Below are 133,460 nucleotides of genomic sequence, written 5' to 3'. Positions count from 1 at the left end.
AGGCAGTCCCGGTCGGGGTTGGCTTGACGTGCATTCCTCTTGGCACATTTCTCTCTTTCGCCCTCCAGTCATGCCTTTTCAAATCGTACAGCACTGCTGGACACAGCTGACCTCCAGCTAGAGCACTTCCCAATTCTCGGTGTCTATGCCAGAGTTTTTAAGGTTGGTGTTGAGCCCATCTTTAAATCTCTTTTCCTGTCCTCCAATATTCCATTTCCCATTCTTGAGTTTGGAGTAAAGTAACTGCTTTGGGTGATCGGGCATCTGGACAACGAGGCCAGTCCAGCGGTGTGGATGGCGGAAGACCATCGCTTCAATGCTGGTGGTCTTTGCTTCTTCCAACCCGCTGACATGTGTCTGCCTGTCTTCCCAAAAGATTTGCAGGATTTTCCGGAGGCAGCACAGATGGAATCGTTTCAGGAGTGCATATAGTGTCTATAGATAGTCCACGTTTCGCAGACATATAGCAGGGTTGGGAGGACAATAGCTTTAAAAAGAAGCACTTTGGTATCCCTACGGATGTCCCAGTCCTCAAACACTCTCTGTTCTGTCGCACGCTGGGCCTGTAACAGCTGTACTTTTCTATAGGACGTATACTTTAAGCCCAGCACGAAGCCAGGGGCGCCTCAAAGAGAGATTCTTAGGGATTTTTTTTGAAGTGATGGTCTTTAGAGTCTTTAATGATACAACAAAGTCTTTATTATGGAACAAACAACAAATCTTCAAAGGTTCAAACAACACTTCAAGACTTTAAGTCTAGTCCTCAATGGACTGGCACCTGACTTTAATTAACTAAACTTTCTCTGTAGGAAAACCCCCTTTTAACCTCTCCCAGGCTGCTTTCTATCTATGCCTCATCGGTGTGGGTCCTACTACCGATTCCAAATGCGTCTGGGTATCGAGTAGACCTACCAGCCGAGGCTTGAAGATATTTCAGCTGGAGTTCTGTGGATCTGTAATGCTGTCCTCCCTCCGAGAATTCTTTGAAACTTCAGGGCTGTTTTCCCTCTGTTGCTGTGAGGCTGAGAGGCTGTGAGCTCTCAGCCAGAGCTTCTGGGAACTTTCTCCTGGAATTTCTGTTTCTGTATCCCCGGGCGTTACTTTTCCCTGGATGCTCTTGAGAAAGGAAACTTTTCTACGGGAAGAGCTGGTCTACGTCCTATAGCTTAGCTACCTTGTGTGAAACTGGCCAAAAAATGGCTCCTTTCCCTCCCAGAGCCCAGAACAAGGGGCGGAACCAAAGCTTAATTATGATGGACAGGAGCCCTGCCCTATGATTGCAAACTTTAACAGAAAGAAAATAAGCTTGGAGCTCCTGGTACAGCCGTACCAGCGCACTCTCTGCTTAATTTGGAAAAATGCTGCACTCACAGAGCTCAGGCGATGTTGTATTTCAGTATCAATGTTGACATTTGTGGAGAGGTGGCTGCCAAGGGAGCGGAAATGGTCAACATTTTCTAATGTTACACCATTAAGCTGTATTTCTGGCAATGCAGATGGGTTGGTTGGTGACTGCTGGAAAAATCGCTAAATTATTGAAAACTGAATCAAGACTTATGGTCATCCCATTGAATGAATAGGTTTAATTAGACCAGTAGAATACAGGATTAAATATTTTCCAAGAGTGGTCCTATGCACACTACTTTTCCCTCTCTCAGACGGAGCTTCTGTCTCATTTGTGGCCGCACCTTTTGCAAGGCATTTGGATGAAAACTAAAGGTTGCGTTGGTTCTGACCTTTGGTTCCAACTTCAGTGTGATTTAACCTATATGGTAAAAACAGAAACTCTTAACTCAGATAAGAGAAGGTGATGAGATAACAGCTGATGTGATGAAGTCCAGAAGGAGATGAAGATGGAAGCCAACAACTACCACTGAGAAAACTAATTTTCCTAATATTTGTCGCTTCCTACCTTATTTGAGCACAAAACATCCTTCGCTGCTGCATATTTAAATGGGAAATAATTGTCTTTTCCATTGCAAACACCCTCTCTCAAAGCCTGAGAAATGACAATCCAATCTTTAAATATGTTTCACTTCCCCATCCTCTTGTTCCAATTGCCTTCTTAATTCCTGCGGTCAACTGAAAAGTGTGCCGACAAATTGAAACAGCTGGGTTTGTTCCCCCTTTTATTGCCCTTCCTTGTTAAAGAATGCCCAATTTATGGCCAGTCACTCCCTTTCTCAGGGTGGGATGGCCTTAGCTTGTGGAAACCATTATAGCATGCGCTCAGGGGTCTTGCAGACTCATAAATCCAGAAATCTGTGGGACAAGATCTTATACTGCACTCGCAAAGTTGCAAATCTATGCTCAATGCGATTTCAGAGCAATTGCACCGGACCACTTTTCTGCTGAATATACAGGGCAACAGATTGCATATGCACATATTAGAGTTGCTATATCTCTCTTTACTATAAACAGGCAGGAAAAGAGAGTGCAAATTCTCTATTCTTTGAATCTTTGCAGAAAATCACCATGATTATAGGAGCCCCCGGGGCGCAGTGGGTTAAACCCCTGTACTGGTAGGACTGAAGATGGACAGGTCGCAGGTTCGAACCCAGGGAGAGTATGGATGAGCTCCCTCTGTCAGCTCCAGCTCCTCATGCGGGGACATGAGAGAAGCCTCCCACAAGGATGGTAAAACACCAAAACATCCAGGTGTCCCCTGGGCAATGTCCTTGCAAATGGCCAATTCTCTCACACCAGAAGCGACTTGCAGTTTCTGATACAATTAAAAAAAACCATGCTTATGCATATATATATGAAATGCTTATATGGCACAGCTAGTTAGTGCATTAAATCACTACTGACCGAGAGATCATGAGTTTGAAGCCAGTCCAGGTCGGAGTAAGCTCCCGATCATTAATAATCTAGTTTGCTGTTGATCTATGCAGCCAGAAAGACAGTTGCATCTGTCAAGTAGGAAATTTAGGTACTGCTTTAACTAATTTAACCAATTTAAATTACTAATTTAACTAATTTACAACACCATAAAACCTTCCAGCAGCGTGCGTAAGAATAAGGAAGTACTCTACAAGGACTCGTTGCCCTCGTTGCTTCATAGAAAATCTGCTACAAAACAGGAGCTTTTTGATGAGTTCTAGGGCCAGAGAAGCAGATGACAAAAACAGAAGAATGGCCTGCCTCAGGGGAGCATGCTTGCTCCCTCGGTGTTTAATATTTACACAAATGACCACCCCCTGCCAAAAGAGTTTCATCTATGCAGATGATGGTGCCATCACCGACCAAGCAGGGAGCCTTGAAATTGTTGAACAGAAGTTCTCTGAAGCTTTGGGTGCTCTTATTTCCTATTACAGGGAAAACCAGATGATTCCTAATTCATCTAAAGCATAGATGTGAGCTTTTCAATTTAAGAACAGACAAGCATTTCAAGCTCTGAGGATTACCTGGGAAGGAATCCCACTGGAGCATTGCAGCACACCTAAATATCTGTGAGTTACCCTGGACTGTGCTCTGACTTATAAGAAGCACTGCTTGACTAACAACCAAAAAGTGGGCACTATAAATAATATCATACAAAAACTGACTGGCATAACCTGAGGATCACAACCAGACACAGTGAAGACATCTGCCCTTGAGCTGTGCTACTCTGCTGCTGAGTATGCATGTCCAGTGTGGAACACATCTCACCATGTTAAAACAGTGGATGTGGCTCTTAATGAGACATGCCACATTATCACAGGATGCCTATGCCCAACACCATTGGAGAAATTATATGTTTAGCCAGTATTGCACCACCTGACATCCACCGGGAAGTAGCAGCCAATAGTGAAAGGACCAAGGCAGTGACATCTCCAACCCATCCCCTGTTTGGATATCAGCCAGCACACCAATGCCTTAAATCAAGAAATAGCTTCTTCTACAAAGATGCTCACAGGAACACCTCAGCAAGCGAGAGTCCAAAAGTGGCAGGCTAAAACCTGGAAGGTCAATCCATAGTTGATGCCGAATGAGAGACTACCTCCTGGGCACACAGAAGACTGGATGACTTGTAAGGTGCTGAACAGACTGTGCTCTGGCACTACGAGGTGCAGAGTCAAACCTTAAGATGTGGGGCCACAAAGTGGAGTCCATGACATGCGAATGTGGAGAAGAGCAAACCACAAACCACCTATTACAATGCAACCTGAGCCTGCCACATGCACAGTGGAGGACCTTATTACAGTGACACCACAGGCACTCCAAGTGGCCAGCTACTGGTCAAAGGACATTTAGTATAATGACAAGTTTTTCACTTTGTGTTTTTAAATACATTACAATCGTACCTTCAATTCGCTTCTGACATAACAAATAAAGGAGGGCTTGGTTTGTATTTTCCTGCCCGACAGATGGGGCTGAATTTTATTTCATTGTTGGTCCAAGATTCATTGCACAAAACTTCAGACTTCTATTGTACAAAACCTAGAACTCCTGTTTATAAAACTACCCAGAAAAGGTTATGTCATTTTGTGGCTTTTGGGGGACGCGCTTGCTGGGCTTTGCACAGAAAAGTACTATGATTTCTTACAAACAAAACAAAACACCTGGCTACCTGAAAATAGTGTTGTTTATGAAAATAACCACAAATTGCATGCACAAACATGTTTCTGTGAAGAACAATTTCCTGAAATTGTTGTTGCTGTATGTCTCAAAGGTGGCTTCTTGTTCTCCGGATAGTTTTAGTCGCCCTCCTCTGGACACATTCCAGCTTGTCAACATCTCCCTTGAATTGTGGTACCCAGAATTGGACACAGTGTGATTCCAGGTGTGGTCTGACCAAGGCAGAATGCAAGGGTACTATGACTTCCCTGGATCTACGAGAGTTGGAACTTTAATAGTGGCAATTTATTTACATATAATGCAAAAGTGATACATGCCACCAAGTTTTACAGTCTTTCAATATAGTCGCCAGTATTGTGTACAACCAGTTTCCAATGATGTGGAAGTTGTAGGACACCTGTTGCAGCGCCTGTTCTGTTGATAGTTCAAATAGAGCAGTCTACTGCCGCAAGGATCTCTGGAACAGTTCTGAAGCTAATGCCATGAAGTGGTTCCTTCAGCTTAGGAATTAAGTCAAAGTCACAAGGGCTTAAGTTTGGGGAGAATGGAGGATGGTACAGCACTTCCCAGCCCCATCAATCGAGGAAATCAGTCACAGCTTGTATTGTCGAAGGCTTTCATGGCTGGAATCACTAGGTTCTTGTAGGTTTTTTCGGGCTATAGGGCCATGTTCTAGAATCATAGAATCATAGAATCATAGAATCAAAGAGTTGGAAGAGACCTCATGGGCCATCCAGTCCAACCCCCTGCCAAGAAGCAGGAATATTGCATTCAAATCACCCCTGACAGATGGCCATCCAGCCTCTGCTTAAAAGCTTCCAAAGAAGGAGCCTCCACCACACTCCGGGGCAGAGAGTTCCACTGCTGAACAGCTCTCACAGTCAGGAAGTTCTTCCTAATGTTCAGATGGTATCTCCTCTCTTGTAGTTTGAAGCCATTGTTCCGCGTCCTAGTCTCCAAGGAAGCAGAAAACAAGCTTGCTCCCTCCTCCCTGTGGCTTCCTCTCACATATTTATACATGGCTATCATATCTCCTCTCAGCCTTCTCTTCTTCAGGCTAAACATGCCCAGTTCCCTAAGCCGCTCCTCATAGGGCTTGTTCTCCAGACCCTTGATCATTTTAGTCGCCCTCCTCTGGACACATTCCAGCTTGTCAATATCTCTCTTGAATTGTGGTGCCCAGAACTGGACACAATATTCTAGATGTGGTCTAACCAAAGCAGAATAGAACATGGGGAGCATTACTTCCTTAGATCTAGACACTAGGCTCCTATTGATGCAGGCCAAAATCCCATTGGCTTTTTTTGCTGCCACATCACATTGTTGGCTCATGTTTAACTTGTTGTCCACGAGGACTCCAAGATCTTTTTCACACGTACTGCTCTCGAGCCAGGCCTTGTCCCCCATTCTGTATCTTTGCATTTCATTTTTTTTTTTTGCCAAAGTGGAGTATCTTGCATTTGTCACTGTTGAACTTCATTTTGTTAGTTTTGGCCCATCTCTCTAATCTGTCAAGATCATTTTGAATTCTGCTCCTGTCCTCTGGACTATTGGCTATCCCTCCCAATTTGGTGTCGTCTGCAAACTTGATGATCATGCCTTCTAGCCCTTCATCTAAGTCATTAATAAAGATGTTGAACAGGACCGGGCCCAGGACGGAACCCTGCGGCACTCCACTTGTCACTTCTAGAGGCATTTCTCCTGACGTTTCGCCTGCATCTATGGCAAGCATCCTCAGAGGTAGTGAGGTCTGTTGGAAATAGGAAAATGGGTTTATATAACTGTGGAATGACTGGGGTGGGGCAAAGAGCTCTCTGCTGAAGCTAGGTGTGAATGTTTCAGCTGACCACCTTCATTAGCATTTGAAGGCCTGGCTGAGCCTGGGAACACCTCTCAACAGAACATTTTCCCAGGCTCAGCCAGGCCTTCAAATGCTAATGAAGGTGGTCAGCTGAAACATTCACACCTAGCTTCAGCAGAGAGCTCTTTGCCCCACCCCAGCCATTCCACAGATATATAAACCCATTTTCCTATTTCCAACAGACCTCACTACCTCTGAGGATGCGTGCCCTAGATGCAGGCAAAACGTCAGGAGAAAATGCCTCTAGAACATGGCCATATAGCCCGAAAAAAACTACAACAACCCAACTTTGTGATGAACCATAATGACGCCATTTGTTCGATTGGCATTTCAGTTCTGGCTGGTACGATCTGGCCAAAGTCTCATCCAGCGTAATGATATGGCGTAAGGAAGCCTTTCCTTCGCACTCATAGCGCTCCAAGTGGGTACGAGCAGCATCGTATCATAGCCATTTCTGCATCTCCATCAAATGATGTGAAACCTATCGTGAAGCAATTTTTCTCATGCCCAGGCATTCCTTCAGAATGTGGAGCACAGTCATATGCTCAAATCCTGTGTTTCGGGCCAGCTCATGAATCATATGGCGTTGACCACTGTCTATTTGTATAGCAACGGTATTCACTTCCACTTCACTGACACTAGGACGACCTGGCTGATACATGTCTGCCACATTTTGCCATCCTTTGTTGAAGGCTTTTGCCACTGACCTCTGGCACATTCAATCCAAACTCCAACCATCACCCAAGTCAAAAAAGAAGCACCATTAAAGCCTTGGCAGACCGTGCAAAAAGAATCTGCGAAGCCCACCTCCTCCAAGATGAACTGAACCACCTCAACTGGGCTCTCCAGGCCAATGGAGACTCCACCTCAGACATCAGAAGGGCTGCAAGACCAAGAACAAGCCACGAGAATAAAGACGAAGATCCACCCAGAGGAAAAGTGTTCTTGCCATACATCAAGGGAACCACTGACCGCATAGGGAAACTGATGAGGAAACACAACATACAAACAATCTACAGACCCACCAAGAAAATCCAACAAATGCTACGTTCAGCAAAGGACAAGAGGGATCCTCTCACTTCTGCAGGAGTCTACCATGTACCATGCAGCTGTGGACAACTCTATATAGGGACCACCAAATGCAGCGCCCAGACACGCATCAAGGAACATGAAAGGCATTGCAGACTACTTCAGTTAGAGAAATCAGCCATAGCAGAGCACCTGATGAACCAGCCTGGACACAACATATTATTTGAGAACACAGAAATGCTGGACCACTCCAACAACCACCATGTCAGATGACACAGAGAAGCCACTGAAATACACAAACATGTGGACAATTTCAACAGAAAGGAGGAAACCATGAAAATGAACAAAATCTGGCTACCAGTATTTAAAAACTCTAAAATTAGAACAGCAAAACAGCAGAGAGGAAACAAGCAAGGGCATCTAATCACCTCTCAACAAAAGATTCATCCAGGCACTGCCAGGCCATAAAATGGTAATCAAGGTGATCAGTTGAAACATTCACACCTAGCTCCAGCAGACAAGAGTCCTTTGTCCCACCCTGATCATTACACATATGTTGTTGTTGTTGTTCATTCGTTCAATCGTCTCTGACTCTTGGTGACCTCATGGACCAGCCCACGCCAGAGCTCCCTGTTGGCCGTCACCACCCCCAGCTCCTTCAAGGTCAGTCCAGTCACTTCAAGGATGCCATCCATCCATCTTGCCCTTGGTCGGCCCCTCTTCCTTTTACCTTCCACTTTCCCCAGCATAATTGTCTTCTCTAGGCTTTGCTGTCTCCTCATGATGTGGCCAAAGTACTTCAACTTTGTCTCTAGTATCCTTCCCTCCACAGATATATAAACCCTTTTTCCTACTTCCAACAGACTTCACTACCTCTGAGGATGCTTGCCATAGATGCAGCCGAAACGTCAGGAGAAAATGCCTCTAGAACATGGCCATATAGCCCGAAAAAACCTACAACAACCCATTGTTGGCTCATGTTTAACTTGTCCATGAGGCCTCTTTTTAACATGTACAGTTGTTGATCCAGGCATCCCCCATTCTGTATCTTTGCATTTCATTTTGTTCTGCCTAAGACTGTGTTTTATGTGGGTCAGTGCATGGAATCTGTCAGGGCCTAGGACCCAGTGTGGCTCGCCGAGCATCTTCTTCCCTTTCCCTTTCAGGCCAGGGCTATGCCTTAGTGGGAGGAGGGAGCATCCAGGGCTGGCTGGCATGAATGAGACTGAAATTCTAGTGTGGAAAGCCTCAAAGTGGAATACTACTGCGGTCTCCAAGCAACGGCCTTGACGCAACCAAAGAAGAGGTCTCCTTGAATAAAAAAGCAATGCACAGTTGCACACCCATTTTCCAAAAGCCAGACAGACACAGACACAGACACTAACCTGGAGGTAGGGATGCAGCATCACTCAATTGCAGTTCTGCAAGGGGTCAAGTTGGAGAACCCAGGGAAGAATCGCATCCCCAGAATATGAATGCAGAAGCCTTTCCATCTAGGCAAAGCTTGGTAAGTTACCTTTATTTCTTCCCAACCTGTCCACACCCATCCAGGCGAGGATGCCATTCAGAGTTTTCCTAAGCAAGTTGCTAGTTATTTCGGTTCGAGTGTGTTCCTTCCTAGCCTGAGCTCATTCACTAAATAGAGACTTGTATGTATTTACACATCAGGTTGGAAACTAGCAATTTGGATGGAAATTGTAGCCTTCTGTTGCAGGCGAGGCTTTGAAACAAGTCTCATTTTCCTCATAGAATGCAAATACATTTGGGTTTGCGAACCTAGGGGTGTTTTTGGAAAGGTTGGACCAAATGTGCTTATTTATTGGCTATGTTTATTATCGTATTGTGAAGGGTTTTACGGCCAGAATCACTGGGTTGTTGTGAGTTTTCCGGGCTGTATGGTCATGTTCCAGAAGCATTCTCTCCTGACGTTTCGCCTGCATCTATGTTTATTATTGTTTGGACCAAATCTGCTACGATTCGCTCCTCAATGAACAGCACTCCTTGCGAAAACAGATACTAAGAGCAAATTGTAATGATTTCCAAAAGCCATCTTACAAGAGAACGTACCCAGATTTGGAAAAATGACCACCTCCCGGAAAATAATAAGAGCGAAGATGTGTGTTGTGGGTTGTTGTAGGTTTTTTGGACTATATGGCTATGTTCTTGAAGCATTTTCTCCTGACACTTCGCCTGCATCTATGGCAAGCATCTCAGAGGTTGTGCCATCTTACGAGAGAAGGTACCCAGATTTGGAAAAATGACCACCTCCCGGAAAATAATAAGAGCGAAGATGTGTGTTGTGGGTTGTTGTAGGTTTTTCGGGCTATATGGCTATGTTCTTGAAGCATTCTCTCCTGATACTTCGCCTGCATCTATGGCAAGCCTCCTCAGACATTGTGAGGACCTCACAACCTCTGAGGATGCTTGCCATAGATGCAGGTGAAACGTCAGGAGAGAATGCCTCTAGAACATGCCCATATAGCCCGAAAAACCTACTATGACCCAGTGACTCCAGCCATGAAAGCCTTCGACAATATATTGATGTGTGTTGTGTTTGAATAGCACAGATGAACCCAGAGAAGGCAGAAAGGAGGTAAAATGACTTGAAGGAGGTCAGCCAAATCAACATGTGATATCTGCCTTATTGAAAAAGGACAATAAGAAGCAAGATTTCAATGAGGGCAAGTGTAGGATATTCCAGATATGAGATCAAGGAGTGCCGTTTTGCAACATGAAACATCCCTGGATTTCTCTCTAAGAGCATTAAATAGATCAGTGGTTCTCAACCTTCCAAATGCCGTGACCCCTTAATACAGTTCCTCGTGTTGTGGTGACCCTCCAACCATAAAATTATTTTTGTTGCTACTTCATAACTCTAATTTTGCTACTGTTATGAATTGCAATGTCAATATCTGATATGCAGGATGTATTCTCATTCACTGGACCAAATTTGGCACAAATACCCAATACGCCCGAATTTAAATACAGGTGGAGTTGGGAGTGGGGTTGATTTTGTCATATGGGAGCTGTAGTTCCTGGGATTTGCAGTTTACCTACAATCAAAGAGCATTCTGAACTCCACCAATGATGGAACTGAACCGGACTTGGCACACAGAACTCCCATGGCCAACAGAAAATACTGGAATGGTGTAGTGGGCATTGACCTTGAGTTTTGGAGTTGTAGTTCACCTACATCCAGGGAGAACTGTGGACTCAAACAAAGATGGATCTGGACCAAGCTTGGCACAGATACTCAATATGCCCAAATGTGAACACTGGTGGAGTTTGGGCATCACAATTCAAGAGAGATATTGACAAGCTGGAATGTGTCCAGAGGAGGGCGACTAAAATGGTCGAGGGTCTGGAGAACAAGCCCTATGAGGAGCAGCTTAAGGAGCTGGGCATGTTTAGCCTGAAGAGGAGAAGGCTGAGAGGAGATATGATAGCCATGTATAAATATGTGAGAGGAAGCCACAGGTAGGAGGGAGCAGGCTTGTTTTCTGCTTCCTTGGAGACTAGGACGCAGAACAATGGCTTCAAACTACAAGAAAGGAGATTCCATCTGAACATTAGGAAGAACTTCCTGACTGTGAGAGCCGTTCAGCAGTGGAACTCTCTGCCTCGGAGTGTGGTGGAGGCTCCTTCTTTGGAAACTTTCAAACATAGGCTGGATGGCCTTCTGTCAGGGGTGATTTGAATGCAATATTCCTGCTTCTTGGCAGAATGGGGTTGGGTTGGATTGGATGGACCATGAGGTCTCTTCCAACTCTTTGATTCTATGATTCTATGATCTGGGAGTTGTAGTTGCTGGGATTTATAGTTCATCAATTAAAGAGCATTCTGACCCCACCAATGATAGAATTGGGCCAAACGTCCCACACAGGACTCCCATGACCAACAGAAAATACTGTGTTTTCTGATGGTATTTGGCAACCCCTCTGACACCCTTTTCACAACCATCCCCCCAGGTTGAGAAACACTGAAATAGATCAATCTCTCAAGTCTTCCTCTGTTGTGATAGGAATTTTAAAGAAAAAAATTCTATATATTTAAGGAATCACATATACATCCACATTGTTAGATTAGATCTCTCTTTCTTTCCTGCCTTTTCCTTTGAAAGCTTATTGGAAAACACTACATTTCCACTATCTTTCCAGTTCACTTTGTTTAAACGTAAGGCTTCTCTTCTCCTCACAACTCTCCTTTTGATTTTCAATATACTTTAAAAAAATGAATGAAACCATAGTCCAGGATTCCTATGCTTTGTAAAGAGGTTTGGAGGAACCCATTTAAAGGAGAACAATCCAAATCTTTCCCTCTAAATGGCCATCTTAATGGTTGCTTCCAAAGATGGGCACCAAAGGAGGTAAATCGAAGGACAAGCTTTCTGGGGCTGTCCTATATATTTTTTTCAAGGAGGTTTAAACTGCTGAGCTGCTGAATTTGCTGGTCAAAAGGTTGGCTGTTCGAATCCGGGGAGCAGGGTGAGCTCCTGCTGTTAGCCCCAGCTTCTGCCAACCTAGCAGTTCGAAAACGTGCAAATGTGAGTAGACCAAAAGTACTGCTTCGGCAGGCAGGTAATGGCACTCTATGCAGTCATGCTGACCAAATGACCTTGGAGGTGTCTACGGACAAAGCTGGCTCTTTGGCTTAGAAATAGAGATGAGCACCAACCCCCAGAGTTGGACACGACTGGACTTAATGTCAAGGGAAAACCTTTACCTTTGGTAGGAAGGTAATGGCACTCTATGCAGTCATGCTGATCACATGACCTTGGAGGTGTCTACGGTCAAAGCTGGCTCTTTGGCTTAGAAATAGAGATGAGCACCAACCCCCAGAGTTGGACATGACTGGACTTAATGTCAGGGGAAAACCTTTACCTTTAGGACTCAAATGAAATCACTTGATGTATCTGAAGATGCATTGGGATCAGCTTCCAAAAATCCGGATCTACCCATTTCCTTGAAGGAAAAGTTAGAGGCTCTTAGAAAATGTGTTTTAAATGGATACTTCCCAAGTTATTATCCCAGTGTGACTGGTTAAGGGTAGGAAAACCAAGAAGGTAAAAAGGTCCTTAAAACGTTTAGTGCAATGGCTTCAAACTACAAGAAAGGAGATTCCATCTGAACATGAGGAAGAACTTCCTGACTGTGAGAGCCGTTCAGCAGTGGAACTCTCTGCCCCTGAGTGTGGTGGAGGCTCCTTCTTTGGAAGCTTTTAAACAGAGGCTGGATGGCCATCTGTCAGGAGTGATTTGAATGCAGTATTCCTGCTTCTTGGCAGGGGGTTGGACTGGATGGCCCATGAGGTCTCTTCCAACTTGATTTTGTCATTTGGGAATTGTAGTTGCTGGGATTTATAGTTCACCTACAATCAAAGAGCATTCTGAACTATGATTCTATGATCTACATTTGTAGAAATAATCCAGTCTGATACCACTTTGACTTCAATGGTTCAATGCTATGATATTCTGGGAGTTGGAGTTTTGAGATCTTTACCCTTCTTTGCCAAAGGGTGCTGGTGCCTCACCAAACAACAAATCCCAAGGTTCTATAGCAATAGTTTTCAACCTTCCTAATACTTCCGTTGCTACTTCACAACTGTAATTTTGCTCCTGTTATGAATTGTCATGTAAATATCTGATGTGCAGGATGGATTTTCATTCACTGGACCAAGTTTGGCACCAGTACCTGATATGCCCAAGTTCAATGCTCACCAAACCCTTCCAGTATTTTCTGTTGGTCATGGGAGTTCTGTGTGCCAAGTTTGGTTCAATTCCATCATTGATGGAGTTCAGAATGCTCTTTGATTGTAGGTGAACTATAAATCCCAGCAACTACAACTCCCAAATGACAAAATCAATCCCCCCCAACCCCACCAGTATTTATTTATTTACTAACTATATTTCTATCCTGCCTTTCTCTATCCCAATGGGGACTCAAGGCTCAAGTCCCCGAAAGGGATTCAAATCAATCCCCCACCCACCCCAGCAGTATTCCAATGTGGGTGTATTGGGTGTTTGTGCCAAATTTGGTCCAGTGAATGAAAATACATCCCACATATCAGATATTTACATTACAATTCATAACAATAGGCAAAATTGCCATTATGAAGTACCAACGAAAATAATGTTATGGTTGGGGGTCACCACAATATGAGGAACTATATTAGGGGCTTGCGGCATTAGGAAGGTTGAGAACCACTGGATTAGAAAGTAATGGTAATTGTATTGAGATCCTACTTGACTTTCCTGAAACTTCAAACCTAAAGGCATTTGTTTACCTTTGAAACAGGTGTTATAAGATTGTTATTACTTCTAAGGTGTTGGTAGCTGACATGCAGATATGTTCATTTTTGCATTGTTATTGCTTGTATGGTATTGGTATTTTATTTATCGTGTCATCAGCAACCATACCATTGTGTTACATTTCTAACAGAACAAAACAAACAAACAGATAAAAAACCCATAAATGTTGCAAACTTGGTAGTTGATTAAATTAAAAGTATCTGGCCACTTGGAGTACCTCTGGTGTTGCCGCAAGAAGGTCCTCCATGGTGCATGTGGCAGGGCTCAGGTTGCATTGCAGCAGGTGGTCAGTGGTTTGCTCTTCTCCACATTCGCATGCCGTGGATTCCACTTTGTGGCCCCATTTCTGAAGGTTGGCTCTGCATCTTGTGGTGCCAGAGCGCAGTCTGTTCAGCGCCTTCCAAGTCGCCCAGTCCTCTGTGTGCCCAGGAAGAAGTCTCTCATCTGGTATCACCCACGGATTGAGGTTCTGGGTTTGAGCCTGCCACTTTTGGACTCTCGCTTGCTGGGGTGTTCCAGTGAGTGTATCTGTAGATCTAAGAAAACTATTTCTTGATTTAAGTCATTGAGGTGCTGGCTGATACCCAAACAAGGGATGAGCTGGAGATGTCTCTGCCTTGGTCCTTTCACTATTAGCTGCTACTTCCTGGCGGATGTCAGGTGGTGCAATACCGGCTAAGCAATGTAATTTCTCCAGTGTTGTAGGGCGCAGACACCCCATGATAATGCAGCATGTCTCATTAAGAGCCACATCCACTGTTTTAGTGTGGTGATACATGTTCCACACTGGGCATGCGTACTCAGCAGCAGAGTAGCACAGCGCAAGGGCAGATGTCTTCACTGTATCTGGTTGTGATCCCCAGGTTGTGCCAGTCAGCTTTCGTATGATATTGTTTCTAGCACCCACTTTTTGCTTGATGTTCAGGCAGTGCTTCTTGTAGGTCAGAGCACGGTCCAGAGTGACTCCCAGGTATTTAGGTGCGCTGCAATGCTCCAGTGGGATTCCTTCCCAGGTAATCCTCAGAGCTCGGGATGCTTGTCTGTTCTTAAGGTGAAAGGCACGTGTCTGTGTTTTAGATGGATTAGGGATCAGCTGGTTTTCCTGTAATAGGCAGTAAGAGCACCTAGAGCTTCGGAGAGCTTCTGTTCAACCATCTCAAACCTCCCTGCTTGGTTACTGACATGCAATGGTATTCTGGATCAGATAGCTTTTGTAATGTCAAAGGCTTCCATGGCTGGAATCATGGGATTGTTGTAGGTTTTTTGGGCTATATGGCCATGTTCTAGAAGCATTCTCCCCTGACGTCTTGCCTGCATCTATGGCAGGCATCCTCAGGGGTTGTTACCTCACAACCTCTGAGGATGCCTTCCACAGATGCAGGCGAAAGGTCAGGAGAGAACGCTTTTAGAACATGGCCATATAGCACGAAAAACCTACAGCAACCCACAGATAGCTTTTGTTAGCAAAGCTGATGTGTAATCGTGATTAATATTTTCATGCACTCATCCCTGATACATAACAGTTTTTGGATTTGGCAGCTTATGCGACTCAGCCCCTGCCAAAGCCCAAACAACCCCGAGATGCCAGCAAATTGGAACAGATGGAAACAGAGTCATCTAGTGAATGTGAAGCTTCACATCCAAAATGTCATAGTTTAAATATTGCATTTAGAATTAGAACAGTTGAACTGGAAGTCCCGGTACAATCAATTTAAAAAAATCATTTCAGCTGTGCTATAAATACATCTTAATTTCTTCTTTGGTAAGTTTTAGGGAAGCAAAACATTTTTGGCTTGACCCGACTGCCTTGAGATGTGCCTAACCCCACGTCAGTATCATTTCCTCTGTGGGAAACTCGGCTGTTTACAATTTCTTGATCTTGTTCCAAAAACTCTTATCTTCCCCCCACTGTTCGCAGAATACTTCCTCAAAAAATCTTATTTTCTGAAGCTTTTGAATTAGCCTTTGAATCTTTGTTCTGCATTCAAACCAAACCTGGTCACCTAGGAGGGGCTGATTGGTGCCGTGAATCCACTCTAGGTTTTAGTCCAAAGTTTGGAAGAGCCATATTCTGGATATTTTCAGCTTCTTAGATACTTCATGCAAAGTTTGGACTTAAATCCAGTGTGGATCGACCAGCCCTGTGAGTATGGAGCCATGAGATGCCACAGATCAGACTAATGTGTACAATCGGCAAGGTAGACAAACCAAGCCAAATCAGTCCATCCAAAAGCACAAGAATTAGTATCATGCCATCTTTCAACTAATCCTGCTTCTTGGTAGAATGGGGTTGAACTGGATGGCCCATGAGGTCTCTTCCAACTCTATGATTCTATGATTCTATAATATTCCCCACCTCTAAAAAAAAGGGGGCTGCATTACCACCTACTTTGGGATGCTGGGATGCAATTTAGAAGTAAGAGGTTCATCCAACGATCACACCAAGATTTGGGGAGGAATTGGGGTACTTCATAAGCTGGTGTGGGACATGGCTGTCCTTTCCTCACACCCGGGTCAAGCCTGTAACTAAATTGAATGTTGTTGTCCTTAACTGATGTCAAATAAACTACACTTGGAAAACAAGCATCCTTGGGCTATGAGGGATCACCTAAGTAAGTAAAGTAAGTAAACAGATGGCCATCTAGCCTCTGTTTATAATCCCCCAGAAAAGGGGCATCTACAAACCTCCCAGGAAGCATATTCAATTGCCAAACAGCTCTTACCATCCTGAAGTTTTTCCTAATGTTTAGGTGGAATCTCTTTTCCTGTCGTTTGAATACATTGCTCCATTGTGTTCTAGTCTCCAGAGCAGCAGAAAACAAGCTTTCCCCCTTCTCCTCAATGGGACATCCTTTCAAATATTTAAACATATCATATCCCTTCTCAGCTTTCTTTTCTCAAAGCTCTGATTATTTGAGTCTCTTTTCTTTGGACGCATTCCAGCTTGTCAATATCTTTCTTGAATTGCGGTGCCCAGAATTGGACACAATCTTATTTCATATGGGACCTGACCAAAACGGAATACATGGGACTATGACTTCCCTTGATGTGGACACTATGCTCCTATTGATCCTTTTGCTCCTATTGATGCATCCCATTGTTGACTTGTGTTCATCTTGTGGTCTACAAAGACCCCTAGATCACTTTCACATGTGCTGTTCTCAATCCTGGTGTAATCCATCCTATATCCCTGCATTTCATTTTTCCCCCCACCAAAGTGTAATACCATTCATTTCTCCCTGTGGAAATTCATTCTGTTAGTTTTGCCCCAACTCCCTAACTTGGGGGCTGTACTTACTTCTGAGGATGTACTACTGTACTACTTCTGAGGATGCTTGCCATAGATGCAGGCGAAACGTCTGGAGAGAATGCCTCTAGAACATGGCCATATAGCCCGAAATAACCTACAACAACCCACTTACTTACTTAGGTGATCCCTTGTAGTCCGTGTAGGATTATCATCCAAGATCGGTGTATTCTTGACCTGCATGTTCTCCCACAGTGAGGGCATTGGTTTCCAGGTGGAAGGCGGTCCCAGTCAGGGTTGGCTTGATGCGCCTTCCTCTTGGCACGTTTCTCTCTTTCACCCTCTATTCATGCCTCTTCAAATTCTACAGCACTTCTGGTCACAGCTGACCTCCAGCTAGAGCACTCAAGGGCCAGGGCTTCCCAGTCCTCAGTGTCTATGCCAGAGTTTTTAAGGTTGGCTTTGAACCCATCTTTAAATCTCTTTTCCTGCCCACCAACATTTCGTTTTCTGTTCTTGAGTTCAGAGTAGAGCAACTGCTTTGGGAGACAGTGGTCTGGCATCCAGACAATGTGGCCGGTCAAGCGGAGTCGATGGTGGAGGACCATCACTTCAATGCTTGGAGGTCTTTGCTTTTTCCAGCATGCTGACATTTGTCCACTTGTCTTCCCAAGAGATTTGCAGGAATTTTCGGAGGCAGTGCTGATGGAATCGTTCTAGGAGTTGCATGTGATGTCTGCAGATAGTCCATGTCTCACAGGCATATAGCAGGATTGGGAGGACAATAGCTTTATAAACAAGCACCTTGGTATCCCTACGGATGTCCCGGTCCTCAAACACTCTCTGCTTCATTCGGAAAAATGCTGCACTCGCAGAGCTCAGGCGGTGTTGTATTTCAGTGTCAATGTTGACTTTTGTGGAGAGGTGGCTGCCAAGGGAGTGGAAATGGTCAACATTTTCTAATGTTACACCATTAAGCTGTATTTCTGGCATTGGAAAGGGATTGGAGGCTGTAACATTTGGAAGCTATAGCTCAACACCTTTAATAACCCTTTGAGGCCCCGTCTACATTGCCATATAATCTCACAACCTCTGAGGCTGCCTGCCATAGATGCAGGCGAAACATCAGGAGAGAATGATTCTGGAAAAGGGCCATTCATCCAGGAAAACACACAACAACTCAGTGATTCTGGCCATGAAAGCCTTCAACAATGCAATATATGCACTCCCTGGGCATTTTCTAGGTTCTGCAATGTGACTGACTTCATAGGCTGACTCCTGATATCATTAGTAGCTTCTTAATCATTCACTTCTCACAGCATGTAGTTGCATACCGACCTTCAACATTTTGCATATTTACTCAAGTCTTATTTTTTCACTTGGGGGTATTTATTCATGAGATGGCAGTGGAGGGAATAGGCTGCCCATGCGTCATCTTTTTGCATGTTATGAAAATTAATTCTTGCAAAAAGACACATATTTTTCCCCCCTCATCTGTTTGCTTTTCCAAGCAAAGGGTCATGGAAGGAAAAGCCATGCTGGGAAAGGGATGGGTTGGAGAGAAGAGAGGCCATTTGTGCATCCTTAGCTAAAGAAGAAGAGGTGCTTGGAGGCCATCGCTCCTTTCCCCTGGAATTGCCATGGCAACAATGATAAACCCAAATTTGCCAGGACAACATGCAGAAGCCTGATGCAAAGGCCAGTGCCTCCCGGCTGCAGTATTTTCGTCCTCAGATCTGCGGTCAGCCTTGGTTGAGACGCCCACCACTAATTCCTCCTTGGGAATAAATAGAAAGGAAAAACAAATATCCTCCATAGAACAAAATGAGCAAGAAGGAGCCCCATATTTTAACAATTTCATATTTAATTCTATTTAAATATGTATATATTGCTGATTTTTTAAATTGCATGGTTTTATATATTGTGACCACTTTGGATCTTGATTGAGACAGGGAAGCAGGGGATAGTAGTAGTAGTAGTAGTAGTAGTAAAAGAGGAGTCACGGTGGTGCAGTGGGTTGAACACTTGTTCCGGATTCAGCGGTTCGAATTCAAGGAGTGGGCTGAGCTCCCACCCATCAGCTCCAGCTTCCCACGTGGGGACATGAGAGAAGTCCCCACAGGATGGTAACACATCTGGGCATCCCCGGGCAACGTCTCTGCAGACAGCCAATTCTCTCATGCCAGAAGTGACTTGCATTTTTTGAAATATTCTCTCTTAAGTCTTCAATCGCAATTCTGTGGTCCACTTCTGCCAGATATTGTCTATAGAATCACTGAGTTGGAAGCAACCTTGTGGGCCATCAAATCCAACCCCTTTTGGCCAAGAAGCAGGAAAATCACATTCAAAGCACCTCCGACAGACGGCCATCCAGCCGCTGTTTCAAAACCTCCAAAGAAGGAGCCTCAATCGCACTCCAAGGCAGAGAGTTCCACTACTGAACAGCTCTCACAGTCAGGAAGTTCTTCCTCATGTTCAGGTGGAATCTCCTTTCCTGTAGTTTGAAGCCATTGTTCCACATCCAAGCCTTCAGGGCAGCAGAAAACAAGCCTGCTCCCTCCTCCCTAAGACTTCCCCTCACATATTTATACATGCCCCCATCATGTCTCCTCTCAGTCTTTTCTTCTGCAGGCTAAACATGCCCAGCTCTTTAAGCCACTCCTCATAGGGCTTGTTCTCCAGACCTTTGATCATTTTAGTCTCCCTTCTCTGGACACATTCCAGCTTGTCAAAATCACCCTTAAATTGTGGTGCCCACAGGTAGATGTGCAAGATTACACAGGGTGCATCTACACTGTAGAATTAATGCAGTTTGGCATCACTTTAACTGCCATGGGTCATACTAGGAAATTATAGAATTTCTAATTTGGTGAGATACCAATATCCTTTAGCAAAGGAGGCTAAAGACCTTGTCTAACTCCTGTGATTCTGCAGCACTCAACCACAGCAGTTAAAATGATGTCAAACCTTACTTAACTCTACAGTGTAAATGCATTCCTAGTGATTCTAAAGTTGACCACTGAGTTAACTTCCAATGTATCCCCTGTTTACCTTCCAGCAACTGGTCTCAAAACAAGACACGCTAAATACAAGATATGTAGTTGAGGAAAAATATATGTCCTATTGCAAATCACTAGAGGGAGCAGCTCTTGCAAAAATATGACAAATGTGTCAATTGTCCAGGAGTTGGCAACTTTTATAGATTTGTGAATTACACATATCCATAGAATCATAGAATCAAAGAGTTGGAAGACACCTCATGGGCCATCCAGTCCAACCCTCTGCCAAGAAGCAGGAATATTGCATTCAAATCACCCCTGACAGATGGCCATCCAGTCTCTGTTTGAAAGCTTCCAAAGATGGAGCCTCCACCACACTCCGGGGCAGAGAGTTCCACTGCTGAACGGCTCTCACAGTCAGGAAGTTCTTCCTCATGTTCAGATGGAATCTCCTCTCTTGTAGTTTGAAGCCATTGCTCCTTATCCTAATTTCCATGGAAGCAGTAAACAAGCTTGCTCCCTCCTCCCTGTGGTTTCCTCTCACATATGTATACATGGCTATCATGTCTCCTCTCAGCCTTCTCTTCTTCAGGCTAAACATGCCCAGCTCCATCTTTCCAAATACCTGGGGCTTGTAGTTTGGTGAAGCACCAGCACTCTTTGGAAGAAAAGTCCGAAAACCTTATGAAAACTATAACTCCCAGGATTCCATTGCATTAAGCTCTTGTCAGTGAAAGTGCTGCCAAACTCCATTAATTCAACAGAGTGAATCCTATAGTGAAACTCCCCTTATATGATCTATGGATATTTGCAAAATCTTAGGGCACTCTGTGGGACTCAGTCCACCGTGGACTAATTTGACCTTCAGTTACGCCTTGATTATTGCAAAAAGGAATGAATTGTTATTTGAACCAAATGACTTCAAAGCTTGGAGCCTTCCAGTTATCTCAGGGCAGCAAGCCATTTCTCTCCCTTGAGCAGATAGGAGATCATTTTACTCCGAAGAGCCAGAAGGAATGCAAAGGTCATTTTCGACATATTGCTTTTGGATAGTTATTGAGCCCTGCCTGAAAAGGTGAATTCCTTGGTGGTGGGAGAGATAATTATTTTTAATTACATTATTAAATAAGACTGTATCATTTATGTCAGCTCCTCTCATTCTCCTGGGAGTCACTCTGGACCGTGCTACAAGAAGCACTGCCTGAACATCAAGCAAAAAGTGGGTGCTAGAAACAATATCATACGAAAGCTGACTGGCACAACCTGGGGATCACAACCAGATACAGTGAAGACATCTGCCCTTGCACTGTGCTACTCTGCTGCTGAGTACGCATGCCCAGTGTGGAACGCATCTCACCACACTAAAACAGTGGATGTGGCTCTGAATGAGACATGCCCCATTATCACGGGGTGTCTGCGCCCTACACCACTGGAGAAATTATACTGCTTAGTCGGTATTGCACCACCTGACATTCGCCGGGAAGTAGCAGCCAATAGTGAAAGGACCAAGGCATAGACATCTCCAGCTCATCCCCTGTTTGGGTATCAGCCAGCACATCAACGACTTAAATCTAGAAATAGTTTTCTAAGATCTACAGAGACACTCGCTGGAACACCTCAGCAAGCGAGAGTCCAAAAGTGGCAGGCTCAAACCCAGCAAATGATACCAAATGAGAGACTCCCCCCTGGGCACACAGAAGACTGGGCGACTTGGAAGGCACTGAACAGACTGCGCTCTGGCACCACGAGATGCAGAGCCAATCTTCAGAAATGGGGCTACAAAGTGGAATCCTCGACATGCGAGTGTGGAGAATCATAGAATCATAGAATCAAAGAGTTGGAAGAGACCTCATGGGCCATCCAGTCCAACCCCCTGCCAAGAAGCAGGAATATTGCATTCAAATCACCCCTGACAGATGGCCATCCAGCCTCTGTTTAAAAGCTTCCAAAAAAGGAGCCTCCACCACACTCCGGGGCAGAGAGTTCCACTGCTGAACGGCTCTCACAGTCAGGAAGTTCTTCCTCATGTTCAGATGGAATCTCCTCTCTTGTAGTTTGAAGCCATTGTTCCATTGCGTCCTAGTCTCCAGGGAAGCAGAAAACAAGCTTGCTCCCTCCTCCCTGTGACTTCCTCTCACATATTTATACATGGCTATCATATCTCCTCTCAGCCTTCTCTTCTTCAGGCTAAATATGCCCAGCTCCTTAAGCCGCTCCTCATAGGGCTTGTTCTCCAGACCTTTTATCATTTGAGTCACTCTCCTCTGGACACATTCCAGCTTGTCAATATCTCTCTTGAATTGTGGTGCCCAGAATTGGACACAATATTCCAGATGTGGTCTAACCAAAACGGAATAGAGCAGTGGTTCTCAACCTGGGGTCCCCAGATGTTTTTGGCCTACAACTCCCAGAAATCCCAGCCAGTTTACCAGCTGTTAGGATTTCTGGGAGTTGTAGGCCAAAAACACCTGGGGACCCCAGGTTGAGAACCACTGGAATAGAGCATGGGTAGCAAACCACTGACCACCTGCTGCAATACAACCTGAGCCCTGCTACATGCACCATGGAGGACCTTCTTGCAGCAACACCGGAAGCACTCCAAGTGGCCAGATAGTGGTCAAAGGACATTTAACCAACTACCAAACTCACAAGTTTTGGATTTGTCTGTTTGTTAGCTTTGTTCTGTTAGAAATGTAATATAATGGACTGGTTGCTCTGACACGACAAATAAATAAATTCTCCAGCCAAAGAACATCTCCAGATTTGCCAACTTGGTGTAAAGCGACTTCTTACAACAAGTTCCATTATGTACTTGTTATCTAGATTTCAGATCAACCCCACCTTGAAAATGTCCCCAATATTAGTATTATTATTTTAAAATCAAATGTTTCCTGGTTACAGCAGCTTAGAGCTTTTGTTTTTCTGATTCCCCTAACAATATGATGCTGCTAACTCTGCAACCTAAGCTCCTTGAAGCTGCAAAGGAATGCTAATTGCTTAAATATATACTCAAATGCCACTCTGCCATAAAGGTAAACACGGTCGAGAGACACTTTCCAAAATACTTTATTGAAGAATGTGCTTGATGTGCTGAGTGGCTTTCCACTATTCAGGTAAAAGCATTGTTTTTCTAAGAAGGTAGGGTTTAATACGTGTAGTCAGCCCTCCACATTTGCTAAGGTTAGGAACACAGGACCCTCCGCAAAAGTGGAAAACGTGCTAATTTTTAAAAAGTCTAGCATAGCAATACTCTAGGAATCTCTCGCTCCTCCAGCATGACCCTATGGTCAACTTCAGCCAGAAGTTAACCATAGAATTGTCCTTTCACACTATACAAATATAGTGCATTTAGCAAAAGTGTTCAAAATAAATAATAATAAATTAATTTAAAATAATAAATTAATATACATAAATGTAAGAAACAGTTTCCATCACACCTTCAAGTACCCGCCTTTCCCCGCGTTCAAGTGAACTGGGAGGTCTGGAATTAATAGCTATCCAGCTACAAAAATGCTTGTTCCTAGACATTTGAAAAGCAGAGTCCGATGGGCGACCCCCAGAAGTAGTCATAGAATCATAGAATCAAAGAGTTGGAAGAGACCTCATGGGCCATCCTCCAGTCCAACCCCCTGCCAAGAAGCAGGAATATTGCATTCAAATCACCCCTGACAGATGGCCATCCAGCCTCTGTTTAAAAGCTTCCAAAGAAGGAGCCTCCACCACACTCCGGGGCAGAGAGTTCCACTGCTGAACGGCTCTCACAGTCATAGAATCATAGAATCATAGAATCTAAGAGTTGGAAGAGACCTCATGGGCCATCTAGCCCAACCCCCTGCCAAGAAGCAGGAATATTGCATTCAAATCACCATCCAGCCTCTGTTTAAAAGCCTCCAAAGAAGGAGCCTCCACCACACTCCAGGGCAGAGAGTTCCACTGCTGAACGGCTCTCACAGTCAGGAAGTTCTTCCTCATGTTCAGATGGAATCTCCTCTCTTGTAGTTTGAAGCCATTGTTCCGCGTCCTAGTCTCCAAGGAAGCAGAAAACAAGCTTGCTCCCTCCTCCCTGTGGCTTCCTCTCACATATTTATACATGGCTATCATATCTCCTCTCAGCCTTCTCTTCTTCAGGCTAAACATGCCCAGCTCCTTAAGCTGCTCCTCATAGGGTTTGTTCTCCAGACCCTTGATCATTTTAGTCGCCCTCCTCTGGACACATTCCAGCTTGTCAATATCTCTCTTGAATTGTGGTGCCCAGAATTGGACACAATATTCCAGGTGTGGTCTAACCAAAGTAGAATAGAGGGGTAGCATTACTTCCTTAGATCTAGACACTATGCTCCTATTGATGCAGGCCAAAATCCCATTGGCTTTTTTTGCCGCCACATCACATTGTTGGCTCATGTTTAACTTGTTGTCCACGAGGACTCCAAGATCTTTTTCACACGTACTGCTCTCGAGCCAAGCATTGTCCCCCATTCTGTATCTTTGCATTTCGTTTTTCCTGCCAAAGTGGAGTATCTTGCATTTGTCACTGTTGAACTTCATATTGTTAGTTTTGGCCAATCATCTCTCTAATCTGTCAAGATCGTTTTGAATCCTGCTCCTGTCCTCTGGAGTCTTGGCTATCCCTCCCAATTTGGTGTCATCTGCAAACTTGATGATCATGCCTTCTAGCCCTTCATCTAAGTCATTAATAAAGTCTTACGTCATTTGATGTCCTTCACATGGCTCTGTTTTAAAAGTGTCTCGAAACCAGAGGAGAAACCTGCATGTGATGAGATTCCAAAATAGAAAGTTCCCCAAACTCTGCCTTGCTACCGCTTGTAAACATAGACCTGGGACTTTTCAAAACCCGAGTTCCTCTTTGTTTCTTTTTTTCAAACAAATGGATGACAAATTGGATTACCAAACGGTCACCAGAAAGTTTATAGAAAAGCCTCGCCATGCTTTGTTAACCATCAGCAAGTTCAAGTGTCTAAGCCATTCCAGAATCTAAGACATATTTCTCAAGAAAATTCTGAACTTGAGAAGTAGTTTTCAATTACTAATATTGGAAATCAGAGGAAGTGACAGATAATACTTTTATTTAGTACTATTGCCTTCGGAAGCAAGCCTTCTGGTTGATTTCTTCAAAAATTCTCCATGTTGGGGAAAAAGGCAGAATATTCAATAAATAAACCAATGAATGAAACTGATGAATGGATCCATGAATAAAGCAATATTACTGTGCAGAAATATTAATTGAGTCCATGTTGGGGAAGAGGCAAGAAAGTCAATTAATGAAATAATATTTCTGTGCAAAAATACTATTTGTGTCCATGTTGGGAGAAAAGCGGGATAGGCAATGAATGAATCAATGAATGAAGTAAGATTTCTGTACAAAAAGTACTATTTAGGCACATGTTGGAAGAAAAGCAGGATATACAATGAATGAAGCGACATTTCTGTGCAGAAATATATTTTCTGCACAGAAAATTGTGTTTTACAGGGGAAACTTGATTTTAACTATGAGACAATAATGAGATGTTATGATGTTTAGCTGATTATTATAATGCTTTAGTTTTAATTTGTTTTTAACTGTTTTATGATGTTTTATTAATTGAATTTTGCTATTGTGAACCGCTCTGAGTCGCCCGAGGGCTGAGAAGAGCGGTATACAAATATAGTAAATATAAATAAATAAATAAAACTATCCAGGATGAATTTTGTATAGAATAAATGCCAAAGATTTTTCTCAGTCCAAGATTCCTTTGGTAAGTTTCCTAAAACACAAAAAAAAACCACATTTATTGATCACTAGCTATACTCGCCACGTGTTGCTGTGGCCAACCTTCCCTCCCTTCCTCTTTCTCTCCTTCTTTCTTTCTTTCTCTCCATCCATCCTTCCCTCCCTCTTTCCTTCCTTCCTTCCTTCCTTCCTTCCTTCTCTACCTCTTTCCTTCCCCTCCCTTTTTCTTTCTCTCCTTTCTTCCTTCTCTACCTATTCTTGGATTGCAACTCCCAGCAGTCCTCCTGATTGATGTATCTACCTACTATCTATCTCTATCTAATTGAGATATCGAATCTATCTCTATCTAATCTGGCGGGGACAAGGGACAGGGCCTTCTCTGTGGTGGCCCCTCAGCTGTGGAACACCCTTCCCATGGACATTAGATCAGCTCCTACGTTAATGGTGTTTCGAAGAAAATTAAAAACCTGGCTGTTTGAACAGGCATTCGGATAAACAGTGCAATGAATACGATGAATATAGGAACGGAATTATGGACGATGAATTAGATCACGATTCTAGTTACGAGACGTTAATGTGTTGTTATTGATGTGTCATTACTTTGTATACTATGCTGTAAATGGTTTTTAAATTGTATGTTGTTATGATTGTCTTTTTGCTCTTGTTGTGAACCGCGTTGAGTCGCCTACGGGCTGAGAAACTGCGGTATACAAGCAAAGTAAATAAATAAATAAATAAATAAATAATCTCTATCTATCTTATCTATTCGGAGGATTGCTGGGAGTTACAGTCCAGGAATAGGAAATAGGAAATATGTACGGATTGGGATGCTCTCAAAGAAATCTAAGGAGAAGCAAGCTTGAAGCTTGGAAGATGTGCATTTGGAGCATCCTCCTCCCCTAAAGAGCCTGATCTAGGGGATGTCTTTTTGTGCACGCGCTGTATTGTCATTTAACTTTTGGGGAGTTTTAAGTTGTTTCCATTGTTTTTTTGGGAGGGGTTTATGAGTGATGGTCACTCGTTGGTGTGTTAGGGGTGTGGTGTCCAAATTTCGTGTCAATTCATCCAGTGGTTTTTGAGTTATGTTAATCCCACAAACAAACATTATATTTTTATTTGCATAGATTTTCTAAATATATTGAAATATTCTTCCTATTCCTAACACATGAGGTGTGTCTTTAGTTACGCAAAGATGCCATTCAGCATAAGTATCACTTTTCACGATCTCTGTGCAATCCAATATTTGGAGATGTTTGCTACGCAACTTTGTACGTTCAACATTGAGAGGGAGAAGAATCAATATTCCATTTTGGTCATCTTTCGAAACACAATGGTGTGAGCAAGAGGAAGGTGGATCTGAGTTCTTTGTAAAGGAAGGAAGGAAAAGAAAGAAAGAGAAAAGCTTCCTTTCAATATACTTTCTTTGCATGAAAAGACTTCTTTAGAATAATTACAGACTTGACACAGGAAACGTAGCAGCCCCCGCAAGCCTTCGGCAAGCTGGGTAATTATCCAATTACTCCAATTACCTTTTAATGGATTTGCAGGGTGCCTTTCCAAGAGGTCATTGTTGGCCAAGTTCCCAGGTGGACCCAAAAGAGGTTTTGTTTTCCATTGTACTCTTAGAACAAGAGACCCGAAACGCTTCTATGTCTCGCTTCAGATCTAAGGTCTCTGACTTTGAACAAAAGTCAATTGACTGGCTTCTCTCCCCCTACTTCAGATACTCATTGTGGCTGTTGTTGTGCACCTTCAATTGGAATTATGACAGTCATGTCTTAAAAGAGTGTTTTATTAGCAGATTGATTCAGAGGGATTTGCCATTGCTTTCCACTGCACTGTAATATTCCATGGCTAAATGAGATTTGAACCCCGGTCTCTTAGAATCCTAGTCCAACATTCAAACTACTATATCATGCTGGATCAGATATGTTCTTTCATGTCATTTCCAACTTATGACCATCTTAAGGCAAACCTAGGCCTGAGAGTGTGACTCACCCAAATTCACCCATTGGGTTTTCATGGTTGAGCAAAGGATTTGAATCTTGGTTCCACCTAATATTCCATCTAAGCATTAGGAAGAACTTCCTTTTTTATTATTATATATATTTATTTTAATACATACACAACATTTATAGTTCCCACCACCATTAGGATTGTTTTCTTTTACATATTAATCCTTTTTTAAATGAACCTTATAGATTAACACACTATATAACATTTGTCTCCTATTTCTTTCTTTCTTTCTTCTTAAATATATATTTTTAATTAATTATTTGACACAATCTCATATATAATCAGAAAATATACGTTCAGAAATACTGGAACATGTCTAGATCTGTATGTAGACAGCAACTTGTACAAAGTAAGTATAACATATTATACCATTCACTCGAGTTTAAAACACTTTCAAAGGAAAAACCATGCAAACTATTCCTAACTAGAACTGTGTCTATCTAGCTAGCAGCAATAGTGTCATCAGCTACTCCCACCCCCATATCATATGCAAAAAAATAAATGCCAATGTATTTTTTTGGGGGGGGGGGGGATTCCTTGCAAGGCAAGAAATGTATCTTCGTGATCAAGATGGCTTCAGAGTATGTCCAAATACATCTTGATATTACATCAATAAAAAAGGAAACAAGAATGAGAGCAGGCAACAAAGTACTCACTTATGACTAGAGCTTTCTGACTATTTTACATACACAGGCATGGACAACTGCAAAAACCCAATTTGCGTAAATTAAAGGATGTCCAAACCATAATCAAATGTTTCATTAGCATTATGCCAACATATATAACTTTTCCAGGAATCACTTTTTTCTATTGTATAGCATTCCAGCTTGTCCACATAGTATTACATATTTCTTTTTATTTCTTTTTTTAATTCTTTCCCTTCTCTTTTCTTTTTTCTCCCTTTTTCTCCCATCCTTTTCTTTTCTTGAGAACCATACCTAAACATCCACATAATATTCACATCTCAGGAGTTCCACCATAACACATATACCATGGAAAAGAAAGTCACATCAAAAGAGCAACAAAGGATTCCTCATCATTTCTTTCTTCAGAAGGAAGTCAAACTATTTGATGAAAATCAGGATTTTGTATTAGTCAGTCTTGGAATCCCCATGTTGAAATAGCCTTTCCTTCTAGAAACCTTTTGAAGGGTTCCCAGTCTTTCCTAAATTCTGAAGGGTCTTTTGACTGGAGAACTTCCTGATGATCAGAGCTGTACAACAGCAAAATATACTGTCTAGGAGCTTAGTGGAGTCTCCCTCTCTGAAAGGTTTTAAGCAGAGGTTGAATGGCCATCTGTTGGGATTGCTTGGATTGTGTCTTCCTGCATGGCAGAATGGGGTTGGACTGGGAGGTTCTTGGAGTATCTTCCAACTCTAGGATTCTATGCTTTCAAGTCGCTTCCAATGTATGGCGAAGTTATCATGGCTTTTTGGGAGGCTGAGAGTGTGTGACTCATGCAAGGTCACCCAGTAGGTTTCTAGGGTCAAGCAGGGAATCATGCCTGATTCTTCAGGGTCATAGTCTAACACTCAAACCAGCACACCATGCTGATTGCATAGAAAGACCACTCCTTTGGGTGGGTTCAAATCATCCAATTCTTTTCTAGCTGTGCCAGCATTTTCCTGCCTTCCCTACCGTGGGAACCAATCTGGGGAAACCTGAGAATGTATTATGTGCAGGAAAAAAAATCACAGGATGTATTAACTGTGTAACTCTGAGCTGCCGACAGTATTTCTCCCTTTTTGCCGTGACTTCACCTTCAGTAATCCGCTTCATAGCCCGAAGCGCAGCGGCTGACAGCTCTCCCTGTAGCGAAACGTTCCTCTAGAGATCAAGAGAGCTTGTTTGCTCTTGTCAAGGAACTCCACCAGTCAGCCACGGTGAAGTCTGATAGGTTCACTTTCCACTTCTTCTTTTTTTCCCCCTCTCAAATCGGGTTGAACGAGAAAGTGGCTTGCTCACTTCTTGCTCATGGTGAAAAACAAACAATGTGTCTTTGTCTTTTGGCACAGGTGGTCGCTTACTTTTCGAAAAGGAATGTCTTGAACTGAGTGGTTCCCCAGGGTGCGGTGCTTGGCTTCCGAGCAGCGGTTCCTCATCCGGATGGCGTGTCGCTTGCATCTCCTTCGTCCACCTTTCTGTGGATGTTGATGCCGCTCTGCAAGAAAGAAAGATGTCAGTTTCAAACATCCAGGTCGAAGGAATGCTGGACGGTGCAGATTATGAGAACGGCGCTGGCCCACCGTCCGACGACCACTTAAGGAACCTGAAAGCTCTGACTCAGAAGCTGCGGCTGGAAACGCGGAGGCCTTCCTACCTGGAGTGGAAAGCCCAATTGGAGGGGCTGGCTTGGAAGAGCCACCCCAAACCCCCCGAGGAGGAGGAGGAGGAGGAAGGCCAGGGTGAGAAACCAAAGGAGGAACGCATTCCCGTAAGAGAGGTGCGCCACATTCATCGTCTCAACGGGGCATCCTCCACACAGCAAGTTTTGTTGGCCCCAGGGAAAATCAGCAGCTTTGGCAATATTGACGAAGCTTTGAACTGGCTGAGGAAAGAACTGGTAAGTAGTAGTACCTTCATTCAATTGCTCTTATTCCATGTCTTCCAGATGACTCCAACTTATGGCAACACTTCCACTGGGCTTTCATGGCAAGCTTTATTTGAGTGTTTGTCGCTGTTGTCTTTCTTTGAGGCTGAGAGAGTTGAACTTTTGTAGCAGATCACCCAAATGGTTTCCAGGGCATTTTCAACCCATACTGAGGAGGAAGCAAACATCAAGTTTGCAGACGACACTAAATTGGGAGGGATAGCCAATACTCCAGAGGACAGGAGCAGGATTCAAAACGATCTTGACAGATTAGAGAGATCATTGGCCAAAACTAACAAAATATTAGTTCAAGAGGGACAAATGCAAGATACTCCACTTTGGCAGGAAAAACGAAATGCAAAGATACAGAATGGGGGACAATGCCTGGCTCGAGAGCAGTACGTGTGAAAAAGATTTTGGAGTCCTCGTGGACAACAAGTTAAACATGAGCCAAAAATGTGATGTGGCGGCAAAAAAAGCCAATGGGATTTTGGCCAGCATCAATAGGAGCATAGTGTCTAGATCTAGGGAAGTAATGCTACCCCTCTATTCTGCTTTGGTTAGACCACACCTGGAATATTGTGTCCAATTCTGGGCACCACAATTCAAGAGAGATATTGACAAGCTGGAATGTGTCCAGAGGAGGGCGACTAAAATGATCAAGGGTCTGGAGAACAAGCCCTATGAGGAGCAGCTTAAGGAGCTGGGCATGTTTAGCCTGAAGAAGAGAAGGCTGAGAGGGGATATGATAGCCATGTATAAATATGTGAGAGGAAGCCACAGGGAGGAGGGAGGAGGCTTGTTTTCTGCTTCCCTGGAGACTAGGACGCGAAACAATGGCTTCAAACTACAAGAGAAGAGATTCCATCTGAACATGAGGAAGAACTTCCTGACTGTGAGAGCCGTTCAGCAGTGGAACTCTCTGCCCCGGAGTGTGGTGGAGGCTCCTTCTTTGGAAGCTTTTAAACAGAGGCTGGATGGCCATCTGTCAGGGGTGATTTGAATGCAATATTCCTGCTTCTTGGCAGGGGGTTGGACTGGATGGCCCATGAGGTCTCTTCCAACTCTTTGATTCTATGATTCTATGTTTTCTGATGCTCTATCTAGAAATTAGGCCATGGATTCATATATCAGGAAAACAGGTCCCATCTCCATATTAGGATGACCTTCCTGATGGTAAGTATTGTTTGACAGTGGAATATGCTGCCTCAGAGTTTGGTGGAGTCTCCTTCTCTGGAGCCTAGATTACCATCTTTTGGGAGTGTTTGTGTTGTATCTTCATCCATGACAGAATTGGGTTTTGCTGGATAGCCTTTCTGGTTTCTTCCAGCATAGAGATTCTATTATTCTATGGAAGTCCTAGTCTAATATATGAATCACTACAACCCACTGGTTCTTTTGAAACGTGACAACCTTATTTTAGGGTTTTCTTGGTAAGACGTCTTCTAGGCCAGGTTGTTATTGCATTTGTTTCAGGTGGAGAGAGTGTGACTTGCACAAGATCACTCAGGGCTCTAAGCAGAGATTTGGAAACTGATGCCCTGGAATGCGAAGACCCAAACCATGACAACTCCCAGCTCCTCTTAATCTTCATTCATTTATCTTCTTCTTCATTTATATTTGATGTGTACAACATCTTTCCCATAGAGATAAGTCTCAGTGCAGCTGCTAAACCTAACAACCAATGAAAACATATTGGGCAGAATTCTGTTGGTGTCTTACTTGTGCATAAATTCACTGACAAAAAATGCTTAGCTACATTTGTTCAATGCTGAACGTATGCATTCAATATAATGTTGCAGCGATAGGGCAGTGTGCATGGTGCATTGCATATTGCATATTTAGCTGCATACATGTATTTTATAGAAATATGTTTTCATATGTAGCTTTTATAGAAATTCATTTTAATATGTGTATTAAGTAGCAACAGTAAGAACCGACCATGGAACAACAGACTGGTTCAATATGGGGAAAGAAGTATGGCAGGGCTGTATACTCTCACCCAACCTATTCAACTTGTATGCAGAACACATCATGCAATGTGCGGGGCTTGATGAATGCAAGGCTGGAGTGAAAATTGCTGGAAGAAACATTAACAACCTTAGATATGCAGATGATACCACTTTGATGGCTGAAAGTGAGGAGGAGCTGAGGAGCCTTCTAATCAAGGTGAAAGAAGAAAGTGGAAAAGCAGGGTTGCAGCTAAACATTACAAAACCCAAGATGATGGCAACCAGACTGATTGATATCTGGCAAATAGAGGGAGAAAACGTAGAGGCAATGACAGGCCTTGTATTTACAGGCACAAAGATGACAGAGGACGCAGACTGCATCCAGGACATCAGAAGATGTTTACTTCTCGGGAGAAGAGCAATGAGAAATATCAATAAAATAGTGAAGAGACATCACACTGGCAAAGAAGATCTGCATTAGGTTCTTGTGGGTTTTTTCGGGCTATAGGGCCATGTTCTAGAGGCATTTCTCCTGACGTTTCGCCTGCATCTATGGCAAGCATCCTCAGCTCACCTCACTACCTCTGAGGATGCTTGCCATAGATGCAGGCGAAACATCAGGAGAAATGCCTCTAGAACATGGCCCTATAGCCCGAAAAAACCCACAAGAACCTAGTAATTCCAGCCATGAAAGCCTTCGACAATACAAGATCTGCATTGTTAAAGTAATGGTATTCCCCGTAGTAACCTATGGATGCAAGAGCTGGACCATAAGGAAGGCTAATCAAAAGAAGATAGATGCTTTTGAACTGTGGTGTTGGAGGAAAATTCTGAGAGTGCCTTGGACCATGAGAAGATCCAACCAGTCCATACTTCAGGAAATAAAGCCCGGCTGGTAGTAGAGGTGACATGGTCACATCATGAGAAGACAGGAAAGCTTAGAGAAGACAATGATGCTGGGGAAAATGGAAGGAAAAAGGAAGAGGGGCTGACCAAGGGCAAGATGGATGGATGGCATCCTTGAAGTGACTGGCTTGACCTTGAAGGAGCTGGGGGTGGTGACGGCCAACAGGGAGCTCTGGTGTGAACTGGTCCAGGACGTCACAAAGAGTTGGAAGTGACTGAAAGAATAAACAACAATTTGTGGTATTTTTACAATGTTTGTGTGTTTATTTATTCTGTAACCCGCCTCAAGCCACGATGAGAGGTGGGTAAGAATTTAATTTTGTATTATTACTACTACTACTTTTACTGAATATGAGAAGAACTTCCTGACTGTGAGAGCCGTTCAGCAGTGGAACTCTCTGCCCCGGAGTGTGGTGGAGGCTCCTTCTTTGGAAGCTTTTAAACAGAGGCTGGATGGCCATCTGTCAGGGGTGCTTTGAATGCAATATTCCTGCTTCTTTGTGGGGGGGTCGGACTGGATGGCCCATAGAATCAAAGAGTTGGAAGAGACCTCATGGGCCATCCAGTCCAACTCCCTGCCAAGAAGCAGGAATATTGCATTCAAAGCATCCCCGACAGATGGCCATCCAGCCTCTGTTTAAAAGCTTCCATGAGGTCTCTTCCAACTCTATGATTTTATGATTCTATGATTCTTCTACTACTACTATGGATGGCATCTCCAAAAGTGCCTGAACCTTTACTCAAAGTATTGCATTACATAGTGTTGCAACTTGTAAACAGCATGAGTATAAAGTTATGGCCCTTATCTTTCACGTTGGATCTCGGGCAATAAGTGATCTCACGAAAATGCAATTATACAAATTTGAATGTGAAAAAAACGAGCTTATTAATTTTAATACTCTCAGAAGCACGCCATTTAGGATTGGGAAATGGGGTTGCAGGGATCCTTTTCTTTGTCCTTCCAGTAGAGGCAATGTTTATAGTATCAAGTAGAAGATAAATTTTTCTGCTATGGCACCATAGAACATCTTTCCCTTCAAGGAATGATTGGCAACACAATTGGTTTATTCTCATGCCAAGTTAAGACTTTCTTAATTAAGAATTAAGACTTTCTTAATTAAAGCCTTTAGGGCCTAACCGATTTTATTCTAATTCTCACACACGTGTGGTTTTAAAAAGTTTTACATAAGATGGAATGTACAAAGAGGAAAGCAACGAGGAGTGGCTTGGGGAGATGGGTATGATTTGCCAGGAGGGGACATGATAATCATATTTACATATTTCATATTGAGAAGGGGAGAAGCTTGTTTTCTGTAGCTCTGGACACAAGGTCACCGAGCAATGGATTCAAATTGCAGGAGAAGAGATGCCGCCAAACATTCGGAAGAATTGTGTTGTTGAGAAATGTCATGACCGGAATCACTGGGTTGCTGGGAGTTTTCTAGGCTGTATGGCCATGTTCCCAAAGCATAGAATCATAGAATCAAAGAGTTGGAAGAGACCTCATGGGCCATCCAGTCCAACCCCATTCTGCCAAGAAGCAGGAATATTGCATTCAAATCACCCCTGACAGATGGCCATCCAGCCTCTGTTTAAAAGCTTCCAAAGAAGGAGCCTCCACCACACTCCAGGGCAGAGAGTTCCACTGCTGAACGGCTCTCACAGTCAGGAAGTTCTTCCTCATGTTCAGATGGAATCTCCTCTCTTGTAGTTTGAAGCCATTGTTCCGCATCCTAGTCTCCAGGGAAGCAGAAAACAAGCTTGCTCCCTCCTCCCTGCGGCTTCCTCTCACATATTCCTCTCACATATTCCTCTCACATACATGGCTATCATATCTCCTCTCAGCCTTCTCTTGTAGTTTGAAGCCATTGTTCCGCATCCTAGTCTCCAGGGAAGCAGAAAACAAGCTTGCTCCTTCCTCCCTGTGACTTCCTCTCACATATTTATACATGGCTATCATATCTCCTCTCACCCTTCTCTTCTTCAGGCTAAACATGCCCAGCTCCTTAAGCCGCTCCTCATAGGGCTTGTTCTCCAGACCCTTGATCACTTTAGTTGCCCTCCTCTGGACACATTCCAGCTTGTCAATATCTCTCTTGAATTGTGGTGCCCAGAATTGGACACAATATTCCCGGTGTGGTCTAACCAAAGCAGAATAGAGGGGTAGCATTACTTCCCTAGATCTAGACACTATGCTCCTATTGATGCAGGCCAAAATCCCATTGGCTTTTTTTGCCGCCACATCACATTGTTGGCTCATGTTTAACTTGTTGTCCACGAGGAGTCCAAGATCTTTTTCACACGAACTGCTCTCGAGCCAGGCATTGTCCCCCATTCTGTACCTTTGCATTTTGTTTTTCCTGCCAAAGTGGAGTATCTTGCATTTGTCACTGTTGAACTTCATTTTGTTAGTTTTGGCCCATCTCTCTAATCTGTGGAGATGGTTTTGAATCCTGCTCCTGTCCTCTGGAGTATTGGCTATCCCTCCCAATTTGGTCCTGTCTGCAAACTTGATGATCATGCCTTCTAACCCTTCATCTAAAGCATTCTCTCCTGATGTTTCACCAACATCTATGGAAGGAATCCTCAGAGGTTGAGGGGTCTGTTGGAAACTAGGCAAGTGAGGTTTATATATTTGTGGGATGTCCAGGGTGGGGGAAAGAACTCTTGTCTGCTTGCGTCAGGTGTGAATATTGCAATGGGCCATTTGGATTAGCTTTGAATGGCCTTGAAGCTTCAAAGCCTGGCTGCTTCCTGCCAGGGAAATCCTTTGTAGGGAGGTGTTAGCTGGCCTTGATTGTTTAATGTATGGGCTTATCTTGTTTTTGAGTGTTCCTCTTTATTAACTGTCCTGATTTTAGAGTTTCTTTTAGTACTGGTAGCCAGATTTTGTTCATTTTCATGGTTTCCTCCTTTCTGTTGAAATTGACCACATGCTTGTGGATTTCAATGGCTTCTCTGTGTAATCTGACATGGTGGTTGTCCAAGTGGGCAGCATATCTGTGTTCTCAAATAACATGCTGTGTCCAGGTTGGTTCATCATGAGGAAGAATTTCCTAACACTAAAAGCTGTCCTTCAGTGGAATATTCTACTTCGGAGTATATGGAGTCTCCTTTTTTAGAGGTTTTTAAACAGAGGCTGGATGGCCATCAATCAGCAGTGTCCTTGACTGGATAACTATGTACAAAGGTTGTGGGGCCGAGTAGGTTCCCCATCTGGGAACGGCCTTCCAGAAAGGGATGGAGCCACTGAAGAACAGTTCCTCCAAGGCCCAACTCCAACTTAGCAATTTGAAAACATGCAAATGTGAGTAAAGTAATAGGTACTGCTCCGGCAGGAAGGTAACGGTGCTCCATGCAGTCATGCCGGCCACATGACCTTGGAGGTGTCTACGGACAACGCCGGCTCTTTGGCTTAGAAATTGAGATGAGCACCAACCCCCAGAATCGGGCACGACTGGACTTAATGTCAGGGGACAACCTTACCTTTACTTATTGGAGGTCAAACCAACTCCTTACAAGAGATATGGACACGTACATAAGTTCTAATAATTCATTTTTTGGAGATACAACATGTCTCATGAAAACTTTTCATTTATATATTTTTAAAATTTATGATTTTCAAGGTAATAACATACATTTTCTAGATTTATGTCATTTCTTACTGCGGGCATGTGACACACCTACACATGGCAGCAAACACACTAACATGTTGAAACTCAAAGTTTGGAAAGTTCTGTTCTGGAGCAACAGAAAACAAGCCTGTTCCCTCCCCAATATGACTCTAGTGCTCTGTAGAGAGAGTATACCTCAAGTTATGTAATATGACAAGCCATACAGGATTGTGGCATCACATTTGAACAACACATTGTATATCTGCCCATCTGCCAGTTTATTGTCTCATTGTGCAATGAGGACACGCAATGGCTGCTTCTGCAATCCTAGAGAATAAAGTGGAAGACCAGACATACAACAAATAGTTACACCCTCTCCAAGATTGCTCTTTGGAATTATGTTTATGCAGTTGTCAGCTGAGTATTTTTTATCCCAAATACTTGGGATCCAAAAGTATTCTATATTATTTTAAATTTTGGGCTGATTGCATATACCGTAAAAACCGGCATACTAGACGACTTTCTAAGCCAAGAAAGTCATTTAAAAGTGGGAGGGTCGTCTTGTGTGCCGGCTATAAGTTCCACCACTTGAAGATGCCGAGAGCGAGGGACGCGAGCAGCCATGAGAGGCCAAAGGGAGCCTGCTGGTATCGCAGCTCAGCTGGCCAGCACTCCCGGCAGACCTGCCGATGATCCTCCTCCTCCCCCCTCGCCACCCCCAAGCAGCGCAGCCTGTTGCTCTTGCCTTTGCACAAGCCCAGCTGGCCGTCACCCCGGCAGCACTGCCACTCCTCCTCCTCCCCGCCCTCCTCCTGAAGGAAAAAGGGGCAGAAGAGGCTGCCCCCAAGCCTCCCATTCCCGACCTCTTTCTCCCTCTCCTCTCCTTCCTCAAACAGTGCTACTCAAGGAGAGTCCAAACAAAGGCACCTCCCAGAAAGTCCTGCTGCAGAAACTTCTTCTTTCTCCCTCCCCTCTTTGGGGTTTCTTTCCTGTCTCTGTGTTCAGCTCCCTCTGAAAGAACAGCCGCTCTTCAGTTTTAAAAGTTTTTAATAGCTTGCAGAGGGAGGAAGAAAAAGGTCTCTTTTCCCCGTTTGGTTTTGTTTCTGCAGCCAAGAACGAGGCAGCCTTAAAGGGGAAGTCCCAGTGCAAGGGCCATCCACTCTTAAAGGGGAATCCCCCCCCCCCAAAAAAACTGCCACAGATTCAGTGCCATGGAATCACAGGAGTTGTAGTTTTACAAGGTCCTTAGCCTTCCCTGTTTAAGAGAGCCAGCACCATACCAAACTACAAGTCCCAGTTTTCTATCAGATTGTTTAGAATTTCAACTCTCACAATTCCTAACAGCTACTGGCTGGGTTGCTGTGAGTTTTCCAGACTGTATAGCCATGTTCCAGAAGTGTCCTCTCCTGATGTTTTGCCCAGATCTATGCCAGGCATCCTTGGAGGTTGTGAGTTCTGTTGGAAACATGGCAAGTGGGGTTTATATATCTGTGGAATAATGTCCAGGCTGGGAGAAAGAACTCTTGTCTGCTTGAGGCAAGTGGAAATGTTGCCATTGGCTACCTTGATTAGCATTGAATGGCCTTGCAGCTTCAAAGCCTGGCTGCTTCCTGCCTGGGGGAATCTTTTGTTGGGAGGTGTTAGTTGGTCCTGATTTTTTATTGTCTGGATTTCCCCTGCTTTTGAGTGTTGTTTTTTATTTACTGTCCTGATTTTAGAGGAGTTTTTTAAAATACTGGTAGCCAGATTTTGTTCATTTTCATGGTTTCCTCCTTTCTGTTGAAATTGTCCACATGCTTCTTGTGGATTTCAATGGCTTCTCTGTGGAGTCTGACATGGTGGTTGTGAGAGTGGTCCAGCATTTCTGTGTTCTCAAATACTGACTGTTAGGAATTGTGGGAGTTGAAGTCCAAAACACCTGGAGGGCTACAGTTTGCCCATGCCTGATTTAGATCTATCTCAAAAAGGGTATATTCATCAAACCCTTTGGGCATGACCTTGGAAATATCTGGCTGCAGTGCAAAATGTTCTCACATGTTGGGTTTTGGAAGCTGCACAAGATGGCTTTATGACAACTTCTGTCCCCTCAGCTTACCACTAGCTGCTTGCATTGTGTCTTCCTGCCTGGCAGGAGTGAGTGGGTTGGAATGGATGGCCATTGGAGAACTCTAGCGTTCTGTTGTTGTTATTGTTAAGCAGAGTTGTATGGCCACCTGTTAGGAAGGCTTGCATTGTGTCTTCCTGCCTGGTAGGAATGGGGTTGGACTGAATGGTCATTGAGCTCCCTTCTATTATTATTGCTGTTGTTATTGCTATTATTGTTGTTATCATCTGTCGGGAGGGCTTGGACATGTGTTCCTGTCTGGCAGAATTAGGGTTAGACTGGATGGCCATTGGAGTCCCTTCCAATTCTAGATTTCCATTATTGTTGTTGTTGTTGGGGAAAGGACATTGGACCCAGCCCTGGTCTCACTCTAGGTAAGGTAAGGTAAAAATTTATAGAACTTTATTACGCTCCATGGAAACACAACTGTTAAATAAATAATAAACATACAGGAGTTTACAGGTGAGGTAAAGCTTTTCTCCTGACGTTAAGTCCAGTCGTGTCCGGCTCTGGGGGTTGGCGCTCATCTCCATTTCTAAGCCGAAGAGCTGGATACTGCTTTGATAGTCTTGGATTTGAAATCAAATCTGATGTTTTTATTTTTTATTTTTATTTGGTGTGCGATGGAAGAGGGGTGGTCTTATACGGCGAGTATATACCAAACTCTATATTTTAACTGGAAAAGTTGGGGGTCGTCTTATACACCCAGTCGTCTTATATGCCGGAATATACGGTACATAGTGCAGTGGTTCTCAACCTTCATACAGTTCCTCATGTCCTGGTGACCCCCAACCATAACGTTATTTTTGTTGCTACGGTTAGGAATTGTAATATAAATATCTGATATGCAGGATGTATTTTCATTCACTGGGTCAAATTTGACACAAATACCCAATACACCCAAATTTGTATACTGGTGGTGCTGGGGGATTGAGTTTTTAATTTGGGAACTGTAGTTGCTGTCATTTATAGTTCACCTACAATCAAAGAGCATTTGAACTCCACCAGCGATGGAATTGAACCAAACTTGGCACACAGAACTCCCATGTCCAGAAGGAAACACTGAAAGAGTTTGATGGGCATTGACCTTGAGTTTTGGAGTTGTAGTTCACCTACATCCAGAGAGCACTGTGGACTCAAACAATGATGGACCTGGACCAAACTTGGCACAGATACTCAATATGCACAAAAGTGAACATTGGTAGAGTTTGGGGAACTCAAATGGAATTGCAATCGAATTGAACCAAACTTGGCACACAGAACTCCCATGACCAACAGGAAACACTGAAAGAGTTTGATGGTCATTAACCTTGACTTTTGGAGTTGTAGTTCACCTACATCCAGAGAGCACTGTGGACTCAAACAATGATGGATCCGGACCAAACTTGGCACAAATACTCAATATGCACAAATGTTAACATTGGTGGAGTTTGGGGAAAATAGACTTTGACATTTGGAGGCTGTAGTTGCTGTGATTTATAGTTCACTTACAATCAAAGAGCATTCTGAACTCCACCAGCGATGGAATTGAACCAAACCTGGCACACAGAACTTCCATGACCTACAGAAAACACTAGAAGGGTTTGGTGGGCAGTGTCCTTTGGTTTTGGAGTTGTAGTTCACCTACATGTAGAGAGCACTGTGGACTCAAACAATGATGGATCTGGACCAAACTTGGCACGATTATGCAATATGGTGGTGCTGGGGGGGGGGGGGGAGATTGATTTTGTCATTGCTGTAGTTGCTGGGATTTATAGTTCACCTACCATCAAAGAGCATTCTGAACTCCACCAATGAGAGAATTGGACCAAACCTCTTACACAGAAACCTGGTGATCAACAGAAAATACTGTGTTTTCGTATGGTCTTTAGCGACCCCTCTGACACTTCCTCACGACTCCTTCTAGAGATCCTGACCCCCAGGTTGAAAAATCATTGGTGAGGTTCAGAATGCTCTTTGATTGTAGGTGATTATAAATCCCAGCAACTACAACTATAAATCTCAGCAACTACAACTTCCAAATGTCAAGGTCTATTTTCCCAAACTCCACCAGTGTTCACTTTGTGCATATTGAGCATTCATGCCAAGTTTCGTCCAGAACCATAATTGTTGGAGTCCACAGTGCTCTCTGAATGTAGGTGAACTACAACTCTGAAACTCGAGGTCAATGCCTACCAAACGTTTCTAGTATTTTCTGTTTGTCATGGGAGTTCTGTGGGCCAAGTTTGGTTCAATTCCCTCATTGGTGGAGTTCAGAATGTTCTTTGATTGTAGGTTAACAGGACTGTGGCTCAGCTGTCTGAGAGTCAGCTGCATCAAGATCACTCGAGACCAGAAGGTCATGAGTTTGAAGCAAGCCTGGGTCAGAGTGAGCTTCCGACCAATTTGTGTAGCTTGCTGTCAACCTTTGCAGCCCGAAAGACAGTTGCATTTGTTAAGTAGGAAATTTAGGTACCGCTTATGCGGGGAGGCTAATTTACGAGGCCATAAAAATCTCCCGCGAGCATGCAAAGAATGAGGAAGTACTTCATCAGTGTCACAAATAGACAGTGAAGCGACAGCCCCCCTGGTGGCCAGAATACCCTCATGAAGCTGGAATGTTAAATGGCCTTTGTGTGTCTGTCTATATATGTTGTGTGTCTATGGCATTGAATGTTTGCCATGTATATGTACACTGTAATCCGACCTGAGTCCCCTGCAGGGTTTTATTTGTCGTGTCAGGGCAACCAGTCAATTGTATTACATTTCTAACAGAACAAAACAAACAAACAGGCAAAACACAAAATTTGCAAGTTTGGTAGTTGATTAAATGTCCTTTGACCAGTATCTGGCCACTTGGAGTGCCTCTGGTGTTGCTGCAAGAAGGTCCTCCATTGTGCAGGTGGGAGGGCTCAGGTTGCATTGCAGCAGGTGGTCAGTGGTTTGCTCTTCTCCGCACTCGCATGCCGTGGATTCCACTTTGTGGCCCCATTTCTTAAGATTGGCTCTGCATCTCGTGGTACCAGAGCGCAGCCTGTTCAGCACCTTCCAAGTTGCCCAGTCTTCTGTTTGCCCAGGGGGGAGTCTCTCATTTGGTATCAGCCATTGGTTGAGGTGCTGGGTTTGAGCCTGCCACTTTTGGACTCTTGCTTGCTGAGGTATTCCGGCGAGTGTCTCTGTGGATCTTAGAAAACTATTTCTTGATTTAAGTCGTTGGCATGCTGGCTGATACCCAAACAGGGGATGAGCTTTAGATGTCTCTGCCTTGGTCCTTTCACTATTGGCTGCTACTTCCCGGCAGATGTCAGGTGGTGCAATACCAGCTAAGCAGTGTAATTTCTCCAGTGGTGTGAGAAGGGCAGAATATAAATACTATAAATATATAAAATAAATAAACAAACTATAAATCCCAGCAACTACAACTCCCAAATGAAAAAATAAATCCCCCCACAACCCCACAAGTTTTTTTAATTTGGGCGTATCGGGATTTGTGCCAAATTTGATCCAGTGGATGAAAATACATCCTGTATATCAGATATTTACATTATGATTCATAACAGAAGCAGAATTAGAGTTCTGAAGTATCAACGAAAATAATGTTATGGTTGGCGGTCACCACAACATGAGGAACTGTATTAAGGGATCGCGGCATTCGGAAGGTTGAGAAACACTGACTCAAGTATTACAGAGATAATCAGTAATATCTTTTCACAAAGAGGAGCTGCTTCAGCCCAAATGGGGTTTTATATATTCTTCACTGCCGTTGTCTCTTTGCCACTGGATCTCTGGAAAGTCCCAAAGGAGGTTTTGCTGGGCTCCTTTGTCCGGGACATCAGAAACTGAGCCCGAAGCCAGCAGTGAGACTCAGCCTCCCTGGCACCTTCCCTCGCATTGTGCCCATAATCCTTTTGTCAGGCGTTGCAAACCTTTGTCTCTTGCCTTTCTTTCCCAGGGAAGGGAGAGAGCCAATTCATCTCCCTCCTCCTTGCTATTTTCCGAACAAGGAGGGGAAAAGAGACCCCCTTCTCTCATCCTGAAAGCAGCAAGCGAGAGAAGCTTTATCTTCCTGGGAAAGTTTTGATGCTATTAGGCTGAGTCTACCAAAGAATGGATCCTCAAAAAAATGGAAAAATGTAGCATTTACAAGGCCAAAGAAACATGGATGGTCTGAACATGGTTTTCATCCAGATTTCTGTTTTCAGCAGTATTTTGTACCCTCCCCTCCCGATACGCACTCACTAAAAGCAGGGCAAAAAAACCTCCTAGTTGTCTTTGATCACTTTTGGTTATTTGTGTCTTCAAGTCATTTCATCCTTGTTGTGACCCTGGCCCCATCTACACTGGTCATTTAATCCAATTCAAGGTTAGCATTAAGTTCTAGTGGACGGACAACAAACTCCCACGAAAGTATGCAAAAGAAAGTTCTTCATATCTATCAAAGCTTTGTGGTTTGTATAACCTTCCTCTGTTCCTCAAACTGGTTCCAGTTTGAGGAACAGAGTTTGTAATCCTCTGCACACCATTCTCCAGTGTAGATGCACTATTAGACCATATTCTTGTGTTTTACATTTAGCCTTCTCAAGTGACAGGGTTTTTACCCAGTGTCTGAGAGCTTGGATCTCTTTCTTTGGCTCTCAGGAGGAAATGTGGAGCAGGTGGTCAGTTGAAACATTCACACCTAGCTCCAACAGACAAGAGTTCTTTGCCCCACCCTGGTCATTCCACAGATATATAAACCCACTTTCCTAGTTCCAATAGACCTCACTACCTCTGAGGATGCTTGCCATAGATGCAGGCAAAACGTCAGGAGAAAATGCCTCTAGAACATGACCATATAGCCCGGAAAAACCTACAACTACCCAGTGGAGCAGGTTGTTGTTGTTTATTCGTTCAATTGCTTCCGACTCTTTGTGACCTCATAGACCAGCCCCCACCAGAGTTCCCTGTCGGCCGTGGCCACCCCCAGCTCCTTCAGAGTCAAGACAGTCATGTCAAGGATACCATCCATCCATCTAGCCCTTGGTCGGCCCCTCTTCCTTTTTCCTTCCATTTCCCCAACATCATTATCTTGTCTAAGCTTTCCTGTCCTCTCATTATGTGGCCAAAGTACTTCATCTTTGCCTCTCATATCCTTTCCTCCAATGAGCAGTCGGGCTTTATTTCCTGGTTGGATCTTCTCGCGGTCCAAGGCACTCTCAGAACTTTCCTCCAACACCACAGTTCAAAAGCATCTATCTTCCTTTGCTCAGCCTTCCCTAAGGTCCAGCTCTCACATCCATAGGTTACTACAGGGAATACCATTGCTTTAACTATGCGGATCATCGTTGCCAGTGTGATGTCTGTACTCATCACTATTTTATTGAGATTGGTCCTTGCTCTCCTTCCAAGAAGTAAACATCTGCGTCTGCAGTAATCTTTGCACCTAGAAATACAAAGTCTGTCACGGCCTCCACGTTTTCCCCCTCTATTTTCCAGTTATCAATCCATCGTGTTGCCATATTCTTGTTTTTTTTATTGTTTAACTGCAACCCAGCTTTTGCACTTTCTTCTTTCCCTTTGGTTAGAAGGCTCCTCAGTGCCTCGTCACTTTCAGCCATCAAAGTGTTATCATCTGCATATCTAAGGTTGTTAATGTTTCTTCCAGCAATTTTAACTCCAGCAAATGCCCACATTTCTGGAGAGGAGAAAGGAAACAGAGCACAGACGGCATTCAGCTAGAATAGCTGCTAGAAACGTTGAGGTAATTGGGAGCCGCCCTAGCAGCTCCTGCGTGGGGAATTCAGGGCTATAAATCAGAAGCAGGAGCAGTTAGCCTTCGCTGGTAACAATGCCTCTGATGCTGATGTTTTCACTCCAATTGTACCTGCCTTATGTCTGCTTCTAAGAATTTAGTGATTGTTGCGCGTTGTCTGATGTAAGACTGCTGTTTATTTTGGACTTTATTAGAGACTTTAGTTTTGTGTCTGCATGAAGACTTTCTTGCTTTCTTTTGCATTTTTCAACTACATTTGCTGTTCTTTTGTGGTTGCTGAAGTAAAGCATTTTTCTTTTACTTTCAATGTTGTACTAAGGCTGTTCTTGAAGGGCAGATGTCCATCTACCTTCTGCTGAAATATATAAATATAATTAATAAATTATAGTATTGTTTTCCATCTGGGAAGGACTATAATGTATAATATCAAGTCCTAATTTGCCCACACACCCACACATGACTATGATGCCATTCCGTCATCACGTGATTCCTTTCTTCTGTTCCAGATGGAAATGCGTCTCCAGGATCAGCAACTGGCCCGGCAGCTGATGCGCTTGAGGAGCGACATCAACAAGCTGAAGATTGAGCAGACCTGCCACCTCCACCGTCGCATGCTCAACGATGCCACCTATGAGATGGAAGAGAGGGACGAGCTCTCTGACCTTCTCTGCGACTTCCCTCTCACGTCCTCCTTCAGTTTGTCTGCCCCGCTCAAGCTCATTGGGGTGACCAAAATGAACATCAACTCTCGCCGGTTCTCACTCTGTTAGGGGGAATTGGGGGAGTGGGCACAGGCAGTGGGGAACGGGCACAAGCAGTTGAGATGGTGGCCAAAGTCCTCCAGAAACAGAAAAGGAGAAGTCTCTGCTTTCCTTTCCTTTTGTAGGGAGAGACACATGGGGGAGGAGAAGCAAGAGGGGGGCCAAGCATACAATAGGGCTGCACTGCAAGGGGAGTGAAGATCATGTCCTATTTCAAAATGATGGGTTGTAAAAAGAACACCAGGAGTGAACTTAGATGTTGCCATCCATCTTAACAGGGAGATAACAGCAAGAAATGTAAGATATACTTAGGCAGAAAAAGCAAAATGCAGTTATAGGATGGGCAACACCTGACTTGATAGGAATATCTCTCTGAGGGATCTTAGAGATCACAAGGTGAACATGAGTCAATGGTGTGAAGACATGACTCACTAGAAATGATAATGCAGCTCGATATGGTGGGAAAATAGATGGAGACTACACAACAAAGGGATTGATCCAGCCTAGGAAGTTCAGATTACTTACTTACTTAGGCGATCCCTCGTTGTCCGAGTAAGATTGTCCTCCAAGTGGGGTGTGTAGGTGACTGTGGAGTCCTATTTTTGACTCGCATGTTCTCCTGCTGTGAGAGCATCGGTTCCCAGGTAGAAGGCTGTCCCAGTCAGGGTTGGCTTGACACACCTTCCTCTTGTCCCTGTATTCTCTCTTTCGCCCTCCATTAGTACCTCTTCAAATTCTACAGCACTGCTGGTCACAGCTGACCTCCAGCTAAAGCGCTCAAGGGCCAGTGCTTCCTAGTTCTTGGTGTCTATGCCACAGTTTTAAGGCTGGCTTTGAGCCCATCTTTAAATCTCTTTTCCTCTCCTCCGACATTCCATTTTCTGTTCTAGAGTTCGGAGTAGAGCAACTGCTTTGGGAGATGGTGGTCGGGCATTCAGACAACGTGGCCAGTCCAGCGGAATTGATGGCGGAGGACCATCGCTTCAATGCTGGTGGTTTTTGCTTCTTCCAGAACACTGACATTTGTCCACCTGCCTTCCCAATAGATTTACAGGATTTTTCAGAGACAACACTGATGGAATCGTTCCAGGAGTTGCATGTGACGTCTGTAGATAGTCCACATCTCGCAGGTGTATAGCAGGGTTGGGAGGATAATAGCTTTACAAACAAGCACCTTGTTCTCTCTGCGGATTTCCCAGTCCTCAAACACTCTCCGCTTCATTTGGAAAAATGCTGCACTCGCAGAGCTCAGGCAGTGTTGTATTTCAGTGTCAATGTTGATTTTTGTGGAGAGGTGGCTGCCAAGGGAGCGGAAATGGTCAACATTTTCTAATGTTACACCATTAAGCTGTATCTCTGGCATTGCAGATGGATTGGCTGGTGCCTGCTGCAAGAGCACTTTGGCTTTCTCAATGTTCAATGACAGGTTGAGCTTCTTGTATGCTTCTGCAAAGGTGTTTAGAGTGCCTTGTAGGTCTTAGGAAGTTCAGATATATGATCAGTGATACTTCGCTTGAAAACAGTTCATGTGAAAGGGATCTAGGAGTCTTAGTACACCACAAGCCGAACATGAGTGAACGGTGTGACGCGGCAGCTGAAAAAAAAATGTAATTCCAGGCTACATCAATAGGAAGATAGTGTCTTGTGGGAAATCATAGTCTTACTCTATTCTGTCTTGGTCACATCTCAGCTGCAATATTGTGTCCAGTTCCAGGGAATCACAATTCAAGAAGGAGATGGATAATCTAGAACATGTCCAGAGAAGGGTGACCAAAATGGTCAAAGGTCTGCAAATCATGAATCCCTAGGAGTATCAGCTTAGGGAATGGGCTATATTTAGTCTATAGAAGAGAAATATAGAGGGCACATTATAATAGTATTTGAAAGGATGCCATATTGAAGAGGGGGAAGTTTGTTTTCTGCTGTTCCAGAGTCATATATGGAGTGATGGATTCAAACTCTGAAAAAGAAATTCCACTTAAACATTAGGAAGAACTTCATGATGGTATGAGCTGTTTGATGGTAGAAGACAGTGCCTGGAAGAATGGTGGAGGCTCCTTCTCTGGTTGTTAAGCCTGGTTGTTAAGCCAGAAGACATAATAATATTGCACACAGACAAGAGGAAAAATGAACAGAAAACTTTACTCCTATCAGCAGAGATAAAACATAAACTTGCAGTGTTGCAAACAAAACAAACAGTACAAACAACTTACATAGTCTTTGTAGGCAATACAGAATAAGGCTGTAGAGCAGTAGAAATGGTTGAGCAAAATGCTTGAGCAAAGTCTCCTCAGAGCAAAAGCTGAACTGTATTCTAAAAACCATACAGTTATACCCTACCAGGTGTGGTCCAAGCTTACTAGTTGACCTACATTATCAGCTGCACATAATAATCAACAGTATAAGGTTTTCTTTAACACACACACACATACTTGATCCTGTTATGACTTGCTGTAGCAAACATCGCTTACATCAGGTACAGATTTTCACCAAGTTCCCTCTGTCGATCTGTTGGTGGCCATAAAAACACCTCTTTTCCAACAAGAATTAAACGTCTGTGTCGATTCTGTGACGAAATTAAAATCATGCGTAGTTCATGCTGTATCAGCCAGAGAAAGAAAATATGCCACGTAGATGATCAATAAAGAACAAGTAATTTACTCTTCACAATACGGAACAACATATATACAATCATGTGATCAGTTGCATCAACTCACATAATGTCCTTTAATGAGAGATTTAAAATCCTCTTTCTTTGTCCGTGTGGAAAATCATCCTGAAGCCCTTTTTGCAGTTCGCATACTCTTGACTACAGAAAACCCCATGCTAGTGTCTCCTTAGGATTGCCGTAAGTTGGAAATGACTTGAAGGCACTGGAACTCTAAATCAGTTTAGTGCCTTACTAAATAACAAGCCCTTGGATTCATAGTATGTAGCTATGACAGCTGAAGTAGAAACAAAGTGAAATACATGTGTAATGTGGAAGGTTCCTCGGTCTATGTGTAGACCCAAGTTTTCTATTAGATATCTTGGAAGGTTTCAATAACTGGCCTGTGGCATTAGATAGGGAAGGAACCAAGAAAAATAAAGACTTCCCAGACCTTTGAACTATCCCAGCTTGGCACAAAAAGTCCTGATTAACGTGCTATCGTTCCACTATTCCGACTGCTTTTCTCTTACGAACTTTTGCCTTGATCCTCAGCTTATTCCAGTTGCAGCAAACAGAATTCAAAATGAAATAATTTGCTCTGTTCAACAAGGAAAGGAGGGGATGGAGTCTTGTCCTTCCCATTGCCTCAGCCATTGATTTCCCCACATTTTGGACTTCAGTTCCCAAAAATGCCTAACTATTAGCCAAGATAGGGAGTTGAAATCAAAAAGTTCTGGACAACCAAAGTTTGCAATGGATTAAATCCTTGCGCTGGCAGGACTGCTGACTGAAAGGCTGGTGGTTCGAATATGGAGAGCGGGGTGAGCTCCCATCGGTCAGCTCCAGCTTCCCATGTGGGGACATGAGAGAAGCCTTCCACACGAATGGTAAAATATCTGGCCATCCCCTGGGCAACGTCCTTGCAGACTGCCAATTCTCTCACACCAGAAGCAACTTGCAGTTTCTAAAGTCACTCCTGACACAAACAAAAAAACTTTTTGAAAGCATTACAATGGAAGAAGTCCAGGCCTCTATACACAATACTTCCTTTTACAACATCCTCACAAATTATACCTTTTTGACTATGGCTGTGTTAGCAATGTCTGCCCCTGTCTTTTAGGGGCTTGCAAGAAGATAAAAGTAAAGGTTTACCCTTGACATTAAGTCTAGAATCCAACTCTGAGGGTTGGTGTTCATCTCCATTTCTAAGCCGAAGAGCTGGCGTTGTCCATAGACACCTCCATGTGGCCGGCATGACTGCATGGAGCGTTGTCACCTTCCTGCACAAGTGGTATCTATTGATCTACTCACACTTGCATGTTTTCGAACTGCTAGGTTGGTAGAAGCTGGGGCTGACTGTGGGAGCTCACCCTGCTCCCTGGATTCAAACCACCAACCTTCCAGTCTGCAAGTTCAGCGGTTTAACCCACTGCACCATGGGGGAGGGAGGCTTCTTTGCAAGAAGGCACCACCTCAAAAATAATATTGGAATCTATTCCCCAAGTTCCCATTGCAATTATTCTTCTTATCTTTCCCATCAAGTGTAGCATATTACTATTGCATCGTTTACTTTGCAAAAATACTGGTATCGCCAATACCTTTGAAGCAAGAAATCAAGGCAAATTGGCCTTTTGTTTGTACAAGTGATACATTTGTATGCAGAGAATGCTTGGTATTTGTTGACATATTTGTGGGATGTGGGTTTTTTTAATATATATATTATTTTTTATTGTTATCATTACAAACATTTCTGTCTTTCCATCTCGGCTCTTGCTGTGTGCGTTTGTTTGTTTGTATCCGTGGATGAAAAGGAGAAAACGGAAATGGAAAATTCAGTAAACATTTTTTTAAAAAGATACTGTTTGAAATGTCATCATTCTTGCTCTATAAACAGTATAAGATTGTGAACTTGAGAATGTTGCAACAAGAATAACCATGTGCTGTATTTCTCCTTGATTGGTTTGCTCAGTGTTTCTCAACCTGGGGGTCGGCACCCCTGGAGGGGCCGCGAAGGGGTATCAGACGGGTCGCCAAATATCATCTTAAAACACAGTATTTTCTGTTGGTCATGGGGGTTCTGTGTGGGAATTTTGGCCAAATTCTGTTGTTGGTGGTGTTCGGAATGCTCTTTGATTAGAGGTGAACTATAAATCCCAGCAACTCCAACTCCTAAATATCAAGGTCTATTTTCCCCAAACTCCACCAGTGTTCAAATTTGTGCATATTGAGTATCTGTGCCAAGTTTGGTCCAGATCCATCATTGTTTGAGTCCACAGTGCTGTCTGGATGGAGGTGAACTACAACTCCAAAACTCAAGGTCAATGCCCACCAAACCCTTCCAGTATTTTCTATTGGTCATGGGAGTTCTGTGTGCCAAGTTTGGTTCAATTCCATGGCTGGTGGAGTTCAGAATGCTATTTGATTGTAGGTGAACTATAAATTCCAGCAACTATAACTCCTAAATATCAAGGTCTATTTTCCCCAAACTCCATCAGTGTTCAAATTTGGGCATATTGAGTATCTGTGCCAAGTTTGGTCCAGATCCATCATAGTTTGAGTCCACAGTGCTTTCCGGATGTAGGTGAACTACAACTCCCAAACTCAAGGTCAATGCCCACCAAACCCTTCCAGTATTTTCTATTGGTCATGGGAGTTCTGAGTGCCAAGTTTGGTTCAATTCCATAGCTGGTGGAGTTAAGAATGCTCTTTGATTGGAGGTGAACTATAAATCCCAGCAACTACAACTCACAAATGTCAAGATCTATTTTCCACAAACTCCACCAATGTTGAATTTTGTTCTTATTGAATATTCATGCCAAGTTTGGTCCAGATCCATCATTGCTTTAATCCACAGTGCTTTCTGGATGTAGGTGAACTACACCTCCAAAAACTCAAGGTCAATGCCCACCAAACCCTTCCAGTATTTTCTATAAGTCATGTGAGTTCTGTGTGCCAAGTTTGGTTCAATTCCATAGCTGGTGGAGTTCACAATACTCTTTGATTGGAGGTGAACTACAAATCCCAGCAAATACAGGTGTGGTCTAACCAAAGCAGAATAGAGGGGTAGCATTACTTCCCTAGATCTAGACACTATGCTCCTATTGATGCAGGCCAAAATCCCATTGGCTTTTTTTGCCGCCACATCACATTGTTGGCTCATGTTTAACTTGTTGTCCACGAGAAGTCCAAGATCTTTTTCACACGAACTGCTCTCGAGCCAGGCATTGTCCCCCATTCTGTACCTTTGCATTTTGTTTTTCCTGCCTAAGTGGAGTATCTTGCATTTGTCACTGTTGAACTTCATTTTGTTAGTTTTGGCCCATCTCTCTAATCTGTGGAGATGGTTTTGAATCCTGCTCCTGTCCTCTGGAGTATTGGCTATCCCTCCCAATTTGGTCCTGTCTGCAAACTTGATGATCATGCCTTCTAACCCTTCATCTAAAGCATTCTCTCCTGATGTTTCACCAACATCTATGGAAGGAATCCTCAGAGGTTGAGGGGTCTGTTGGAAACTAGGCAAGTGAGGTTTATATATTTGTGGGATGTCCAGGGTGGGGGAAAGAACTCTTGTCTGCTTGTGTCAGGTGTGAATATTGCAATGGCCATTTGGATTAGCTTTGAATGGCCTTGAAGCTTTAAAGCCTGGCTGCTTCCTGCCAGGGAAATCCTTTGTAGGGAGGTGTTAGCTGGCCTTGATTGTTTAATGTATGGGCTTATCTTGTTTTTGAGTGTTCTGTGTGGGAATTTTGGCCAAATTCCGTTGTTGGTGGGGTTCGGAATGCTCTTTGATTAGAGGTGAACTATAAATCCCAGCAACTCCAACTCCTAAATATCAAGGTCTATTTTCCCCAAACTCCACCAGTGTTCAAATTTGGGCATATTGAGTATCTGTGCCAAGTTTGGTCCAGATCCATCATTGTTTGAGTCCACAGTGCTTTCCGGATGTAGGTGAACTACAACTCCAAAACTCAACGTCAATGCTCACGAAACCCTTCCAGTATTTTCTATTGGTCATGGGAATTCTGTGTGCCAAGTTTGGTTCAATTCCATAGCTGGTGGAGTTCAGAATGCTCTTTGATTGTAGGTGAACTATAAATCCCAGCAACTACAACTCCTAAATGTCAAGGTCTATTTTCGCCAAACTCCACCACTGTTAAAATTTGTGCATATTGAGTATCTGTGCCAAGTTTGGTCCAGATCCATCATTGTTTGAGTCCACAATGCTCTCTGGATGTAGGTGAACTACAACTCCAAAACTCAAGGTCAATGCCCACCAAACCCTTCCAGTATTTTCTATTGGTCATGGGAGTTCTGTGTGCCAAGTTTGGTTCAATTCTATTGTTGGTGAAGTTCAGAAGGCTCTTTGATTGTAGGTGAACTATAAATCCCAGCAACTACAACTCCCAAGTTCACAGAGCCACAATGCATTTCAGTTTCAAATGATTGGCATGAATTACCTTCTTGCAGGAGAATTAGGACAGTAATTAAGTCAATGGAAATAAATCTCCCATAAAGCAGCACCTGTGCCTTTGGAGGAGGGTTCCTTTCCTAGTGAGCATGTTGGGACAGGAGGCATTCTTGCCATGCAGTGGTTGGAAGAAGGGCGATTGGCACGGAATGCCATCCCAAGCTGTGCCAAGATCAAGCAATTGGGCAGGCGATCAAAAAGGGCTCCAGATACCAGAGTTAAAAAGATTATAGCGCATTAAGGGCTGTGTTTCTAAAAAGTCGTTAACTGGATTAGCATGTATAATGAGATTTTTAGCTAGGGGCAATTTCAGTTCTGCCAGGAAAACCCAGGATCTGGTTTGATAACTCTTTAAATGGCAGATGATGCGACGGTTGAATGAAAAGTAATGCCTCCATTTTCATAACTCCTCAACAGATGGCAGTACTGGTATGCAGCACATACTGGCTTGTTCAGTAGACTCTCCTCTACAGTTCCATTTTGGTGGGGAATCATAGAATCATAGAATCAAAGAGTTGGAAGAGACCTCATGGGCCATCCAGTCCAACCCCATTCTGCCAAGAAGCAGGAATATTGCATTCAAATCACCCCTGACAAATGGCCATCCAGCCTCTGCTTAAAAGCTTCCAAAGAAGGAGCCTCCACCACACTCCGGGACAGAGAGTTCCACTGCTGAACGGCTCTCACAGTCAGGAAGTTCTTCCTAATGTTCAGATGGAATCTCCTCTCTTGTAGTTTGAAGCCATTGTTCCGCGTCCTAGTCTCCAAGGAAGCAGAAAACAAGCTTGCTCCCTCCTCCCTGTGGCTTCCTCTCACATATTTATACATGGCTATCATATCTCCTCTCAGCCTTAGCATTGAACAGTTGTGTGGTTAAAGTTTACCTCTCCGAACGTATTCTCCCCTATAAGCCATCAAGATTATTAAGATCGTCTGGAGAGGCCCTGCTCTCGGTCCCACCGGCCTCACAAGCGCGTCTGGTGGGGACGAGGGACAGGGCCTTCTCAGTGGTGGCCCCTCGACTCTGGAACTCTCTCCCACTGGAGATCAGAACCGCCCCTTCTATCCTGACATTCAGGAAACAGGTGAAGACTTGGTTATGGAGACAGGCATTCGACTAGTGAGCCAACACCCTGAGATATGGATGGAGGATGATGAGGAACGACTTTAGTGTGACGACTGACCATTATAGTTATTGATTGTAATTGCTGTTTTAATGTTTTACTGTAATATGTATTATGATGTTTTATTGATTGTATGTGATATTATGGTTGGAAACCGGTCTGAGTTCCTCAAGAGAGGTGAGAAGGTCGGTATACAAAACTTTTAAATAAATAAATAGATAAATAGATAAATAAAGTGTGAAATATGGAACCCTGCCCAGACAGTCGGTCATTTCAGTTCTGCCAGGAAAACCCGGGATCTGGTTTGATAACTCTTTAAATGGCAGATGATGCGACGGTTGAATGAAAAGTAATGCCTCCACCTTCGTAACTCCTCAACGGATGGCAGTACTGGTATGCGGCACGTACTGGCTTGTTCAGTAGACTCTCCTCTACAGTTCCATTTTGGTGGGAAGCCTTAGCATTGAACGGTTGTGTGGTTAAAGTGTGAAATATGGAACCCTGCCCAGACAGTCGGTCATTTCAGTTCTGCCAGGAAAACCCGGGATCTGGTTTGATAACTCTTTAAATGGCAGATGATGCGACGGTTGAATGAAAAGTAATGCCTCCATTTTCATAACTCCTCAACAGATGGCAGTACTGGTATGCGGCACGTACTGGCTTGTTCAGTAGACTCTCCTCTACAGTTCCATTTTGGTGGGGAGCCTTAGCATTGAACAGTTGTGTGGTTAAAGTTTACCTCTCCGAACGTATTCTCCCCTATGAACTATCAAGATTATTAAGATTGTCTGGAGAGGCCCTGCTCTCAGTCCCACCAGCCTCACAAGCGCGTCTGGTGGGGACGAGGGACAGGGCCTTCTCAGTGGTGGCCCCTCGACTCTGGAACTCTCTCCCACTGGAGATCAGAACCGCCCCTTCTATCCTGACATTCAGGAAACAGGTGAAGACTTGGTTATGGAGACAGGCATTCGACGAGTGAGCCAACACCCTGAGATATGGATGGAGGATGAGGAGCAACGATTTTAGTGTGACGACTGACCATTATAGTTATTGATTGTAATTGCTGTTTTAATGTTTTACTGTAATATGTATTATGATGTTTTATTGATTGTTTGTGATATTATGGTTGGAAACCGGTCTGAGTCCCTCAAGAGAGGTGAGAAGGTCGGTATACAAAAACTTTTAAATAAATAGATAGATAAATAAATAAATAAAGTGTGAAATATGGAACCCTGCCCAGAGAGTCGGTCATTTCAGTTCTGCCAGGAAAACCCACGATCTGGTTTGATAACTCTTTAAATGGCAGATGATACGAGGATTGAATGAAAAGTAATGCCTCCACCTTCGTAACTCCTCAACAGATGGCAGTACTGGTATGCGGCACGCACTGGCTTGTTCAGTAAACTCTCCTCTACAGTTCCATTTTGGCGGGGAGCCTTAGCATTGAACGGTTGTGTTGTTAAAGTGCGAAGTATGGAACCCTGCACAGACGGTCAGTCAGTGCAACTTAAGTAATTAAATTCTTGACAGCGGAAGGTGTCACCCCAAAGGAGATTCATCAGAGAATGCAAGCTGTTTATGGTTGAAACATTCACAACTAGCTCCAGCAGACAACAGTCTTTTGTCTCACCCTGGTCATTCCACAGATATAGAAACCCCTTTTTCCTAGTTCCAACAGACCTAGGAAAAAGACCAACAGACCTAAGGAAAAAACCAACAGGCAAGAGTTCTTTCTCCCACCCTGGACATCATTCCACAGATCTATAAACCCAATTTTCCTAGTTCCAACAGACCTCACTACCTCTGAGGATGCTTGCCATAGAAGCAGGCGAAACGTCAAGAGAGAATGCCTCTAGAATGTGGCCATATAGCCCGAAAAAACCTACAACAACCCAGTGTTTATGGTGATTGTGTTGATGTGAGTACTGTGTGTCATTGGGCAAGTAAGCTTAAAGATGTTGAGGAGGAAACACCGGACTTGCATGACAAACAAAGACTTGGACGTCTTGTGACAGAAACCACCGAGTTCCACAAGCAAAAATTTGACAGATTGATTCAGGACAATCGTCGTATCACTCAGAGAGAAATTTCAAGCATCATCAGCATTTCACAAGAACATGTGGGTCACATTTTAGCTTTGCTTGGCTATCGGAAGATCTGTGGATGATGGATACCCAGGATGAGAGAACTGTAAGATGCTGGTTGCGGAAACAGAGTGTTAACTTCTTCCATGCTGGTTCCTCCCCAAACTACAGCTTCTAAGATTTCATAGACCTGAGCCATAGCAATTCCGGTTGTGTCAAACTGCATTCATTCCCCAGTGACCTGTTCAGCGTTGCATTTATTGCCCCATTATTTTATTTTCTCCTCCTCCTGGAGTGAAGCTGTCTCAGTTGCAAATGAAATGGAGCCCTGGGGTAATTGGCCTCATTTGTGCATCTTTTCCCAGAAGATATCATCCTGCCAGGACTGGGAGCTTTGTTCTAAATGTCAGATCTCCCACTGTGCTTCTGTCTGGTTGTAATGCAGAGATCACAAACACTGCTGGCATTTTCCCGAGCCATGAGAATTAGCCCTCAACTGTGAAGATTCACATCTTTTCTGAACAGTCAAGAACCATAGTTTTTTGAAAATTTTCCAAATATTTTAAAAATAAATGTCCCTTCTCCATATTCACCATGCAAAATCTAATCAGTTAATTCCATGTCCAGGAGGGGTAGCACCCCCGAGGACAGGATCAGAATCCAAAATGACCTTAACAGATTGGAGAGCTGGGCCAAAACTAACAACATGAATTTCAATAGAGGCATGTATTTTGTTAGTTTTGGCCCACCTCTAATCTGTTAAGATCATTTTGAAAAGTCAACATTGACACTGAAATACAACACTGCCTGAGCTCTGCGAGTGCAGCATTGAATGTCAATAAATGTCCTATTCTTTATTGCATGCGAGTAGACTCTAGTAATCACAATAGGTGTACAATGGAAGAGAGATGTTGACCAGCTGGAATGTGTCCAGAGAGGGGCAACTAAAATGATCAAGGGTCTGGAGAACAAGCCCCATGAGGAGCGGCTTAAAGAGCTGAGCGTGTTTAGCCTGCAGAAGAGATCATAGAATCATAGAATCAAAGAGTTGGAAGAGACCTCATGGACCATCCAGTCCAACCCCCTGCCAAGAAGCAGGAATACTGCATTCAAATCACCCCTGACAGATGGCCATCCAGCCTCTGTTTAAAAGCTTCCAAAGAAGGACCCTCCACCACACTCCGGGGCAGAGAGTTCCACTGCTGAACAGCTCTCACAGTCAGGAAGTTCTTCCTCATGTTCAGATGGAATCTCCTCTCTTGTAGTTTGAAGCCGTTGTTCCGCGTCCTAGTCTCCAGGGAAGCAGAAAACAAGCTTGCTCCCTCCTCCCTGTGGCTTCCTCTCACATATTTATACATGGCTATCATATCCCCTCTCAGCCTTCTCTTCTTCAGGCTAAACATGCCCAGCTCCTTAAGCCGCTCCTCATAGGGCTTGTTCTCCAGACCCTTTATCATTTTAGTCGCTCTCCTCTGGACACATTCCAGCTCTCTTGAATTGTGGTGCCCAGAATTGGACACAATATCCCAGGTGTGGTCTAACCAAAGCAGAATAGAGTATGGGTAGCATTACTTCCTTAGATCTAGACACTATGCTCCTATTGATGCAGGCCAAAATCCCATTGGCTTTTTTGCCGCCACATCACATTGTTGGCTCATGTTTAACTTGTTATCCACGAGGACTCCAAGATCTTTTTCACACGTACTGCTCTCAAGCCAGGCATCATCCCCCATTCTGTATCTTTGCATTTCGTTTTGCCTGCCAAAGTGGAGTATTTTGCATTTGTGACTGAGAGGAGACATGATGAGGAGCATGTATAAATATGTGAGAGGAAGTCATAGAGAGGAGGAAACAAGCTTGTTTTCTGCTGCCCTGCAGACTAGAATGCGGAACAATGCCGTCAAACTCCAGGAAAGGAGATTCCACCTGAACATTATGAAGAACTTCATAACGGTGACAGTGGAACTCTCTCTCTGCCCCGGAGTGTGGTGGAGGCTCCTTCTTTGGAGACTTTGAAACAGAGGCTGGATGGCCATCTGTCGGGGGTGCTTTGAATGAGATTTTCCTGCTTCTTGGCAGGGGTTGGACTGGATGGCCCATGAGGTCTCTTCCAACTCTAGAATTCTATTAAGATAATGGTATATACAGTATTTTTTTTTTGAAAAAATGTGTACATGAAACATTTGTGTGCATTGAACCTTCAGAAAGCAATGGTGTCGCTCCCATAGCCACTCATGTGGACAATTTTGGATTTTAGAATATAATAATAATAATAATAATAATAATAATAATAAGGATTGAAGAGAAACAACTGGAAAAGCTGACACAATATAAGGATTTAAAGCTCAAGCTGCAAAGACTGTGGCAAAGGTGGTCCTAGTGGTGATCAGCACAGTGGGTGCAGTGCCTAAATACCTTGGCCTGCACTTAAGCACAATCGGCGCTGACAAAATTATCATCTGCCAGCTGCAGAAGGCCACCTTACTGGGATCTGCACACATTATTCGCTGATACATCACACAGTCCTAGACACTTGGGAAGTGTCCGATGTGCGATCCAATGCAACAACCAGCACAGTGATCTTGTCTGCTGTGGACTCATTTTGTTGTGTTTCAAATAATAATAATAATGTATTGTCGAAGGCTTTCATGGCTGGAATCACTGGGTTGTTGTAGGTTTTTTCGGGCTATATAGCCATGGTCTAGAGGCATTCTCTCCTGACGTTTCGCCTGCATCTATGGCAAGCATCCTCACCACCTCTGAGGATGCTTGCCATAGATGCAGGCGAAACGTCAGGAGAAAATGCCTCTAGAACATGAAATATAGCCTGAAAAAAACCTACAACAACCCAATAATAATAATAATAATAATAATAATAATAATCTTTATTTATACCCTGCCCCCCATCTCCCCAAAGGGGACTTGGGGTGGCTAACATGAGGCCAAGCGCAAGAGTTACAATACAGCAAAGTAAAATACAACAAACAAGTAATAGCATCAAATAAAATGCAAACAATAACAAGTATACAATAAGTAAACACAACTAAAATGATGGAAGAATAAAAACAGAGTGGGCGGTCCAAATGCAACGGCTAAAGTTGATAAAACCCTGGGTGAGATAAGTAAATGGAACCCCACTTCCTCCAAGATGAACTGAACCACCTAAACTGGGCTTTACATGCCAATGGAGACTCCACTTCAGACATCAAAAGAGCTGCAAGACCGAGAACAGGCCACTAGAGTCAAGACAAAGATCCACCCAGAGGAAAAGTGTTCTTGCCAGACATGAAGGGAACCACTGACCGCATAGGGAAGCTGATGAGGAAACACAACATACAAACTATCTACAGACCCACCAAGAAAATCCAACAAAAGGACAAGAGGGATCCTCTCACCTCTGCAGGAGTCTACCGCGTACCATGCAGCTGTGGACAAGTCTACAGAGGGACCACCAAACGCAGCATTGCCCAGACACGCATCAAGGAACATGAAAGGCACTGCAGACTACTTCAACCAGAGAAATCAGCCATAGCAGAGCACCTGATGAACCAGCCTGGACACAGCATATTATTTGAGAACACAGAAATGCTGGACCACACCAACAACCACCATGTCAGACTACACAGAGAAGCCACTGAAATCCACAAGCATGTGGACAATTTCAACAGAAAGGAGGAAACCATGAAAATGAACAAAATCAGGCTCCCAGTATTAAAAAATTCAAAAATTAAAACAGCAAAACAGCAGAGGGGAAACAATCAGGGACATCTAATCACCTCTCAACAAAAGATTGCTCCAGGCACTTCCAGGCTATCAAATGCTAATCAAGGTGGTCAGTAGTTGAAACATTCACACCTAGCTCCAACAGACAAGAGTCCTTTGTCCCACCCTGGTCTTTCCACAGATATATAAACCCAATTTTCCTATTTCCAACAGACCTCACTACTTCTGAGGATGCTTGCCATAGATGCAGGTGAAACGTCAGGAGAGAATGCCTCTAGAACATGGCCATATAGCCCGAAAAAACCAACAACCCAAATGGAGCAGTGTTTGTTTGAGGGGAAAACTCAGAAGGGATGATCAGTGGGGTTAACATTCACTAAAGGATGAGAGAAAGTGCAAAAAGAGGACAGATCTGTATCGGAACGAACATAATATGGAGGTATGTGTTCATTCGGTTTTTTTTTAAAATTCCATATAACCTGTATTTCTAAATTGGTGGCTGGAGAGAAGGGTGGTTCAAGAATTCAGCAGTTGGAGAGAGGGAGATGTTGAAACCGTTCCAAACATATTTCCCCCATCGAATGAAAGCCGTTACAAGTTGGCAAATGCCACCAAGTTACTGTCAACAGTTTCCTTTCTGCAGAATTTTCTTCAACGGCCCCATGTTGCAACTTCCCAAGGAGAATCCTACAAATATGGGAGGCAAACCTCCCTGTGCCAACAGCTGAGGGTCCTTCCAATTGGCAGCGGTGACACTCAGGGTTTTGTTCTCCAAGCATCAATCCTTTAGCCAAGAGAGCCATGAAGATTACTCACCTGTTCTTGCTGGCTGTGGCTTTGCTGTTCCTGGTTTCTACAGGTAAGGAAAAAAGGAGCAAAGTGTGTGGGGGACATCTTTGGAAGGCAATACAGGAAAATACTCCTGAACCATGCATTACCATTGGGTTTCCTAGATCTCAGGATCTGAAGCTTCTTCTCTGGGTTCAGGACAAAGGGGAGGAATCTCCGGTTGAGAGGGTGAACTTATTTATTATTTTATTTACAGTATTTATATTCCGCCCTTCTCACCCCACAAGGGACTCAGGGTGGATCATAATGCACATATACATGGCAAACATTCAATGCCATAGACACATAACATATATAGACAGACACACAGAAGCTATTTAACATTCCAGCTTCATGAGGGTATGCTTGAATTCTGGCCACCGTCCAATTGTGACACTGATGGAGTACTTTCTCATTCTTTCGCATGCTGCTGGAGATTTTTATGGTGTCATAAAATAGTTACCGTATATACTTGAGTATAAGCCGACCCGAATATAAGCCGAGGCACCTAATTTTACCACAAAAAAACTGGGAAAATTGATTGACTCGAGTATAAGTCAAGGGTGGGAAAAGCAGCAGCTATTCGTAAATTTCAAAATAAAAATAGATACAAATAAAATTACATTAATTGAGGCATCAAGAGGTGAAATGTTTTTGAGTATTTAAGATAAGACTGCCCAACTCTGATTAAATCATTCTGACCATCTTCAGTGTAAATGTGCTTGTGTATCCTTCCAATAAAAATAAATAGATTAAAATAATAAAGGTAATAATAATAATAATAATAATAGAGTAATATAATGGAGATGTAATATTAACAATAATAATAATAAACAGAGTAAAATAATAAATGCAATAATAACAATAAAGTAAAATAATAAATGTAATAATAATAATGCATTTATTATGTATTTATAACAGAGTAATATAATAAATAACCTTGACTCGAGTATACGCCGAGGGGGACATTTTCAGCCTAAAAAAGGTCTGAAAAACTAGGCTTATACTCGAGTATATACAGTAAATTAGCATAAAGAGGTACCTAAATTTCCTACTTGACAGATGCAACTTTTTCGGGCTGTATAGGTCAACAGCAAGCTAGACTATTAATGGTCAGGAGCTTACTCCAACCCAGGAACTCATGACCTTTCAGTTAGTAGTGTCTTTAATGCAGCTGACTCCCAGCCAGCTGTGTCACAGCCCAGTGCTATTATACATGAAATGTGTATGTATACTATTATTTTCCTTTGCTAGAGGTGGTGTTTTTCTTGAATGGCATACTCTGTACAAAGGCGACTGATGTATCATCTTCCATGATATGCCCAGGATCTGCCTCCAGGGGTTCATTTACATAGCAGAATTAATAGTTTGGCATCACTTTAATTGCCATGGCTCAATCTTATGGAATGGCTGTAGTTTCAATGACCTTGTGTGGATGTCTGCCTTTGTCCATGTGCAGGATTTGCCCTCAGACCTCATACTAAACGGGAATGTCATCAAGGCAACGGAGGTTGCCGTGGCAAGTGTCGCTATCCCTTGATGGAAAATGGACGATGTGGCTATCGCCGGAGATGCTGTGTCAGGTAATCTAAGCTCCCAAAATCAAAGAGCAGACACCTATAGGTATTTTCACAGACAACTTTAGGATCCTTTCCTAGTAAGTTTAGGAAATAAAAAATGTGACTTTTGGCAGGTTGGCTGCGTCAGGTAAACACAGCTTTCTAAAGCAGAAGGCTATAGACCTCCTCCTGGGCACCTTTAGGATCCTACGCACGTGACTGTGATTGGTTAGGCTTAGATCTTGCTTCTGTTTACACATGACCTATCCCGAGATCTAGGTCTATGGATCTCCTCCTGGGCACCTTCAGGATCCTGAGACCTAGGTCAATAGACCTCCTCCTGGGCACCTTTAGGATCCTGCTCATGTGACCTATCCTGAGACCTAGGTCTATAGACCTCCTCCTGGGCACCTTCAAGATCCTAAGATCTAGGTCTATAGACCTCCTCCTGGGCACCTTTAGGAGCCTGAAACCTAGGTCTATAGACCTCCTCCTCAATATCTTCAGGATCCTGAGACCTAGGTCTATAGACCACCCCCTGGGCACCTTTAGGATCCTGCCCACGTGCCCTATCCTGAGTCCTAGGTCTATAGACCTCCTCCTAGGCACCATTTGGATCCTGAGACCTAGGTCTATAGACTTCCTCCTGGGAACTTTTAGGATCCTGCCCACGTGCCCTATCCTGAGTCCTAGATCTATAGACCTCTTCCTGGGCACCTTCAAAATCCTAAGATCTAGGTCTATAGACCTCCTCCTGGGCACCTTTAGGATCCTGCCCACATTACCTATCCTGAGTCCTAGGTCTATAGACCTCCTCCTAGGCATCATTTGGATCCTGAGACCTAGATCTATAGACTTCCTCCTGGGATCTTTTAGGATCCTGCCCACATGCCCTATCCCGAGTCCTAGATCTATAGACCTCCTCCTTGGCACCTTTAGGATCCTGTCCATGTGACCTATTCTGATACCTAGGTCTATAGACCTCCTCCTCGGCACCTTTAGGATTCTGAGACCTAGGTCTATAGACTTCTTCTTGGGAACTTTTAGGATCCTGCACACATGACCTATCTTGAGACCTAGGTCTATAGACCTCCTTCTGAGCACCTTTATGGTCCTGTCTATGTGACCTATCCTGGGACCGAGTCTATAGACCTCCTCCTGGGCACCTTCAGGATCCTGTCCATGTGACCTATCCTGAGATCTAGGTCTATAGAACTCCTCCAGGGCACCATTAGGATCCTGAGACCTAGGTCTACAGACCTACTTGGCACCTTTAGGATCCTGCCCATGTGACCTATCCTGAGTCCTGGGTCTATAGATCTCCTCCTTGGCACTTTTGGGATCCTGCTCACGTGACTCTGACTGGGTAGGTTTGGATCTTGCTGGTGTTTACACATAATGTGTCCTGAGACCTAGTATTGGGGAAAGGGCGTAAAGGAAGAGAAGTATTTGTGGGTTGAAATTCCATTTTGGAAGCCATTGGACATTTTTGCCCAGTAGAGATGACCAAATTCATTTCAAGATCGCAAGACGTGGAATTGTTCAAACCCTGCAATTGTGAAATGGTGAATAAACAACACCTGTCCATGTAACAGCAAAATGTGAATGGGTGAGCATTGAACATGATTAGGTCAATGTTTCTGCATTCATAAATAGTATAGGTTGTGGAAAATGACTTTCAGGTCATAGAATCCTAGAGTTGGAAGAGATCTCGTGGGCCATCGAGTCCAACCCCATTCTGCCAAAAAGCAGGAAAAACGCAAAGCATCCTTGACAGATGGCCATTCAGCCTCTGCTTAAAAGCCTCCACCACACTCCCAGGGCAGAGAGTTCCACTGCTGAACAGGTCTCACAGTTAGGAAGTTCCGCTTCATATTCAGGTGGAATCTCCTTTCCTGTAGTTTCCTTGTGTATAAGAAACACAAATACATTCTGTATTTAGACTCAGGTCCCATCTCCAAAATATCCACCTTGTGTATATGCAAGTATTCCAAAATCAGGTCAGGGGACAAAATAGAGCAAATGCAGTGACTCTTGGTAACGTTTTCTTCACAGACAAAACAGTTGCAGATATAACAGGATAGAAAACCAGAATCTCTGCGATCCTTTGAAATAATAGAATTTTCCTGCACATCCATAGCGGCTGGATCCTGAGGCCCTTTTGATCTGCACCCAACAACATCTTCAAGTCCTCCTCCCCATTTGGCTTATTAGCAAGAGCCACACATGCCTCCTTCATGGTGATTTCTGTCCTTGCTTTTGCCTTGCAATTAAAGCACATTTTGAAAATTAAAAATAAATGTTGCTCTGTTTCTTGCCCATATTCTGGTGAAAAATGGTTTCTCTGCTCAAGTAAAAAAACAGTCTTGATGGGGAAAAGGCTTTCATCTCATGGTTAAGAATGGGGGAAACAACTCAATATAGGGTTGTTGTAGGTTTTTTCGGGCTATATGGCCATGTTCTAGAGGCATTTTCTCCTGACGTTTTGCCTGCATCTATGGCAAGCATCCTCAGAGGTAGTGAGGTAGCACCTCACTACCTCTGAGGATGCTTACCATAGATGCAGGCGAAATGTCAGGAGAGAATGCCTCTAGAACAGTGTTTCTCAACCTGGGGGTCGGGACCCCTGAGGGGGTCGTGAAGGGGTGTCAGAGGGGTTGCCAAAGACCATCAGAAAACACAGTATTTTCTGATGGTCATGGGGATTCCATGTGGGAAGTTTGAGCCAATTCGTTGGTGGAATTCAGAATGTTCTTTGATTGTAATGAACTATAAATCCTAGCAACTATAACTCTCAAAAGTCAAGGTCTATTTTCCACAGGCTCCACCAGTGTTCACATTTGCGCATATTGAGTATTTGTGCCAAGTTTGGTCCAAATCCACCATTGCGTGAGACCACAGTGCTCTCTGGATATAGGTGAACTACAACTCCCAAACTCAAGATCAATACCCACCAAACCTTTCCAGTGTTTTTCGTTGGTCATGGGAGTTCTGTGTGGCAAATTAGGTTCAAATCCATCGCCGGTGGAGTTCAGAATGCTCTTTGATTACAGGTGAACTATAAATCCCAGCAACTACAACTCCCAAATTACAAAATCAATCCTCCCCCAACCCCACTAGCATTTACATGTGGTTGCATTGGGTATTTGTGCCCAGTTCAGTCCAGTGAATGAAAATATATCTTGCATATCTGATATTTACATTATGATTTATAACAGTAGTAAAATGACTGTTATGAAGTAGCAACAAAAATAATATTATGGTTGGGGGTCAACACAACATGAGGGACTGTATTAAGGGGTCATGGCATTAGGAAGGTTGAGAACCACTGCTCTAGAACATGGCTATATAGCCCGAAAAAAACTACCAACGACCCAGTGATTCCAGCCATGAAAGCCTTCAACAATACAACTCAATAAGGACCAGCGTTTCTCAACCTGGGGGTCAGGATCTGGGGTGTGTGTGTGTGTTTAGGGAGCTTCAGAGGGGTCGCCAAAGACCATCAGAAAACGTATATTTCTGATGGTCTTGGGAACCTCTTTGGCAGAGAAGGCTGAAGATTCTTCCGCCTGTCCTTCTCTTCCTTTTTGGAAACAGATGGTGAATCCTCCCACCAAAAGCCCCCCTCTGCTGAGATTGGATGGCCTCTCAGCCAAGGGGAAGGTTGTTTCTGAGATTCCAAGCAGGGAGGGGAGAGCAGGCATGCTCGGCGCATGGCAATGTGGTGCACATGTGGGGGCGAGAGAGAGTGTGTGAGGGTGGAAGGAGGCTTGCACCAGCGAGTTCCTTCAAGGCATGGGGGTTGTGTGTGTGCAAAGTTTGGCTCTGTGTGGGAAATTGGTGGGGTTTAGAATGCAGTAAATAAAGTAAAGGTTGTCCCCTGACATTACGTCTAATCATGTCTGACTCTGGGGTGTGGTGCTCATCTCCATTTCTAAGCCGAAGAGCCAGCGTTGTCCGTAGACACCTCCAAGATCATGTGGCCGGCATGACTGCATGGAGCGCCGTTACCTTCCCGCCGGAGCGGTACCTATTGATCTACTCACATTTGCATGTTTTCGAACTGCTAGGTTGGCAGAAGCTAGGGCTGACAGCGGAAGCTCACGCCGCTCCCCGGAATCGAACCTGTGACTTTTCGATCAACAAGCTCAGCAGCTCAGTGCTTTAACCCACTGCGCCACCGGGGGCTCTGCAGTAAATAAAGAACACTAAAAAAAAAACCCAGTGGAATTCCTGACATGAAACAATCATGGCCAGCTAATACCTCCCAACAAAGGATTCCCCAGGCAGGAAGCAGCCAGGATTTGAAGCTGCAAAGCCATTAAATGCTAATCAAGGCGACCAATTGCAACATTCACACTTGCCCCAAACAGACAAGAGTTCTTTCTCCCACCCTGGACATTTCAAATATATAAAACAGGGGCCCTCAAACTACGACCCGAGGGCCGGATACGGCTCTCTAAGGCAGTGGTTCTCAACCTTCCTCATGCTGCGACCCCTTATGGTGGTGACCCCCAACCATAAAATTATTTTCCTTCCTACTTCATAACTGTCATTTTGCTGCTGTTATGAATCGTCAAGTAAATATCTGATACACAGGGTGTATTTTCATTAACTGGACCAAATTTGGCACAAATACCCGATACGCCCATATTTCAATACTGGTGGGGTTGGGCGGTTGATTTTGTCATTTGGGAATTGTAGTTGCTGGGATTTATAGTTCACTTGCAATCAAAGAGCATTCTGAACTCCACCAGCGATGGAATTGGGCCAAACTTGGCACACAGAACTCCCATGACCAACAGAAAATACTGGAAGGGCTTGGTGGGCATTGACCTTGAATTTTGGAGTTGTAGTTCACCTACATCCAGAGAGCACTGTGGACTCAATGATGGATCTGGACTAAACTTGGCACGAATACTCAAGATGCCCAGATGTGAATACTGGTGGAATTTGGGGAAAACAGACCTTGGTATCTTGGGAGTTGTAGTTGCTGGGATTTATAGTTCACGTGCAATCAAAGAGCATTCTGAACCCCACCAATAACAGAATTGGGCCAAACTTCCCACATAGAACCCCCATGACCAACAGAAAATACTGTGTTTTCTGGTGGTTTTTAGTGACCCCTCTGACACTCCCTCGTGACCCCTCCAGGGGTCCCGACCCCCAGGTTGAGAACCACTGCTCCAAGGTCATTTACCTGGCCCTCGCTCAGGATCAACCTAAGTCTGAAATGACTTGAAAGCACACAACAAGCCTATCTTGTCAGCCAAAAACAGGCACACTGAAATACTAATAAGCTTATATTTGTTAAAATTGATCTTAATTTTAATTATTGTATTGTTCTAAAGTGTTTTTGCACTACAAATAAGATATGTGCAGTGTGCATAGGAATTCAGTCATGTTTTTTTTCAAATTATAATCCGGCCCTCCAACAGTTTGAAGCACTGTGACCTGGCCCTCTGTTTAAAAAGTTTGAGGATCCCTGATATAAACCGTCTGAAACATGGCTATACAGCCCAGAAAACTCACAGCAACCCAGGTTTTACTTTACATGGAAAGTATAATTTCTTCCCTAAGCTCAAAAATAGTTTAAGGACTTCTGTATGATATGGCATGCCTCTATGCATTGGGTTCACCTGCAAAAACAGCTGAAATTAGAGATGATTCAAGCTACAATCCCAAACGAAGTGCATTGACCGTGGTCATTATAGCATCTAGTTCCAGAGCCTTGACACGGACTTCTTGGTGGAAAATGCAACAATACGTTAACAGAGGTGTGTGTCAGTTACATTTCTGTATTTTCTCCTTCATTAGTTCAACTGAGCCTGTTTTTCTCCGCACATGGCAGGTGTATCATTTGTGTTGAGCCCATCCAACTATTCCCAGGGTAATTTATTTTTACTTATGGGTGATTTGAATGCAATATTCCTGCTTCTTGGCAGAATGGGGTTGGACTGGATGGCCCATGAGGTCTCTTCCAACTCTTTGATTCTATGACTTCTCCACCACATCAAAAATGCCCTTAAGTGGGATCTTATCACATTTTACTCCATTTTGGATCTTTTTGCCATATGTGGTGGTCGTGTGGTAAAACCACCGAATTCTGGAACATGATACATAAGGAATGTAAAAAGATTTTAGATATAAACTTCCCAATGCAACCAGAGATGTACCTACTAGGTATGTTTGAATCAGATACCTTTAAAGATGAAAACAATTAAAAACTCTTTACAAACTTCATTACAGCAGCCAGAATAATTTTTGCAAAAAACTGGAAACAAGAAAAAATACCCTCGAAGAATGGTTGGACAAAATAATAGAAATAAGAGATATGGATGAACTGACTTTCTGGTTAAGACAAAATAACAGGAAAGGAATGAAAAAAACAGAATGGAAGAATTTTGAAGAATCTAGGTTCTTGTGGGTTTTTTCGGGCTATAGAGCCATGTTCTAGAGGCATTTCTCCTGACGTTTCGCCTGCATCTATGGCAAGCATCCTCAGAGGTAGTGACGTCTGTTGGAATTAGGACAATGGGTTTATATATCTGTGGAATGGCTGGGGTGGGGCAAAGAGCTCTTCCCTGCTGGAGCTAGGTGTGAATGTTTCACCTGACCACCTTCATTAGCATTTGAAGGCCTGGCTGAGCCTGGGAAAATCTTTTGTTGAGAGGTGTTAAGATGTGCCTGGTTGTTTCCTCTGTGTTGTTTTGCTGTTGTAATTTTAGAGTTTTTTAATACTGGTAGCCAGATTTTGCCCCACCCCAGCCATTCCACAGATATATAAACCCATTGTCCTAATTCCAACAGACCTCACTACCTCTGAGGATGCTTGCCATAGATGCAGGCGAAACGTCAGGAGAAATGCCTCTAGAACATGGCCATATAGCCTGAAAAAACCCACAAGAACCTAGTGATTCCAGCCATGAAAGCCTTCGACAATACAATTTTGAAGAATATTTGAAATCTGAACGTTGAAGCAAAGACAAGGTTTAAGATACATAGAAGAAGTAGAGGGAGTTTACTCTCCTCTTGGTTATAAGAACTAAAACTGAGTAAGTTGTTACTTTAATAAATAATAGATAGAATGGCTCAAGAAGGAAGAGCGGAAGTCGACAAACTTTTTAAAGCGTGTGGGGCAGTGGTTCCCCCTCCCCCCTACTCTTTCTTTAGAGGAAGAAAAATCCTATTTTTCTATTTTCTACAAAATATTCCCCCTCTTTCCCTGTATGTTTATGTTTTTATAATTAAAATCAATAAAATATTAAAAAAATATATTTTGCTCCATTTTGAAGATGCTTTGAACTTGATTCCCAACAGGCCCTATCATATGATGTTCATCCCATTCTTTCAGAAATCAAGTGGAATCCATCTGCAAAAGAGTCCTCTTACACTCTGGCTTCATGCAGTATCGAGCCCTCGAGATATGTAGTTTTCTCCAGGTACACCGGAATTGTGGCGCAGCTGGCTAAGTGTCAGCTGCATTAAGATCACTCTGACCAAAAGGTCATGAGTTCGAAGCCAGCCCGGGCTGGAGTGGGTGTCCAGCCATTGTGTAGCCCGTTGTCAACCTTTGCAACCCGAAAGACAGTTGCATCTGTCAAGTAGGAAAATTAGGTACCACCTTAAAGTGTGGGGAGGCTAAATTTAACTAATTTATGAGGCCATAAAGAAAAAAGACTCCGGGGAATGTGGAATGCGGAAGAACTTCATCGGTGTCGTTGATGGACGATGAAAAGCAGCAGCTCCCCTGGCGGCCAGAAAAAATGTTAAATAGCCTTGGTGTATTTGTCTGTTAAACGTTGTTTGTCAAACTGGCATTGAATGTTTGCCATATATGTGTTTACTGTAATCCGCCCTGAGTCCCCTGTGGGGTGAGAAGGGCGGAATATAAGAACTGTAAATAAATAATAAAAATAAATAATACTTGCAAAGCACACTGCCCATGCCTGATCAACAAGGGTAACTCTATTTGCAGACTGGGCTGTATTGTATTTTTGTTTCCAAATATCAATAAACACACAACACCAGACTAAAACACGCAAATATTTATTTGTCCAGACTGAGTCTAACAAGATTTAGTGCAAGAATCACACTGGTTTGCAGGCACAATCTGCACAGCTTTTGGATTTGCATCCAACATGTCAGAGCTACAGAACCAACCCCAGTGCTAACAGGTGCAAACAAATAAAAATAAAGGTCAACTAGTACATAGCAGCATTAACACCTCCATATCCCGCCCCCTCTTTCCACAAAGCAGAGTTTCCTTAGTATAACAGAGATACTTTCTTAACACAACAAGCAATCAAAACACAAAAGAGTTGATTGCTAGCGGTAGCAAATATTATGAATTGCTGAAACAAACATTAGGTGCAGCTAGAGAACCTTTCATATGATCAAAACCTTAAGATAAACTTCAGAAGTTCTAACTTCCAGAATTAAAACATTTTAAAAGTACAATTTCCAATTGACGTTACTTACAATATTAAAATCCAGAACAGAGCACAAGCAAAATGGCAACAGGTATCTATTTCAAAAGTAGGATCAATCCCTGTGAGGAGGGGCAAGCTCTCGTCGTTTGGAAAAGGTCTTAACTGAGGAAATTATAAACAAGGAAGTTGGGCGTCTGGCAATACCTGATGGCAAATAGCTTGCCATCTGGTGTAGGATCTGAAAAGGCAATTTCATCGGTGCTTAGGTAAGAGCCAAAGCAGAACGTTCGCCTGGAAGAGAAAACAATTTGATCAGTGCACACCAACTATTCAGTCCCCTTTGCACTTATTACAACTTGCAATTAATGTACAATGGGTTGCTTAAGGTTTGCAAAAACTACAAATATGAAGATCCGAAGGGGTCTTGTCGCACCTCAGAGACCAACTACAAGCTCCATTTGCCTATTGATATATAAAGGCAGGTATTTTTGTTAGGAATTGTGGGAGCGTATTCCAAAACACCTGGAGACCCAAAGTTTGCCCATGCCTGACCTAGATGGTGTACAGTAGACTTCTTGGTTTAACTCTACACCTGTGAAACTGTATGCATGCCAGACGTGGTTCATAAAGGAAATGTGTGATGTGGTTAATGTTGCTAGTACAGGTTTACAACAGGCTTTTTCTCAGTAATTGGGTGTGTTATCTGCTTCAGTATATAACAAGGCACTAGGTTTGCAAGCTTTGCGTTTGGCTTAGCTTGATGGCTTGTTTGAGCTGAAGAAATCATTGGCTGTTGCACCACCTGACACCCGCCGGGAAGTAGCAGCCAATAGTGAAAGGACCAAGGCAGAGACATCTCCAGCTCATCCCGTTTGGGTATCAGCCAGCACGTCAACGACTTAAATCTAGAAATAGTTTTGTAAGATCTACAGAGACACTCGCTGGAACACCTCAGCAAGCGAGCGTCCAAAAGTGGCAGGCTCAAACCCAGAACCTCAATCCATGGCTGATACCAAATGAGAGACTCCCCCCTGGGCACACAGAAGACTGGGCGACTTGGAAGGCGCTGAACAGACTGCGCTCTGGCACCACGAGATGCAGAGCCAACCTTCAGAAATGGGGCTACAAAGTGGAATCCACGACATGCGAGTGTGGAGAAGAGCAAACCACCGACCACCTACTGCAATGCAACCTGAGCCCTGCCACATGCACAATGGAGGACCTTCTTGCAGCAACACCGGAAGCACTCCAAGTGGCCAGCTACTGGTCAAAGGACATTTAATCAACTACCAAACTCACAAATTTTGTGTTTTGTCTGTTTGTTTGCTTTGTTCTGTTAAAAATGTAATATAATTGACTGGTTGCCCTGACATGACAAATAAAAGCCCGTAGGCGACTCAAGGCGATTAACAGGGCAAAACTCAATGCTTACACTGTGATAAATACAATTAAAAACATATAATAAAAACTAAACACATCAATAAAATATAAATTCATAGTGTCTCCTTGTTAAAAACGTTGTCTGGACTCATTGTCTAGTCGTTCCATTTTCCTGTGTCAATTACTCTACATTTGCAAATGTTTGTTCAAAAAGGCATGTCTTGACTTTTTTCCCCGGAATGTTAAAAGGGAAGTGGCCGATCTAATATCTATAGGGAGGGCATTCCACAGCCGAGGGGCCACCCCCACCAAGAAGGCCCCGTCTCTTGTCTCCACCAAACGTACTTGTGACGAAGGTGGTAACGATCTTAAGATCCTAGATGGTTCATAAGGGGAGATGTGTTTGGACATGTAAGTTGGGCCAGAACCGTTTAGGGCTTTATAGGCTAAAGCCAGCACTTTGAATTGTGCTTGGTAGCAAACTGGCAGCCAGTGGAGCTGGCGCAACAGAGGAGTTGTACGATCCCTGAGCACCGCTCCTGTTAGCAATCTGGCTGCCATTTATGTCATTTATATTTATGGCAAGATAAGAACATTCTACTGATAACCTGTATTATTTTGCTATGTTTTTGAATATTGTCGTGTAAAGAAGAAGACTCACTGGATATATTATTTGTTGCATATTGATGAGATCAATTCTTCTGTTTTGCTTTGCGTTTTTGATCTACAGTGAATAGAACTATATTTTTGTTTCTACTTAAAGCAACAGACTTATTTGTATGCTTTGAGTTTTTATCACACCAAGAGTAAAAGGGGCTGAGACATTCTGCCAGCTACTAATACTATTCTGACAGTTAATGCTGGTAGTGAGATGCGATGCTTCACCTGAGCACATCCACCATGCGGCTGGCGACGTGCCTCCTCCTCATCAGGCTGAAGACCCAGATTCGGCTGATTCCGCAGAAGACATTCTCCGGCTCCGTCGAACAGCACCAAACACGCTGAGGCTCCAGGCCGCTCTTATTGGGAGAATCCAGAGCTGTCGTGGGCTCTGAAAGCACCCGGAAAGCCTAGGAAAAAATAAGACAGGTGTGTCCAAGTTAAATGAAAAGGCAAGAAACCTAAACTATAGGGTTGTTGTAGGTTTTTTCGGGCTATATGAGAGGTGTTAAGATGTGCCTGGTTGTTTCCTCTCTGCTGTTTTGCTGTTGCAATTTTAGAGTTTTTTAATACTGGTAGCCAGATTTTGTTCATTTTCATGGTCTCCTCCTTTCTGTTGAAATTGTCCACATGCTTGTGGATTTCAATGGCTTCTCTGTGTAGTCTGACATGGTGGTTGTTGGTGTGGTCCAGCATTGCAGCAGAGAGGAAACAACCAGGCACATCTTAACACCTCTCAACAAAAGATTTTCCCAGGCTCAGCCAGGCCTTCAAATGCTAATGAAGGTGGTCAGTTGAAACATTCACACCTAGCTCCAGCAGAGAAGAGCTCTTTGCCCCACACCAGCCATTCCACAGATATATAAACCCATTGTCCTAATTCCAACAGACCTCACTACCTCTGAGGATGCCTGCCATATGCAGGCGAAACGTCAGGAGAAATGCCTCTAGAACATGGCCCTATAGCCCGAAAAAACCCACAAGAACCAAACAATGAGTGTTTTGAAAAATACGAAGCATTACAAAATCCTAACCAGGGCATCACGGAGCACCTAAGCTAGTCATTTGCTAAAGTAGCAATAATGAAAGTTTTGGTCAGTCACAGAATCCCAGATAACGTCTCAGAGGAATGACTCCATCTTCCATAATTCCATTTGGAAGGTTCTTTCAGCATTGGAGGTGCCATAGCAGGTTATATTTCCAATTTACACAGCAGCAAACCACTCACCCGCCTGACAGGTTCAGCGATTAAACAGCCAATTATCTTCTTTTCATTAGATACAAATAGGTACGTTTGAATCTGAGTTGGACAGGTCAGTACCACTTGTTTAAACCCAAGTTCACTATCGACAAGCTGACGAACATCTTCGGCCTGTGAGAAGAAAAAAATGGCATATAGAATGCATAACAAGCAAAATCCAATGGGATTTTGGCCCTCATAAATAAAAGTCTATTGTCTAGATCCAGGGAAGTCATGCTCCCCCACTATTCTGGCTTGGTCAGACCACACCTGGAACCACACTTTGTTCAATTCTGGGCACTACAATTTAAGAGAGAGGTTGACTCGGAATGTGCCCAGAGGAGGGTGACTAAAATGATCAAGGATCTGGAGAACAAGCCCTATGAGGAGCGGCTTAAAGAGTTGGGCATGTTTAGCCTACAGAAGAGAAGGCTGAGAGGAGACATGATAGCCATGTATAAATATGTGAGGGGAAGTCATAGGGAGGAGGGAGCAGGCTCGTTTTCTGCTGTCCTAGAGACTAGGATGCAGAACAAAGGCTTCAAACTATAGGAAAGAAAGGAGATTCCACCTGAACATGAGGAAGAACTTCCTGACTGTGAGATCTGTTCAGCAGTGGAACTCTCTGCCTTAAGAGTGTGGTGGAAGCTCCTTCTTTGGAGGCTTTTAAACAGAGGCTGGATGGCCACCTGTTGGGGGTGCTTTGAATGCAATTTTCCTGCTTCTTGGCACAATGGGGTTGGACTGGATAACCCACAAGGTCTCTTTCAACTCTGTGATTCTACTATGACTTGAAGGAGTTAGCAGTGGAAGCAATAAAGCTGAGACTCTAGTTGAGGGGAGCATTTCACTGGAAAGTCTGAAATAGTTAAAAATTTACCAAGAGTATTTTGTGAGCAGCAAAGAAAATCACTTCAAATACAAGAATCCCATATCATTCCTGAAACAGATTGGCATGAGTTTTGAGGCAAACAAGTATCATTTCACCTCATGACTAGAAAAACTATGAGAAAACTGTGTTCCGTACCTTTTTGGTGGCATACTTTGGATCGCTCTGCCTGATCAAGACTATTTTCCCATCCCAAAATTCGGCAGCAACGTGTTCATTCTTCCAGCTCTATCAACGGGACGGAAAATGACAGGAGAAAACGAATGTATATTATTAACAGCTTGGAGTACACAGTTGGACCTCAAAACACTTACCTAAGCTATAATGAAATAGGAAAACTGGTTGTTTTTTAATACTAAGTTCTATCACCAACTTTCTGCATTCCAGGTTTAGTTTCCTTTATCTGGAAATCTAAAATACTACAAAACAAAAGTCAAACCCAATGAGGAGCAGGACAAGGAGCTGTGTATGTTTAGCTCTGTGAGAGGAGATTCCATCTGAACATGAGGAAGAACTTCCTGACTGTGAGAGCCGTTCAGCAGTGGAACTCTCTGCCCCCGAGTGTGGTGGAGGCTCCTTCTTTGGAAGCTTTTAAACAGGGGCTGGATAGCCATCTGTCAGGGGTGATTTGAATGCAATATTCCTGCTTCTTGGCAGGGGGTTGGACTGGATAGCCCATGAGGTCTCCTCCAACTCTAGGATTCTATGATTCTATGTATGTATATGCAAACACAGGTCTCCAAAAATCCAAAGATTACTGTATATACTCAAGTATAAGCCAACCCGAATATAAGCTGATTTGAACACAAAAAACCTGGGAAAACTTATTGACTCAAGTATAAGCCGGGGGTGGGAAATGCAGCAGCTACTGGTAAATTTCAAAATTAAAAAAAAATAGATACCAATAAAATTATATTAATTTAGGCATCAGTAGGTTAAATGTTTTTGAATATTTACATAAAACTGTAATTTAAGATAAGATTGTCCAACTCTGATTAAACCATTATTCTAACCTTCTTCAATGTAAATGTGCTTACATATCCTTCCAAAAATAATAGAGTAAAATAATAAATGTAATAAAAATAATAATAGAGGAAACTAATGTACTGTATATACTCGAGTATAGGCCGACCCAAATATAAGCCGAGGCACCAAATTTTACCCAAAAACCTGGGAAAACGTCTTGACGCGAGTATAAGCCGAGGGTGGGAAATGCAGGAGCTACTGGTAAATTTCAAAATAAAAATAGATACAATACAATTATATTAATTGAGGCATCAGTAATTAAATGTTTTGAATATTTACATAAAACTATAATTTAAGATAAGACTGCGGAACTCTGATTAAACCATTCTAACCTTCTTCAGTGTAAATGTGCTTGCAAATAAGAGTAAAATAATAAATGTAATAATACTACTACTACTACTACTAATAATAATAATAATAATAGAGTAAAATAATGGAAATGTAATAATAACAGTACTAATAGAGTAAAATAATAAATGTAATAATAAAAACAATAACATAGAATGATCAATGTAACAATAACAACAATAATATAAATACATTTATTATGTATTTCTAACAGGGTCTATTTCAGCCTTAAAAAAGGGCTGAAAAATTAGACTTATACTCGAGTATATACAGTAAATGTAATATAATAATAATAATAATAATAATAATCAACTTTATTTATACCCCGCCACCATCTCCCCAATGGGGACTCGGAGTGGCTTACATGGGGCCAAGCCCGGACAACATATTACAACAAAATAAAACCAGAGCATAAACAATACTAATAAACAACATCATCAAAATTACATAAAAGGAAAGAAAAGAAAAAAAATAAACACAGTCATAAAGTAACATTCCAATAAGCACAATCACAATAATATAACAATAATAATAAAGTAAAATAATAAATGTAATAATAATAAGAGTAAAATAATGGAATAACAATAAAGTAAAATAATAAATGTGATATAAATAATAATAAGAGTAAAATAATGTAAATGTAATTACAATACAGTAAAATAATAAATGTAATAAAAATAATAGAGCAAAATAATGTAAATATAGTAACAGAGTAAAATAATAAATGTAATAATAATAATAATAATAATAATAGAGTACAATAATGTAAATGTAATAACAATAATAGAGTAAAATAATAAAAGTATTATTATTATTAATAATCAGGCAAAGCAAAGCAAAGCTTTATTCCACTGACTGTATCAACATTAAAAACAAAAACAGAAACGTACACAAATAGACAATAATCACTATCCTAAGACTCCCATAACAGTGAACTAACATACATTCAAACTTGATTAAGTTAAAAGATAATTGAAAATATCATCATTAAAATGGCAAAGTAAAATTACAAACCACAAAAATTAAAAACGAAGATTAAAACAAAGGTTTAAATAGATCATAATAATCATAATAACAAAGTAAAGTTTTTCAGCTTATACTTTAGTATATATGGTATTTATTTATTTATTATCCACCTCTCCTTTCGGCTCAAGGAGGGGCACAATATAGTTTAATACATCTATAAAATCACATGTTAAAAACCTGTGGTCCCAAGCATTTTGGATAAGGGAGACTCCACCTGTAACACATAAACCAATCTCCAGAAAGATTGGACTAAGCAATCACCAGAATTTTCCACCTCAAGACTGAATCTCTATGCTCACTTCCCTAGCCATTGCCTGGCTGCATTACATTTGATAAGATGTGTTCTAGAAGCTTGATTTTCTGGAATCATGCCAAAATTCAAGAAGTCAATTCGTCAAGGCCAACTTACCACATATCTTATTCCTTCGAGTAACCTCTGGTGATACTGGATATGATGGGCTTCATCCTCTGGATTGGCAGCGGAGTAAACCATGCCACAAGATTTGCAGACAGTGGCACCAAAATGTTTTTGACCAGCATCCTGCCAAGGTAAGGACCATATGAGTATAATCAACAGTACATGTGTCACGCCTGAGGCCTGTGGGCCAAATCCGACCCACCAAACCATTTTAAACAACTACAATTCCTGTATTCCTCATCATCAGGACTAGAGCTGATGGGAATTGTGATATAGTAACATCTGGAAGGCTGCAGTTTGTTCTGTTTAGTCAGGAGAGTGGGGTTGGAATTGAGATATAAGGCTTGTGGAAAGAATTATTGGCATTATAATGTGCTTTAACCTTTCCTGATCTCCAGAGCCACACGTACTAATAGGTTTTCCAGGCTGTATGACCATGTTCCAGAAGCATTCCTTCCTGAGGTTTCACCCACATCTATGGCAGGCATCCTCAGAGGTTGAGGAGTCTGTTGGAAACTAGGAAAGTGAGATGTATATATTTGTGGAATATCCAGGGCGGGAGAAAGAACTCTTGTCTGCTTGAGGAAAGTGCGGATGTTGTAAATGGCCACCTTGATTAGCATTGAATGGCCACGAAAAGCAGCATTGCCCAAACACAAATCAAGGAACATGAAAGGCACTGCAGACTAACTCAGCCTGAGAAGTCAGCCATAGCAGAGCACCTGATGAACCAGCCTGGACACAATATATTATTTGAGAACACAGGAACGCTGGACCACTACCATGTCAGATAGACACAGAGAAGCCTTTGAAATCCACAAGCATGTGGACAATTTTAACAGAAAGGAGGAAAATATGAAAATGAACAAAATCTGGTTACCACCATTAAAAAAAACTCCAAAATTAGGATAGTAAATAAAGAATAACTCTCAGAAAACAGGGGAATTCCAGATGATAATCAAACATGGCCAGCTAACATCTCACAACAAAGGATTTCCCCAGGCAGCAACCAGGCAGCTTTGAAGCTGCAAGGCCATTCAATGCTAATCAAGGTGGCCAATTGCAACATTCACACTTGCTTCAAGCAGAGAAGAGTTCTTTCTTCCACTCTAGACATTATTCCAGATATATAAACCCTACTTGTCTAGTTTCCAACAGACCTCACAACCTTTGAGTATGCCTGCCATAAATGTGGGCGAAAGATCAGGTAAGAATGCTTCTGGAACATGGCCACAGAACCTGGAAAACTCACAGCAAGCCAGGTAATAAGTTGCATTTCCCATTATCCCCAGTCCACATGGCTCATCCTCAAAAGGGAGTGGGAGCTGTCATTCAATAACATCAGGGGAAGCCAAATTGTAATAATATTCTAATAATAAAAAATATAATAATTATATATTTCATGTTATGTGTAATATTACTAATAATATTACAGTATAGTGATATAGTACAATATTGGAATGTATAGTACTAATATTGGGCGAAACATCAGATGAAAATGCTTCTGGAACATGGCCACACAGCCTGGAAAACTCACAGCAAGCCAGGCAATAGGTTGCATTTCCCATTGTCCCCAGTCCACATGGCTCATCCTCAAAAGGGAGTGGGAGCTGTCATTCAATAACATCAGGGGAAGCCAAACTGTAATATTATTCTAATAATAAAAATATAATAATTATATATTTCATGTTATGTGTAATATTACTAATAATATTACAGTATAGTGATATAGTACAATATTGGAATGTATAGTACTAATATTGTGCTATGCTAATAATATAATATATTGTGTTTACATATAACTTGTAAGCCACTCTGAGTCCCCTTTGCGGTGAGAAGGGCGGCATATAATTGTCATAAATAAATAAACGAAATAGGAAACTTGAGGCACAAATCCATGAGCAACAACCATTATGTAATAATAATAATAATAATAATAATAATAATAATAATAATTGGCCCTCTGTATACACAGATCCTCTGTCCATGGATTCAATGTCACTTTGGAGGCAGCCATAAAGCTGATGTTTGACAACTCTGATCTACAGCATTAAAAAAGAGCAGTACAATACTTAGAAGAGCACATAACATAAAGAAGGCATGTTTTACTTAACAGTAAAACAAGGGGAGTAGAATGCTCCTTTGAGTTAACAAGTGCTTCAATTGCTCTCGTAATAGTAACAGCAATACGAATACATAAGTGTACTCACAATGACCATCTGATCCTTTAAACCTTTATTCAGTTCCTTGGACTTCTTGCTGGTTCTTGGTATAGCAGGGATGTTTTGTACATCCACTGTTGGCTGCTCCTCATGATTAGCCCGTGGCCTGAAATATATTTAAGATTTTTCTTTGTCAGAGGGGAAAAATGAGTAAAGAAGTAGATGAAAATGTAATCACACTATTTATTAGTCAAGGTAAAGTATGCAGTGAGAAAAACCTCTTATCCTTACTTATTATTTATATTTATTTACAGTATTTATATTCCGTCCTTTTCACCCCGCAGGGGACTCAGGGCGGATTACAATGTACACATATATGGCAAACATTCAATGCCAAAGACACACAACAGAAATAGACAGTCAGAGGCTATTTAACTTTTTCTGGCCGCCAGGGGAGCTGTCGCTTTCATCGTCCATCTGTGACACTGATGAAGCACTTCCGCATTCCCCGCATGCTTTTGCTGGAGTCTTTTTTTTATGGCCTCGTAAATTAGTTAAATTAGCCTCCCCACATAGGTGGTACCTAATTTTCCTACTTGACAGATGCAACTGTCTTTCGGGTTGCAAAGGTCAACAACAAGCTACACAATTGGTCGGAAGCTCACTCTGACCCGGGCTGGCTTCGAACTCATGACCTTATGGTCAGAAGTGATCTTAATGCAGCTGACACTCAGACAGCCGTGCCACAATCCCGGTGCTATCCTTCTCTGTTATTGCATTATTTATGAATATTGACATACCTCTTTTTGTTGCTGAAGGGTGTGCTACACAAAGGATGAGCACGGTATGCTGACCCTAAAGAGAAAGGAATATCCAGTTAGAATCATAAGAGTTGGAAGAGACCTCATGGGCCATCCAGTCCATCTCCATTCTGCTAAGAAGCAGGAAAATCACATTCAAAGCACCCCCAACAGATGGCCATCCAGCCTCAGTTTAAAAGCCTCTACCACAGTCCAGGCAGAGAGAGCGAGTTCCACTACAGAACAGCTCTCACAACCAGGAAGTTCTTCCTCATATTCAGGTGGAATCTCCTTTCTTGTAGTTTGAAGCCATTGTTCCGTGTCCTAGTCTCCAGGGAAGCAAAAAACAAGCTTCCTCCCTCCTCCCTATGACTTCCCCTCACATCTTCATACATATTCATGTTTCCGCTCAGCCTCCTCTTCTGCAGGATAAACATGCCCAGCTCTTTAAGCCGCTCCTCATAGGGCTTGTTCTCCAGACCCGTGATCATTTTAGTCACCCTCCTCTGGACACATTCCAGCTTGTCAACACTTATTTATTAATTTACAGTATTGATATACCGCCTTTCTCACCCCTGGGCACCTCTTCAACTGCAGTGCCCAGAATTGGACACAACTGACTATGAAGCTATTATTAATATTATTATATTTATTTATGCCCCGCTTATTCTCTCAAAGATGCTTACTAGGCTTGGGCGATCCAGTTCGTTAATTTCGTAATTCGTTATTAATTCGTATTTAAATTAGCTTACGATCCAATATCGAACCATGCAGGAATAGTGTGAGGAGTAATTAAGAATCGAAACAATTTTTCCAATTTTCGTAATTATTTCATAATTATTTTCGTATGTCTGGTGCAAGTTTTACAATCTCGCATTTACCCCACTTCCGGTCCCTTTGCTCTGCTGCTTCCCTCCTCTTTCCTCATGCTTCTTCTTGCCTCACTCTAATATACAATACTATAATATAATATATAATATAATAATAATATAATATATATATTATATTTTATTATATTATATTATTATATATTTTATTACTATATTATTATATTATAATTGTATAATATAATATAATATACAATAATATAATAACATAATATTATAATAATATAATATAATATAATATAATATAATATAATATAATATAATATAGTTGTTTGTTTTATCACACCAACAGTCAACAACAGAGGGAGAGGGAAGCTTCAGAACTTCCCCCTGTCCCATTTGGAGGTTTTTTTTTAGCATACTGCGCAATCGCTTCCACCATTAACGAATCGATTTGTAATTTACGAAATTTTGGAAATTTCAAAATTGTGAAATCTTAAATTTTGGAAGTCCTCAGAATTTAGAAACGCTAGCACACCCTAGAAACGAAACGAGTTTAGAACCAATTTTTTTCTTGATCACCCAAGCCTAATGCTTACATTAAAAACATTTCAGTCCAGTTTAAAATCTACAAATATACAAACATTAAAACAGAATTAAATATCAATGGTATTAAAAATGCAGCGAAAACCGATTAAAACATATGCATTTGAAATTCTGACATGATCTTAGGTAAAGGTTTCCCCTTGACATTAAGTCTAGTCATGTCTGACTCTGGCGGGTGGTGCTCATCTCCATCTCTAATTCGAAGAGCCGGTGTTGTCTGTAGACACCTCCTAGGACATGTGGCCTGCATGACTGCATGAGCCGTGCCTATTGATCTACTCACATTTGCAGGTTTTCAAACTGCTAGGTTGGCAGAAGCTGGGGCTAATGACAGTAGCTCACGCCGTCCCAGTTTAGCAGTTTACCCGCTGAGCCACTGTGATCTTAATTATATATATTTACCTTGGTGAATCTCATTAGAAGGTTTAGTGGAAGAGGTATTCTCATCCTTGTTCACCGCTCTGGATGATTGTTTTGACATTTCTTCTAAGTCCTGTGAATATGATATATTTTGTTAAATAAAGCAAATCGCATAAACATTCCAAAGGTTGCTGTGAAGAGAGATGCAGTAACATTTGCTGAAAAGAAGCATATCTATCTGTGTCTAGCTAGCATGTGTTTCAAATGCCAGAAAAATACTAAAGGAAGCTAAACAGGCTGCTTGGAGTTTAATGGGAGAGAGAAGCCAAAATCAAGAAATTCACAGGCTTTTTTAGTGTTGCTCATTATTTACAGTCCTGATTTTAGAAAATACAGAATTATATGAGAATGCAGAATTGTAGAATCACTCTATCAACTACACAGGGAAGCCATTGAAATCCACGAGCAAGTGGACAATTTCAACAGAAAGGAGGAAACCATGAAAGTGAACAAAATTTGGCTGCCAGTATTTTAAAAAGCCTCCAAAATCAGGACAGTAAATAAAGGGGAACACTCAGAAAACACAGGAAATTCAGACAAGAAACAATCAGGGACAGCTAATCACCTCCCAACAAAGGATCCCCCCCAGGCAGGAAGCAGCCAGGCCTTGAAGCTGTAATGCCATTCAATGCTAATCAAGGTAGCCAATTGCAACATTCACACTTGCCTCAAGCAGACAAGAGTTCTTTCTCCCACCCGTGACCATATACTTCTTTCTTGTTGTTCATCCCATAATGTGGTCCTCATATTGCATTTCCCTCCACCTTTCTGAAGGGCTGTCTCCACTATTCGGTCCCTACGAACTTCTTCCTTAAAAAGATACCTTTTTAAATTATTATCTCATCCAGGGTTTTATCATTTTATGCCGTACGTTTGGCCTGCCCACTGCGTTTGATTTTCATTTTGTTACTTTGCACTGTTTTATTGTACTTTTATGTTTTTACTTATTTTATTATCCTGCCTGAATATCAAGCAAAAAGTGGGTGCTAGGAACAATATCATATGAAAGCTAACTGGCACAACTTGGGGATCACAACCAGACACAGTGAAGACATTTGCCCTTGCGCTATGCTACTCTGCTGCTGAGTATGCATGCCCAGTGTGGAACACATCTCACCACACTAAAACAGTGGATGTGGCTCTTAATGAGACATGCCGCATTATCATGGGGTGTCTGCACCCTACACCACTGGAGAAATTACACTGCTCAGCCGGTATTGCACCACCTGACATCCGCCGGGAAGTAGCAGCCAATAGTGAAAGAACCAAGGCAGTGACATCTCCAGCTCATCCCGTTTGGGTGTCAGCCAGCACGTCAACGACTTAAATCAATAAATAGTTTTCTAAGATCTACAAAGACACTGGCTGGAACACCTCAGCAAGCAAGAGTCCAAAAGTGGCAGGCTCAAAACCAGAACTAATCAATGGCTGATATCAATGACTCAATCAATGGGTGATACCAAAGGAGAGACTCCCCCCTGGGCACACAGAAAACTGGGCGACTTGGAGGGCACTGAACAAACTGCGCTCTGGCATCACAAGATGCAGAGCCAACCTTAGGAAATGGGGCTACAAAGTGGAATCCACGACATGTGAGTGTGGAGAAGAGCAAACCACTGACCACCTACTGCAATGCAACCTGAGCCCTGCTACATGCACAATGGAGGACTTTCTTATAGTAACACCAGAGGCACTCCAAATGGCCAGCTACTGGTCAAAGGACATTAGCATTCAATGGCTTGGAAGTGCCTGGGGGGGATCTTTTGTTGAGAGTGATTTTATGTGCCTGTTTGTTTCCCCTCTGTTGTTTTGCTGTTTTGTTTTGTTGTGCCCAGACACACATCAAGGAACATGAAAGGCACTGCAAACTACTCCAACCAGAGAAATCAGCCATAGCAGAGCACCTGATGAACCAGCCTGGACACAGCATATTATTTGAGAACACAGAAGTGCTGGACCACACCAACAACCACCATGTCAGACTACACAGAGAAGCCACTGAAATCCACAAGCATGTGGACAATTTCAACAGAAAGGAAAAAAACCATGAAAATGAACAAAATCTGGCTACCAGTACTAAAAAAACTCTAAAATTACAGCAGCAAAACAACAGAGGGGAAACAAACAGGCACATAAAATCACTCTCAACAAAAGATTCCCCCCAGGCACTTCCAAGCCATTGAATGCTAATCAAGGTGATCAGCTGAAACATTCACACCTAGCCCCAGCAGACAAAAGTCCTTACACAGATATATAAACCCATTTTTCCTACTTCCAACAGACCTCACTACCTCTGAGGATGCTTGCCATAGATGCAGGCGAAACGTCAGGAGAAAAATTGCCTCCAGAACATGGCCATATAGCCCGGAAAAACCTACAACAACCCAGTGATCCCGGCCATGAAAGCCTTAGACTGTAAATAAAGTTTATTATTATTATTATTATTATTATTATTATTATTACTACATAGGCCATTCTCCATCTGTTTACATTTTCCCAGTGGTGAAAGCCCTTAACGTATCAGCTTTTCTCAGATTCATTTTACCTACCTGGTTCGTAGCCTCAGTTTCCTTTAGATCCCGCACCTTCAAGGCAACAGATTGAGAAGTCTGGGGCTCAGGATTCAGCAGGCTTGATTCAGACACGTTCTCCAAATTTTGACTAGGACTGTGGGTCAGCATCTCATCCTTCCCCACGTGATTAGGTTTCTCCTCTTTTTCAATTTCTGTGGCACCGTTTCCTTTCCTGCCATCTTCAGTTGCTTTGTTTTTAGTGGGCAAGTTGAGCTTGGCTTGTTTCAGAAGACTCTCCGGCTTCTCTTTGACTTCCATCTTGGGAAAGTGTGGTGGGGATGACAGCCCTTTCTTAGAAGCAGAGTTCCCTTTCCTTCCAGCGGTAAAGAATGCCGCCCCTGTCTGGAGTTTCAGTACAGGCTTGAATTTCGTGCTTAAGACCTTGAAAGAGCCCTCCATTTTCTTTTCTGTAGGACAGCTAGCATTCTCTTTTCCCTTGGGAGGAGCAATCTCCAATTTGGTTTTCTTAGTGTTTTTGGGCAAAGCCTTGGGTTGCTTTGAAGCAGCCGGGCGCTTGTATGTTTTTAAGCTGGACATCTTGGTTGTCTGCATTTTCACCTGGGCTGTCTCTGTTCTGCTGGTGACTGGAAGGTTTCCATTATCATTTCCTTGTGCAAGGGGTTGGCTTTCATTTGTTAGCTTCCGCTCTAAAATATTGAGAAATTGCTTGCCTTTGCTGTAAAATGAACCGGCGGGCACAACAGAACGACATTTGGTACCAGACTCTGGGGATGTTGTCTGGGGGGAACCTCTCTGCGTTCTCTGTGGCACGTGGGCAGTCTGCAGGGGCGAAACGTCAAGTTTCTGTGATGCAGCTGACCTTTGCGGCGAGAAGTGGTTTTCTTTATCGTTATCTAGGAAAGCAGATGTTGGCTTTATTGGAGACGCACAATTTTGATCCCAAGACACCTTCGCTGCAGGTAGCCCTTCGGTGAACTCCATCATCAGTTTTTTCACAGGGTTCCCATGTGTTAACTGCAAGCTACAAAACATATTAATATTGCACTTTTTACACATTTCTGAATGAATTTGGCTACCTACTGCAAGTTTCATTTAGGATATGCACTACCAAGGATTTAAAGCTATCTCAAAAATGGCTTGTTGTAATCTTATCATTTTAGATCTATGATGACCTTGGAGGTATCTACGGACAACACCGGCTCTTCAGCTTAAAGATGGAGATGAGCACCACCCCCGCCCCCCGGCACAACCTGGGGATCACAACCAGACACAGTGAAGACATCTGCCCTTGCGCTGTGCTACTCTGCTGCTGAGTACGCATGCCCAGTGTGGAACACATCTCACCATGCTAAAACAGTAGATGTGGCTCTTAATGAGACATGCTGCATCATCACAGGGTGTCTGCGCCCTACAGCACTGGAGAAATTACACTGCTTAGCCAGTATTGCACCACCTGACATCCGCTGGGAAGTAGCAGCCAATAGTGAAAGGACCAAGGTAGAGACATCTCCAGCTCATCCCCTGTTTGGCTATCAGCCAGCACGTCAACAACTTAAATCAAGACATAATTTTCTTAGATCTACAGAGACACTCGCTGGAACACCTCAGCAAGCGAGGGTCCAAAAGTGGCAGGCCCAAACCCAGCACCTCAATCCATGGCTGATACCAGATGAGAGACTCCCCCCTGGGCACTCAGAAGACTGGGCAACTCGGAAGGCGCTGAACAGACTGCGCTCGGCACAACAAGATTAGTACACAGGAAACATGATCACTATGCTCTCTTTTGTATTTGATCACACATCAGATACTTTCCAAATGTCTAGGACTGTGTGATGTATCGGTGAATAATGCTTGCAGATCCGAGTAGGGTGGCCTTTTGCAGCTGACAGATGGTAATTTTGTCAGCACTGATTGTTTTTAAGTGCAGGCCAAGGTCTTTAGGCACTGCACCCAGAGTGCCGATCACCACTAGGACCACCTTGACTGGCTTGTGCCAGAGACTTTGCAGTTCGATTTTTAAATCCTCATGTATAAGCTTTTCCAGTTGCTTCTTGTCTATTATTATTATTATTATTATTATCATCATCATCACTATTATTATTTAAAAAGGAATATACAGTAGAGTCTCGCTTATCCAATCTAAACAGACTGACAGAACGTTGGATAAGCAAAATGTTGGATAATAAGGAGGGATGAAGGAAAAGCCTATTAAACATTAAATTACGTTATGAATTTACAATTTAAGCACCAAAATATCATGTTTTACAACAAATCAATAGAAAAAGCAGTTCAGTACATAGTAACGATATGCAGTAATTACTGCATTTATGAATTTAGCACCGAAACATTGCAATGTATTGAAACAGCGGTGGATCCAGGTGGGAGGCAGACTGCAATGGATGGATGAGCGAAGGTTGGATAAGAGAGACTCTACTGTAACTATACAATAATTTGAAATGGGGAAATCTCAAAACATGCAATAAAGACCTTATGACACTTGTATCTGTGCAAGATATAATCCCAGACTAGTGTGTGTAGGCAAATTTGTGCATAAGAGTGTAACTCTACTGAAATGAAGGACTTCTGGCCCAGGAATAGCATAGTTGTGCTGCAGACCATAGAAAATGCCTAAAAGGGGCCTACTTTGTCCAAAGTGGATAAATGATGCTGTGGATAGCAGGCTCATGAATTTGGGGATTATACTGAATAACCAATATTTTACCTTATGTGTCGAAAATCTATTTTACGCATTTCAGTCCAAATAAACTGTATCCCCAGATATACATTTAATCAGAAAGATAAAAAGAACATTCAGTTGTTTCTAGTGATTTTACAATGGACATCTTACCCATCAGAACTCCGTTTGCGTTTTCTTGGGGTAACCGCAGCCATATCCTTTGTAAAGGGTCTATAAATTAGGAATATTTACGTTAATAATAATCAACAATAATAGGAGCTGCTTGGTTCCCTTTACTAGCTAAACATGCTGGAATATCTATATAAATAAGAATGTAATGTTCGTTTGTTGGATTAACATAACTCAAAAACCACTGGACAAATTGACACCAAATTTGGACACAAGACACTTAACTAAGCCAAGGAGTGACCATCACTCAAAAAATGGATTTTGTCATTTGGGAGGTGTGGTTGCTGGGATTTATAGTAAACCTACAATCAAAGAGCATTCTGAACTCCACCAACAATGGAATTGAACCAAACTTGGCACACAGAACTCCCATGATCAACAAAAAATACTGAAAGGGTTTGGTGGGCAGTGTCCTTTGGTTTTGGAGTTGTAGTTCACCTACATCCAGAGATCACTGTGGACTCAAACAATGATGGATCTGGACGAGACTTGGCACAAATACTCAACATGCCCAAATGTGAACACTGGTGGAGTTTGGGGAAAATAGAATCTTGACATGTGGGAGTTGTAGTTGCTGGAATTTATAGTTCACCTACAATCGGAGAGCATTCTGAACCCCACCAATAATAGAATTGGGCCAAACCTCCCACACAGAACCCCCATGTGGGCCACAGCAACGCGTGGCAGGGGATGGCTAGTATCTATATAATGTTTATTTGTGGGATTAACGTAACTCAAAAAACACTGGACGAATTGACACAAAATTGGGACACAAGACACCTACTAACCCAAGGAGTGGCCATCACTCAAAAATGGATTTTGTCATTTGGGAGGTGTAGTTGCTGGAATTTATAGTTCACCTACAATCAAAGCGTATTCTGAACACCACCAACGATGGAATTGAACCAAACGTGGCACACAGTTCTCCCATGACCAACAGAAAACAAAGGAAGGGTTTGGTGGGCATTGACGTTGAGTTTGGGAGTTGTAGTTCACCTACATTCAGAGAGCACTGTGGATTCAAAGAATGATGGATCTGGACCAAACTCTACATGAATCCTCAATATGCCCAAATGTGAACACTGGTGGAGTTTGGGGAAAATAGAATCTTGACATTTGGGAGTTGTAGTTGCTGGGATTTATAGTTCACCTACAGTCACAGAGCCTTCTGAACCCCACCAATGATAGAATTTGGTCAAACCTTCCACACAGAACCCCCATGTGGGCCACAACAACGCGTGGCAGGGGACGGCTAGTAAAAGTATAGAAACCTACCTGATATTTACCTCAGGACAAGGAGCCAAATAGAACTTTCTCCTGAGCTTTCTCTCTGAAACTCCGTTTGAAACTCTCCCTCAGAGCGCGCCTTTTCTCCCCCCGGTCTCTGATTGGCCAGCGCTCAGGTCCTCGGCGGTCATTGGTCGAGTCACCAGCCAATGACAAAGCTGGAGTTTCCTTCACCTTTTTTCCCCCCTCTCCAAGCTCGCGCTCAATTCGGCGCGCGCTTTCTTTCCCTTCGCTCTCTGATTGGCCGGCGTCCACAATTCCCCGCCCCCTCCCCCCCCCCCGGTCATTGGTTGCTTGGCTTGTCAATATGACCAAGCTCAGGTCGGCTTCGGCGGGACTCTTTTCAATGGGTTGACAACTCCAAGAAAGACACGCCCTGATCAAAGAGAAGGGGGAGAGCACAGAAGCGGCGAAGAGGCAGACACTTCGGGATAACAAGCGACGCCCATTAAGGGAGATCTGCTATACTGTGGGCTCATTTTGGAATTCAGGCTTTATCTGCTATGAGAGTTGTAGTTTTGCAAGACAAGGCTTGTAGTCTTCTCTTCCAGGATCCCATAACACTCAGCCATGCCAGCTAAAGTGGTATCAAACTGCATTAAATGTGAAGTGTAGATGCATATGGTTAATTCATTCTATTCCTAGAAACTTTCTTTACTGTCCAATTTTCACAGCCATATATAATTCCTAACTTTGGGTTTCAATTACTATACATAGATATTGTGATATATATATATATATATATATATAGTGTATATATTATATCTATGTATAGTGTGCATATATAATGTAATTATATATAATGTAAATATACTCATTTATTTATTTACTTTACTTGTATACCGCACTCTCTCAGCCCGTAGGCGACTCAGTGCGGTTTACAGCCAGGACAATATACAAAGTGCACAACATTAGCATTTAAAACAGTAACTAAAGCAACTACATCAATATAACAATACAACAGAATATCAATATAACATCTATACATCTATATAACTAATCCATCACGACTCAACGGTAAAATCATAATCCGATCTCCTCGTCCATTATTTCAAGTTCAAAGAGCCAGGTCTTTACTCTTCTCCTGAACGCCAGCAGGGAGGGGGCCGATCTAACGTCTGCGGGAAGGGCGTTCCACAGCCGAGGGGCCACCACTGAGAAGGCCCTGTCTCTCGTCCCCGCCAGCCGTGCTTGTGAGGCTGGCGGGATCGAGAGCAGGGCCTCCCCGGACGATCTTAATGTCCTAATTGGTTCATAGGGGGTGATGCGTTCGGACAGATAGGTCGGGCCAGAACCGTTTAGGGCTTTAAAGGCTAAAGCCAGCACTTTGAATTGTGCCCGGTAGCAAATTGGCAGCCAGTGGAGTGGTGTGCTCCCTGAGTGCCGTTCCTGTTAGCAACCTGGCTGCCGATCGTTGGACTATTTGTAGCTTCCGAGCTGTCTTCAAAGGCAACCCCACGTAGAGAGCGTTGCAGTAGTCTATACGGGAATTACTGAGTTTCAGTTCAAGTAATTATTCAATTACTATATATATATAGATATAGTGTGTATATATAATGTAATTATATATGTGTATATATATTATATTTATATCTATGTTTAGTGTGTATATATAATGTAATTATATATAATGTAAATATATATATATAATTACTATATATAGATAGATATAGTGTGTATATATATAATGTAATTATATATTTGTATATATATATATATATAATATTTATATCTATGTATGGTGTGACTGTATAATGTAATTATATATAAAGTAAATATACATATATTTAATTACTATATATAGATAGATATAGTGTATATATATATATATAATGTAATTATATATTTTGTATATATGTATATATATATATATAATATTTATATCTATGTATGGTGTGACTGTATAATGTAATTATATATAATGTAAATATACGTATATTATATGCAATTACTATATATAGATATATAGATAGTGTGTGTATGTATATAATGTAATTATATATGTGTGTATATATATATTTATCTCTGTATAGTGTGTCTATATAATGTAAATATAAGTATATTATATTCAATTACTATATATAGATATAGTGTATGTGTAATTATATATATAAGGTGTATATATATTATATCTTTATAGTGTTTCTATATTATGTAATTATATATAATGTAAATATATGTATACTATATTCAATTACTATATATAGATATACCGTGGACACAGATACTAAAAGACAAGGGAGCTACGGATGGATGGGAATTTCTCAAGAGTGAAATACTCAAGGCGCAATTGCAAACCGTGCCAACAAAGAGAAAAAATAGGACAAGTGCAAAGAAGCCAGAATGGATGTCCAAAGAACTTCTAACTGTGCTAAGACACAAAAGAGACATGCACAAGAAGTGGAAAAAGGGAGAAATCACCAAAGAAGAATTCAAACAAATAGCAAACACCTGTAGGGAAAAGGTCCGCAAGGCTAAAGCAAAAAACGAGCTCAGACTTGCCAGGTACATTAAAAACAATAAAAAGGGCTTCTATTCTTATGTCAGTAGAAAAAGGAAAAACAAGGAGGCGATAGGACCTCTTCGAGGAGAAGATGGGGCAATGCTGACAGGGGATAGGGAAAAGGCAGAACTACTTAATGCCTTCTTTGCCTCGGTCTTCTCACAAAAAGAGAGTCTTCAACCTCAGCAAGATGGAGTGGATGAGGGATTGGAGGACATCCAACCCCAAATTGGGAAAGAAGTCGTCCAGGAATACCTGGCCGCTCTTAATGAGTTCAAGTCCCCAGGGCCAGATCAACTACACCCCAGAGTATTGAAGGAACTAGCGGAAGTCATTTCGGAACCATTGGCAACCATCTTTGAGAGTTCTTGGAGAACAGGAGAAGTTCCAGCAGATTGGAGGAGGGCCAATGTGGTCCCAATCTTCAAGAAGGGAAAAAAGGACGACCCAAACAACTACCGTCCGGTCAGCCTCACGTCGATACCGGGCAAGATTCTGGAAAAGATTGTTAAGGAAGCGGTCTGCAAACACTTAGAAACAAATGCAGTCATCGCTAATAGTCAACATGGATTTATCAAAAACAAGTCATGCCAGACTAATCTGATCTCTTTCTTCGATAGAGCTACAAGCTGGGTAGATGCGGGGAATGCCGTGGATGTAGCGTACCTGGATTTCAGTAAGGCCTTCGACAAGGTCCCCCATGACCTTCTGGCAAGGAAACTAGTCCAATGTGGGCTAGGCAAAACTACGGTGAGGTGGATCTGTAATTGGTTAAGTGGACGAACACAGAGAGTGCTCACTAATGCTTCCTCTTCATCTTGGAAAGAAGTGACGAGCGGAGTGCCGCAGGGTTCCGTCCTGGGCCCGGTCCTGTTCAACATCTTTATTAATGACTTAGATGAAGGGCTAGAAGGCATGATCATCAAGTTTGCAGACGACACCAAATTGGGAGGGATAGCCAATAGTCCAGAGGACAGGAGCAGAATTCAAAACGATCTTGACAGATTAGAGAGATGGGCCAAAACTAACAAAATGAAGTTCAACAGTGACAAATGCAAGATACTCCACTTTGGCAGAAAAAATGAAATGCAAAGATACAGAATGGGGGACGCCTGGCTCGAGAGCAGTACGTGTGAAAAAGATCTTGGAGTCCTCGTGGACAACAAGTTAAACATGAGCCAACAATGTGATGTGGCGGCAAAAAAAGCCAATGGGATTTTGGCCTGCATCAATAGAAGCATAGTGTCTAGATCTAAGGAAGTAATGCTACCCCTCTATTCTGCTTTGGTTAGACCACATCTGGAATATTGTGTCCAATTCTGGGCACCACAATTCAAGAGAGATGTTGACAAGCTGGAAAGTGTCCAGAGGAGGGCGACTAAAATGATCAAGGGTCTGGAGAACAAGCCCTATGAGGAGCGGCTTAGGGAACTGGGCATGTTTAGCCTGAAGAAGAGAAGGCTGAGAGGAGATATGATAGCCATGTATAAATATGTGAGAGGAAGCCACAGGGAGGAGGGAGCAAGCTTGTTTTCTGCTTCCTTGGAGACTAGGACACGGAACAATGGCTTCAAACTACAAGAGAGGAGATTCCATCTGAACATTAGGAAGAACTTCCTGACTGTGTGAGCTGTTCAGCAGTGGAACTCTCTGCCCCGGAGTGTGGTGGAGGCTCCTTCTTTGGAGGCTTTTAAACAGAGGCTGGATGGCCATCTATCGGGAGTGCTTTGAATGCGATTTTCCTGCTTCTTGGCAGAATGGGGTTGGACTGGATGGCCCCTGAGGTCTCTTAATTCTATGATAATCAAGGTAATTAATATCAACATGTGATGATGATATGTGTTTATAACTATTTTACCAGCTTCAGCTGTTTTATGTGCTTTCAATTGTCGTTACGTGTGTTGTTGGTCCCTCTTTGATCCAAAGGAAGTGGTGGATAAGAAATTATATTTAATCCAGTAATTGGCTGTCTTTTTGGGAGGAGGTGTATCGCCATGAGTTCGGAAATACTGGTTTAGCCGGAACATTGAGAACAATTGCAGGGATCAAAAGAAATCACAGAATAAATTCAGCGGAAAGGCTAGCTGAAAAGATCCAAGTCAAACAAATGCCAGTCTTTCGAGGTTTTAATTGAGATTGTTTATGCTACACTCGCAAATCTAAAAGCAAAGTTCACATGGATTTATTTTTACTGTAGCATTTCTAATACAGATGAATACGCTTTGAGCCCCTTCCCATCCGGACGCAGGGTGCCACACTTGTTCATAAAGGATGCCACACAGAGAGATCTGCTCGTATAACAATTGTCCTTTCAAAACTAAAAACAAGCGTTGCAGGTTTACTCTTCTTCTTCTTCTTCTGTGAAGTTTGAATACCACCAAAACATCAATTTGCCCATTAAACATTGGAAATGGAGGCGACACAGACAGTAGTGCACTTAGAAAACAGATTGCCACATTCAAGTAAATATTTCAGTCCCCGATACAATCAAGTTGTCCTTCTCCTATTTTCCAAATCTCAGGTTTCGCATTTGCAAATGTGTGTTATTTTCGGCCACCTCTGTTGACGCTTGTGGGGCTGGAAGCGTGTGATTTATAGGCTGCTGAGATGCAGGACCAGCATATTGAAAACAGCATGGCGTGGACAGGATCAGGGGTGGAAAATAAGCCAAATACAATCAAAAAGGTCTGTTGTTCACAAGGAGAAAGCAGAAGGTAATCTGATAAAGGAGAACTGCCTTTGGGGAGCCAAATCGTGGCCTTCCTACATTCCTCTGCAAGACAATCCAGCAATGGACTAAAACTACAAGAGTTTTGTGCTTCAGATGCTACTATACTAAATGTTTGAGTTTCTTTGCACTACAGGTCCCAGAATCCTACAAGTTTATAGACCCAGTTTGATCACGGCACCACTCCAATTGTTGAGGTTAGTCCTATGATGAAGAACTCCCCGCTAAATCCCATTAACCCCAGTCCTATGATGAAGAACTCCCAGCTAAATCCCATTAACCCCAGTTCTATGATGAAGAACTCCCCACTAAATCCCATTAACCCCAGTTCCATGATGAAGAACTCCCCGCTAAATCCCATTAACCCCAGTTCCGAGAATCCTCTGTAGCAGTGGTTCTCAACCTGGAGTCCCCAGATGTTTTTGGCCTTCAACTCCCAGAAATCCTAACAGCTGGTAAACTGGCTGGGATTTCTGGGAGTTGTAGGCCAAAACACCTGGGGATCCACAGGTTGGGAACCACTGCTCTGTAGTGTAGAAATTAGAGCTGGAGAAAACAGTGGGTTGTTGTAAGTTTTTTCAGGCTGCATGGCCATGTTCCAGAAGCATTCCCTCCTGATGTTTCGCCTACATCTATAGCAGTAGCTCTCAACCTGGGGTTCCCAGATGTTTTTGACCTACAACTCCCAGAATTCCCAGCCAGTTTAGGATTTCTGGGAGTTGAAGGCCAAAAATATCTGGTGACCCACAGGTTGAGAACCACTGATCTATAGCCTCACAACCTCTGAGGATGCCTGCCATAGATGCAGGCGAAACATCAGGAGAGAATGCTTCTGGAACATGCCAAACAGCCCAAAAAACTCGCAACAAAACAGTGATTCTGGCCACGAAAGCCTTCGACAATACAGAGAAAACAGGCTTTTGGAGGGGACTATAACCAGCAGGGATGGCCAATAACCAAGTGTTTTCTGGGATTTGTAGTTTTCCATGCTCTGGAAATGCATTTGTTTTGTTATTCCACCCCAAATCTTTGGCCTTTAAGGAAACTCTCCAAACCTCTCCCAACTGAAATTTGTTTGATCAACTTTCTGAACAATTTCTAAACTACGCAAATGATAATACGAAATAAATAAATACAGCATAATATTTACAAACCCCTTTAACCAAAAATTAAAAAAAAATGTTTTTAAAGCACCAAAAGATTAGCGTTTTCTTTTTCTTTTTTAAACAGTGCAATCAAAATTGTGAATCTTAAAAGCCAGCCTTTGCAAGACAGGAAATATCTATCCTGACTCAACAAAAGGAGACTTTTTTGGCAGGAGAAGAAGTCCCTTTATCCAATATATGGGAAATGGTGGGTGTCAAGAGGAGGGGAATCTGGATGTGTCTAAAGCAGTTGAGTATTTTTAATTATTTTTAAAAAGGACTACAATTCTCAGAATGCCTGAGAATTACCACTGGCATGCCTTGTTTGCTGCGAGTCTTACAACATGTTGCCTAATAATAATCATAATTATATATGTGTGTGTGTGTGTGTGTGTTTTTGCAGTCTGGTCTAAAGGCTTAAGGTGAATTCCAATGTAACCAAGATGGAGGCAAGATGAGAGAAAAAGATCTCAAACCAGACAAAAATATAGCTGCCACCTACTGTCCCCAATTCTACCCTCTGTTCCTTTTCCTTGAAGTTTTACTTTTCCCTCTGGAAACATTAAGGGAGAGCTAAAGAGGCTATCTCCTCTCCTACCTAATATTAGTAATACAGATTGGGCGAGTCTCTTGAAAACTAGAAGATAGATGAAATCCAATCTGATCCAAATCTAAAGTGACTAGGGATGCCATGAAAATAACCAAATGGCACAGCAAGGACAGCCGTCTTCTGCAAAGGGCTTGAACTCACTCCAAGGTGAGCTGATAACACCAGGCATTAGTTATCTGTGAGCAGGTGGGGATGGGTGTATACTGGAGCTTAGAAAGGTTCCCTGTTTGGGCCAAAATGCCCACTGCTGGATCACAGATTCTAAAAACTGTAGTCCAATTGCCATCCCTTTTCTATATGGCATTGTACTACCTTGCTCAGAGCCCTCTCAGCTGTTCCACAAGCAGGTCTTAGTCCAGTGGTTCCCAACCAGTGGATCTCCAGGTGTTTTGGTCTACAACTCCATTGAAATACCATCCAGTTTACCAGCTGTTAGGATTTCTGGGAACCATCTGGGGACCCACAGGTTGAGAGCCACTGCACAGGATCAAGGGAGATCGATCTCTAAGTCAGTGGTTCTCAACCTGGGGTCCCCAGATGTTTATGTCCTATAACTCCCAGAAATCCCAGCCAGTTTACCAGCTGTTAGGATTTCTGGGAGTTGAAGGCCAAGATCTGGGGACCCCAGGTTGAGAACCACTGCTCTAAGTAGAATCAATCTCATTTGTGACCTGATCCATGCAAACCTGAGAAGCAGCCTTGCTGGTCTGTTCCACAGACTCAAGGAGACAGCAAAAAGGTGGTGTTTATCAAGGAGCAAAGTGGCCCACATTCAGCCTTGAGAACTAGAATTCATGGCCACCCGTGCTGAGTCTTTGAAGAAAAGTTGAGTCATTTGATGGTCTTGAAAGCCACCGCCAACTGAACATAGATTTCCTAGCATGCCTATAAGCTCCATACTGTTGTTGTTGTGCATTCCTTGCCAGCTAAAATTAACCACTATTTCCTGTCTAATTCATGCCCCACACAAGGCAAAGGACATTCAGGTTTAGCATAGACAACCACAGGATGTTTGTGCCCCTGCAAGACAATTCAGACCTGTCTGGAGGTGAGGAAACACAGCCTTCTTTTACTCTGAACCAGTCTTTAGGACAGTGGTTCTCAACCTGGGGTCCCCAGATATTTTTGGCCTTCAACTCCCAGAAATCCTAACAGCTGGTAAACTGGATGGGACTTCTGGGAGTTGTAGGCCAAAAACATCTGGGGACTCCAGGTTGAGAACCACTGCTTTAGGAGGAGCCTGAAAACTTAGCTGTTCCAGTGTGCCTTCATTGATTGAATGTACGACAATTCCTGACCAAATTCTGCTCAAAATGTCCTCAGAAGCACTTTATTTTCTAGTCTGTGCAATTAAATCCTACCTTATCCCCCGGATTCCCTGTCCTGATTCATTACATTGTCCCATCATCCAGTGTTTTATTATTTCTTTAATTTTAATCTTTGCATTGGCCCTGCCCATTGTGATTATTTCAGTGTTTTAATGTTCTGATTTTATTCTGTAGTGTTGTTTATTTATATTGGTTTTTGCATCTTATGTTATTTTCTTTTCTTATTTTCTGTTGTGTTCTTGTGTTACATTGTTGCCTCATGTAAGCTGCCCAGAGTCCCCTTAGGGAGATGGTGGCAGGGCATAAATAGGGTTTTATTATTATTATTATCATCATCTTTGGATGCTTCTTCCACAGTAAAACAGTTCTCTAAGCTTTCTATACACTGTGCTTAAAAGCAACAAGTGCCTCCATTCAGACATACAAGAATGGGTTGTGTTTTTCCAACATGCAGACCTTGGAGGCTTTGCTCTGGAGTGCATTCAGACATGTGAAGTAAGCCCCACTGTAGGAATCAATGAGACTGTGTAGTGTCATATGGGGTGTGGTGTTTTGGAAGGACTCTTGCCACCTTTCCTCTCTGCATGCCAGGGTGCTAAGAAGGGTGTTTTGACTGAAGGTCCAAATAATGCCAAAATATTCTGCCTAACCCAGGAAGGAAGAAAAAGTAGGGGATTCGGAAGGAGAACATACATTTCTTCTGCTCATTTCTGAGGAGTCGCACCATCCTTGAAAGCATTTGCCGAGTCCACAGTCTCCCAAGTCAAATCCAAAATAGCACGGAAGAGGGGCTCCGTCATGGTTCAAAGCCACAACAGTCACAGGTGCACAGTTTATTAGAGATGAGAAATGCTGCCGGAATAAGGCAGTGGCTTGGATTAAATCAAGAGTTTGCTCCTGTAAACAACACGAACAAAAAATAAAGGAAACCACGCATTCCCATCCTAAACGGAGGGTGTGATTACAGTGCCAAGTGAGGAACAGTGAAGCCAAAAAACAAAAGGGAGAAAAAGTTCAACTCAACTGCACCAAAAAAGGAGCTTGAGCGCATGCAGGTCTGGTGGGTGTTTAGTGCTCAAATGCGTTTGGAGACCACTTGCCCAACTGAGCTGGAATGAGATGAAGACCTCAGGGACTCTCGGATATCCCATCGTCCTGCGTGCTGTCGTCCGTCTCCAGTTCGGCCAGCTGTCTCCTCAGCATGTTGACTTTCACTTGGAGTTCCTTGTTGTACTTTATGATGTTGATCATTTCTTCGTAGGATTCGTCCAGAAACTTGGAGGACCGATTCCAGCGGAGGAACACTCCTAGGGCAGGAGAGAATGTAGGTAAAGATATATTTATTATTATTTACACAATTTCAACTCTGCTGCTGAGTATGCATGCCCAGTGTGGAACACATCTCATCATGCTAAAACAGTGGATGTGGCTCTTAATGAGACATGCCACATTATCATGGGGTGCCTGCGCCCTACACCACTGGAGAAATTACAATGCTTAGCTGGTATTGCACCACCTGACATCCGCCGGGAAGTAGCAGCCAATAGTGAAAGGACCAAGGCAGAGACATCTCCAGCTCATCCCCTGTTTGGGTATCAGCCAGCACGTCAACAACTTAAATCTAGAAATAGTTTTCTAAGATCTACAGAGACACTCGCTGGAACACCTCGGCAAGCGAGAGTCCAAAAGTGGCAGGCTCAAACCCAGAACCTCAACCAATGGCTGATACCAAATGAGAGATTCCCCCCTGGGCACACAGAGGACTGGGCGACTTGGAGGGCGCTGAACAGACTGCACTCTGGCACCACGAGATGCAGAGCCACCTTAGGAAATGGGGCCACAAAGTGGAATCCACAACATGCGAGTGTGGAGAAGAGCAAACCAATGCACCCTGAGCCCTGCCACATGCACAAGGGAGGACCTTCTTGCAGCAACACCAGAAGCACTCCAAGTGGCCAGATACTGGCCAAAGGACATTTAATCAACTACCAAACTCACAAATTTTGTATTTTGTCTGTCTGTTTGCTTTGTTCTGTTAGAAATGTAGTATAATTGGCTGGTTGCTCTGACACGATAAATAAATACCCCACCCCTCTCACCCCCGAGGGGGGACTCAGGGCGGCTAACACAGGCAGGAATTCGATGCCACTATATCAGTAACACAATATAAAATCATAATACATAGCAGATTAAAAACAGTAACATTAATTAAAATCACATAGTCACATAGTCACAAAATCACGAAATCACATAGCCATTTCCAATTGTGGTCTGGGTTCTGTATTTAAAGTGCTGCTGTGCCCACTTAGCCAAAGACCTGGCTCCAAAACCACACTTTTAGTTTTTTCCTAAAAGAAAGGAGGGAGGACACCGATCTGATCTCTCTGGGGAGCAAATTCCACAAACGGGGGGCCACCACTGAGAAGGCCCTGTCCCTCGTCCCCACCAGACGTGTTTGCGAAGCTGGTGAGACTGAGAGCAGGGCCTCCCCAGTAGCTATTAAATTACGAGGTGAAATTACTAAGCCGAAGAGCCGGCATTGTCCGTAGACACATGGATTAGAGCTGTATAGGGTTTTATAGGCCAAGACCAGCACTTTGAATTGTGTTCGGAGATGGACCGGCAGCCAGTGGAGCTGACATAACAGTGGGGTGGTGTGCTCCCTGTATGGCGTTCTGGTGAGTAATCTGGCTGCTGCCCATTGGACTAGTTGGAGTCTCCGAACAGTCTTCAAAGGCAACCCCACGTAGAGTGCGTTGCAGTAATCTATTCGGGATGTAACCAGAGCGTGGACCACCATGGCCAGATCAGACTTCCCAAGGTATGGGCGCAGCTGGCACACAAGCTTATACCATCAGAAGTTAGGGAGAATCTGGACCCCATATATGGAAACCCAATTTTATCAAACCACACCAATGGACAACACCTTTCAAAACATCTACCTAGTTCAGGTCCAGATTACTTGAAAAAAGTTATCTCCCCAATTTCAGACCCCCAGGAGAAGTCAAGCCCTATGAGAAGCAGGTATGTTTAGCTTAGAGAAGGTTAAAAGTAAAGGTAAAGGTTTCCCCCTGATATTAGGCCTAGTCATGTCCGACTCAAGGAGGGCCCGTTCCTAAGCCGAAGAGCCGGCATTGTCCGTAGACACCTCCAAGGTCATGTGGCCAGCATGACTGCATGGCACACCGTTCCCTTCCCACAGAAGCGGTACTTATTGATCTACTCATATGTGCATGTTTTCGAACTGCTAGGTTGACAGAAGCTGGGGCTAATAGCGGGAGCTCACCTCGCTCCCTGGATTCAAACTACCAACCTTTCGGTCAGCAAGTTCAGCTGCTTAGTAGTTTAACCTGCTGCACCACCATTTTAGGTTCTTCTTTGACTTTAGAGACTGCTCAGACCCACACTTGTTGTTTATTGTAAGAGAGATGTTCTGGCCAGATGGGACAGAGATTATCTCAAACATATCTGAAACTATCTGAAACTCAAACATATCTGAAACAGGTACATAAGAATGTGCACCTGTATTATGCTGAATACATGTGAGTAAACCAAATACGTTATTTTACCAAAGCCGACTTCCTTTTTGTCTCTTGAGTGCCTGATATAAAACAAGTTGTTTTTATGGGACAGTTGATATATTTTTGGGCACCAAAAAACACTTCTGAAACTGTTGTTTTTATGCTCTGGCAAATCTCTGTTTTGCTAACAGATCAGAGACAATAGGTTCAGTCTAACAACTGAAGACATTGCTTTGCATATTATGTTTGGTTGTATACCACTTGAGAAGTTTCTAGTCAAACAGGTTTTTGGCTCTTCTCTGAAAGGTCATGCTTTCCCAAAAGGTTATTATCTCCAAATGGTTGTGAATGCCATTTTCCAAAATTAAAGGTGCACTTTGCGCACTCTTAAGGCATGTCGGAGTGTAACTAAGTCTGTTCTTTTTTTCCTGGGAAGAATACACCTGGCAGACTTTCCCAAGGCTTTCAGAAAATACTGCTCACTACCACCACCTTCTGGAGAAGGGTTCTAGATTCAAAAGAAGAACTTGAAGCTGCAGAGCTGCCCAAAGGCCAACTTACCTTCCCAGAGCTGCAGACTCTGGGGGGCCACTGAAGGCCAGATGACAAGGCTGTTGGCCTCAAAGAGGGGATTCTTGAACCGGCTGAGCTCTTCCGGCCGATTCACCCAGGACCACAGGGACATCGTCTTCTGCGGCAGCTTGAGTTTACACCTGGAAGAAAGATCAGCAGTGGCATGAATGCCTACAATACATGGTATAATACCATAACTGTTAAGATTCTAGATTTATTTTTTAGGATTTTGAAATGCCCGTGTTTGCATGTGCATGTACAGTAAGATATGCAAAATCTATCATCTCCAAAATATCTTCTTATGGATGTAAACACAAAATTCAACCACCACCCCCCCCCCCCAACCCACACACACACTGAAATGAACTACTTCTGATCCCAAACTTTTTGGATAATGGATACTGACCCTCACTTTAGAAGCCTTTTGGATTTCTTTGGATTTTGGAATACCGTTACGCATTAGCATGTAAGCAGATAATGAGCTATCCTTGAGAAGGAACCCAAGTCTAAGCACAAAATTCTCTGGTCTTGCAATTTCACATTATAAATTTGATCATGATGTGCATGAAATAAACCATAAAGCAAAGGAGTCTTTTTCCCTCAGCCACTCATGTGGATAATTTTGTATCTTAAAGTACAATCAGCCTTCCACATTTGCTAGGATTAGGGGAACAGGACCCCATGGAAGTGAAAAACCTCAAAAACAGACGTTGTTTATATTAGTTTGGGAGAACATTTATCTAGGAATTCCTAGGTCTTCCAGAATGATTCTATGTGTTGCACTCCAGGTCAAGAAGAAGCCCTCTAGGTCAGGAAGAAGCCCTCTGACTTTAAAACACACCACACGAAGAGTGAAGAAACAAATCTTCTTTTATTTAAGCTTAGTAAATAGCCAGAAGAAATAAATGCTTGTAAGAAAATAAGAAAGTTCCAAAAAGTATTAAGTCCATAAAAAGGCAGTAACTCAAAGCAATGTCCACACAAGATATAAAAGCAATCCAAGACAGCAGTTATCCAGACAGGAATCAACAGGATGCAAAGACAATCCAAAAGGCTAAAAAACTCCACAGGAACAAGACCCCTTGAACAGGATTTCCATGGCACATGAACCTGATTTCCAAACGATGCCCTTGCGGCAAACTTTATATCCCAAAACTTCGCTTTCCCCCACATTTTCCCCTTATCAGACGAAGTCTTTCAGAGCGACGTAAATATTGAGTTTGCTGTCGATCCTGGCTAATCTCCAGCTGCCTATTCTTCAGCTCCTTATCTGGCTGCTCATTAAAATTCCCAGGTGTCAGATTGTTTTCCAAACCCAAATCTTGAGAGCTCACAGAGAGAGGGAGTGAACCATCATTGCTAGGCCCAGCAGAGATATTCTCATGAGAAACTGCCCTTTGCACTGGGGCCTCTCTGTCATTGTCTGCATGAAAATCATTGCCCAAACCATCTCCATCTTGCACCTCAGCCTTGGCACCATCATTTCTCTCATCATTTCCCACATCAGGATCCTGAAACACAAACACAGGCTGATTCCCAACACTATGATCAACTTCCATTGGAGGCCAGCCATAGGGTTGCACTGGAAGACCTAGAAAAATGCCAGAGAGGAAATCTCTAGGGCCTCCAGAATTACCGGAGAAAGTTGACCAAAGACTCATAATGCAGGATCCAGAGAAGGCTAGAGATGCCATTTTTAATCAAATCTACAAATAATCAACCTGCCAAAGTCAAAAGCAGAAATGTGGAGAGACTGTGCTAAAGTTCCAGAATTCCTGTTAAAGGATGCTCAACCTGTAGTACTAATGTTTCTCTTATTAATAAGTTTTGGAAATGTACCACAGTAGCTTCATTCTGATTTCAAGCCATTGTTCAAATACATTTGCTATTAGAAAGTATATTGATATTTACTAATGTATATATTTTAAATTATTTATCTGCTTCTTGGAACTTAATCCAGGGTCCATGGAAGTTGAGCTTTTTGAGCACTCTTGACTGCTAAAAGATTCAGCATTGGAAGGATGTGTTGCACTCCAGAACAGGAACTAGCCCCTCTGACTATAAACACATCACACGTTAAGTAAAAGAACAATCCTTTTTATTAAAAGTTTAGCAAAAAAGCCAGTAGAAATAAATGTTTGTAAAGATAGATAAGGTTTCAAAAAGCAATAAGGCATGCAAAGGCAGCCAGACAAAAACAGTGTCCAAAACATAGCAATCAAAAACAATGTCAAAAAAACATGAAATTATAATTCAAGGCAACGATATCCAGAGAGGAATCAAACAAGAATCAAGAACAGACCAGACGCCGCTAGTCACCTTAAAAAGCTAGAAAAATCCATGAAGACGAGACCATTTGAACAGAGATTCCATGAGGCTTACACTTGGTTTCCAAATGATGCCTGATCTGACAAGATTTTCTACAGACAAACCTTAAATTTCAAAAACTGGTTTTGTTTTCCCCCAGACTTTGACTCTAATTGATGAATTCTTTCAGATCTACGTAAACATTGGGCCTCTTGTCGATTCTGGCTAATTTCCAGCCGCCGACTCTTCCTATCTGACTTCTCATTAACTTTACCAGGTGTCAGACTGTTTTCCAAACTAGAATCTGGAGAGCTCACAGACGAAGGGAGTAAACCTTTCTCCCAAGGCCTGACAGGAACATTCTTATAAGAATCTGCCCTTTGCCCACATGCTCCTCTCTGTTAGTGTCTGCATGAAACTCATTGACCAAAGTGTCTCCATCTTGCACCTCAGAGTCAGTCCCAGCATCCCCCACATCAGAAGCAACAGGGAACTGACTTCCCTCCTCATTCCCCACATCAGACACAGAAACATCAGGAGACTGAAACACATTCACAGGTTCAAGCACAGGCTCAGGTTCAATCACAGGTTGAGTCCCAACAGGATGATTCTCCCATATCCATGATTTAATGGTCAGAAAACTTAACAATGCTTGCAACATTTGAAAGAGCGGTATACCTTCCCTGGAGAGTAAACTCTTCCCATTTCATTAACCCAAACAGTTTTCTGAGTTTCTGGAGCACTTACCATGTTTGTTTCTTAAGATGTCTACCAAATCCCTTTCTGGCTTGACATATTTTAAAGCAGCACTACCTGTTTGCAGGTCTCTGCAAATCCTATATACATATAGATATCTAGAGATGTCCATGTATCTGTATATCTGTATATCATTAGTGTTGCACTGTGTGTGAAAGAGTTGACAGTGCACCTGGCAGGAGGTCAGTGTAGCAGACCTTATGAGATATGAGAATATATCTCAGGTTGCTCATGTTACTGTACTACTTGGATCCTGCCTACTCATTTCAGCATGAAATATTCAAGTGATTATCTTGTAATGGTGGCATTGTTGGCATTGAATTGTTGTCTCTGTTAACCGCCCTGAGTCACCTGTGGGCTGAGAGGAGCAGTATACAAATATAGTAAATAAAGAAAGAAATAATGAACTGTATAATCAGAGCAAGACCATCAGGCTCTGCTTGACCTTTAACCTGGAAGCAGAGGTGCTTCTGTGTATATGGCATGGTGCTAGTAAAAGGTTTTACTGAGGAACGGCTTAAGGAGCTGGTTGGGTTTAGCTTAGAGAAAAAAAGGCTGAGAGCAGACATGGATAACAGGGGTGTGCGATTAACCCTGTGCCATTTTTGGTTTTTTTTTCCAGCTGGCCCCGATCTGTTTTTTTTGGCAGCTACTCAAATTTGGGAGGCCAAATGCCATTTTTCAACCCGGAAGCCAGAAGGTTTTAAGCTCGGCATCGCTCAAGTCCACAAAAAGTCCAAAACAAAACTCTTGCCTACCTGTCATTTTCGTTGTTGCCCAGGAAAGTGCCGAACTGGGAGGCGTAGGAATGTTCAAAGAGCATGAGGAGGAACTGGTAGTTAAACTCAAAGGAGCAAGGGAACTGGCGGAGGATCTGCCAGACGCAGTCCAAGAAGAGCAAGAAGACGGGCGCCTCCCATTTCTGCTTGCTGTTTGAATAAGCGGACTGAGCGCAGCGCTGCTGGAACGGGTGGCCGGCCTGCAGGGACAAGGCAGAGAACAAGTTAGAGCAGGCATGGGCAAACTTCATCCTTCCAGGTATTTTGGACTTCAACTCCCACAATTCCTAACAGCCAAATTGTTGGAGTTTAAGTCAAAAACACCTGGAGGGCCAAAATTTGTCCATGCCTGAGTTAGAGGGCTAAGTTAATAAGACATTAAAAGCAAAGAGAAGTGTTACATAGTGGAAACAAGCAACCAAAATATTGTTGTGGGAGAAAACTAGAAACTTCCAGCATATATATTAATAGCATTTTATTAGGCCTACAGCATCTGGTATTCATTAGCAATTTCCCTTCCAAGTATTAACCAAGCCTGAAATGACTTAGCTTCTAAGATCACACAGCATTTGGTGCGTTTAGGGTATTTGGGCAATGCAGTTTATATACAGTTAGAATATCTGCCCTAGGCGTTGTATATAAATGCGTATAAAATGGAGTGTGTGTATGTGTATGCCTGCCTAACACGTATCATAGAATCAAAGAGTTGGAAGAGACCTCATGGGCCATCCAGTCCAACCCCATTCTGCCAAGAAGCAGGAATATTGCATTCAAAGCACCCCTGACAGATGGACATCCAGCCTCTGTTTAAAAGCTTCCAAAGAAGGAGCCTCCACCACATTCCCTCCGGGGAAGGCAGAGAGTTCCACTGCTGAACGGCTCTCGCAGTCAGGAAGTTCTTCCTCATGTTCAGATGGAATCTCCTTTCTTGTAGTTTGAAGTCATTGTTCCGTGTCCTAGTCTCCAGGGAAGCAGAAAACAAGCTTGCTCCCTCCTCTCTATGGCTTCCTCTCACATATTTATACATGGCTATCATATCTCCTCTCAGCCTTCTCTTCTTCAGGCTCCTTAAGCCGCTCCTCATAGGGCTTGTTCTCCAAACCCTTGATCATTTTAGTCGCCCTCCTCTGGACACATACAATGGGACTGGAGGAATGATTTATTTATTTATTTATTTATTTATTTAAAACACTTATATTCCGCCCTTCTCACCCCGAAAGGGACCCAGAGCGGAGCACAACATATACATGGCAAACATTCAATGCCTGGGTACAATACATAAACATTAAAAACATTTATCTAAATATTAAAATACACCATTTAAAACCGTCCTATGAATTTTGATATCCACTGAGGGCCCTAAATAAACCTCAAGGGATTCAGAGTGCCCACTGTATACAGGCAATCCCCAAATTACAAACATCCGACTTACAAATGACTCATAGTTACAAACACGGATGAGACAACAGAATGTTAGAGAAATCTGCCCCTCGGAAGGAAAATCCACTCCTAGAAAACTTGTCATGAGGAAAAGGTTCCTCTAGCGAAGCTTTCTCTCCAATCCTTGTTTCCAAAACAAGCCAATTTTTTCAAAATCCAAGTATCAGAGGGCCAGTAAGTGAGGTAAAATCTTCTGAACAGGGGTACAAGCAGCAAAACAAACACCATAGGATTGGGTTGTTGTAGGTTTTTCGGGCTATATGGCCATGTTCTAGAAGCATTATCTCCCAACGTTTCACCTGCATCTATGGCAGGCATCCTCAGATATTGTGAAATCTCACAATCTCTGAGGATGCCTGCCATAGATGCAGGCAAAAGGTCAGGAGAGAATGCTTCTAGAACATGGTCATACAGCCCGAAAAACCTCCAACCCAGTGATTCCAGCCATGAAAGCCTTTGACAATACATCACAGGGTTGTTAACCCTCCTCTATGCTGCCCAAGGCTAATATACATATTTGGCTGGAGGTACACTTAAAACATGTGCCTGTTCTGACTTACAAACAAATTCAACATTAAAAACAAACCTACAGAACCTATCCTGTTCATAACTTGGGGACTGCCTGTAGACAATGGTGCCCCTTACATATCATGGTAAACAAAACTCAAATGAGTGTCAGAGACAGTCTTGGGGGCTGTGAAATGGTGGGAAGCTACAACAGGGTATGCTTGTGTCTCAGCATAGTGCTCAGCGCATGGCAATCAAGGTTTGCTTTTAAGAGAAGTGCTATGGAAGAAACTGGGTCCACGGCTCCCGTGGCAAGGATGGATATAGAGGAGAAGCAGGTAAAAACAACATTTCTCTAGACATCTGTAAATCCACGATAGTGGATTTTAAGATTACTAGAGAGGTGTTCCCTCAGGTTAAAAAATAATTTTTATTCACAATTTTCTGAGCCCCCAATTCCAGCAAATGTGGAAGGATGACTGTAAATAATATCAGTGATATATGGGGGTCTCAAAGTGTGTGGACTTTGCCTCTTTGGGGGGGAGGAGGAAGAGTGGGGTACCTGGAGAGTCAATCTTCCCTGGAGAGTAAACTCTTCCCATTTCATTAAGCCAAACAGTTTTCTGAATTTCTGGAGCAATTACCAATCTTGTTTCTTAAGATGTCTACCAATTCCCTTTCTGGCTTGACATATTATAAAGGAGTGCTACATGCTCACCAATGCGTTTTGCACAGGCTTCTCAATGTTTGTTACATCACAAGCTATAATGAAGCTTTTTGCTGACTGTTGTGCGCTGGCAGTTACCTCTGAAAGGAGGGCCAACACACGAATTCACCCTGCAGTAACTGTTTTGCAAAGCGATGTCACATTACATCACCATCTGAGCAAATGCAGGGAAGAGGAATAGCCAAATTCCAAATTTGATTACGCTGGAGGGAAATAACTGTAGCATTAAGGACACAGAATGGCTACAAGTATCTCTTAATTTACATTGTGTGGAGAGGGTGGATTTACGAGTTTAGGATTTGAAGTGTGCAGAAACTACCCCCTTTTTCTCCCTGCTCTGGGCAAAAATGGGGAAATGTAAATAAAAATATAATTTTAATAAAACCTTATAGAATACCTCTCTGGGAATCTTTAGATCGTCCAGGGTGACTTTATCGTCAAGTTTCACCAGAAAGCAAAAGCATAATCATGCAATAGGACCTAAGATTGCTAAGGGAAGTGTTCTCACACTAAATCAATGCCATGGAGATTTTTATTAGAAATACACAGTTTTGTTAGGAGCTACTAGGCCTCTGTGTTGCACTCCAGGTCAAGAAGAAGCCCTCTGACTTAAAACACACTACACGAAGAGTGAAGAAACAAATCTTCTTTTATTGCAGCTTAGTAAATAGCCAGAAGAAATAAATGCTTGTAAGAAAATCAGAAGGTTCCAAAAAAGTAATTAGTCCATAAGAAGTAGTAACACAAAGCAATGTCCACATAAGAAATAAAAAGCAATCCAAGACAGCATTAATCCAGACAGGACTCAAACAGGATGCAAAAACAATCCAAAAGGCTAAAAAACTCCACAGAAACAAGACCCCTTGAACAAGATTTCCGTGGCACAAAAACTTGGTTTCCAAATGGTGCCTGATCTAACAGGTTTTTCCTTGAGGCAAACTTTATATCCCAAAACTCAGAAATTGGTTTCGTTTCCCTCCACATTTTCCCTTTACCAGACGAAGCCTTTCGGAACAACGTAAATACTGAATTTGTTGTCGATCCTGGCTAATCTCCAGCCACCTATTCTTCAGCTCCCTTTCTGGCTGCTCATTAAAATTCCCAGGTGTCGGATTGTTTTCCAAACCCAAATCTTCAGAGCTCACAGAGAGCTCATTGCTAGGCCCAGGGATATTCTCATGAGAAACTGCCCTTTGCACTGGGGCCTCTCTGTCTATGAAAATCAACCAAACCATCTTCATCTTGTACCTCAGCCTTGGCACCATCATTTCCCTCATAATTTCCCACATCAGGATCCTGAAACACAAACACAGGCTGATTCCCAACACTCTGTTTGGAAAATAATCATATACATATACATACACATATATAGCCTATGATATATCAATGTATTCTAGATGAAAATGTAGAAAGATTGCTTTTTGCCTCTTTATCTGATTGTATAATATGCTTTTTATATGTTGTACACCGCCGCGAGTCGCCCTAGGGCTGAGAGCGGCGGTTAACAAATGCACCAAATAAATAAATAAATAAATAAATTATCATCAATGGTTGGGAATGAGCTCAAACCATGACCTGAGGCTCTTACCTGTAGCCACTCTCTCTCAATGAGTGCCTCAAAACCACGGATGGTCCGGCACCTGGGGTCCAAGATAATCTGGGCCAGAGAGGTCACTTGCAGTGTCGAATCGGTGCCTTCTGTCCCGTGGACTAACACTGATGCACCCTCCCTTGGAAAAGAGACATTGAAATATACTGTACTTATTCAAAAGCGTGACATGATGGGAATCAAGCAGCAATGTCCACTGGACAGAAACTGCACAGGGAAAATTTATTCATTTATTATTTATTATTTTACTCTATTATTATTATTATTATTACACTTATTATTTCACTCTATTAGTATTGAAAGGATACGTAAGCACATTTACACTGAAGGTTCGAATAATGGTTTAATCAGAGTTGGACAATGTTATCTTAAATCACAGTTTTATGTAAATATTCAAAAACATTTAACTTACTGATGCCTCAATTAATGTAATTTTATTGGTTTCTATTTTTATTTTGAGATTAACCAGTAGCTGCTGCATTTCCCACGCTCTGCTTATACTCAAGTCAATACATTTTCCCAGTTTTCTGTGGTAAAATTAGGTGCCTCGGCTTATATTCGGGTCAGTTTATACTCGAGTATATATGGTATCAATCTATCAATAAGGACTAACCATGTGATCCTGATATCCATAAAGGATATATTCCTGGACTTACAGATACGGACTGATCTAGCAGGTCTCCTCTTTGTGCATTCATGGTTTTCTAAATGTGAGAAGCCAAGCTGTTTGAGGTTTTGCTTCAGGCAGATGGTCCACAAAACACCCTGTACTCGACATCACTGCAAAACCCACACCACTGACCATTACCTGTCAATGCATTGAGCAGCCAAGCAAGCCGTGGTCAGAATCTCTTTGATGTGGGTCAGCCAGTTAGACGACTCTAGTTTGCTCAGCCAGCGATCCATGTTATGTGACTGGTCATTGCAGGCCTCCACGAGCTTAATGAGGCTCTCTTGAAGAATGTTGTACCTGCAGGAAGCACAAGTGAGTGGTCACACAGTAGCTTTTTACACACGACAGCCTTGATACTGAAGCTTCACACACGATGGCCTTCAACCTGGGGCTTCTCTCATACAGAGACCTTCTCATACTGAGGTCTACCTCAGACTGAAGCCTATCATACTGAGGCCTTCTCATACTGAGGACTAACAACACACTGAGGCCCTTCTGCCACAGAGACCTCTCACAGACTGAGGATAGTAAACTACAGGCACACCTGCTTAAATTGAACTGCAGCTTTTCCTGAGTCATTGCATCCATTTAATCCTTTCAGTGCTTGACTCACATTTTTGTAATGAAAATACCTAGTTAATTTTTAATTACAAGGGTTGAATGAAAAGTAATGCCTCCACCTTCGTAACTCCTAAACAGATGGCAGTACTGGTATGTGGCAGGTACTGGCTTGTTCAGTAGACTCTCCTCTACAGTTCCATTTTGGCGGGAAGCCTTAGTATTGAACGGTTGTGTTTTTAAAGTGCGAAGTATGAAACCCTGCGCAGATGGTCGGTCAATGCAACTTAAGCAACGTGCAGTCGTTGAATTCTTGACAGCAGAAGATGTCACCCCAAAGGAGATTCACCAGAGAATGCAAGCTGTTTATGGTGATTGTGTTGATAGGAGTACTGTGTGTTGTTGGGCAAGTAAATTTAAAGATGTCGAGGTGACACCTTCTGCTGTCAAGAATTCAATGACTGAACATTGCTTAAGTCACCCTTTTTAAAAGGAATGGTCAAACAAATATTTTAATTCTACTTTTCATGCTGTGTGCTTTTGTAATAAATAGTATATCTAGCAAATGGGATGTTATATTCCAAACAGTATGACTGCAATTCTTTTTAATATGATTTTTATTGTGCTATTATTAAATATGTATTTTAGGTCACCCAGTCTCTCTTGATTGTAATGAAGGCTACTGTTGTTGTTGAAATGGAGTCAAAAGAGACTTTACATTTCCAAGTACAAGGTGATACACACAGCCTAGCTTTTGCTTTTATCTGCACAATACTATCTTATCTCAATCCTGAACGTGGACAGAAAAGAAAAAGGGCGTGTTTGTATTAATTTCTGCTCAGTTTGGCAAGACAAGAGCTAGAGATAAGAACAAGTTGGCACAAGCTAATTAATTATTGGTCATACATATGGCAGAAATGTCACAGTCATAAATATGAGGTCCCCAAATGGAGCTAGCTTTTAACGTCACCACTAACTAGCATTACCCAAAAGAAAGCCTAATTTCCAATAGTCCTACAGAACATGATGTTCAATAATTCTGTGTATTGATGCTTTATTCCATTGAACATTGAGAAAACGAAAGTGCTCTTGCAGCAGGCACCAGCCAATCCCTCTGCAATGCCAGAAATACAGCTTAATGAACATTAATTTTGAACATTTCCGCTCCCTTAGCAGCCACTTCTCCACAAAAGTCAACATTGACACTAAAATACAACACTGCCTGAGCTCTGTGAGTGCAGCATTTATCTGAATGAAGCAGAGAGTGTTTGAGGATCAGGACATCCGTAGGGATACCAAGGTGCTTGTCTATAAAGCCATTGTCCTCTCAACCCTGCTATATGCCTGTGAAATGTGGACTGTCTACAGACGTCACACTCAACTCCTGGAGCGATTCCATCAGTGTTGCCTCCAAAAAATCCTGCAAATCTCTTGGGAAGACAGAAGGACAAATGTCAGCGTGCTGGAAGAAGCAAAGACCACCAGCAGTGAAATTATGCTTCTACTCCATCGACTCCGCTGGACTGGCCATGTTGTCCAAATGCCCAATCACCATCTCCCAAAGCAGTTACTAAACCCCCAACTCAAGAACTGGAAACAATGTTGGTGGACAGGCAAAGAGATTTAAAGATGGGCTTAAAGCCAACCTTAAAAACTGTGACATAGACATAGGCTCCACTGGCTGCCATTCATTTTCCGGACCCAATTCAAGGTGCAGTTTCTCACCTACAAAGCCCTGAACAGTTTGGGACCCGCCTACCTTCGTGACCGCATCTCTGTATATGAATCCACACGATCTTTTCAATCATCGGGAGAGGCCCTGCTCACGCTTCCACCTGCATCGCAAGCGCGACTGGTGGGGACGAGGGAGAGGGCCTTTTCGGTGGTGGCCCCTCAACTCTGGAACTTACTTCCTAACGATATCAGGCATGCCCCAACTCTCGCAGTTTTCAGGAGGAGCTTGAAGACGTGGTTGTTCCAGTGTGCCTTCCCAGAATAATGATCCCATAGCACTTTGTCCTCCAAAGCACTTTATATTGTTTAGGTCTGCTTGTATGTTTCCACAAACCGCCCCATCTCTTTTTCGCCCATGTCCAGCATTATTTTTAATTTTAATTACATTTCGCCTACCCATAGATTTTAAAGTGTGTTGTCCTATTGATAATGCTTATGTTATTGTTTTATTGTTTTTAAATTGCTGTTTTGTTGTTGTTATTGCTTATATTGTTGTATTTTGGGCTCGGCCTCATGTAAGCCGCACTGAGTCCCCTGGGGAGATGCTAGTGGGGTATAAATAAAGTGTTATTATTATTATTATTATTATTATTATTATTATATTATTATAGACACCGAGAACTGGGAAGCCCTGGCCTATAAGTGCTCTAACTGGAGGTCAGCTGTGACCAGCAGTGCTGTGGAATTCAAAGATGCACAAATGAAGAGCAAGAGGGAAAAATGTGCCAAGGGGAAGGAACATCAAGCCAACCCTGATTGGAATAGCCTTCCACCTGGAAACCAATGTCCTCACTGCGGGAGAACATGCGGATCAAGAATAGGACTCCGTAGCCACCTAAGGACCCACCGCCAAGACACTACACTTAGAAGACCATCCTTCCTGGACAACGAGGGATCGCCTTATTCTATGAACACGCAGTCCTGAAATCCCTCTGACCTCACAGGAACAGCCTAAGAATGGTGAGGAGATGCTTGAGGCCAGACCACGTATTATTCCATGACTCACCTCTCTATGGACTTGTGAATCCTTCGCCACTGAGGATAATGCACTTCCTGCTCAAAGCCTCCGCCTTTGGCTCTGGCTTGCTGGGCTACGTTCAGGGCCCGTGTGTCAATGATGTAGCCACGCTTGCCTGCCCTCAAAGTGGCATTGATCAGCTTCTCATCTTCTTTGCAACGCTTCCCATTGGTTCCTGTAAGTGGTTGGCTACTGCGCATCATCACCTAGAAGGACAACAGAAGTGAGAGCCACATTCCGGTTGCATATTTGGTGGCTGAAAGACACCCGGGACATAAACTGTATCCAGTTCTGGGCATATTGACAAACTGGAATTGTGATGCCCAAATCTGGACACAGAATTATTCCAGGTGACATCTTCACTTCACTTTATTTCTTCTGACTAAAGCAGAACAGAGTGATAGGATTACTTCCTGCAATGTCAACATTATTCACCTATTGATGCCATCTCATCATTTTCAGTTGTTCAAATTGATTTTATACATATGGTACTCTGAGATTTTGAGATATTTGGGTGGCGTAATGTGTATATATTGGGGGGGGGGGGGGAGGGTAAAAGGTAAACAACAACAACACTTCATTTATTTAAAGGTTTTCCCCTGACGTTAAGTCTAGTCGTGTCCGACTCTGGGGTGTGGTGCTCATCTCCATTTCTAAGCCAAAGAGCCGGCATTGTCCGTAGACACCTCCATGGTCATGTGGCCGGCATGACTGCATGGAGCACCGTTAAACTGTATAGTTGCAAATTTTTGTTGCAATGGGTTAAACGAAGGAGCTGCTGAACTTGCTCACCGGAAGGTTGGAGGTTCAAATCCGTGGGTCGGGGTGAGCTCCTACTGTTAGCCTCAGCTTCTGTCAACCTATGGTAAAGGTTTTCCCCTGACATTAAGTCCAGTTGTGTCCAACTCTGGGGGTGGATGCTCATCTCTATTTCTAAGGTTCGATTGGTGGGGACGAGGGATAGGGCCTTCTCAGCGATGGCCCCTCAGTTGTGGAATGCCTTCCCCAGGGACATTAGATCAGCCCCCACCCTCTTAACATTTCGAAAAAAGATAAAACCTGGCTATATGAGCAGGCCTTCCCAAACGCAGTGTAGCTATTAAACTCTGATCTCGGAACGGTTGGACAACGTGACTGGATAATGACTGGTAATGAAATGCAGAGGACTTATGGTTTTTATTGTGTTACTGATGTTAATTGTAATGAATTTTTTACCTGTGTTAAATTTTTAATGTTTAAATTATTTTTGTACTGTTGGGGGCATCGAATTGTGTCGTTTTGTAAACTGCCATGAGTCGCCCTCGGGCTGAAAATGGCAGTATAGAAGCATAGTAAATAAATAAATAGTAAATAAACAAGCCGAAGAGACGGCGTTGTCCATAGAAACCTCCAAGGTCATGTGGCCAGCATGACTTCATGGAGCGCTGTTACATTAAGTGATACTTATTGATCTACTCACATTTGCATGTTTTCAAACTGCTACGTTGGCTGGGGCTGACAGTGGGAGCTCACCTCGCTCCCCAGATCTGAACCTCCTACCTTTCAGTCAGCAAGTTTAGCAGCTCAGCGGTTTAACCCGCTGCACAACCTTTCTTTTTGAGGAAAGAGGGGAGGATATAAAATTTCCTTCTACCACAATAAATATTATTGCTACCAGGAGTATTCTATGAATATTATTCTTGAATTTTCAGGTTTTCAATTGGGTTTTCAAGACACAACGCACATACTCCTCTGACTCAACATGCTCTTTTGCTATCCTGTCTTGCACAACCCTCCAATGCAGGAAGCAGGACCTTTTTGGTTATAGCCCCCAAGAGCCGCAATGCAAAATAAAATCCAGCCTTTAATGTCTATGGTGTCTCTATGAATCTGCTGACCCTCTCCCAATCCAACCACCCAACATACCATCCCGTTTTTCTTGTGGTAATAACTGAGGACCGGGAAGCGTCCCCCAAGGCGAAACAAGGCAACTTTCGAGAGAGACTCATCATCGATTGACTTCGGAACAGTGACAATGGGTGGATAGGATGAGCAGACAGAGAAATCCTTATTGATGTAACTCAACCGCCATTCATTTGTCTAAGGGGAGAAAACACATTAAAGAATTATTGACAAGAATAGCTAATGTGACTGTTTTCTGAGAAAAGGGGAAGTCTGAAACAGTAAACAACATGTAATCCATTTGGCTTTGAGAGCAGTGGTCGCTATGGACTTTAGACACTTCTAGTATTAACAGATGCCCTTTTGCAGTATGGTTTTCTGGTCTTTTATGGTGCTGCATGTATATATTTACATGAAATGCAAAATAACAGAAGGGATCACAAGGGATTTCTAGACCACTGGTTCTCAACCTTCCTAATGCTGTGACCCCTTAATCCAGTTCCTCGTGTTGTGGTGACCCCCAACCATAAAATTATTTCCATTGCTACTTCATAATTGTCATTTTGCTACTGTTATGAATCATAATGTAAATATCTGATATGCAGGTGTATTTTCATTCACTGGACCAAATTTGGCACGGATACCTAATATGCTCGCATTTAAATACTGGTGGGGTTGGGGAGGATTTATTTTGTCATTTGAGAGTTGTAGTTGCTGGGATTTATAGTTCACCTACAATCAAAGAGCATTCTGAACTCCACCAACGATGGAATTGAACCAAACTTGGTACACAGAATTCCCATGACCAACAGAAAATACTGGAAGGGTTTGGTGAGCACTGACCTTGAGTTTTGGAGTTGTAGTTCACCTACATCCAGAGAGCACTGTGGACTCAAACAATGATAGATCTGGACCAGAATTAGCACAAATAATATACCCGCGCGAGGAGAGCCCTCGGCTGGATCGCGGCCTCGCCGGAAGGCGGGACCACGGCCCAGCCGAGGGAGACTTTGTGCAAGGAGAGCCCTTGGATGGGTGTGGCATTGGGGGCGGGGCTTAAGGAGGCGGCCTCGCGACCCCTCCGAAATTGCTAAACGACCCCCCTGGGGGTCACGTCCCCCAGGTTGAGAACCGCTGTTCTAGACAAACTCTTTGTAATGCCAGAAAACACAACTAAAGCCCTTCTAAAAGCCACCCCGTTTATATAATAATAAATAAATAAATAAACAAACTTTATTTATACCCCGCCACAACCTTCCCAAAGGGGACTCGGAGTGGCTTACATGAGGCCAAGCCCAGCGATACACAACAGCAAAATTTCATTTATTTCGTACATTTCTACCCTGTCCTTCTCCCCATAAGGGGAGTCAGGGCAGCAATAAAATAAAATATAAACAACAAAAATAACATCACAATAAAATAAATAAGCCATTCAAGTAAAATAAACAGTGCAAAATAACATAATGGAAAATCAAACACAGTGGGCAGGCCAAATGCACAACATAAAATGATAAAACTCTGGATGAGATAACAATGAAAAAGGTATATTTATATACCTCCAAAAAGGAGAATCAACCAGCCACTAAGGGTGCTGAACAGTTTTTGTATTCAGTAATTCTTTTTAACATTTAGGTGGAATTACTTTTTTGCAATGTGAAAGACACTGGCTCATGTCTTTATCTTTAATGTATTTTAGCAGATTTTTTGTATTTATGATGTTTTCAGCTGTTGTTGTTATTTTGTTATAATGTTGAATGTGTTTATATTGATGTAATTGTCTGTATGGTTTCTTCCCAGCAATTGAATGTTTTGCCTACATGTTTTGCCTACATGCCTACAGGATGAAACCACCCTGAGTCCCTTTAGGGAGATAGGATGGTAAACAAATAAAGTTTATTATTTCTTTCAACTCTATTTCACAATTTTAGGCCAGGCATTCAGTTTTGAACAAATCACAAAATGTAGCAAACTAAAACAAACTCAGAAGCACAGTACACATTAATAGAATTACTGAACTTCAAAAAGAAGTTCAGAAGACAGAGTTCAGAAAATGAAGGATATTTGTGTTGGACTTACGACTGAACTGAGCAGCTCGAATTCCCGCTCAGGCAAGAAGGAATGCCACCCATCTTCCACAACTTCAAACATGGGTCGATAAAAGAAAGGATACATCAGAGTGATGGAATCCAAGGTAGATAGTGCCTAAAGGAAGGGAAGAGGTGCACAAGGAGAGTGTCATCAATTGGATATAGGTACCATAAGGTAAAGGTAAAGGTAGTCCCCTGACATTAAGTCCAGTTATGTCTGACTCTGGGGTGTGGTGCTCATCTCCATTTCTAAGCCGAAGAGCCGGCGTTATCCATAGACACCTCCAAGGTCATGTGGCTGGCATGACTGCATGGAGCGCCGTTACCTTCCCGCCGGAGCAGGAAGGTAACGAGGAGTATTTTTCTACTCACATTTGCATGTTTTCGAACTGAAGGTACGGAACCTCCTCTTAAAAAGCAAATCCAATGAATTCCTGACTTTTCTCCTGCCCACAACTCCATTTTGCCATTTCTCTGGCTTCGCTGCCTAAAGTACACGCAGAATGCCATTCCATAACTGGAACTACTAAGGCAAAAGTAGAATGTCAAGAATTCTACCTTGGGATGTTTACTATCTTATAACACAGTGCAGAATCATACCAGCATGGCAACATGAATGGAGGAAGGCAACCACATTTCAGAGCTGTGAACCTGCTAGGCCATTCAATGCTAATCAAGGTGGCCAATTGGAACATTCACACTTGCCTCCAGCAGACAAGAGTTCTTTCTTCCACCCTGGACATTATTTCAATGTCTTTTCTGTGGAGTCGGACATGGTGGTTGTAAGAGTGTTCCAGAATTTTTGTGTACTCAAATATGCTGTGATGAATCAAACTGGATAGAGCATGTTATCTGAAAACACAGAAATGCTGGACCACTCTCACAACCACCATGTCAGACTACACAGAGAAGCCAATTTCAACAGAAAGGAGGAAACCATGAAAATGAACAAAATCTGGCAACCAGCATTAAAAAGCCTCTATAATCAGAACAGTAAATAAAGAACAGCACTCTGAAAACAGGGGAATTTCATACAGGAAACAATGAAGGCCAACTCACACTTCCCAACAAAGGATTCCCCCCAGGCAGGAAGCAGTCAGGCTTTTATTTATTTATTTACAGTATTTATATTCTACTCTTCTCACCCTGCAGGGGACTCAGGGTACATATGTGAATATACATGGCAAACATTCAATGCCATAGACACACAACATATATAGACAGACACACAGAGGCTATTTAACATTCCAGCTTTTTCTGGCCATCAGGGGAGCTGTCGCTTCACCATCCATTTGTGACACTGCTGGAGTACTTCCTCATTCTTTGAATGCTTGCTGGAGATTTTAATGGTGTCGTAAATTAGCCTCTCCACATAAGCGGTACCTAAATTTCCTACTTGACAGATGCAACTGTCTTTAGGGCTGCAAAGGTCGACAGCAAGCTACACAAATTGGTCAGAAGCTCACTCTGACCCAGGCTGGCTTCGAACTCATGACCTTTAGGTCAGTAGTGATCTTAATGCAGCTGACTCCCAGCTAGCTGTGCGACAGTCCCAGTGCAAGATCATTCAATGCTAATCAAGGTGGCCAATTGCAACATTCACACTTTTCTCAAATAGACAAGGGTCCTTTTTCTCACCCTGGGCATTCCATAGATATATAAACCCCACCTGCCTTGTTTCCAATAAACCTCACAACCTCTGATGATGCCTGCCATAGATTTGGGCAAAATGTCAGGAGAGAAGGCTTCTGGAACATGGCCAGACAGCCTGGAAAACTCACAGAAACTCATGAATATCAGAACTCAGCAAACAATGCAGGCCATGGAGAGATGTCAGTTATTTTCAAAATGGAGTTGGTCAGGCTCATTAAAGCAGATCAGTATACAGCTGAATCTTTAATTCCTATGTTACACCAACAAAATATCTCAGTCCCACAGGTGCTCTTATTTTTTTCCATTAGCAAACCGCTCTGCACTTATTTCTCCAATGTGGTTCCTTCCTGCTGAGGCTAACAAGGAAGAAAGAAGAATAGAACGCTGTCTAATCTCTTCCAGTAGGAGAAAGGGATCAACTGTGATGGTGTGCACGCAATGCTGGAGGGTGTGCCCCATGGCGAGCCAGATTGCATGTGGCCACAGGGCTGAGAACACCACTCACACCTCATTTCAGTGTCAACAAACTGAGCAGGTAACACTCCCTGCCCCATATAATTTATTTCACATAGAAACAGTGTCTGAACATTTCCTGACCGTAAACCAAACTTTTGTGAGGTACACAACAGCCCAGTCCCAGCATTTTTCAGGTATCACCATGACATACATTCAAAAACTTATAAAGTTTGCCTCCAAGTTTTGCAGATCCTCTTGTTCATTTCCAAGACCCATTTGAGTGGAAAAAAGTGCAGCCATCCCTTCACCTCTGCTGGGCTTAAGGGTGCAGGACCCCCATGAAAGTATTTTAAGAAACTAATTAAGAAAAGAACAACACTTTTTAATCTGAATTTCTGTCTCCCAGTGTAGCTCTAGCAGAAGTTGATCAAAGAGTTGCCCTGGAGGATTTAAGAGATTAATTGACAGAACATATCAATAAAACCTAATCAAACCCGTAAAGGTGAAACTCTCTGGTCAAATTGGGGGACTCTGGGAAAGTATTGTTTCCAAACTCTGTCTTACCTCAATGGAGCTCGCTATGTTCAAAGACTCCTCCATGCCAGGGATGTCCAGCTGAATGATCCGCAGGTCTTTGCATTTGACAATGATGGTGCCCAAAGAGCCAATGAAACTGCAGGGACACAAAGAAGGGGTTTTCAAAAAAAGAGAGAATGGCATGAAACAACTCTGTCGCCTTACACTGCCCTTGTACTGTAATATGTTATTCCTATCTCAATCCATCTCCAGCAAAGGATCACCGCCTTGTTGGGGCGCTGGAGCTTGAGCACCTCAATGATGTCATGAGCGAAACCGTGAAGGGCCACCCAAGACGGGATGGTTGTGGCAGAGAGGTCAGACCAAGCATGATCCCTGGGGAAGGCAATGGCAAACCACCCCAGTATCCTTGCCAAGAAAACTAAATGGACCAGTACAACCAGAGATATGTCGGTATGCCATTGGAAGATGGGACTCCATAGGGAGAACCATGTAAGAAATAAATATATTACAATTATCTTTCCACAACTGAATAATAATAATAATAATAATAATAATAATAATAATCTTTATCTATACCCCGCCACCATCTCCCCAGTGGGGACTCGGAGCGACTTACATGGGGCCAAGCCCAGACAAACATATTACAATAAACTGAAAGGATGTTATGTTGAGTATAGCAAAGAGTTTCTCAACCTGGGAGTCGGGACCTCTGGGGAGGGGGTTGCGAGGGGGTGTCAGAGAGGTTGCTAAAGACCATCAGAAAACACAATATTTTCTGTTGGTTATGGGGGTTCTGTGCGGGAAGTTTGGCCCAATTCTCTAGTTGGTGGGGGTCAGAATGCTACTTCATTGTAGGTGAACTGTATATCGCAGCAACTACAATTCCAAAATGTCAAGGTTTATTTTCCACAAACTCCACCAATGTTCATATTTGGACATATTGAGTATCTGTGTCAAGTTTGGTCCAGATCCATCATTGTTTGAGTCCACAGTACTCCCTGGATGTAGGTGAACTACAACTCCAAAACCAAAGGACACTGCCCACCAAACCCTTCCAGTATTTCTGTTGGTCATGGGCATGCAGTGTGCCAAGTTTGGTTCAATTTCACCATTGGTGGAGTTCAAAATGCTCTTTGATTGTAGGTGAATTATAAATCCCAGCAACTACAACTCCCAAGTAGAATCATAGAATCAGAGAATCAAAGAGTTGGAAGAGACCTCATGGGCCATCCAGTCCAACCCCCTGCCAAGAAGCAGGAATATTGCATTCAAATCACCCCTGACAAATGGCCATCCAGCCTCTGCTTAAAAGCTTCCAATGAAGGAGCCTCCACCACACTCCGGGGCAGAGAGTTCCACTGCTGAACGGCTCTCACAGTCAGGAAGTTTTTCCTAATGTTCAGATGGAATCTCCTCTCTTGTAGTTTGAAGCCATTGTTCCGCGTCCTAGTCTCCAAGGAAGCAGAAAACAAGCTTGCTCCCTCCTCCCTGTGGCTTCCTCTCACATATTTGTACATGGCTATCATATCTCCTCTCAGCCTTCTCTTCTTCAGGCTAAACATGCCCAGTTCCCTAAGCCGCTCCTCATAGGGCTTGTTCTCCAGACCCTTGATCATTTTAGTCGCCCTCCTCTGGACACATTCCAGCTTGTCAATATCTCTCTTGAATTGTGGTGCCCAGAATTGGACACAATATTCCAGATGTGGTCTAACCAAAGCAGAATAGAGGGGTAGCATCACTTCCTTAGATCTAGACACTATGCTCCTATTGATGCAGGCCAAAATCCCATTGGCTTTTTTTGCCGCCACATCACATTGTTGGCTCATGTTTAACTTGTTGTCCACGAGGACTCCAAGATCTTTTTCACACGTACTGCTCTCGAGCCAGGCGTCCCCCATTCTGTATCTTTGCATTTCATTTTTTCTGCCAAAGTGGAGTATCTTGCATTTGTCACTGTTGAACTTCATTTTGTTAGTTTGGGCCCATCTCTCTAATCTGTCAAGATCGTTTTGAATTCTGCTCCTGTCCTCTGGAGTATTGGCTATCCCTCCCAATTTGGTGTCGTCTGCAAACTTGATGATCCTGCCTTCTAGCCCTTCATCTAAGTCATTAATAAAGATGTTGAACAGGACCGGGCCCAGGACGGAACCCTGCGGCACTCCACTTGTCACTTCTTTCCAAGATGAAGAGGAAGCATTAGTGAGCACTCTCTGTGTTCGTCCACTTAAGTGACAAAATCAATCCCCCAACTCCATCAGTATTCAAATTGGGGTGTATTGGGTATTTGTGCCAAATTTGGTCCAGTGAATGAAAATGCATCCTGCATATCAGATATTTACATTATGATTCACAACAGTAGCCAAATCACAGCTATGAAGTAGCAACAAAAATAATTTTATGGTTGGGGGTCACCACAACATGAGGAATTGTATTAAGGGGTCGCGGCATTAGGAAGGTTGAGAACCACTAGTATAGAGCAAGCTAGTTTTCTCCTGCTACAGAGAACACAATGAGAATCTATGAATTCAAATAACAAGAAAAGAAATCCACGTAAATGATTCAAAGACTTTAGTATAAGAGCTGTTCAACAGTGGGATGGACTGCTGGTTGATTGTTTTTAAACAAAGATTCAATGGACAGTAGGGCAATGTTCCACATGCATTCTCTCCAGTGTTTCACCTGCCTATTTGGCGAGCATCCCCAGAAGTTGTGAGGTCTCTTTAAAACTGGGCAAGTGGGGTTTATATATCTGTGGAATAATCTCCAGGGTGGGAGAAAGAACTCTTGTCTTTTGGGAGCAATTGTGACAATTGCAACATCCCAGGCAGCAACCAGCCAGGCTTTGAAACTGCCAAGCTATTCAATGCTAATCAAGCTAGCCAATTGCAACATTCACACTTGCTTCCAACAGACAAGAGTTCTTTCTCCCACCCTGCACATTCCAGATATATAAACCTCACTTGCCTAGTTTCCAACAGACCACAAATCTCTGAGGGTGTCTGCCACAGATGTGGGTGAAACGTCAGGAGAGAATGCTTCTGGAGCATCGCCAAACAGCCCGGAAAACTCACAGCAATCCAAAGGATTCCAGCCATGAAAGCCTTCAACAACACTTCCAATGGGCATCTTTTAGGAAGGGTTTAATTGTGTGTCCATACATGGCAGTCAGAATTGAAGTGCTTATTCCCTTCCATCTCTACATTTCTATGATCAAGTAACCTGCAATGACCAGAAAGAGCAATATTCCACCTACACTGCAGAGTTATCACAGTTCAATACCACTTTAAGCGCCACGGCTCAATTCTATGGATGCTAAAGCTCTCCAATAGAGAAGGGTCAATCTCTCACAAACACACAAATTCCAGAATCCGATGGTAGTTAATATGGTGTCAAACTACTTTAATTCTGTAATGTATAGACCTCTGCAGGCAGGCAAGACCAGACAGAAAAGATCCACGATGAGATGCTAAGTCAGATTCATCAAATTAACAAGAGCGGGTGAGGTCAGCCAGGGATTTGGGGAAATGCATTATGCACCATCAGGCCAAGGCAATGCTTGGCTCCATGGAAAGGATTCCTTAATGCTTTGCCATTATACTGCATAAACAGGCATATGCTTCCACCCAGAGATATCAATTTTGCCTTATTACGTTTTCTCCAAAACGTAATAAAACACATTAGAAGGAACAGCTAGTGTGCATTTGCTCCCCAAATCTGTGCAGCTTGTGTATCAGTTGCCAGCCCTTACACTGTCAAAAGTTAGTCAATCTCTCAAACCATTCCAACCAGTTTCAAGGCCTTTCTGCTTTGCTGTTAGAGCAACAGGGGTTTTAGATAGAACAGGATTTCTTGCAATTCAAGTGCTACTGTTTACTTCTCTCCTCTAAACCCTCAAATTTTCTCTTATTACCTTTTGAAATGCATGCGAGATAAATACCTTGCGAGTAGGCGCAAATGGTGGGGACAAGAGGCAGGGCCTTCTCAGTGGTGGCCCCTCGTCTATGGAACTCCCTCACCCCAAAAAATTAGATCAGCCCCCCTCCCTCCTAACTTTCAGGAAAAAAACTAAAAACATGGTTGCAGAACCAAGCTTTTGGCTAGTATTGGGTAGTGTAGATACACTCTTACTATAGTAAAAGCTTTGGTCTATATCAGTGTTTCTCAACCTTCTTAATGCTTAATGCGCTTTAGGCATGAAAAGCCTGCTGCAACCCCAAGATGGGGGTGCAAGCTTTTATTGTTTTACAGAAATCCAAAAAGCACATTTTGATTAGTGTTAATATATTGTCCATCTAATTGGTCTATGCCAATGGTTCTCAACCTTCCCAATGCCGTGAACCCTTAATACAGTTCCTCATGTTGTGGTGACTCCCAACCATTAAATTATTTTTGCTGCTACTTCACAACTGTAATTCTGGGAAGTCTTAGCATTGAATGCAAAGGAGATTCAGCATTGAACGCAAAGGAGATTCATCAGAGAATGCAAGCTGTTTATGGTGATTGTGTTGATGTGAGTACTGTGCGTCGTTGAGCGAGTAAGTTTAAAGATGTTGAGGTGACACCTTCTGCTGTCAAGAATTCAATAACTGCACGTTGCTTAAGTCGCACTGACTGACCGTCTGCGCAGGGTTCCATACTCCGCGCTTTAACAACACAACTGTTCAATGCTAAGGCTTCCTGCAAAAATTGAACTGTAGAGGAGAGTCTACTGAACAAGCCAGTACCTGCCACATACTAGTACTGCCATCTGTTGAGGAGTTACAAAGATTATTATTATTATTATTATTAGTCATGTCAGGAGCGATTTGAGAAACTGCAAGTCGCTTCTGGTGTGAGAGAATTGGCCGCCTACAAGGACGTTGCCCAGGAGACACCCAGATGATTTGATGTTTTTATCATCCTTGTGGGAGGCTTCTCTCATGTCCCCTTTGCATGAGGAGCTGGAGCTGATAGAGGGAGCTCATCCGTGCTCTTCCCGGATTCGAACCTGCGACCTGTCAGTCTTCAGTCCTGCCGGCACAGGGCTTTAACCCACTGCGCCACCGGGTTACGAAGGTGGAGGCATTACTTTTCATTCAACCCTCCTACAGATCCTAGAAAGCTCTTTTATGACTCTCCCATTTGCACTTTGACAGTAAAATATGCTCTTAGATTGCTGTATCTGCCCATACAAGACACTGCAAGTATCTTACCTATTCCTGCTTTGCAAAAAACATGGTGGGGGGAGTAAAGAGGAATAGAAACAAGATGTACTCCTATCCTCCTTTTCTAAGAAAACATAAACAGGTACATTACCAAAATATTCTTTGGCACTGCCACTGTGGAAGCAATTCCCAGTTCCCATTCCCAAGTAGTCCCTCTTTTGCCACATCTATGAACAACCAAGCTGTACTGGTGAGATGTTGAGGGTGAATTCATCTGCTATCTTTACAAAACAAAACTCTGCTGTGCCAGTTCCCCATTTAGTCACAAGGAAATTGCAAAATAGGATGACAGGGGATGGAAGGGTATTTTTTAAAATGTGTATTGCCCCATTTACACACTGCTCCAAACCGTTTGCTCTTCAGCATAGAAAAAAATAATTGTTTGTAAAGGAGTAGGAGGTAAAGACAAACAGAAGGCTTCACAGAGTATTTCTAGCTCTTTCTACCAGGCTGTCAGAGATAAAATCCTGTACTTCTGAGACCTTGCAAGTAAGTTAACTGCCCCTTTCACTGCTTGGTTGGAACTTGAAATGATAGGAAGTCCAAGAATAAAGTCAGAAGAGATCTGAAATTTACTAAGTTCAAGTAAATAAGAGCCAGTCATCCTCAAATTCTAAAATGGGGAAGACCCATAGTTCACTATATAGAAACCTAGAGTAGGCAGAGACCACAAGGGCCATCTAGTTCAATACCCTGCCATGTAGGAAGACACAACTAGAGCACTCCTGGAAGATAATCATCCAACCTGTTTAAGATGGAGAGTTCACCATCCTTCAAGGCAACCTGTTCTACTGTTGAACAGCTCTTACCGTAAATTTCTTCCTAATTTAACTCTATGAACTTGTATTCTTGTCCCTGGAGCAGGAGAAAACAAGTTTGCCCCTTATTCTATGTGATAAAAAGATAAAAGCTTTCCCCTTAATATTAAGTCTAGTTGAATCCAACTCTGGGGGTGGTGCTCATCTCCATTTCTAAGCCAAAGAGCTGGCGTTGTCCATAGATTCCTCCAAGGTCATGTAGCCAACATGACTGCATGGACCACCACTATCTTCCCGCCAGAGCAGCATCTATTGATCTACTCACATTTGCATGTTTTCAAACTTCTAGGTTGGCAGGAGCTGGGGCTAACAGCAGGAGCTAACCACGCTCTGTGGGCTCGAGTGGCTGCCATTTAGAGTTCGTATACGTCTTATAAAGACAATCTCTTCCCTGCTCTTTCTCCTGCTAAGCTATTTGATTAGGTACAGGTTGAGCACCTCTTATCTGAAATGCTTGGGACCAAAACTGTTCTGTATTTCAGATTTTGGGATGCTTGCACATAAACAATGAAGCTATCATGGAGATAGAATCACAGAATCATAGAATCACAGAATCATAGAGTTGGAAGAGACCTCCTGGGCCATCCAGTCCAACTCCCTGCCAAGAAGCAGGAATATTGCATTCAAATCACTCCTGACAGATGGCCATCCAGCCTCTGCTTAAAAGCTTCCAAAGGAGGAGCCTCCACCACACTCTGGGGCAAAGATGGAACAAAGTATAAACATAAAATGGATTGGGTTGCTGTAGGTTTTTCAGGATGTGTGGCCATGTTCTAGAAGCATTCTCTCCTGAGAAGAAAGCTTCTAGAACATGGTCATACAGCCCAAAAAAACTGTAACAGTTGGAGATATTTCCCCTGATGTGGATGATGGGATGATCTACGAATTCTTTTTAAAAGTGTATCCTTAATGTAGGGGTGGCAAAGTAGTTGTGGACCAGTCGAGTGTTTCCAAATGCTATGGTTTTGTGAAATTCTCAGATGAATTGGAACAGAAGAGAACAGTGGTAGAACACCAAGGAACTGTTGGTCTTGGTTTTAAACCAATACGCTTAAGTGTTGCCATCACCAAAGCGAACCAGCTAAAGACTGTTGAGTATAACCACCATATGTACTTATGTGGACACTTCCACATTTTGGAGGATTTCACAATTCTGGATAAAGGATACTGAACCTATATTACAAATTGAAGATCCTAACATACAAAAAAAAGTTTACCAGGAAGTGAAAAGACAGCAACGTCAGGATGAATCTCACTTCTGCAGTAAGGTTCTTTCAAAATCTGGTGCTACCACAAAACCTGGTGCTACCACAGACAAAAACCATTTCCTTTTTACACAAGGTTCCTCTACAACTGATGGTAATGGAAGACAGGCTTCTTCACAAAACGATGCTGAGTGTTAGGAAGTCAAGTCTATCTCACAAATTATGAGAAAATTGTATTGTCGAAGGCTTTCATGGCCGGAATCATTAGGTTGCTGTAAGTTATTTCGGGCTATATGGCCATGTTCTAGAAGCATTCTCTCCTGACATTTCACCTGCATCTATGGCAAACATCCTCAGAGGTAGCGAGGTCTGTTGGAACTAGTAAAATGGGTTTATTTATCTGTGGAATGACCAGAGTGGGATAAAGGACTTCTGTCTGTTGGTGGGCAAATGCAGCGTTGTCCAAACACGAATCAAGGAACATGAAAGGCACTGCAGACTACTTCAACCAGAGAAGTCAGCCATAGCAGAGCACCTGATGAAGCAGCGTGGACACAACATATTATTTGAGAACACAGAAATGCTGGACCACACCAACAACCACCATGTCAGACTACACAGAGAAGCCATTGAAATACACAAGTATGTGGACAATTTCAACAGAAAGGAGGAAACCATGAAAATGAACAAAATCTGGCTACCAGTATTAAAAAACTAAAATTACAACAGCAAAACAACAGAGGGGAAACAATCAAGGACATCTAATCACCTTCCAACAAAAGATTGGCCCAGGCACTGCCAGGCCATCAAATGCTAATCAAGGTGGTCAGTTGAAACATTAACACCTAGCTCCTACCCTAGTCATTCTACAGATAAATAAACCCATTTTCCTAGTTCCAACAGACCGCACTGCCTCTGTTTTTGGCCTTCAACTCCCAGAAATCCTAGCAGCTGTTAAACTGGCTGGGATTTCTGGGAGTTGTAGGCAAAAAACATCTGGGGACCCCAGGTTGAGAACCACTGCTCTAGAACATGGCCATATAGCCCAAAAAAACTTACAGCAACCTTATGAGAAATTTAATTGACATACAACAAACTACAGTTCCCATGCCTCCATAGCACTGAACCAAGGTAATTAATGGAGATTCATTCTACAGGATAGATGCATCCCAAGGGTTTTTTTTTCCATTTCTGGAAGCTTTGGTATGCTAACACTTTTGTTTTTCTAAGCATGCAGCAACCGTAATGCCCACATGCACATTACATGCACAGTACCTTGGGAAGTCTGACTTGGCCACAGTGGTCCATGCATTGGTTACATCCCGTTTAGATGACTGCAACGCTCTCTAGGTAGGGTTGCCTTTGAAGACTGCCCGGAAGCTTCAACTAGTCCAACGTGCGGCAGCCGGACTACTAACAAGAGCGGGGTACAGGGAGCATACTACTCCTCTGTTGCGGCAGCTCCACTGGCTGCCAGTTAGCTTCCGAGCACAATTCAAAGTGCTGGTGTTAACCTATAAAGCCCTAAATGACTCCGGCCCAGTCTACCTGTCCGAACGTATTCTCCCCTATGAACCATCAAGATTGCTAAGATCGTCTGGAGGGGCCCTGCTCTCGGTCCCACCGGCCTCACAAGCGTGCCTGGTGGGGACGAGGGACAGGGCCTTCTCGGTGGTGGCCCCTCGACTCTGGAATTCCCTTCCACTGGAGATCAGAATGGCCCCCTCTATCTTGTCGTTCAGAAAACAGGTAAAAACTTGGCTCTGGAAACTGGCTTTCGAAGAATGAGTTACGTTCCTGTGATATGGGTGGATGTCGACGAATAATGATCTTATGATGACGACTGACCATTGTAATTATATGACGGTATTTTGTTTTTAATGTCTTAGTGTAATTTGGAATACGATGTTTTTAATGATTGTTTGTAATATTGATGTTGGAAACCGGCCTGAGTCCCTCGATGGAGGTGAGAAGACCGGTATACAAAACTGCTAAATAAATAAATACATTAGGCAGCAAATCTTTTTTTTTCGGTTTCAGAGTTTTGAAAACTGAGGTGTGCATTAGATTCGATGGTGCATTAGACTCAAGTAAATACAGTATTTTGAGAGTTTTGCCCAACCCCCTTTCATCAATAAGCGAGTTATAACATCCTCACCGTTTTTCAATGGAATCAATGTTGGAATGCAAAAGCCAGAGTTCCTCAACATTGTCCTGCCGCCGGGAAGAGAAGATAAGGTGATGGCCTGTCAAGCACAGGGTCCCCTCCACCACTGGGTAGAAGGGGCGATGGAGGACCACATTGTCAGCCCTGGGTGTCTTGATCAGCTCAGCAAACTCCATGGTTATCCCCAAAACCTGCCGGCAAGTCAGGAAGGTGCGATTCAAAGTCCTTGGCCACTTCCACAGGAGATCCTGCTCTCTGGGATTATATCAGTGGAAATGTAACCGCCAGGGAGAGGTCATTGTGGCTGAATCCAAGTTCTTGCTGGATAGAAGACAAAACAGATTAAGTGAACATCATTTATATATTAGCAGGGACAATAAAAATTAACTTTTAGGGGAATTTAAGGAAAGGGAAGGACAACTTAAAGCAGTGTTTCTCAACCTTCCTCATGCCGCAACCCATTAATATATTTCCTCATGTTGTGGTGCCCTGCAACCATAATCTTATTTTAGTTGCATAACTGTAATTTTGCTACTGTTATGAATCATAATGTCAATATCTGATATTCAGGATGTATTTTCATTCACTGGACCAAATTTGGCACAAAGACCAGATACGCCCAAATTTGAATACTGGTGGGGTTGGGATTAATTTTGTCATTTGGGAGTTGTCATTGCTGGGATGTATAGTTCACCTACAATCAAAGGGCATTCTGAACTCCACCAATGATGGAATTGAACCAAACTTGGCACACAGAACTCAACTCCCATGACCAACAGCAAATACTGGAAGGTTTGGTGGGCATTGACCTTGGATTTGGGAGTTGTAGTTCATCTACATCCAGAGAACATTGTGGATTCAAACAGTGATGGATCTGGACCAAACTTGGCACCAATACTTAAGATGCCCAAATGTGAACATTGGTGGAGTTTGGAAAAAAATATCCTTAATATTTGGGAGTTGTAACTGATGGGATTTATAGTTAACCTACAATCAAAGAGCACTCTGAATCCAACCCAAAATGGATCTGTGCTAAACTTGGCACATGACCTACATGGCCAACATTGAATCATAGAATCATAGAGTTGGAAGAGACCTCATGGGCCATCCAGTCCAAGCCCCTGCCAAGAAGCAGGAATATTGCATTCAAATCACCCCTGACAGATGGCCATCCAGCCTCTGTTTAAAAGCTTCCAAAGAAGGAGCCTCCATCACACTCCGGGGCAGAGAGTTCCACTGCTGAATGGCTCTCACAGTCAGGAAGTTCTTCCTTGTATTCAGATGGAATCTCCTCTCTTGTAGTTTGAAGCCATTGTTTCATTGCGTCCTAGTCTCCAAGGAAGCAGAAAACAAGCTTGCTCCCTCCCTCCCTGTGGCTTCCTCTCACATATTTATACATGGCTATCATGTCTCCTCTCAGCCTTCTCTTCTTCTGGCTAAACATGCCCAGCTCCTTAAGCCACTCCTCATAAGGCTTGTTCTCCAGACCCTTGATCATTTTAGTCGCCCTCCTCTGGACACATTCCAGCTTGTCAATATCTCTCTTGAATTGTGGTGACCAGAATTGGACACAATATTCCAATTTATGGGATGGGAAGGGAAGAGATTGGGCAGAGAAGGGCATCTCTGACTTCCTTGCATTGTGCAATGGATTTGATGCCTTGGAAGGAGGGCGAGAGGGGCAAAACCAGGGCTAATCTATGGGGCAGGGATGGGGCCCCAGAGAATCCCACTTACCCTTTTTGGGAGGTGTCAGAGGGGGCTTCCAGCCTCCATGGGGAGAGAGGGGGCCTCAAGGAAGCCTTCCAGCCAAGGGAGGAGCCCTCTTCCAGAGGGAGGGAGGGAGGAAGGGGCCAAGAGCAATCCCACTTCTTCCTCCTCCTCCTCCTCTCTCTGTTGTCAAGAAGGGGCAGGAAGAGCTCCCAATTGGTACCCCGGATGTTGAGGAAGGGAGGGAAGAAAACTACAGCAACCACAGCTCCACTTCACTACGGTGGGGGCGGGGCTAGAACTGGCCACTCCGAAGCCGACTTGGGCCTCACGTGACAAACCTCAGCGTCCAATCCGTCTGCAGGAGATGAGGGCGGAAGTGAGGGGGGGGGAAATTAAAGTCAGCGGACCTCATAGGAGGCTCTTTTCTTTTGCCCTTACCGGAAATGCCAGTTAGGGAAATCTTCCGGCTAGAAACGCGTCCTTGAATTAAATGGTTCCTATTCAAATTATTTCCTTCCACACAACTGAATAAAATTCCAGATAATCTCCTTTGAACTGGAATCTATGGCAGTGTGGACTCAGATATTGTGGGATTTTCTGCCTTGGTATTCTGGATGATATAGAATCATAGAATCAAAGAATCGAAGAGTTGGAAGAGACCTCATGGGCCATCCAGTCCAACCCCATTCTGCCAAGAAGCAGGAATACTGCATTCAAATCACCCCTGACAGATGGCCATCCAGCCTCTGTTTAAAAGCTTCCAAAGAAGGAGCCTCCACCACACTCTGGGGCAGAGAGTACCACTGCTGAACGGCTCTCACAGTCAGGAAGTTCTTCCTCATGTTCAGATGGAATCTTCTAGCCATTGTTCCGCGTCCTAGTCTCCAGGGAAGCAGAAAACAAGCTTGCTCCCTCCTCCCTGTGGCTTCCTCTCACATATTTATACATGGCTATCATATCCCCTCTCAGCCTTCTCTTCTTCAGGCTAAACATGCCCAGCTCCTTAAGCCGTTCCTCATAGGGCTTGTTCTCTAGACCCTTGATCATTTTAGTCGCTCTCCTCTGGACACATTCCAGCTTGTCAATATGGCTGTATGGAAGGCCCAAATTCCAAAGCCTTTGACTGTGTGGATCATAATAAATTGTGGCAAGTTCTTGGTGGTGTGGGCATACCAAATCACCTTGTCTCTCTCCTGAGGAATCTGTATTGGAGGAGACGTGGTTTTAAAAAGGGAATTTTCATATATTTCCCCAATGCCCATATGTCATTATTTACTGCCATATTGGCCTATTTCTGCAGTAGGCCTTTGTTCACAGAAAATGCTGATTGTTTGAGAAATCAGTGCTCCAAAGAAGAAGTTACTATTCAAGGGTAACAACATATCCGGACCAAACCAGCTAGCTGTTTGATAGATAGAACCCCCAAGTTTCCCAGTCGCTCTGAAGCCATGTTTGCAACAGACTAACAGATAAGATACAGTCATGGTCAGAGAACAATGAACCATAGTTGTTATAGTTGTGCCATTGTTAGGATCCCACGTGTGCTATAATGTCAATCAAAATCATAAACAACGAATGAACAACTGCATAACTAACTTAGACCAATGAAATGATTTGTCTTTGGGAACCAATGAAAATGTATATTCCATTTAGTATAAATGCTCTGCAGCCCCATTGGGGGCTGCGACAAACCCTTTGATTGCATTCCTGTATGCTTGTTTGTCGTTATTGCTATGGCCACGCAATAATAAATAGTTTTTTGCAGTTTAAAAGATTCAACTTTTGTGGTGTCCATCCTTGCCCTCCCTATTGGAAAGGGGGCTTCTGCCTTTTTGGGAAATATTTTGGTTTTGTTGCCCCTACAGTATAAGGACCAAGTAGAAACAGTAAGAACTGACCATGGAACAACAGACTGGTTCAATGTATTGTCGAAGGTTTTCATGGGCGGAATCACTGGGTTGTTGTAGGTTTTTCCGGGCTATATGGCCATGTTCTGGAGGCAATTTTTCTCCTCACGTTTCGCCTGCATCTATGGCAAGCATCCTCAGAGGTAGTGAGGTCTGTTGGAAGTAGGAAAATGGGTTTATATATCTGTGGAATGACCAGGGTGAGACAAAGGACTTTTGTCTGCTGGGGCAAGCTGTGAATGTTTCAGCTGATCACCTTGATTAGCATTCAATGGCTTGGAAGTGCCTGGGGGGAATCTTTTGTTGAGAGTGATTTTATGTGCCTCTTTGTTTCCCCTCTGTTGTTTTGCTGTTGTGATTTTTGAGTCCTTTAATACTGGTAGCCAGATTTTGTTCATTTTCATGGTTTCTTCCTTTCTGTTGAAATTGTCCACATGCTTGTGGATTTCAATGGCTTCTCTGTGTAGTATGACATGGTGGTTGTGAGAGTGGTCCAGCACTTCTATGTTCTCAAATAATATGCTGTGTCCAGGTTGGTTCATCAGGTGCTC

At 42.9% G+C, this 133,460-nt stretch overlaps 3 protein-coding genes across 5 annotated transcripts; 1 reads left to right on the top strand and 2 right to left on the bottom strand.

The window, feature by feature from the left end:
• Nucleotides 1–8,634: 8,634 nt before the first annotated feature.
• FAM167A (family with sequence similarity 167 member A) lies at nt 8,635–49,911 on the top strand. Of its 2 annotated transcripts, none has more exons than XM_060754643.2 (3): nt 8,635–8,957; nt 29,763–30,310; nt 45,151–49,911. In XM_060754643.2, exons 2-3 carry the CDS (start codon nt 29,924–29,926, stop codon nt 45,412–45,414), a joined length of 651 nt encoding a protein of 216 aa, XP_060610626.2. In that variant the 5' UTR covers nt 8,635–8,957; nt 29,763–29,923; the 3' UTR covers nt 45,415–49,911. The 2 variants fall into 2 exon arrangements, with proteins under 2 accessions (XP_060610626.2, XP_060610628.2); XM_060754645.2 differs by lacking the exon at nt 8,635–8,957 and adding an exon at nt 29,563–29,644.
• Nucleotides 49,912–69,874: 19,963 nt separating this feature from the next.
• ESCO2 (establishment of sister chromatid cohesion N-acetyltransferase 2) lies at nt 69,875–88,920 on the bottom strand. Of its 2 annotated transcripts, none has more exons than XM_060754648.2 (11): nt 88,762–88,920; nt 87,458–87,517; nt 84,625–85,630; nt 82,058–82,148; nt 80,223–80,277; nt 79,471–79,588; nt 77,252–77,383; nt 74,581–74,670; nt 73,542–73,685; nt 72,539–72,723; nt 69,875–70,564 (listed from the first exon to the last, which is right to left on the bottom strand). In XM_060754648.2, the coding sequence occupies exons 2-11, from the start codon at nt 87,499–87,501 to the stop codon at nt 70,432–70,434; spliced, it is 1,998 nt and encodes a 665-aa protein (XP_060610631.2). In that variant the 5' UTR covers nt 87,502–87,517; nt 88,762–88,920; the 3' UTR covers nt 69,875–70,431. The 2 variants fall into 2 exon arrangements, with proteins under 2 accessions (XP_060610631.2, XP_060610629.2); XM_060754646.2 differs by having other exon boundaries at nt 88,751–88,810.
• Nucleotides 88,921–93,373: 4,453 nt separating this feature from the next.
• On the bottom strand, nt 93,374–131,270 carry MTMR9 (myotubularin related protein 9). Its single transcript, XM_060754650.2, has 11 exons — nt 131,027–131,270; nt 129,281–129,610; nt 119,920–120,028; nt 117,236–117,361; nt 115,184–115,357; nt 113,267–113,484; nt 110,104–110,265; nt 109,275–109,416; nt 104,992–105,212; nt 101,159–101,310; nt 93,374–98,383 (listed from the first exon to the last, which is right to left on the bottom strand). Exons 2-11 carry the CDS (start codon nt 129,463–129,465, stop codon nt 98,205–98,207), a joined length of 1,668 nt encoding a protein of 555 aa, XP_060610633.1. The 5' UTR covers nt 129,466–129,610; nt 131,027–131,270; the 3' UTR covers nt 93,374–98,204.
• Nucleotides 131,271–133,460: the final 2,190 nt, after the last annotated feature.

The sequence above is a fragment of the Anolis sagrei genome, chromosome 1 (genome assembly GCF_037176765.1).
Source record: "Anolis sagrei isolate rAnoSag1 chromosome 1, rAnoSag1.mat, whole genome shotgun sequence".
NCBI lineage: Eukaryota > Metazoa > Chordata > Lepidosauria > Squamata > Dactyloidae > Anolis > Anolis sagrei.
The sequence above is the reverse complement of the archived record's forward strand: the minus strand, read 5'-3'. Positions and strand labels throughout refer to the sequence as shown.

Coding starts and splice junctions, on each gene's coding strand:
- FAM167A (XM_060754643.2), top strand. CDS start 29,924: ATGTCAGTTTCAAACATCCAGGTCGAAGGAATGCTGGACGGTGCAGAT. Junction 30,311..45,150: donor ACTGGCTGAGGAAAGAACTG/GTAAGTAGTAGT, acceptor CTTCTGTTCCAG/ATGGAAATGCGTCTCCAGGA.
- ESCO2 (XM_060754648.2), bottom strand. CDS start 87,501: ATGGCTGCGGTTACCCCAAGAAAACGCAAACGGAGTTCTGATGG. Junction 85,631..87,457: donor CGCAAACGGAGTTCTGATGG/GTAAGATGTCCA, acceptor TATGTTTTGTAG/CTTGCAGTTAACACATGGGA. Junction 82,149..84,624: donor AAACTGAGGCTACGAACCAG/GTAGGTAAAATG, acceptor TCATATTCACAG/GACTTAGAAGAAATGTCAAA.
- MTMR9 (XM_060754650.2), bottom strand. CDS start 129,465: ATGGAGTTTGCTGAGCTGATCAAGACACCCAGGGCTGACAATGTGGTC. Junction 120,029..129,280: donor ATTGATTCCATTGAAAAACG/GTGAGGATGTTA, acceptor GTGTCCCTGCAG/TTTCATTGGCTCTTTGGGCA. Junction 105,213..109,274: donor TTGAGAGAGAGTGGCTACAG/GTAAGAGCCTCA, acceptor TTGTCCCTGCAG/GCCGGCCACCCGTTCCAGCA.